The following is a 144,179-nucleotide window of genomic DNA, read 5'->3' on the forward strand; positions in this document are numbered from 1 at the left end:
CAAGACCCCATTCTAGGCATACTCGACGCACTTAGGGTGTATTTTCGAGATGTCTGAGAAAAATGCTTTTAGAATCTTGGAAGAACATGGATCATTTGGAAAGACAGATTTCATTTTTGCCATTAAATCAGCAGATCGTGCTTCACCATGTTGTGAACGTATCTAGGACCCTAATTAAATATTCCCGATTATGCCCTTATGTGGTTATAACAAATCATATCCTTATAAAGGCATAAGAATTATATCCATATTTAGTAATAGCCAATGCAGTCCAAATACGGCAAGGCTACTTCCTTAGACTCCTAGAAAGTACAATGAGTTCTTTCAACAAATCAAACCTCCAGCAACCTGGGAATTCCCCATGCTTTTGTTTTGATTTGTCATGGAACTCCTGCAAATCCGAAAAGAACGGCCAGTTCTTAGTGACATCTTTTATTGACGTCTTATGTCCAACCTTACGTCAAACACGGCACCTTCCAGGTATAAATATACCTGCGTTTGCCTTAGGCAACACACGGTGGTTTGGAGCAGAGCGGCTATCTACTTATCCGAAGCCTAGCTGATGCAAGTGCCGAAGGAAGCCGTCCCTCCCATTTGACGCACTGAGAAAGACGCTGTCTTTTTCTCCTGCCGAGAAAATCCAGCTCCAGTGTTTCCAGTCACCCTCGCGGGTTACTGAGAGATCGAGTCCTGAGAGCGAGATACAAGACCTCCTCCATTCTAAAACCAAGGTACGGAGCTGATTAGATCCTTAGAGAATTCTTGAGTCAGATTCTTGGCAAAACTAACTTAACTTAAAAACTCCTTTACTCCTTCCCACGTACTAGGCTTGGGTTAGGTACACTGGGGTAGGCGTATTTAGAAACATCAGTTGAGTACGTTTAGTCGACTTTTATCATTGTATGTAATTGTATATATTTTATACATTTTAAGTATCATATGGCTCAGAAACCATATCAATGCTTTTACATTATTATTTCATAATACTCCTTTTACTGTATGCACTTTACTTTATAACAAGTATTGCAATTGTAGCAATTCACTTCTCTTGCATGAGAAAGAAGACTGCTCAATAAATAACACATTTTTATTGAAAACGCCTGTCTCTCTATTTCTCTGCACCCTGGTGAAACTAAGTATGCACGATTGACTGAGTGAAATAGCTATCTATTGTTTTCACATGACTCTGGAGATATACTCCTTATTCTGGGGGAGCAAAGTTGTCATGTTTTTGCGGTTGTCAGAAGCTAATCCCTTCTTGTCTAATCAGGGAAGTTAACACCTCCCTGTTCATTCGAGAAAGTTTCTAGTGACCTCTGAGCTAGCTGGAAAACCTAATTAAGACTAACATATTCAATAGAGACCTAGTCGACCTCAGTCCTACGTCTAAACTATAGTTTATGTTATTCCAATGCGCAGAGCCTATTGGGAAAATAGGAACTAAACTACATGACGCCCAACATTTGGTAAGGCGATAATCTAACGCAAGATACTAGAGTAACTCAGTCGTGCTTTTTCACACAGACCCCTTTTTCCCGTAAAAACTCCAATAGACGTCTGGAGTGGGTAAAAGTTTAATATCCGCCAGAACTTAGTAGGATGAGAATCCTATGTATTAGTTTTTGGTTTAGTCAACGTTGAAGGATACAGTGTCCCAAAATATTGTGCACCTAATCTTTGTTTCCTCAAAACTTGCTCTGCAAGAAACTTTCATTAAACAATGTCAAATCACGGATACAACAACGAAACCGGTGAAGTCGCAGTAAATGCGAACCAACCGGGTGCAGACGTTACAGGGTTTAATGAAGACGACCATGATGCAATAATCATCCCGGTCAATATAAGAAAAACCCTAACTATAAAACTTATAGAAAATGGAGTAACATCAAGAGGTGGTACAGTCGTATTTGTGGTAGAGGCACATGAATATGGGCAGACAGAGGTATTCTATTCCTGGATAAATTTTCCAGCAGCACATGCTGTAACATATGAGTTCCACTACTACAAAATAGCGGAATCTCCAGAGGAATACTCTCCTTTCTAGGAAGTTGAAATTCCACTAACATACCAAGAGCACCTGCTCTGGTTTAATGGCGCTCTAAAACATCAAAATCACATTACCAGGCTTGGTCCACTAGGTAGACCAGGAGCCACATGGGCAGTTCTAGCCAGCTACACACCAAATCTCGACATTGAAAAAATGTCAAGCGAAGAACTCTTAGTTAAAATAAAAGAATTAACAAGAGCATATAGGGATTTAGTTCAATTAACAATTGACGGTACAACCTACCGACTAAACCAACTAATTGAAAATCCTGAAAAAACTTTTATTAACAATAATCTCAATTCTCAAAAGAAGAAGTGGGAGGGTAATAAACAAACCACTCCCAGAGAAAAACAGTTTCAGACCAGAGGAAGGTCTCCCCAACGAAGAGATAAATCTCCAGAACGGGGGGGGCAAGTCTCCCCAAATGGAGCCCTCTGAAAAAAGATACAACCTTAGAAATAGGGACAATTTGAGAAAACCTGACAGATATCAAGATATTGATACACGTCCCTCTCGATCTTTTCAGACTTCATCAAAGAAATTGGAAAGAAGAGGACAGTCATAACATAAAGAAGAGCACGTCAAGTCCAAAGACAAGGAACCTGCTCATGAAAGTAAAAAATTACAATTTCCCAGAAAGAAGGTAGCCAGTATTAAAATAAAACATGCCGAGAATTCTGAGGACACAACTGAAAAACGGAGAGTGGGCCCAGACAATGCTAGGCAGCGCAGCAGAAGTGAGCATAGCTCGCAAGATCCTGATGAATCTTCTGGAGACAGTGGACACGAATGAATACATTCAAGTGGAAACTGCAGACACCCGAGTGAGCGTGCCCCATAAACTATATGAAATAACATTACGTATAGAGGGAGATAAAATTTGGAAAATAAAAGGTCTCTTTTGGGAGAACCTATCTAAAGGCTATGTTATCCTTCTAGCATAAAAGGAATGGCCGCCAGAGTTTGTAAGGGAGTGCCCACATGGCGAAGGAATGATTATGCCTGCGCTCTAAAATCACATTCCAATTCATAAGAAATACACACTTGCTAGAAAATGGGCATTGGCCCAAGCCCCTGTATTATATAAAAATCATGTAGGATGGGATGAGGATTCTCCTCACCATAAAATCCAGTTAAAAAATCAACCTACTGCACAGAGGCAGTATCCTGTTAAGCAAGAAGCTAAAAAACAAGTAAAAGAAAATTTAGATCAACTTGAATATCAGGGAGTGATTGAAACATGCACCTCACAAATGAACAATCCTTTGTTTCCTGTCTCCAAGCCAGACGATTCATATCATCTAGTTTTGGACTACAGACATCTAAACTCCTGCTGTAAAATGTTTGCAGTACAAAACTCACACAGTGCAGCACTAATGAATAACATAGTGCGTAAGAATTATAAAACGACATTAGATATTTCAAATGGTTTCTTCTGTCAAAACATAGCACCTGAAAGCAGATATTTGACCGCTTTCTCCAGCATGGGGACCCAAAAAACAATTTTGTCGTCTCCCACAGGGATTTATGAATACCCCAAGATTATTTTCAGCCAGGGTAACAGAGTTACTACAAATGTATGATGATGAGTCATTATCCTATGTCGATGACATCTATCTTACAGATGATGACCTGGAGACTCACTTGAAAAGAGTGAACACCATAATATTTGGGTTCTCATCTGAAGGGTACAAATTTAACTTTAAACAATCACGAATTGTCCATCTAACTGTCCTATTTTTAGGATATGAATTATCAAGTGAAGGCAAAAGCCTAGCAGACAACTTCTTAGAGATGTGTGCAGTACTCCAAGCTCCAAAAACGCTGAAGAACTTACAATCAATACTAGGTTTCCTGAATTTCGGAATTATGCAGAGAGGGTTAAACCTCTATACGAACTGATAAAACCTGATTTTAAACCAATTAATTGGACTAAAAAACACACAGAAATTTTAAGATCATTACAGACAGACATGTTAACTAAAACAAAACTGCAAACATGCGCAAACGAACGCAACCTTGTAATCCGAGTCATCCCAGGTAGATGCGGATTCACATACCTGACCTCTAATGAGGGAGAAACGGTACCAATAGCTTACAAATCACAAGCTGAAATGAAATTGAGTTCTACTGAAAAATTCTAACTGCGGTTCAAACTGCTGTAGCAAAAGAAAGAGCCCTAGCCCAAGGGAAGAGGATATCTGTTTTGACAGCAGTATCAGCCCTTGAGGCATCAACAATACCAGGCAATCTTAATGCTAAAGCTCTAGATCCAAAATGGATAAAATGGGAAACTTCTCTTGCAACAGAAGACGTGACACACGCATTTGATCCGAAAATGAAAAAACTAGAATATCAGGAATATGAAAATGAATGTCCTCTGCCGATCGAAATTCTGCCTCTCGAACAGTACACCTGTGTAATCTACACGGACAGATTTGCACAACACTACGTTGTGGAAAAACAGATTTACAATGCAGCGTGCGCGATTGTTAAAGGTCGCTGGCGCTTAGGTAAATTCAGACAGATGGTCACTAAAACTGAATCTCTCAGGAATTGTACAGCTCAGCGAGCTGAAATAAGATCTTTAAAGATGGCGCTTGAAAATGCCGATCGCGAATTCCCGACACTAATAGTGTGCGATTTGCATTACTGAGTCCGATCTTACAATAATTCCATGCAGACCTGGATAAAAACGGTTACAAAGATGAGACAGGTGCCACAATAAAGCATATAAAACTATGGGAACAAGTAGTTCTTTTGCAGAAAGAACTACAAAAGACTCACGTGATACATATGCAGAGTCTTCAACATGATGGCGTTCACGTTGCAGGGAATTCATTGGCTGACAGAGCCACAGCGGCAGCCGATCACTCAGCTTCCGTAGCTACAAAAAAGCGTACAAAAAAAAAAATAGATGGCGAAACGCCGCTTGCAGTAAAAGCTTCAATGGAAGGCAATTATGCAGCGAGACCTCTAAACTATCCACTCGGCAATACATACATAATTGATGCAAACTCCGTTCCGTTTGCTCAAATCCCTGGAGTGGGGGATAGAGTAATTTCAAACACGAACCGGAGAGTCTTCTTGATACAAGAAGCACACATGTGATTGGGTCTGAGGCATCAAGAGATCCTGAAATCGCTAATAGAATTACAATCACAATACTGGTGGCCGGGGATGCGCGTGCAAATTTATAACTTTGCAATGAATTGTCAGGACTGCAACAGAGATCGCAGTTGTGAACCGGACCAGACACCAGCCCAGACACCATCAGGCTATCTATGTGCATACATCCAGACGGGAAAATGCGGTCCCATAAATATTAAGACAAGATTCATTTGGATGTGGCCCCAGCGCTCGGCTGACGCCAGAACTGTTATAAAAGATTTGCGAGTCTTTATCGGCACATACGCAATTGGCATGCTAGACTCTGACCAGGGTCCTGCGTTTAGCTCTTGGGCTTACAAGGAGGCCATGGCCAGCATGGGCATTGCATTGCGGTATTCTAGTCCATTCCATCCCGAGGAAAATGTGGTAGTGGAGAGAAAAAAACGGGACATAAAGCAATCTATAACAGCAAGGGTATTAGGTTCGGGTGACGGGTGGGTCAAACATCTAATAAGCGTCCAACGTAGTCTTAATAATATGCCAAGAAATTCTCTAGGAGGTATCAGTCCGTCTGAACTTTTATTTGGTACTAGAATGATCATCCAGGACTTGGATTGTCAGACTTCAGTGGTGAAACAAAAAGCCTTTGATATCAAAGATCGTTTGGCTGTTTTACAGGACTTAAATGAAACAAGAAAAAGTCTGAGTAACTAAAAGCTAAAGCCAACTACCACTGAAGAAAAACCACCTGTCCCAGCAAGACCTGTCTGGATTCCAAAGATTGGGGATCTGGTCAGAGAAAAGATCGCGGTGAAGAAGGAATTTGGGCCTTATTACAGCAGTACCTGTCTTAGCTGTCAGCGGAACAAGATCAGTTGTACTACCGCCCCTTGCTGGTAAAAAGGAGAACCAAGTTGTATCAATTGACCTGGTGAAACCACAACCATGTGGCCAATTATAAGTAGTAGGCCCAGTGGACTCCCAAGAAATAGCAGAAGACCAAATCTTGCTACAATCCAAGAGGTTCAAACTGAGAGACTAATCACATTTGACAAACCTGCAGTGATTAAAAAAGGACTATGCAACAAAGCCATGGAACTTGTGCCTCTTGAAACCCAAATTGCAACAGTTCATCAAGAAACACCAGTCTACAGCGATGTACCCTTGGACTATAAAAATGCAACAAAATAAAATGCAAAGATCAATGGAAATCCAGAAGCAATGCCACCAATTGACAGAACTGCATCTGGCTACTTTATCAACTTTAATGACTTTTCCGATGATCCAAGTGAACATGGTGACAAGCCAGCAACAAAAACTTTCAAAAATAAAATCACAGAGCTCTTTCATCAACTCAGAGAAACATATCTAACTTCACCATGGATTAAATTATGGATTGTGTTAGGTGTACTTTTCCTCCTTATATGGCTCATCTTGGTTTTAAGTTTAGGTAGATTTATTGATGGAAAATATAGTGCAATGGACACAGCAAGTCAAAACATCAACTTGGTCCTGAAACCACACAGATCCTCACACATCGAAAAAAGAGAACTGTCATCAGTCAACATCACAGCAAAGCTTATACCTGGTGGTATAGCATGGGACAAAACTGATTATGAAATCTATGGCCCGGTTGAGCTCTTGAAATATCCACACCAATTTAAGATTTCCTTAAGTGACTTTGTCTCACCTAGTACCTTTTCTGATGATTGGGACTTTGAAAATATTAATAATATGATGTCAGATTTAGAAATGTCAGCAAAATGTACAGAACATGAATATTTAAAGGGTTCGTCGAATTATGAGGAAATGTATTGTTACAATCACTTTGAGCATCATTATCTGCATAAGTCTGCAAATCCTAGAAATGTTTTTAGTTATAATCAATGGGAACATTGTCCAACTCCACCAAAAGGCAGTTCAAAAACATTTTATGAGAAATTCCCATACTTCTCAGGGTTTAATTTCACTGATCCTGAAACATTCTATTTCAAAGTGTTAAATAAGACGGGAGTGAAAAACATGTTGACAAATACTAAACTGATTTATTCTGAAAAATTTTATGGAAAAATGTCAATATTTGGTTTTGAATTTTGGAAAAACAACATTGAGACAAAAACCTTCTGGGGTACAAATGAATGGCAGGTACAAGGTTTAGAAGCATTGTTTAGAGCCTGCATGATCCCAGAACAAATAATGTTCCTGAATGACACAATTCAGCAAACAACCTGTCTTGGTTTAGCCAAGATAAAAGATTTAAACAACCCGTCTATACCAAAACCTATGCCTGATAGAAACACCACTACAGATGAAGGGTTAGACGTGGCCTATATTTTAAAACAAAACAGAACAATTCCTGATTGGAACAAATGGTTGATCTGGCCCACAGACACTAATAATTGTCAAGATAGATTCCTGAACAAAGTACAGGGTTTCAAACAGAATAGGCCAGACCCAAGATATTCCCAAAGACAACATCCAGAGATAGTTACAACATACAGTGTAGGAAAACTATGCCTAGACTGGCTACAGAAACCCGCACTTCCTGAAATGAAACAACACTTAACTTTACTTAAAGAAGGTGCTGATTTGCGAGATTTCATACTGGGACCTCGCAAACAGCGTCAAAAACGTTTCATATACGCCGGTATATACCCAGCTTACAATGAAGCTTGGAAATTAAATCAAATTGAAACTGCAGAAAAAATACGAGAAATTGATCGTATTAATTTGGAAAAAACACTTTCTGTAGTGGACAATGGGTTAACGACTCTGTCCTCCAGAATCTATTCACTGGACAGCATTGTATCATCTGCTATTAATATAATAGAACATGATATGATAATGTTACAACATGGTCAGTCCCAATTGCGTTCTATTGTACAGCTAGGCTGGACGTTACAAAACCTGCGTTCAGGTCACGTGCCATGGCGTCTAATCAACATAACGTCATTATTTTCTATCTTTAACCTTACTGATAGACAAATCTCATTGGCACAAAAAGGAGGAGACTATTTGGTGCTGAGCATTGAAACACTTGAGAGATTACCATTGGCAATGTCAGAAAGACCTATCATTGAATGGATAATACATGGCACCATTACAATCCCGATAACAACTTTTCAGTTTCAATACTGCCAAAAGTATATACCAGCAGGCCTGTATGAAAGGTTGGGTAAAGGATACATCAAATCAACCTGGATTTGACCTTATACACATAGATGTTGGAGTGGGGGCAAGAAAGAGGTATTTCTTAGTGGTAATAATTGTAAAACATCACTGAGCGGTACACTTCTATGTCAAGGTATAAACTTGCATGGAGCCTGCGAAGGTTCATCAAACAACCTTTCATGTCATCTGCACGGCACCCTAGCTACTCAGAAAGAGCCCTTTTTCAGACAACTTTCCAACGGTAGCTACGTTATATTAAGTGACCACAGCTGTTGTGGCATGATGCCAGGAAAACCCTATCTCGTGAGCGTTATTTCCATAGTCATTTGTTGTATGCAAGTATTGTATCCAAACAGCAATCCAGACATGGAGGCAGCATTATGGCCTTCTGTGAATATCTCTACTATTCGAATTGATACTTAAAGCAGAATGAAGTCTATTCTTTTACAGACAACTGTGCCTTTAACCTCGTCCAAAGAGACGTATGACCTGCAAGCTACAAGGACAGCGGCAGAGATACATACCCTATTATCGACAAATTGCCCTGTGCATTTCGTAGAAATGTTAAGCCAAATTTTAAACATGTCAGATACCAGTGGCATCGCACATGTATTTAAGACCATTTTTTATGGACTGTTAGCACCCTTTGAAACAGTTCTGGGCATCTTCCCGAATTTTGTGCATTCGCTATTCGGCGGCCTGCCTCATATTTTGGGACTCGTAGCAGGAATGTTATTTTTGTTCCTTTTACTCTGATATGGCAAGCCAAGTCACAAGCAAAACTCAGGCTACGATGGAAGAAATTATCCTAGCAAAACGATACCAAGACCGTATCACTAAGGACCTTGGATTGGCCCGACTAAGAGATCTGAATACTACCTGGTTTCTTTCATTCAGACCGATCTGGCAAAATTGCATCTTACCTGTGCTTCGATGTCTGCTATGCGGAGAAGAATGCGTGTTGGATGTCTGTCTTACACTACCATCAGCAGTACCATTGGATATCGACGCTTTGCTTTGTTCAGTAACGACTCATGCAACATGATGTCCCCAGCGGCTACCGATTCTGATGACGGCATTCGTTGAGACTTCACCAATACGATTCGGTGTGAAGTACGAGATGAAAGTGGCACCACACAGGTACAACCTTCTGTGAAAATTGCTGATCTGAACACCGATGATGGCAATGCATCACATATATGCACTATTTCTGATTTTTCAGCGTTGGCCCAACTTTCACCTACTGTTGTAGACAAATTTTTTGCCGGTCTAGCAGAGGTAATGTTCTCTCCTAACAACGAGAATAACAATTGAAATAGCGAGCACACAGCGTTCCCTGAACTCTGAATTCGGCCTTCAGTTTTTATAAACAACACAACTGAAAAAATTTGGAATTATTTTTTTTCCCATAAAAGCGAAATAATTTTTTCCCAATTTCCAAAATATTTACCCTTTTTTTGGCACATGGTACTCTGCTTAAAGTAGAACTATTCTTAAAGAACAGAACTTCTATTTTTAGAGACTCTAGAGACAATATTTTGAATCAAACTCTAGCAGATGTACAGTCTTGTATAAATATGTGATGAAATGGTCTTGACCTTCTCTTCTGTATTAAGAGCCATTTCATAAATGTAATTTTTGCAATTCATTCAGCTGATATTTATATTTGCATTATCTGAATGATACCACTGCTTGAAAGTGTACAGTAAAATAGTCATTTTCGTGTATCTATACCATTTCAAATGCATTTGATGTATTTTGGGGTGGGCTGGAAAACACATGCATACCTTTATGTTTATATATTGCTTAGTATTTAGTAATGATGGACATTATACGTGGAGTGGGTGTTGTGAACGTAACTAGGACCCTAATTAAATATTCCCGATTTATGCCCTAATGTGGTTATAACAAATCATATCCTTAAAAAGGCATAAGAATCATATCCATATTTAGTAATAGCCAATGCAGTCCAAATACAGCAAGGCTACCTCCTTAGACTCCTAGAAAGTACAATGAGTTCTTTCAACAAACCAAACCTCCAGCAACCTGGGAATCCCCATGCTTTTGTTTTGATTTGTCCTAGAACTCCTGCGAGTCCGAAAAGAACGGCCAGTTCTTAGTGACATCTTTTATTGACGTCTTATGTCCAACCTTACGTCAAACACAGCACTTTCCATGTATAAATATACCAGCGTTTGCCTTAAATAACACGCGGTGGTTTGGAGCTGAGCGGCTATCTACTTTTCCAAAGCCCAGCTGATGCGAGTGCCGAAGGAAGCCGGCCCTCCCATTTGACGCACTGAGAAAGACGCTGTCTTTTTCTCCTGCCGAGAAAATCCAGCTCCAGTGTTTCCAGTCACCCTCGCGGGTTACTGGGAGATCGAGTCCTGAGAGCGAGATACAAGACCTCCTCCTTTCTAAAACCAAGGTACAGAGGTGGTTAGATCCTTAGAGAATTCTTGAGTCAGATTCTTGGCAAAACTAACTTAACTTAAAAACTAATTTACTCCTTCCCACGTACTAGGCTTAGGTTAGGTACACTGGGGTAGGCGTATTTAGAAACATCAGTTGAGTACGTTTAGTCAACTTTTATCATTGTATGTAATTGTATATATTTTATACATTTTAAGTATCATATGGCTCAGAAACCATATCAATGCTTTTACAGTATTATTTCATAATACTCCTTTTACTGTACGCACTTTACTTTATAACAAGTATTGCCATTGTAGCAATTCACTTCTCTTGCATGGGAAAGAAGACTGCTCAATAAATAACACCTTTTTATTGAAAACGCCTGTCTCTCTATTTCTCTGCACCCTGGTGAAACTAAGTATGCACGATTGACTGAGTGAAATAGCTATCTATTGTTTTCACACGATTCTGGAGATATACTCCTTATTCTGGGGGAGCAAAGTTGTCATGTTTATGCGGTTGTCAGAAGCTTTGGTGGGCTTGCCGCATTTCTGCTCAGTCTCTAGTACCATCTGGAAGCTGCACTGGCTTCCCATTGATAGACGTATCCTTTTCAAAACACTTTATCTGTCCTTTAAAATTCTGAAGTGCACGAGTCCCGCCATATTGAACGACCTGATCTCTTGCTATGTTCCTTCCGGCCCTCTCCGTTCGGCAGAGTCCCATCTGGCGGTGGTGCCTAGAATTAGACTCTCCAGGACGGGCGGCCGTGCTTTCCGGTACCTGTCTCCCAAATTATGGAATTCCCTTCCCGTCCATATCCACGCCATGGACTCTCTGCCATCTTTCAGGAAGTCTATCAAAACCTTCCTGTTTCCATTACCTTAGGTTTTCCTTGATGTTTTCTTCAGGCCGGTCTACATAGTTGTTGTGTCCTCCCATTGTCAGCGCCGGGACACCCCTTTGCTGGGGCAGCTGCGCGCTTTACAAATTGGATAACATAACATAACATAATCCCTTCTTGTCTAATCAGGGAAGTTAACTCCTCTCTGTTCATTGGAGAACGTTTCTAGTGACCTCTGAGCTAGCTGGCAAACCTAATTAAGTCTAACATATTCAATAGAGACCTAGTTGACCTCAGTCCCACATCTAAACTATCGTTTATGTTATTCCAATGCGCAGAGCCTATTGGGAAAATAGGAACTACACTACAACCAGTGGCTGAGAAGTTATTGGATTCCTACCCTCTGTGCATGCTAGGGACTCGTTATTCCCCAGGGGGACACTAGCCTTGATTGTTTTTATTATTTCAATAAAGTATGTATTCAATTCCATAGAGGGAGCACATGACATGGACAGCCTATAAGGTCTGGATAGTTCTGAAGCAATTTTAAAAATATTCTTAGATTTTCTGGTAGAATTCAATTTTTTATTGATAACAAAGAGAGTCTTTGTTTGCAGTCGTAAGGATTTATAGTCCTTCAAACTCTTTGTGAAACGAATCTTGGTGCCATTGGCACAATCTCTGTGCCAATTCCTTTCTAATTGGCGAAGCTTTAATTTGACACTTTCAATTCCTCTGTGAACCATAAGGAAGACTCAGGTTGCATGGTGGTATTATATTTATGCAGAAGGGCATGTGTGTCACTGGCTTCGAGTAACCAAAGGATACATTGCCTTTCCTTTCAATGGTGTGTTATAAAAGAAAATAATACATTAAAATGAATTCCTTTATACATACATACATACATATAGAGAAGGTCTTTGGGTCCAGCCTCTTTATCACCACAGTACAGAGCATGGGGCTATGAGTCAGACCATTTTAACCATTTGCCTTCTTGCATTGGGGTTGACCGTATTTTTCCTGATCACCTATGCACTTCTGCCTAAAAAGCTGACGAGTCAATAATTTACTTTGCAAATACTTCCACCCATCCTTCATGTGCTTTTTAGTCATCCTTTTGTGCTTAAGCTGTGTCTTCAGGTTACAACAATTCAAAACCAATATAAGTTTTTTGCACCAGTACGAATTATATTTTCTAGTGATTCGCTTTAAAATTTAAAAGGATTTCTATACCTGTTCTTTGTACACCCGTCTACTAGGAAGCACAAATGTTGTTCTATTAAAATGATATGTGAGTTTTACATTTTATTACAATCATATGACTAACGCGTTCAGTCGTTGGAATGTTTATTTTCTTTTTTTGTGGCGTGTGCTTGCAGTAAAAAATAAAACAAAAATACGGGGTCATCATCACCATCAGGGCCAAGACAAACAAGGCGCTTAATAAAGAACTAGAGTCTCTGGAACACCAGATTGGTGCACTGGAAGCCCAACACAAATCCAACCCGCTTGATACTATAGTATTCGGGGTCATCATCACCATCAGGGCCAAGACAAACAAGGTGCTTAATAAAGAACTAGAGTCTCTGGAACACCAGATTGGTGCACTGGAAGCCCAACACAAATCCAACCCGCTTGATACTACAGTATTAGATACATTAACCAAGAAAAAATACGGATACAACACCATCACCAGCAAACGGGCGGGGGTATGGATTAATCGCTTCAAGCCCCTAAAACTGCGCAAGGGCAACAGAGCTGGGAAATTGTTGGCCTCCTACCTCAAACATAAACAGAAATTGACCACCATATCGTCCATTTGAGATACCAGAAACTTCACACACACTAAACAGTCTAACATCCTTGACACTTTCAAAACATTCTACGAAGATCTTTACAAGAATGACAAAATATTAGCCGAATCAGCCTGCGCGGACTACCTCAATTCACTCCACCTTCCCAAACTTTCTGAATCTGACAGGTCTCACCTGGGCGCCCCAATCTCTAGTGCAGAAATCAAAGCAGCAATCAACACCCTAAAGAATAATAAGGCCCCCGGTCCAGACGGCTACACTGCGCCCTTCTATAAGGCCTTTACTGACCAAATTAGCCCTCCGCTCCTTAAACTTTATAATTCTACTGCAGCCAGTGGCGGTGTTTCTCCTTCAATGAGTGAGGCCACGATTACAGTACTACCCAAAGAAGGGAAGGACCCACTACTCACTAAAAGTTACCGTCCCATATCCTTGATAAATCTTGATTGCAAAATATATGCTAAAATCTTGGCGAACAGACTAAACTCCATCCTCCACAAATTAATCAGCCCCTTGCAGGTTAGCTTCCTAAAAAAACGGATGTCTAATGACAACACGAGACTATTATGTCATATTCTAGAAAAGGCAAGGTCCTCTTCCGCACCAATGGTAGCGATAACCTTGGATGCGGAAAAGGCCTTTGACAAGGTCTTGTGGTCCTTCCTACGACAGTGCATGCATTCTTTCAACCTTGGCGACCCCTTTACCAGGATGGTGATGGCCCTCTACTCTGCCCCTTCTGCCAGGATGGCTATAAACGGCACCCTTTCGGACCCTTTCCGCCTATACCAAGGAACCAGACAGGGTTGCCCTCTTTCACCAGCTCTCTTTCTACTAGCCCTTGAGCCCCTCCTTACAGATATCAAAAATAACGAAGACATTGCGGGTATCTCCTTTGGGGACACGCGAGTCAAGTTAGCAGCGTGTGCAGACGACATCCTGATCGCTACGGAAAACCCTGCTAACTCTATTGCTGCTCTAATGACCTCAATAGACAAATACTCCTCCCTATCCGGCTACAAATTAAATAGAGATAAATCCGAAGTAAAACCTCTTAATGTCCACACTCCTAGAGAAGTACTGGGCGACTCCGGCCTATTCTGGCAAACAGGTGTGATTAAATATTTGGGGATTGACTTCACAGATGAGCTACTGAGTACCCTTAAACATAACGAAAACAAAACCCTGGACAAAATCAAAAGTCTGTTGGACGGATGGTCACCCCATTTCATCACCTGGTGGGGCCGTATTGAAACCATAAAAATGATGATATCCCCCCTGGTTAACTACCTCATCACGATGCTCCCACTCATGCTCTCCAAAGAGTTTCATAACAAGTTGGATAAAACCATCTTGGCTTTTCTTTGGCAGGGCAAAAAAGCCAGAGTCAGTTTTAAAAAACCTTTGATTAGATAAAAAACTAGGAGGAGTCAACCTGGCGGATTACAAAATCTACCAAATTGCCTTTTTAGCAAAGCAGGGGTCACACTGGATATCCTCTCAGACTGATTATACCCCAGTGTGGCTCTCTGTGGAAAGGTCAATACTGAATGGTCTCAACCCCTGCGCCCTACTCACCATTAAACTCCGTCCCAGGCTAGGACCGGGCCCTATCTTCAAGAATACTAAATTGGTTCTTCTAAAAGTTAGTAGTCACCTGCCACAACAATTCTGACACTCATATTGGGAGTCACTATGGCACAAAGCCGCCGTTACATACAAAGGGAAAACTCTAAACTACCCCTCCTGGATAGACAGTGGTATCTTATTCCCCCACCAACTCGTCGAAAACTCGCTTCCACTAACCTTTAAGGAAATTCAGGATAGGTTCCGACTACACAATGTTGAATTTTATAACTTCTTACACATTAAAGTAGCACTAGCGAAAGCTAACTTGAAGGCTGTCACCCCCTCCCTCCCAGGCTTACTCACCTCCCTTAACAAATTGGGTCACCAAGTCTCTAGACTGTATAAATTAATGCAGCCACATTCGTCCTCCATAAATGAACCTCTCCAACGCTACTTGGATTCATTCTCCTCCACACCTAACTCAGACACAGTCTGGGCCAGTACTTGGGAGTCCACCATTCGCCACAAAATATGCCTTACACTCTCACAGACCAAGTTCTGGCTTCTACATAAGGCCTTCTGGACGCCTAGGAGGTTGTTTCTCCATAAAATCAAATCCGATGACACATGTTGGAATTGTACAGGTGAGGGAGGAGACCTGGAACACCTAATCTTCAGATGCCCCTGTGTTACCTCCTATTGGGACAGAATCTTTGATTTTATACATAAAGTCCTCCATATCACCCTACCAAGAGAATTTTCAACGCTTGTTCTAGGTTTTGCCAAAGCCGTCACACTCAATGATGATGACAAAGCCCTACTGGACCTGTTGCTGACGGCTGCGGTTAAAATCATACTTAATAACTGGAAAAGCACAAACAAAGCTTCTTTTCCCCACTGGTTGAACTGGGTCTCTCACTTAAGAGGCGCTGACAACATATCCTTAACTTCTACCCCGTGGCGACCGCCACTCAGGAAAATCTGGTCCTCACTAGACGTTCACTTTGACTCATACAAACCTCCTTGAAACTTGATTACTTCGCACTCATAGCGTTTCATATTGTAGGGTTCACTGTCTGTGCCGCTGTACGGCTGTCATTCTAAGCTATGTACGCTCATTGTCAAAGTTTGAAAATTCCAACTCTCCTATGTATTATATGTTTGGTTTACGCAAATGCATAACTCATGATGCTTCTGCTCTAGTGGGGTGGTGCCAATATCTCTCCAGGTCATCCGTCGTATTACCTTGGATGCAACTCTCCTCTATCTGCCTGCTGGACATTATATGTGGAACCTTGTTTGCTTTACTGGACTCGATTCGTTTTGCTTTTACTATATCTTATATTACCTAATTTTATGATTTTTTACTGTACTTAATTTTATTGAAAATGATTATTCTTGTACTGATGTATCTCTTTGAAGCTCCTAATAAAAAACTTTGAACACACAAAAAAAAAAGTAAACATCACACCAGCTTGCCAAGACTAGATCTATTGGCCATGCCAATGATTCTATTAGTTGTGGATTGGGGTTGTAGGGCTGAGGACTATAGGTCATGGGCATGCCTTTCAACGCACTAAATAGGCACAGTTGGTACCAGTGCAGAGCACATCTATTTGCAGTTTTCCAGCACATGGTCCTACAGGAAGTGGTTATTAGGCCTACCGTTTTACGAGATGCTGATTTTCCCTTTATGCAAAAACCTCATTTAGTTTAATTGCATGTGGTAAAATCACTGATTTGCAGAAAGCTCTGCTTTTAGTTACCTACTTATTTTGGGAATGTCAAATTATGCAAAATAAGTTTCGCTGCTGTCCACGATTAGCCTTTTCACCCTTCAAATAAAATATTGAGGAAATATGTTGTGGTCTTCCTGGTAGACATTACTTATGAAATGCGATATGTAATTTCTGCTGTGGGCAGTGGCGGCTGCTCCCGGGAAGCAGTAGCGGGGCGGTGAGTGATGGAGGGGTATCGTATGGGAGGTAGGGTTAAAAAACAAACAAAAATAAGATCACTTACCTGCCAGCTGGCTGGCCTGTCGCCGCCTCTCCTCTTTCCGCTCCATCTTCTTCCCAGCTTCTGTGCAAGGAGGAAGCAGGAAACACCCAGGCTCCCCTAAGCATTGCAGCGTTGTGATTGGTGTGTATGCCATGGTTTGGCGCTCAGACAGGGAATGTGAGCCTGGGCATGTTCTACACCCAGGCTGTAATGCAGCCTGGGTGGAGAACATGCAAAGTGCGCATGACTGCTTGGCTGGCCCGAGACGGACGGCCAAACAGTCATGAGCACTTAGAGAGTGCCACCACTCCTCCTCCCTGTTCTGCCCAGCCCCTCCAAACTTCCTCAGTACGGAAAAATAAAATGATAGTAACATAATTTTTACATTATTTTTGTTTGTTTTTTTTCTGTGCTGAAAGGCAGTGGGGCGATGCTCCTCCACCTTAGAGAAGGAGCCGCCTCTGGCTGTGGGACAGTTCTGCACCAGGGTATAGATGCAACAGACTCAAGGTTGGCTTCAAATGTACTCGAAATCAATGTGAAGATTAAAAGCCCACAAGCAGGGCCGGACTGGGATTCTATTCCACTAGGAATTTTTCCAGTGGGTTGGAACCGTTGGAGGTCAGTTTTGAAAGCCTAGGGTCTCTCCTGGTGCCTTTGTAGGGTGACCAGGTTTTAAATTGAATACCAAAAACCGTGAATTTCAGTAAACATAGAAGGACTGCACTTTTACATCAGCCGAGGAGCACAAAATCACTTAAATAGCAATGCGAATCAAAATAGAAACACCAATAAGATCACTGAGGAAATAAATTAAAAGCAACTTTTAACCCAACCTCATGGATGTTAATTAAATTGTATTCTGATAAGAGCTGCCAACTCGTCCTGCCTTTTTAGCACTCTTTAAAAACTCGGACATGAGCTACATTTGTTTAAATCTGCCGGGACAGCTGGTGGAAAATCCGGGCCTGTCCTGGCGAATCCGGGGCACCTAGTCACCCTATGCCTTCGTCACTTTTCCCAGATTTCCAAGTTAAATGGCAGCAGATACTGGGAGGTGTCAAGAGCTAGGAAGAGAGAGAGAGGGAGTTGAAAGGTAGAGAGAAAGCGAGCAGAGGGGGAGACGATAAAGGAAGGAGAAGGAGAAAAAGAGAATGGATGGATGGAAAAAGAGGGATTGCACAAGGAGATGAAGGGAGCGGGGCGGTTTGAATATTTTTGTCAGGGCTGTTTTTGTTTCCCGAGCCCTTCTCACAAGTCAAACACGAGGGCAGCCCTGTTGTTCTCCACTACTGTGACAGCGAAAATATCATACATGGAAATTAAGTGCAAACATGCTACAGTTGCAAATCTGTCAAAATAATGAATGTATGATGGAGTGCCCCCAACAGAGCTGTGTCCCAAGTGCTTTCAGAGCTCTGAATTTATCAGCTCTCTGTGGCAAAGAAAATAATCACTTACTCACTTACAAGTTTACTAATGTGTGTAGTTATCATGGGTAAAGCAGACAGCCCCATTCACTTAATATAATTTAGACGTTTATTTTGACTAGATTGCTTCCAGATGTCACACAAGCACAACGCTACATAAGTTATCATCCATTTCAACTGCACAATGGATTAAGGAACCTGTTTTGTTTAACTTTAATTCTGTTGTAGTGTATATTTTATACTCATTCAAATAGTTTACAAAGTGCGATGTCCAATCCGAAGGCTATGGGGCACTGTACAATCAATTGGAGAAATAAAATGGAAAATGAAATAAATACTGTGCAACAAATCTTAAATGCCTATAGGGAAATGCAGAGAGATTGAAAAATGGAGAGACAATCAAAACCATGTAGCAAGAAGGACAGCTCATCTTACCTAAATGGTAGAATAAGCAGAAGTCTGAGTAGGCTTGGATTAAAAGAAAGGACTTATGGGGTTTAGGGAACATCAAGAGATAGCTGGATAGTCTAATGGAGGGAGTGTGTGAGTGAGTTCTATATCCGAAGGGAAGTTGCTGAGAAAGCCAGGCTTTTGCATTGAAGTACACTGGAAACGACCCGGTGTGTAAAAGATTAGCTCTTGTCACCTTTGGACCCACAGCAACAGAGAATTCCCACTCCTATTCATATTTTTTGACTGGGAAAATTGTGCGAACTGTTTCCGAATGCACTTACAATTTATGTCTTTCCTAAATAAGGGTTATTGAGATTTTAGTATTGTTTATTTTCTTTTTTTCCACAATTCTTTTCCCTGTCCTAAAGGTGTTTTCAAAATATGATCTATTTTACTTTTCACCATTCAGCTCTTCTTGGTTTAGGGCGGAATGAATGTTTCCATGATCATGTTTGACAGCTATCACTGCTAATAAATGCCTCTCAATTCAGTAAAATAATTTGATCTACAAAGGTAAAACACTCATGTATTTTAATAAAATACACTTTTTGTAGTTTACAGAGAGTTCATAATGTGTTTACATGTTTAGTGTAGTGAAGTAGTGTGGCTCACTGGTTAGAGGCGGCAGACCCGAGAGCAGAGGACGGCCCGGGACCAGGGTTCGATTCCCGGCGCGGCAGGTTTCTGGACCAGGGTCAGCGGACTCGATAATTCTCTCGCCTCGGTGCCACTCTGATCAGCGATCACACTCTGCAACTCTGGGCATTAGCTTGCCTCATCTTCACTAACGGCCCCACCAGACCGCCGGGGATGCCTGGTCTCACCCTGGAGATACCCATTAAGGGACCATCTCTCAGGGAAGCCAGGAAGGGTTTCGCAGCGGTCGAAGCGCCTTGGGACCCTACGGGTAAGTAGTGCGCTATATAAATGCCAATACATTTACATTTACAGTGTAAGTTGTACCTAACTGTAAGTTGTCTATGACACCTTCTTTTCTTTATACCATTACTTTAGTTAACTAAAGTATTCCCATTTGTTTCATAACTTTCTGAATGTTCCTGCTCACTCTGTTCACCAGGGGAGCGCAATTAAAGGTCAGGAGGACCTCATGCTGCCCCCGGGCATTACTTTGAGTATCCCTGATCTAGAAGGTTGACAATAGTAAAAACCTATCTCTAGATGCTTGGAGCTGTTGTCATGTAGTTCCTACAAATCTATATAGGATCTGCGTGTTTAGTCAACATAAGCTAAGGGTTTGGAGTCCAGACTGATTCCAGACACCCCCAAAGGATATGTTAGTCTGTTAGTTCTGCTAGCTCACAATGCCACTATGAGCCTCTCTTACCAAGGAGCGAATAGCTTCTGGCAACTATCGAACATGACAACCTTGACCTCTCAGGGATTGTGGAAACAGTACAATACTTTTTGCTCAGTCAATCGTGCTCACTTTGTTTCAGAGAGATACACAGAATAAAGGGTGACGATGTTTTCAATAAGTATTTATTAAACCAGTGTCCTTCTAGTGAAAAATATGTGTGCTGCAATAACCAAGAGACAAAAACAAATATATACCGTTATTAGCACTAAGTCTGGGCGGTGACTCCACTCCGCTCACGGAGTATGCAGAGTTTTCTGTACTCTTGAGTTTTTTGGTTGTTTGCTTTCATCAACTTCAAGTTGGTGAGCGCAAGCGAGGAATATCCACCTCCCGGGGAGATTGTGCCTCGTTCTCGATCGTCAACATCAAGTTGGCGAGCGCGAGCATGGAAAATCAACCTCCCGGCGAGATTCTCCATGCGAGCGGTCAGATTTATCATTGCGAGTGGTCGCGTATGCTCGTGACCGCTCGTGTTGAGGAAGCTGCCGCTCGAGTAAAAATCTACTCGAACAGCAGGCAGCAGTAAGGAAGCAGCGCCCACTGATGCTGTGCATGGTGCCATTCGTGATAAGCGCACAGTGAGGACAAGCACCTGCCACTGAAAATCACAGCGAATGGCATTTATCTAAAGAAATCCCGCCGCATGCGGAGCTCCACGTAGCACGACAGAGGTTTTTTTTGCACTTCGCGTAGTTCTGCGTGGAACTCCACAAACTATGCCCAGGCTTAATTAGCACCAACAGAGTAAAGAAAAGGTAGAATTCTACAATTGTGCTAAACAATGAACATATGTAGGTATATGAATAGATGAGTTCATCAAGATGAGGGAAGAGGAATAGCTGTCCTATCTGTTCCCCAGAATTAGGCAGGATTAATCAAAGGTGGATAGGACACTTGTAACCACTACTACCAAGAGAAATATTTGGAAAACCCTCATAAACGTTGTGTATAACGTAAGCGGTATATGTTGTTGGCCGCCCCACACAAACGTTATGGCAGCAGTCATTGGGTTTAACAATTTTGTAAATTGCCAGCCTCACCCGAGGCGTTCTCTGGTTTCGTGGCAGTCTCCAGAGAATTTAGAGTTACCCCACTGAAAGTGTGCAAAAAGGTTTTGTTAAAAAAGCTTCCAGACGACTTAGATATTCTTTATTAGAATCGCTGGACTGCTAGGTTAAAAATGGTTGGGTATGCTCGCAGGAAGTTAGGTATCCATAGCATATGATTAATAATTTTGCAAGAACGTCGACATGTTTCTGCTCTATTGGCCGGGATGGTCTAAGAGCATTCGTCAGGACAAGTACAACATTTAACACAGATAGAAAAACATATCACTATTTGTGATGTTGGTGGGTAGATTTATAAAGTTATAGTCTTACCCTTCTGTTTTGCGGTATATGAGGTCACCTAAAAATTATTAAAGAGAAAGGTGGGGTCACTCCTAGCATTTATCCAATATTATGGAAATGGTTAGTAAACAGAACTAGATACTGTTTTTTGTAAAAGCTCAATTGAGACATAAGGAAACAGGTTAATGGGGACATTAGTGGCGAGTAATGGGTAGCGACAGGCGAGGAGCTAGCATTTGCATTGTGGGTCTGTAACTTAGTGATGATAATAGTACAACACCAAAATTATAAACTTTGACATACCCCTAGTTAGGTGAGCTTTCATGTAAACCTAACGGAGGAACTAGCGTTTGCATAGTGAGTCTGTGACGACAATAATACAGTAACCAAATCAATTCATAGACTGTGACATACCTCTAGTTAGGTGAGCTTTCATATGAACCTAACGGAGGTAAAAAACAAACAAACAGCAAAGGAAGGTAAGGAACAGGGGATTGGATCTTAATCCATGCTGATGGCAGAGAGACGATCCGAGTTACCTCAGGTGAGGTCTTACCTTAAAAATGAAGAATCAAGGTTTCATCAGGAGGAAAAGGACATTGTCCCAGGCTATAACGATAGCAGGCTTAGGTTAGTACAGTGCCGTATCTATGTGATTCACCGCTAGCAAAGGCGGGAAGAAACTGGGACGAAACTCACCCGCTTTGGGAGTGTGCCGCGTCTTGTGCTGACTCTGCCTCCTGGACGCCAGGAGCACGCTTTCAATGGCGTTTTTAAGGGCAATTCGAGGAAATAAAGGGCAATTCGAGGAAATAAAGATGGGACTTATAGCAAAATGGGAACAAGTTTGGACTAAGTAAAAGAACAATTTACGATTTGTTTTTTGCACTCGAAAACAATTATAAGTAAACTCCAAAACGATGTGGTAATTATCATGTCGTTACTTATAAAAATTAAAAAATGAGTTTTGACATTGAAATATGGATATCACATATATTTATAAAACTAGATCTCGTGACTTTCGTACTGCAGGGAAAATAGTTCTTTTTTGGGGTCTATTGTTCATTTTTAGCGTGCAAAATGGTGCCAGCAAATGTCATCATTTAGACCGATCTGATTGGTCTTAAGGCGATCCACCCAACGCTGTTCTTTCTCATATAATACTTTATCAGCATTGGGTGTTGTGTCTGGTATTCTTTCAATAACTGTCCACTTCAAGTCCTCAATGTTGTGTTTCTGTTCTGTGAAGTGTGTACAGAGCTTGGTGGTATTCTTGTGTAAGCGAATGTTGCTTTTATGTTCCCCTATGCGTAGTTTAACCTTCCTGCAAGTCATGCCAATATATTTCTTGTCACAAGGACAAGTGATCATATAGATCACGTGCGAGGTGTTACAATTACTGTGTTGCTTTTGGGTCCATGTGAATGTTGCAGACAGCTGTAAAGTCTTTGACCTTGAGGTGGATGCACAGGCTGTGCAGGAGCCACATGGGTAGTGGCCCGTCACTGGTGTCATGTTGGTGTTCCTGATAGGATTGGTTGTATTGGTTTGTTTTGGGCGGGTATGTACCAGCATGTCGCGCAGATTCTTTGTTCGTCTATTCGCAAAACGAGGTTTTGGCCAGTTGAACTTTCCGGTGTTTACAATGTGCCAATTCTTGCTTATAAGTTTGTTAACCTGATATGATGCAGGTCCAAATGTTGTGACGCAGGTCATGAGGTCCTTGTTCTCCGCTTTTTCAAAGGTTGTCAAGAGGTTTTCTCTGGGTTGATTTGAGGCTCTTTTTTGACATTTCGATATTGTGGATTTTTTATAATGTCTTTGTTGGAGTCTGATGCTGAGAGCTTTAGATTGTGTTACATAATCCTCTTTTTGGCTACAGTTCCTTTTGAGCCGTAAGAACTGGCTGTAAGGTAGGTTGTCTCTTAATGGTTGTGGGTGATAGCTGTAATAGGACAACAAACTATTTTTTGCAGTAGGTTTTCTGAAAGTTTTTGTCTCAATTCGGTTTTCCGCTGCAAAAATCGTTAGGTCCAGAAAGTCAATGCTCTCTTTATCTGCTGTATACGTGAATCTGAGCCATGGATCACGTGTGTTCAGCCAATCCACAAAGGTTTTTAGATCTTGGTTATTGCGCCAAATCATAAGGACGTCATCAATATAACGTTTCCAGTAAAGAATACTGGAAACGTGAGGGTTGGCAGTTGTTAGTACATGATGAGTTTCAAAATTACTCACGTACAAGCCGGCCACCGAAGGGGCAAAGGCACTGCCCATGGAAGTCCCATGGCTCTGTAAGTACAGTTGGTTTTCAAATTCGAAGTAATTCTCTGTAAGTGCCATCCGGCAACATTCCAGGACAAAGTGTCTAGGTGTTTTGAAATCCCAGTTTTCTGAAAAAAGGACATCTTCCAACATTTCTAGTGTCTCTTTTTGTGGAAGGCTGGTATATAATGATTCCACATCCATTCCTACCAAAAGCATACTTGTGGGGTCAAAGGCTTGATCTTTAAGTTGGACCAGCAGATCTCGGGTATCCTGTAAGTAGGCAGGTGTTTTTTTGACAAGTGGTTGGAGGAATTGATCCGCAAATTTTGAGAGAGGTTCCAGCACTGATCCTATACCCGAAACAATTGGTCGACCTGGTGGAGGAGTTCTGTTTTTGTGTGTCTTGGGTAAGGAGTAAAAATACGGGGTCTTTGGATGTTCAGTCGTTAGGAATTCAGCCTCTTTTTTGCTTACCCAGCCGTTTGTTACTGCTTCATGGACCATGATTGCCACAGTTGTTTTTAATCTTGATGTTGGGTCCACGGTAATTTTGGTGTAGAATTTTTCATCCGTCAATAATTCGCGGCATTGGTTTCTGTAACCTTCCTTTTCCAAGATAACTATTCCGCCACCCTTATCCGCGGGTTTTATGACAATATTTTCATTTGTCTGTAGTTCTTCCAAGGCGATCCTTTCTGATCTCGTTAGGTTCTGGAAGGGTCTTTTGACATTGGTTGCCATGTTGTCAATTCCGGTTAGGATGGCTTGTTCGAAAGTTAGTATTTCTACTGGCACCATGTTTGTTGGCGGGGTAAAACTCGATTTTTTACGAAGATTGGTATCTCCGAGGTCAGCTATTGATGTAGATTCCCAAAAGTGAGCTTTTAATTTCAGGGTGCGGCAGAATTCCGATAACTCACACTTGAGTCGGAACAAGTCGAGGTTAGGAGTAGGGACATAGCCAAGTCCTTTATTTAGGACATTTTCTTGTTCTTTTGAAAGGATCATCGGACTTAAGTTCACTATCAGGGATTCGTTTTGCTGGTCCCTGGTTTTGTCGAGGTCATACTTCTCGTTTGAACATTCGGCAGTTGGTCTTGCCAAGATATGTTTCTTCTCCTGCCTCTTTGGTTTTGGCCCCTCAATAAAAAAGAATCTTGATTTTGGTTGTTTCCTTGTTGAGGTATGCCCATAAAGTTTTGCATTTGTTGGGGTCCTTGATTGTACGGATTCATCCAGCCTGTGTATGGTTGCATATACGGCTGAAAGAATGGCATTGGGGGGCCCATAAAGTGTTGTCTCGGCCATCTATTGCCTCTTCCCTGTGATCTGGACCTATACTGTCCTCTGCCCCGTCGGTGGCCAGAATCCTCGGACCCTGTGTCTGACCCTCCTGAGGAATCCCAGCCTTCAGAGTCATTATCTGTTTTTGAATCTGATGATTTGTAATCTTTTTTGGTATAAGGATGCATTTTCTCATGACTGAATTTTTTAATGTCTTTGCTTAGCTTCTGTAGTTTACTTTGCATCAGAAAATCTTCACTTTCTGATATTTCTTTATTTAGTTCTTCCAGTCTTTTTTTGAATACCGCAGGTTGTATTCCTTTCTTTAGTTCCGCTTCACAAGCTTCTATTTGAATTAGAAGTTCATCAGAAAGTCTTTTTGCAGTTTTGACTATTAACACTAAGTAGTCAAGAGTGCACTTCCACGAGATTGCAGACCAATCACGTCTAAATGCCAGGTCATGTAGAAAAATTCGTGGTGCGTTGGTGATCCATAACCCTCGCGGTGCTATCTTTGAACGTAAATATTCAGTCATGATTATACCATGTATCGCGACTCTTATCTGCTCCTGTTTCTTTGCTGTTAGATTATCCCAATCGTCGGTCTGGGCTAGTACTTGTATAAATTCTGGGTTTCGATTTAGTGTTTGAGCCGCCAGAATCTCGCTGATGTCGCTTCCCGGAAAACTCAAGCCATTCATATCTTCCATTTTTGTGTTTCCAAGCAGTGTCTTGTTATTCATAAACAAGACAAGGAAAATATGTCAGCACAAGACGCGGCACACTCCCAAAGCGGGTGAGTTTCGTCCCAGTTTCTTCCCGCCTTTGCTAGCGGTGAATCACATAGATACGGCACTGTACTAACCTAAGCCTGCTATCGTTATAGCCTGGGACAATGTCCTTTTCCTCCTGATGAAACCTTGATTCTTCATTTTTAAGGTAAGACCTCACCTGAGGTAACTCGGATCGTCTCTCTGCCATCAGCATGGATTAAGATCCAATCCCCTGTTCCTTACCTTCCTTTGCTGTTTGTTTGTTTTTTACCTCCGTTAGGTTCATATGAAAGCTCACCTAACTAGAGGTATGTCACAGTCTATGAATTGATTTGGTTACTGTATTATTGTCGTCACAGACTCACTATGCAAACGCTAGTTCCTCCGTTAGGTTTACATGAAAGCTCACCTAACTAGGGGTATGTCAAAGTTTATAATTTTGGTGTTGTACTATTATCATCACTAAGTTACAGACCCACAATGCAAATGCTAGCTCCTCGCCTGTCGCTACCCATTACTCGCCACTAATGTCCCCATTAACCTGTTTCCTTATGTCTCAATTGAGCTTTTACAAAAAACAGTATCTAGTTCTGTTTACTAACCATTTCCATAATATTGGATAAATGCTAGGAGTGACCCCACCTTTCTCTTTAATAATTTTTAGGTGACCTCATATACCGCAAAACAGAAGGGTAAGACTATAACTTTATAAATCTACCCACCAACATCACAAATAGTGATATGTTTTTCTATCTGTGTTAAATGTTGTACTTGTCCTGACGAATGCTCTTAGACCATCCCGGCCAATAGAGCAGAAACATGTCGACGTTCTTGCAAAATTATTAATCATATGCTATGGATACCTAACTTCCTGCGAGCATACCCAACCATTTTTAACCTAGCAGTCCAGCGATTCTAATAAAGAATATCTAAGTCGTCTGGAAGCTTTTTTAACAAAACCTTTTTGCACACTTTCAGTGGGGTAACTCTAAATTCTCTGGAGACTGCCACGAAACCAGAGAACGCCTCGGGTGAGGCTGGCAATTTACAAAATTGTTAAACCCAATGACTGCTGCCATAACGTTTGTGTGGGGCGGCCAACAACATATACCGCTTACGTTATACACAACGTTTATGAGGGTTTTCCAAATATTTCTCTTGGTAGTAGTGGTTACAAGTGTCCTATCCACCTTTGATTAATCCTGGTATATGAATAGATGACACTAATAATGCGTACTCCTACAATGCAAACCCTAACAACATGTACTTAAGTTTACCTAGCATGTATGTAGGTGTATAGCCAAGAATCCCCTTAGGATAAAGCCAACCCCATTATCTGATGTGAGAGAACAAAGGACCCTGTCTTTGTTTCGAGATGGACACCTCGCAAGGGATGTCAGACCACTGCGTGCTGGAGTGTCTGTGTGCTGGGACCTCAGGGTCTTGTGTCAGCGTGTCAGCATGGAAGTCTTTCTCCTCTGCTTTGCCCAGCAATGTAGTGATTATATACCCAAAAGGTGCCCTCAGGGGTTCTACCTAGAAGTGTACTACCGGCATGTCGGGCAAGGATGACAATAGAGGATACCCTTATACAGAGTTATTAGGCAGAAGATGGTAATCCTGCTGTGATACAGAGAATCCTCATGCATAATACATGAGGCTATTTTTCCGAGAAAACCAAATGAAAGTCATGTAGCACCTAACTAGGTAAAAGGTCAGCGCAAAACCCATTATGTAGAACAATGTTAGGACAGATGTCGGTAACAGGTTGTGTAACTACCTAGGTCTATATTGGGGACCACTGGGATTCATAACACCCACTCCTCATCTGACTGGACGACATAATAATAAATGATAAAATATGCCTGTTTAAAAAGCATAAAAACATTGCTAAAATATGAGTATAAAAATATATAACAACATGATGTATGTTAAAAAGTAAATGATGTGGTCGTAACAAAGCCCTGTGAGTCCTCGAGAAATTCAGTATACTGTGAGATCAACTGAGCATGCTGAAAGCCATAGCGCTCAGTGAGAGCAGAAGAGGAAAAATAAAACAACAATGAAGTTTTCGCATTCCAGTTTTAGTTGTTTTCCATAAAGGGCCAAATTGTACCCAGCACACGGAGAACCAAATGTTTATATGTCCTGTGCAGGAGACGCAACATCACTATTGCCTGCCTTCGCAGACGACAGTCCGTGTAGCACCACTTGGATCAGGTCAATGGAGCAAAGGTGATCTGTACCTGTTCCCACAGCCATTGAAGAGGAAACATCTGATGCCTTTAAGCTTGGTACAGAGCCGGGGCCCATTCCAACAGGAGCTGAAGAATCCTGTGGTGACTCTAAGAATGCCGACATCAGGATAGGATTGCGCTGAGGACACTGAACTACATGGTCCTTTAGTGGGTTTAGAGTACATCCACGTCCGGAGGCGCAACAGATGGAAGTGTTAGAAAAATGTTCGACACTCATTCGTGTCCGCAGAATAAGCAGCAGAGTACAGGCAAGATGCAGTCTACCCAGACTGATCTGAATGATGGAAATCAATGCTGGCTTAGCTTCCAAAGCTGATGCATGCCCAGATGGAGTACCATGCGTTCACTGCAATGTCGCTCTAAGAGTGCCTTTTCCATCTCCTTGGGATTGGGGATGTCCATATCACAGCGGGAAATTTTAAATCAGAATACCAACTACTAGTAGTAGGATCAGCAGTAGCCTTCCAAAAATGCTTCCAATTACGGGGTGTATTAAAGATGGAATAACTCCAAACACTGTCTGAAATGTGCTTAATAAACCAGAACCTATGGTCCTAAATAGGTGTACTATCCCACTCGTATCAGACATGTTAAAGATGCGATGTACCATTTCTCTGAAATGGAGCAGGAAGTTAGTTTGGACTAGAGCCTCTATCTTAGCTGAAGACCATGTAACCTTGAGATCAAAAGTCTCTTGGGCTGAGGTTAAGGTCACTTTCTTCTGTAAAAGTATGGCTTTCAGTCTGCTCAGAGAATCAAGCCGTATAAGGGAAACATTAAATGAAGGCCATAGCGGTGCCTTCCTGACTGTGTGGGTCGGCCAAAACAATACTTGCATACGACAAGTAACCCTGGAACTTACAGTGACAAGATATGCGATGCCCGGTAGCATCCCACAACAATCTTGATCATTCAGCATTAAGCAACTCCCATTCAAGAGCAGTTTGAACACTGGATGAACAACGGCAGCTGGGGATCCTTTCAAATGGCAAGATAAGTTTGCAACCCAAGTGTTGCAGGCTCCCTCAAGCATAATATCCTGGCAAATTAGAGACCCACTTAACAAATTCTCATAGTACTAACCGCTGAGAAATACTTCAGTGTCCCCATTCCTGCATCTAAATCTATATGGTAATACCTAGGATTTATGAATGTAGTACTTTCCCATCACTTCATTCCTGCCTACCAGGTGGTATTCTAGGCAATAAAGAAATGGGAATGTTGTTACAGGCAATGTTATATGGCCATAAATTAACCATTCTTGGAACTGTGACTCAGCTAAGATGAAAGGTAATTGGACCAATTTTTCAATGTGTAGTATTGTATGTTTCGCATCTCTCTGCAATTGTTGTCCTCCTGGTTGTTAAATGATAGACCAAAACAGCGACGTACTATTAATATATCGTCAGGGCACGTGACCAGATTTCAATGATTGTTGTGTCCAGCTTAATAATAGAATGGATCGTAACTGTTGTAGGATGGACAGATCCTGTTCCGTTATTTCCATAGCAGAAGACACAATGTTGCCCAGTGAATAAATCCTGGATGTTAGTGTGGTCATGCCATTATCGACCACTGTCAAAGCCTTTCCTAGGTGAATCCTGTCAATTTCAAGCAATCTCTTTGCAGCTTCTTGTTGAGAGATTTTCCAAACTTCATTGTAAATGGCGTATAAAGCTTTTACGATGTAATTTCCGGGGACCTAGCAAACAATATCTTAAATCCATGTCATCTGATAGCAAGGACAAGTGTTGTTTCACCTGGGACAGTATTGAGGTTCTTAGCCACTCTAGGCATAACTTCCCTGCACTGTAGGATGTCACCACCCTGGATGTTCTCGTTGTACATAGCGCTGGCCCGGTCTATGGATACTAAATTCTTTGGTGGTACCCTTGAATCTTGACTGACACCCATTTGTGTCTATAGGCCAAACTAGCAACTCCTTCCAATTGGGTCTGAAGAATTGTATGAATCTTCAAGTGTATTCTCACTATGTGATGTATAATTTTGCCACTCCTCAAAGTGTGTAGGTGAGGGAATCCATGGCTTGTTCAAGTCCTTAATCTTGGCTAGTACAAGACAGGAGGTATGTTGCATGGTATTGTTCAGGAATATAATTTGTTGTGGAATGAGGCATGCTCTAAATAATACCTCAGTTCCCTGAACTTGCCAATCTTTAGTTCCCCAGACAGATTTTGTGTTTATATTGTCCTTCCAAAAGCCAAAAGCCTGTACAGACAGCTAGGAAATAAAGGAAGCAGAGTATACTTGTTTCATGTTAGTAAGCCTTTTTTTCTTCACAGGTGTAGGTGCAACCTTATAATATGAGATCGGGTCTGAAGTGTTGAACCCCAAAAAATGTGCAAACTTTTGTGCAAATGTTTGTGAACTACGTTCTAGTGGTGTTGGGCAATGTTCCCATTGATGGTAAGTAAAAACATTATGTGGAATACTTGTCTTGTGTAGGAAATGATGACCATAATGTTGATAACAATACATGGTGATAAAATCTGATGTCTCTTGATGCAATTCATTTTTTGAAAAAGCTGCACATTGTTCTAAATCAGACAGCATGCTATTCACAGTTTCAAAGTCCCAATCATCAGAGAATGACCTAGAGGTGATGATATCATTCAAAGAAATGTTAAATACCAGTAGTATTTTCAAACGTTCGGTGGGACCAAATACATGATATGAAACCTATCCCAAACTATTCCTTCAGGAACCTGAACTGCTGTAATGTTCACAAAGGACAGGCCTCTTCTTTTATGATGAGATGACGTATGAGGTTTCAGGACCAAGTTCACATCTTGCACTGCAGTGAATTCTAGGAGATAATGTCCATTCTGAAACAAGAAAAAGACAGTCACTATACCTATCAAGAGGACTAGGAATAGTAGACCGATTGCAGTCCAGAGCTGTAGCCAGGGAGAAACAAAGTAAGTATTTTTAGCCAAAGTTAGTTTTGATATACTTTTTCTTTGCAGGAAACAGAAGCTGTCAGTGACTCAGGTTCACTGGCATCCAGAGAGAATTTATCAAAATCAATTAAGTAGCCAGATGCTGTTCGATTTATCTTTGGTAGCTCAACAGGTTTTGTTGAACTGGTAGTTGAATACTTTTGAGACATATTCTCTTATATGGTGGTATTTGGCTAAATTGAAATCTGTGTTTCATTTGTATTTTGTTGTTGTTCAATTTCAATAGGCACGAGATCCATTCCATTGTTGCCAACTCCGTTACTTCGTAGAGTAGAATCTTCAAATGTTATTAGTCTTTCTGTCTGAACTTGCTGTACAGTAGTGAGACAAGATCGGTGGCGAACCAGGAGCCCATGGGCCTGCTATTCAGTATCAGCCACAGAGTGTGTCTGATCATATCAATGGAGTCCAATCTCTTTTCTCTTTTGCTGGCAAGAGGCAGAAGAAGTACTGTTCTTGTTCCTTCGACAGCCAGGAAAGGAACAGGCATTCTGTATGATGGCCCAAATTCTTTCTAGTCCACATCTTTTCTCTGACTGGATCCCCAATCTTTGGGACCAAGGTAGGTCTTGCCGATACTGCTTTAACTTCCCCAGTAGCAGTGCGTTTTACTTGGACGTTGCTTTGTAATGCCTGGAATTCATTGAGTTTCTGTAAAACAGCCAAATGTTCATTGATGTCAAATGTTTTTTTATCCGCCACTGTGCTGCCACCATCGAGGTCAGGTACCTGCATCTTCGTCCCCGACATGGGATGAAACACGTGTGCAAGAGGTACATGGCTCTTAAAATATTGACCTGCCTAAAGTAAAAGAAAATGCAGTGCTTACAGAGGAGTGGAAGTGCTGGGTGTTTGGTGAAATGAAAGAGACTTGAGGATGTGCATTCATAGGCGAGCACAGACTCGGGCACGCCGCTGATTATGGCGGTCATGCTGGTCCCCCGCAGATGGCTGGGGGGCGGGGCTGTGCCGTGCACAGCTGTGACTTGGAGCCCCCCAGCCTCCTCTTGTCCCTTGATTGGTTGGTGCGTGCGTGAACCGGAAGCAATTGTTAGTGATTCCAGTTCATGCCTCCAAAAAACGTAGGGAAAGACGGTCAGAACCGGCTTGCCCCGCAGAGACCTTCAAAAGGCCATGGAGCAGCGGGAGTCCGCCTCTCCTCAGCCAGCACCATGTGCAGAACATCATAGCCTCAATCGGAGGCCCCAATAATATCTTTTTTCCTGTTTTTCTCTCACTGCAGGTTGCCAGGGAACGCTGGGGGCAGTTCTTTCTTTTCTGTTTGTTGCTGCGGGTTGCTGGGAAAATGCAGGTATTGGAGGCCAGAGGACTGCAGGAAGCCCCGCTTTCTTCCTTCTTGTTTCCTGTTTCATGCAGGTCATCGGTAGACACAAGAGACTAGCTGTGGACGATCTGGGGCACTGACTGAGCAAGGCTGTTGTTCAAGGGATGCAGGGGCTCTGTTTTTTGGGCATTCCTGGTGGGCCTGCATTCTGCCACTGCCGGGAGCCACAAGGGTCAGAGATTACTCACCTGACCCACCGGATTAACTGGTGGGAGTAGCTTTGGCTGTGGGGGTGCTGATGGCAGACCGGGGGCTTGCAGAAGTGAGGTAAGGGTCTGGGCAATGCCCCAGACTGGACCATTGCAGAACTACACGTTAGTAGAGGGCAGTGGGTGTTAGTAGTTTGGTGGGATATTTGTGGGGTTTGGCCCAGGCGAGCCGGGTTACTTTTCTGGGAATAACGCTGCCTGTTGTTGTTGAACATTGTTAGGTGTTTGTGACCAGTGGGATACCAAACAAAAGTTTTCTAACAGCGCGTGGGAGTCTGTGGTACAATGGCTCCTAAGGCAAAGTGGAGAGATCAGCGCTCGCGCATAGACATGTTCATGGAGACCATGATACGTAAAATGGTTGACATGGAGACCATGATGAAAAAAGTGGTGTATATGAGTCAGGCAATAGCTGAGCTAAGGAATGAAGTGGATGGGCAAGAGGAGATGTAAGGCAGGCCCAGGCGAGCCGGTGTGGTCCCTAAGGCAGCATTTCCCCCAGTGCCCAAACGGGCCAGATCTATAAGAGGTGGGGCACAACAACAATAGAAGGGGGCTCCCCGTAGGGTTTCTTAGAGATATATAGGCAGGCCAAGGGGGAGAAAACAACTGTATAGAGAAAAATAGAAGGTACCCTGCCAATTATTTATAGAGGTCCCAGCTAGAGGATCCTACTGTGATAAAGAAAGGGGGTGGTTAACCCAGAGGCTGAGGCTGCACAGGACAAAACTAAGTCATTCCAAACAGATTCAACAACATGTTGTGAAAAAATACATATTTTTTTTATTTTTCTCTTCTTAGATATATTCAAATGACATACATGTATAAATTTATATATTCACTGATATTTCACAAAACACAAAGACAAAATTTATTTTCAGGATTAAGATCTGCCCACACTTCATACAAACTACCACACTCATTCACACAGGGATTTTTCTAACTACGATGGAAACATTCAACTCTCATTTATCCATTTCTCTAGTCCTGGCGCAGACAACAGTAGATCTTAATTTAGTTGTCTAACGCGGGGGGTTCATCCAGGAAGATGATATTAATACGGGTCCTGATGTACTTGGAGAGGGTTGCCGTATTCCTGGGACAACGTGCCGACGCGCCACACCTTCGTCAGGGCCAGGGTAGTATGTAGGGCAGAGGTAAGGAGTAAAAATCTGTTTAGTTTATTGGGTACGCCTATAGAGTAAGGGCCACCTTCAACCTTTTTAGGAGGGAGTCACTGCCGTTTATTACCAAGGTTTAAGGACTCCACTCGTGATCCCTCCTGTTGGCTTAACAGAGTCCTATCACTCGACCACACCGCGATATCCGATCCTCGGTAATTTTATCATACTATTCTTCCGTTTTGTTGTACTGTAAGTTAGTTTGTCACTTCTTCAGATAAGACCGCCGGGCATCAGACGGGGCGTAGGTTAGTGGGTGATCCTGCACTCCCTGATCCTTTACTCTTGGTGCCACAGGTCGGCTCAAAATAATGCATCGGGTATTTCTGTAGCTCAAGGTTAGACAGAGCCGGATTCCTAGTTAGGGATTCCACCGACAATGTTCGAAACCATAGCGGGCTGCCGTTTCCGCAAGTCCCGTCTAAGGGTCGGTTGATGTCGTTCAATGGGGTTCCCGCCGGCTGCCTCGGTCGGCCAAGTGCGTGGTACAGGACACTCCTGTGATACTGTGATAAAGAAAGGGGGTGGTTAACCCAGAGGCTGAGGCTGCACAGGACAAAACTAAGTCATTCCAAACAGATTCAACAACATGTTTGGAATGACTTAGTTTTGTCCTGTGCAGCCTCAGCCTCTGGGTTAACCACCCCCTTTCTTTATCACAGTAGGATCCTCTAGCTGGGACCTCTATAAATAATTGGCAGGGTACCTTCTATTTTTCTCTATACAGCTAAAAGAGGTGGGGCACCAGCACCTCAGGGGGTAGAGGGAGCAGATGGAGCCATAGCACCAGCCCCAGCGAGGGTGGTGCCTCGGGCGGTGACTCTGATACCGGTCCCACAGGCTGCCGACAGGGGTAGTCAGCCAGATACAGCTGAGGGGTTAAGCAGCCAGGTATAGCTGATAGGGGCCGTCATCAGGGGAGATAAGGTACCACACCGCCTCAGGCTCCATTCATCCCTATGATCGGGGGCCCATCAGGAATCATGCCTAGGTTGCCTGATTTGGTAACTAGTTTGGCAGCGGTTCTTCCCTGGCTAGAGAAAGTGGGTAACTGGTCCCCCGCAGCGGGGGTGTTGGGTAACGGGGAGAACGTGCTGGAAAAGGCCAGGAAAATAGTGGCACAGTTGGATGGGTCTAAGCCTGGAGAAGGGCAGGCAGTACCTGCAGGGAGTGCGATGGCTGGGAGTACAGTGCCAACAGGGAATTGGGGAGTCCCGCCCGCAGTAAGCACGCCGTCCGACGCAAGAAAGGCGAAACCATCGGAGACAGCAGCAGCAGGTATGTCACAGACCTTGCCAGTGTTGGATTTAGGCAAGATGCACTCTTCCAGGGAAAACGTAGGACGGCATGTGTCTCAGGAAATGAAAGAGAAAATCTGGAAAGGCAGCTATGTGAATATGTTTTCCCTGCTCTTAAATGAGTCTGAAAGGGAGGATGCCAACAAGAATAAGGAGTGGACACACCCAAGGGAGTGGGCTAATATGTTACTAAAGTATAAGGTGGAGGAAACCCTGGTAAACTGGATCAAGGGTTTCTCAATTTACATGTCAGTTATGTCTGAGCATTTCCTAGGCCTTGGCACAAAATGGCATGTTATCAGCGTAGGATTGCTTGTGTGCATGATAAGCATGGTGGTATTGGATGGAGAGAATACAATAAAGATTTTAGAAGAGCTAAAGCATCTGATCCTGCACTCAGCTGGAATCAAGTCGACATGATTATGCATTTGAAACATTTGAGATACGGGTCTTAGGACAGCCTAAGGGGTCAGTCCTTTCGGTCAGGCCCCCCTGTCAACTCGGGGCGGAGGCAAAAAGGGGGCGTATTTGGACTTTAATAGGCGTACGTGCACCAGAGCAGCTGGCACGTGTAAATTCAAGCATGCATGTTCTTTCTGTGGCAACGCCTCTCACCCAGAGTCCAAGTGCTTTAAGAAAGCAGAAGACAAGGGAGGCAAAAAAAAGGATTGGGAGCTTTTCCCTGCCTAAGGCCTGGTCTTGCATCATAACCAGTGCTCTGATCCCATGGTTGAACAGTTACAACTTTCCCAAGTCAGCTAGTATTTTGATGGAAGGTTTTGGCGATGGTTTTAGGATCCCTGCGCCTGGCTACATAGGGGTGTCACAGTGCAGGAATGAGCTATGGGTCATGGCCAATGAGGGGGTTGTGGCAGCAGAGATTGAGAAAGAGGTACGGCAGGGCATGGTAGCAGGTGCCACAAGGAAAAATCATGGCTTTCAGGTCAGAACTGCAACACCGCTTGAGGAAGGAGAAGGTTACACTGCATCAGCTCCAGCAGATAGTGGGTCAATTAAAATTTACATTGAAGGTCATTCCTATGGCACGGCCATTCTTGCATCCATCACACAGGCTATGTCAGGGCTCATGGAGAAGCATCACCACACCAGATTATCCGGTGAGGTCAGGCAGGACTTGCAAATTTGGATGGCATTCCTGCGTGACTTCAACAGTATGGTAATGTGGCCCAGACCTCCCAGGCCCAGCCCAGAGATAGGGCTGATGTCTGACGCAGACGGTAGCGAAACCTTTGGTGCCATTCTAGGGCGAGAGTGGGTTACGCAATGCTGGCCAACATGGTGGGAGGAAGCGGGTCTCACAGGTAACATAGGCTTCCTAGAGTGGTTTCCCATCTTGGTGGCGCGGTCCATCTGGCCAGAACGACTGAGTAACCAATCTGTGGTCTTCAGGTCGGATAACATGTCTGTGGTGGAATGTATCAATAATAAAACGACATAGTGTAAAATGATCCTGCGTCTATTGAAGGAGATAATAGGACCCGGATCCCCCAGCATGCTCCCCGCTCCCACCCGATACTTGAGACCCACATTAAATCATCAACAGAGATTTGCGTGGGTGTAAAACGGCCATGTTTATTCTTTGACACTACATAAACATGACGATGCATTTCAAATTCATTATTCACAGTTATATCAACATAATTTTATTATTTTATCAACATAATTTTATTCTGGTCTTTTTCTCTCTTCTTCAGCAAGATTCTCATCCTCCAGCACTAAGGGGCCATCCAGCTCGCATCTTCCCTGCCGAGCATCCACGCAGGTGCATCCACGCACCTGCGCCCATGAGGATTGGGCCCCAAACCTCTGATCCTTGTCCGTTCTCACCAGGGGCCCGCCCTCCGACCACCAGGCTGCCCAGGGACCCAGGAGGCTCGTAACCTGTCGCCCTAGCCTCCCCAGCCGGGGTCATATTTTCCACCGGGGAGCTTCCCGTCTCCCCCCCTCAGTGCTGACCTAGGGAGTACGCAAGGCGGACTTCCGTCCATTCCGTCGGTCAATTTTACTGTTACAAGGTCTTTCTACCGCAACACGCCCTCTTAACTACTGAGCTGAAGGGACGGGTGGGTGGGAGTTAAATTATAAAAAGCGGGAAGTGGGGGAGGACGCTTCCGCGACCAGCAACCGGTCCGGCGGAACAGAGGGCTAAGAGACAGAGGTCACTGCCCCCGGGCCCTAAATAGGTCCCCTGTCCCCGCCCTCTGTCCCACCGGAAACGCGTCACAGGATGCTCCGGAAGGGCTTACGCGGCCGGCCACCCCATTGGGTGGACCAGCTGCCAGGAACTCTAGCCGAGGTAGATTTAATCAGAAATTAATCTGCTTTTTAGGGCCAAGCATGTTCCGGTAGTGTTGAATCATGCTGCTGACCCGCTCTCCCGCTTTAAGGTGCAGGTATTCAGGTCCCATCACAAAGTAGTGGCAGAGAAGCCAACGCTTTTCCCAGACCAGACCAGACGCTTTTCCCAGACCAGCTTTGGCAGCTTGGTGCTCGCAATTACCAGACCTTGTGGCAGCTAGCCTAGCACCCAGGACCAGGAGGGCATTTGAAGGGGTTTTTTGGGGCTTACTGCTATTTTTGGGGAGAGAGATATGAGGAGACCTAGCATGATACTGCGGCAGTTGTTTCCTACTTGAGAGCAATGAAAGATGAGGGGTGTTCAGTGGCATCAGCAAGGCAACACATTGCAGCCATTTCCTTTTTTTGCAAAAACGAAGGGCAAAGGGGAATCCTACTTGCACATTTATAGTGAGGAAACCTTTAAAAGGGTGGCAGCGCCTACAGGGATCGCAGCCGGACATGAGGCGACCAATAGGGGTCCAAACGTTGGCCACACTGCTGGATGTCCTGCACCAAGTTTGTAACTCTGTTGGGGAAGTACTTCTGTTTCAGGCAGTCGTTTGGCTTTTTATGGCGTTTTCAGGATTGGGGAACTGGTGGCAAAAAATAAAATGGACTAGCAGGGGGGACTTCAGTTTAGACACTTACAGGTACAAGGAGACTCCTTATTAATATCAATACCCAGGTCCAAAACTGATCAGCAGGGCAGAGGGAAAGGTGTTGTGTTGCGAAGGGCTGCCCCATCGCCAAGCTGCAAGCATTCCTGGAACACAGGCCAAGGGGCGCGGGGGAATGGAGCAAGGTTTCATACTTAGCGAAACTTGCTTGTATTCAGCCATCTCGAAATAACATGTAACTAATTAATCAACATGTTTTGTTTTACTAATAATTACATTACACAACATTTTTAGTAAGAAGGGGAAGCTTGCGTATGTGCTTTTACCAATAGTAACCCGAGTGAATTAAAATGGCCGCTGAAAACGCGGGAACTCTTCTGCGCATTCGTCTGCCACATCTTCTTGGTGTGATGCATCTTTGCTTTTGGTGGGAAATCATTGCAGCTGCGCACTAGTGCCAAAATGGCTGTTTCATGTTTCAAACACTAATGCACCTGCTCCTGCTTTAACTAACTTTGTTCGTTCTGCTTAACTATTAATGCTATAGTTAAAATAAAGCAATGGAGTGGTAAACAGTGCATTCATTTATTTTCGCATTCTAATGTGTCTCTCTTTGACTTTATTAATAGCTCGTATTTGGGCCTAAAGGGTGATTTGTAACGCCATATTGAATCCGCACTGCGCATGAACCAAAAGTGCTGGGAGTCCTCGCTGTGACATTGAACTAATGCCAATAATAGACTCGACTGCGATGCGCCTGGGAACCCGACCCTATGACATGCAAAGAGTAGGACACTTCCAAACTTTTATTTAACATTGTATATGAATTGAAACTAATATTGCTGGGTGGAATAAATTCATGGGAAAGTAAATGTGGGCGGGAACGTTGATCAGCTTTATTGAATGAAAAAGATCTCATACTGGTATGGTGTGATGACCTCTCCTCGACTTTTTACCAATCAAATGAAGGGAATACATGAATTTGCAACATTGAGGGGTGGTACATTGCCCTAGAAAATAGTAAAACTAAGGTAGCCTTAGTCAGTTAGATTGTCCGACTTGTCACAGACCTGTCACTGACCCAAAGTATGCTGAAGGAGAATCGAGAGCACGGTGCTAGTCGAGTTGCGTGTTAGCTGCAGAGAGGGGTGTGACTCTGGCATTACACTTAGCTGAGGATACTTGTCTTGACCTGCACCTGTCCTATCCTGTTAGCACCTGATTTGTCGGCAGCCCTTTTTCTCTTTTTCCCAGCCCATGGCCAGGGTTTCGACCTCGCACCATTCTATGTAAATATAATCTGTGTGGTATGTTCTTGTACTGGTTTCTCTTTTTTACCCTTCCCAGGTACCAATGTCTAAAACTGTTGCTCTAAAATCTTGCAGAATTATTGCTTTAATAATTATTTTCTTACTCGAAAAGTCTTTAGTTTCACTGTTGTGGCTGTTGATTCACAAAATATTGCATAGATAAAGAGTTGAAGCTTTTCCAGAGACTGTGGTTATTTCATGAGGGTAAATGTTATATTTCTACATATTATTCTAATACCCTTTTCGATCCTTAGGAATTAGAGTATAGGTGACAAGGATTTGGTAAGTTATGGCATACAGGTATAAGTCCTAAAGTGAACTAAAATTCTGATAGGCAGGAAGTTAAGCAGGATTACTGGTTCAAGGTGTGAATGTTTTATGGGCCAAGGTGAGTATGGTAAACTAAGCTGGTAATCCTGCGCGCCATCAGGGGCCATTATTGATTCAATCGACAAGAAACAACCTAGGCAATCATAACTAGAACTTTATATTAAAAAAGGAAATATTAAAGGGAAGAGAGCTACCAGTGAATTCAGATTTTGATATTTATTAACATTTATATTAAAAGAGATATTAATTTCATATACATAAAGAAATCATAAACAGATCAATTAATCACCGTACATAAAAAACAGTTGAATATAACACCCAATTATTGACTTATCATAAAAAAATCATGTATAAGAAGTGGCACAATAATTCTGGACGCGTGTTTCGGCGACCAGCGCCTTCTTCTGGAGGAGCCACGTGTTTTCTATAAATAAATTTATAAAAAATACAAAAATAAGAGCAAGTACATACAGTTATTAAAAAACTAATACAATCTTAAAAATATATATATCAACAGGTAGCTTCATATAGACCTCTTATCTTTAGAAACAATTTCAATAAAAAAAACGATTGCAACATTTTACTTCAATTCCTTGTACATCTCAAACCAGAGACAATAAATGTGGATAGGGAGGGGAAGGAAGGTGATAACTCTCTGGGCTTCTAGACAGGGTGGTAAGAAAAGTTCCAGTAGTAAACCAATTACAACATTTTATTTCAATTTCCTTTTACCTCTCAAAATAGAGACAATGAATGAATATTGAACCTATCGATGTAATGGACCGGACTTTCTGAGTATTGTGTACATAATGTAAATAAAATTAATTATTAATGTTTAATTATTTTGTAATAAATACGGCCTTGGTTTAAGACCCCTAATCCAAACAAGTGTGTTGTTTAAATTGCTTGCCTTGGGGAAAGAGGGGCGGCAAGCTACACTGGAGCCGGAATCCCCACCCCATGAGTTTAGAGTCAAGGGAGGAGGGGGACACAGCCTTACCTGACCATATTCATCAAAGAGCCTAAAGAGGGTGCTGAAGAAGCAATAGATCACGTTTCTGATATGCAGATGGACTATATGTGGAGAGAGGAAGGGTGTTGATATCTAACGTAGAGTGAACATAGCAGGAGTGATTAAAAAACTCTGAAGACCGCTACCCCTTCCACAGGCCATGATAATATTTAATTCAGAATCTCAAAATGTCAGAATTGAAACCCCTTCAATATTATTTACAATAAAATCATTATTGATACGTAGTTACGTTAAACAGCTTACAGCCATGGACAAAGACAATAGTCATGGCTGGCTTTAGATCTTTTTTCTCTTTGTGTGTTATATATCTGGATGCAATAACAGAAAGCTCAGAGAGGAACACAAATACTGGTGGGGTGGCACAGTATGGGAATCACAGAAATGTAGGTTACACACTTAAGCCATGCCCTTAATTACACAGGTCATGCTCCTTTTTGAGACTCCCCACACTTTTTCATCCCGCTTACAGCCGCTTAAAGCCCTGTACTCTGGCAGTGCTCACCTTTCTTAATATTGCCAGGGTGCTATAGACCCATCCCCATCCTTGACTCTGCCATCAAAATCCTGGGCAGAGTCTTATTAGGTAAATTAAGGGCAAATCTGGAGGCTTGTGGGGGGGCTCGCAAATATACAGTACAGCTTTCGAGAAAAGTGAGGTACCCTGGACGAATGCTCCAATTTGCACCTTCTTGTCTCTAAATACACGGTGGTCGGGGAGGGGTCAGTTTATCTGGCCTTTATGGACCTCTCCTCGGCCTTCGACCTGGTTAACAGGTCCAAATTATGGTCCCTGCTAGAAGAGATTGGGATAGAGGCTCTATTGGTAGGTTTCATGGCCAGTTTACATCAGGACCTGTTCACTAAAGTAATCAATAGGGAGGGGAGATGCACCGATAGCTTCAGGTCAGAGAAAGGGGTGCGCCAGGGGTGTATCCTGGCTCCCCTCCTCTTTACCATCTACATTAATGGACTAGGGAAACATCTTGAGCTAGGAGCGGCAGATGTTCCGCATGTAGGAGGAGTCCAAGTACCGGCCCTCCTATACGCGGACGACGCAGTCTTAATTGCGCGTACTGGCAATAGCTTACAAGTCCTACTGGACCGTTTTGGCTCATTTATGGAGAGCCTTGATCTGAAAGTAAATGCAACAAAATCACACACTATGATCATAGGTCGCCAGAGAAGTAAGTCTACCCGAGTAACCTTTACTTGTGGGGGTGATGTGGTTTCGAGGGTTCCTGGCTTCCCTTACTTGGGGGTCCTTTTCGATGAGAGGGGTTCTTGGGCCCCCAGATAAAGGCAAAGAGTGTCTCTTTGGCTCGTTCAACAGCTGCTCTGTTGGGCTTTTCAAAAAGATCGGGGGCTAAGCCAATGGAGGCCTTGGTTAAAGTCTATAAAAGTAAGTGTATCCCCATTGCCACGTATGGGTCTGCTCTGTGGGGATACGTCAATCAGGATCGTATTCAGAGAGTTGAAAATGGGCTCATTCGTCAATTCTTATCTGTCCCAAATTCTACCCCTACGTTCTCCACTCATGAGGAATTGGGCTTACCCTACATTACAGACAGACTGAAGTTGGCACCCCTTCTCTTTTGGATTAAAACATGGCTAAACCCTGAGCTGACGCTGAACCATGGAATTCTGTCGGATGTGGTATCAAGGGACCACGCCTTGAGAATACCCTGGCTGAGATACCTTAAAACCTCATTTGCCGCGTTGGGGTGACCGGAGATCTATTCAGACCCATCGAATATTGGAATAAAGGATATTGGGTGGATTAAGCATCATTTCCTTGAAAGGGAACGGTTTGAGAGAGAGGAGAGGGAAATAATGAAACCGTCAGTAAGAGCATATCTGATCTTAAGTACCACTCCCTCTCTGGAACCTTACTTAAAAATTGTCACTAATCCCCTCCACAGAGTTTTGCTTTTTAAATTTAGGATGAACTTGATCCCCTACACACTTGGTTGTTTTCCTACTTGGGCAAAACCTGAGGACGCTCCGCCTTCCAAATGTGACAACTTTCTTACCCAAGATACTCTACATTTTATGTTCTTTTGTGGACTTTATGCCACCGCTAGGGAGAACTATTTAATACCTATTCTGAAGGATGCAGGCTTTCTCCAGGTTAGGCCAGCATTAATCTTTCTTCAAATGTTGGGCAAAACGCACATTATTTTTCGTGTTGCATCTTACCTAACGGCTGCATTTAGATCAAGAAACAAACAAGCCCCAGGGAACATCTCATTTTAAATGTTGGTCCTGTGTGTTTAATTAATTTTTAACCTAAATTATAATTAATTTTTTTTTAACTGCAAATTAGGCCAGGATGACTATGAATTGAATTATGTATGTAAATTGCAATGTGATTTTTATTTGTGCTGTATGTACTGGTTTTTATGATTTTAACAAAAATCGAATAACGCGTATTTTGACTGACTGAATATTGAAGAATGGCAAATATGCTAAAATGGCATGAACAGCACAACGGTACACTTTCAACAATATGTCCTCAACTGTTAGTAACAAATTTCAAAACTTTAGTAAGGAAGGTATAGTTGTCTGTCACCTGAAGTACAGAAACTTGAAATAAATGTAGCCAAGGGAACACTGAATGCTGTCATCAGTAATTTGACCCACTTGGTATGGATCCAGAGGGAGAAGGAAGCAGTGATGGCATTAAAAACAAATAAGTAAACTACAGCTTGAGCAGGGCTGCTCATTCTTAAAGCATTCCTGTTAAAGTGTTTAGAATGTTCTCCAATATAATTCTTAGATTTCAGTCTAGTACAAGCATAATGCGATGAAGGGTTGCAGTACGGAACCAGCATACATCCATGCATGTACCTTGTGTGTAAACCAAATTGAAGGTTTAGCTAAGGGTTAAGCTAAGTGCAACCTACCTTCTTTCCTTTGGCCTTCACAATGGCTCCCAAGTGAATGCCCTAATAGTCAGAGGACACAATTGTACCACAGGCCTTGGACTCAATTTCCAAAGCACACACTAAAGCAGATATCACCATGGAAATTTGCTTCTGACAGGAATATTGCCTATCAATACGTCTCCACGCAGGAGAAGGTCTGTCCCATCAGACCTGTTACAGGACAGTACGGGCCTACTAGTATCATAATAACGAATCTAGATACAGATGTACTACCATTCCATTTTGCGAGTTGCTGATTGTGATGCTTTGTGACTCTCAATTTGCGACATTCTGTGACTCACAAAGTGGAATGTCCAACATTGTCTCAGACACTGTTTGCATTTCCTAATGGGGTCGCTTAAGACTTACCTCAATAATATTAATGAGGAAGGCCGCAATTTGCGACCCCTTAGGAATCTCACATATCACAGGGATGGAGAACTGCTGGGAACAGCAGACCACCATGTCTGTGTTTGCTTTTAAATAAAGCAACAGTTTTTTTCAAATGCAGAAAATGGAATGTGTTTAAAAGAAAAAAAATGAAAAGCTTCATTTTTATTTTGCAAGGGCAGGCAGTGGTCTGTGGGACCACTACCTGCACTTAAAAAATATTTTCGCATACATTCACACAGGGGAAAGGGTCCCCTGGAGACCCATTCCCGTTTGCGACTGGCTTACCACCAACTTGATATAGGTGGTAACTGTGATTGTAAATGTGGTCGCAAAATAATTGTACATACCAGTAGAACTCCCTAGTAGGAAGGGATGCCCTTGTCACGCCCCTTCCGAATAGTGAATTGCAAACCCTATTTTGCAAGGGGCAATAGGTTACCAACTCGCAAAATAGGGCTTCTACATACCACAACCCTTTTTAGAAATAACAAATGGGCCAATTTCCTGTTTGCGACCACCACAAATGGTCGTATATCTGGACCTTAGGGTCAGATGGATAACCACTAACCAGTCCCTTTTGTGAGTCGCAAATTGCGATTTTTTGCTACTTGCAATTTGCGACACACAAAATGGAATGTACAACAATGTCTGAGAGACTGTTTGAGATTCCCAATGGGTCGCAAATAACCTGCCTCATTATTATTCATGAGACAGGTCGCAATTTGCGACCCATTGGGAATGGCCGACGCTCACAGGGAGTGTGGCCTGCTGGGATCACGAGACCACCATGTCTGTGACTGCTTTCTCAACAAAGCAGATTTTTTTTAAATGCAGTCCATTTGTTTTAACCCCATCGCTCCGGCGGTTATTTTTCCCCTACGCTGCTTTTTTCTAAAAGCCGCGTTAGATGACGAGCTCAGCTCGTCATCCGCACACGCCCCCCGTGGCTGATGACGAGCTGAGCTCGTCATCAGCATCGAAGGGGTTAAAGGAAAACGGGATATGTTTAAAAAAGAAAAATGAAACGTTTCAGTTTTATTCTTGAAGGGTAGCCAGTGGTCAGTGGGACCAATGGCTGCTCTTAAAAAATATTTGCACCCACATTTACAAGGCAGTCCCTTGGGCACCCCTTCCCCTTTGCGACTGGTCTACCACCAACTTTCCATTGCCAGTAAAATGCGAATGTTTTGCGACTGCATTTTGCTCACAAACTAGTATGTGGCACAGCGAGTCGCTATTAGGAAGGGACGCCCTTGGCATGCCCCTTCCTAATTCCAATTTTGCGAGTCACTAGGTTATCCACTCCAAAGTAGGGTTTGTACATCCCACAGACTTACTTAGCGTTCGCAAACGGTCCGATTTGCCGGCAAAAATGGTTGAGCATCTTGCCCTTACTCTTTTAAAAGAAAGCATGGTTTTAGAATTTGTTTATGGAGTTGTGTGTGTGTGTGTAGGCGCGCGCTCAAGGGAACTGACTGAATCTGTGATTGGGGAGTATGTGTGTCGGGTATGTATGAGTGTGTTTTTGCTTTGTTTCAAACATTATTCATTAGCAATCTTGAACCCCGAGTTTTCCAAAGATGTCACACAACCTCCAGGTATTTCATTCAATGACTAATGACATCACATTCTGTGGCGTCGTCCAGATTAAAAGCGTAACGTCATGTCCAGTACATTATGATCTTGTTGACATAGTGCCAATTCTGAGACGTCTTCTACCTTAACGAGGAGCGTTAATTTTGATCTCCATTTATTTTTCCTTTTTCGCAGCTGTCTGCTTAATTTCACTCCGATAGAAATTCGTTCGCATTTGGTTCTAATGTAATTATGCATTTTTGTTGGACTGTGCCCAATTGCTCATTCTCCCTAATCATATTATAAGCACTTTTCATATTCTTTATGTCCCCGTCACCTACACTAAAATGAATATGGATAACGCGGGGAAAATAAAGCACTTGCCTGAGACTCACAATGTTTCATTTGCTGTTCAGCGTGATCATTTAATGCTTCAGAACAGCCGAGCTGGACCCTGCGTGCATATTGCAGGAACGTCTGGTTCTGGCCCTGGGCGGTCCTCCGCCAAATGTCACCGCGCGCCTACCTGTTTCTCTAAACTGCGCTTTATGGACTCTTAAATTCCAACCAGTGTGCATTTCCAGGATAACTCGTTAGGCACTATTTACACCCACCGCAGCTGCAAATAAAAAATAAAAAAAAACTGGTTTGAACTCTGGCATTCTGCGCCAGGCTTTTGTTTCTCATTTACATTTGCATATTAAAGTGTTTGCCTGAAATGGGCTATTGAAATTAATTCAGGATTAATTGGTGTCTTTATCTCATTAAGACGATCTAATTTAAGGATGATGAAATTGTTTAGCCTCCCGTTTGCATAATTAGATTGCTGTGAATGGCTGTCATGATTGGCTCCTTAGCATCATCTCTAGGCCCGGAACAGACAGCGCTCCAACCTCATAAAGGCCAATGATGTGTTGCCGCGCGCCACTGTTAACCCCTCTTAACCCAAAACCTGCTTGAATTAGCTTCAGTAGTAGCTTGGCTATTGTTGGCCATGTGCTCTGGAGTCTGCTGGTCTCCCACCCTCATTTACCTACGTAACCTTTTAATGTTGCTGTTTACAAGGCTGGGGGGTAATTACTGCGCCTGCTACACGCCGAGTGGCGCGAGCTCCCGCGGGAATATGTGCGCGGCCCTGCAAACGACGTTTTAGCACTGAAGTTGCACTTGATCAAGGAAACATTCAGCTCTGTATGTTAGGCTGATGCAATAGGGCGTGTCGTGCTCTATGGGTGAATAGACTCCTTTTATGGGCTCCTGACATTGATGTCACAGTGTTTCCGGTTTCAGAAAAGAAAGGCTCCATGTTGCCGGCATTAGAAAGATTATTCTTGACATATCATATCATATAATAATAACACTCTCACCCAGGCCCTTCTTTATGAGGTCTTGCGTCAGTTTTGCGCCGCCGGTGCGTCACTTTTTGTGACGCACCAGCGGCGTAAAATAAGCGCCTTACTGCGCCATATTTAAAAAGTGACGCATCTAGGCAGATGCGTCACTTTTTAAACCCCTGCGCCACATTATACCTGCGTCAGGTATAATGTATGCAGAGGGGGCGTATCTATGAGATTTCACTGCGTCACTTTTAGGATGCTGTTGCGTCAAAATCTTGCGCCTGCCTCACAGCAGGCGTAAGACTGACGCAAGCCCTTTCACATGGGGCTTTCCCCATGTGAAAGGACGCATTGCTGGAGTTGCGTCACTTTTGTGACACCCTCCAGCAATGCGTCACTTTTGCGCTTACAGATACGTCAGAAATACTGACGTATCTGTAAGTCCTTGCGACATGATGCGTCATACATTAAATATGACGCATCATTGGTGTTGCAAAGAGTGCGCAGTGAAAAGTGATGCATCGCTGTTTTCACGCAGCGATGCATCACTTTTCATAAATGAGGCCCCCAGTCTTTCTGTGAAGTTGACCGTTACCTTACCAAGGCCAAATGCCTCAACAAATAGAAATGGAAAGAAGGCTGTTTAATAATCTGACCTCAATTCCTGAGGCCTAATTTTTACTTTTCATTTTGAAGCCCCGCCTGTTCACATTAACAACCCCCCCCCAAACCCAGGGCAACATGGGGCAGATTTACAAGCCCCTTGCACCACTTTTGCATCATTTTTAACATGAAAGTCTTTTAAATAAGTGCGTCTAGCGTCACTATCCTCGAGAGTGACGTCCCTTCAGTGCACTGAAGGGACATCACTCTCGAGGATAGTGACGCTAGACGCATTTCTTCACCCCGGGCCCAGGGGGTACACTTCAGTTGCACCACCTACATTGTGAATAATCAAAACATCATACTACCACGAGCGTGCGACTTCCACACCCCACGTACAGTCTTTTAAATAAGCCCATATATGTTTTTTCTGTTTCCATTTGCCTTGGGAATATAGCCACAAGTATTTCCGATTTATTGTATTTTTTCCATATTACTTGCGTTTTTTACCTTTGCTCTGCGAGCTGGTTTGGGTTATGGTGTGGGTCCATGGGCTGCACCTCTCGTGCACTGTAGCTTTAAACTTCCCACTCTAGTGACTGGTAATGGCACATAGCTTCACCTCCCCCAAACATATGGCTAAACAGTAAAGCGTCAATCATCTGTTGTTCATTGCCATGTGGTGCCCTGTAGTAGACTGGCGGGCCTTCAAGTATTCCTGGTATTAGGGTGACTTTGAAAGTTCAAAGAAGTCTAGCCGTATGGCAAGATTTTAAAGCTTGGTCTTCAGTTGGTCGACCCCTTAGGCACAATAGATCACATATTTAGTTTTTGATGTGATAGCTTCAAGTTTCAGTTGAAGTGTATGGTTAGAGAAAAATGAACTAAATAATTGGAATACAGAACCTCCCAGCCCAAAGTTGTTCAAAATTTAGGTAAACAGCGAATGCTGTGGCTACAAGAGGGGGAATATTTGAGTTTCTTATGGGGGACCGAAAAGCAAATGTATTTATTTATTTTGAAGGTCTTATATAGTGTGAACAAGATCCTTGCGGATATCAGAGTGCTTTACATTAAGTCAGGCTGGATATACAAACGAATAAATGCAGGCACATCAAGTATACATAACAAATAGTGCAAAGTGAGGCATTAGGGTACAAAAACAACATATAACCGTTGAGTTAGGTCGCGGTCAGAAAGTGTGCCTAGAAAGTCTAGAAGGCCCCTTGTAGATGTAAGGGTTAATAGTAAGAGGATGATTGGTCTCCAAGATTCCTTAGTCTATGAGTAGGTGAGTTTCACCATGAGGAACGCTTTCACTTCCTTTTTGAATGAAATCGTAGAGGCATTCAGTCTGGTTTCTGGGGGAACTGAGTTCCATATCCTGGGCGCCATTGCAGAGAAGGTTCGTTTATATGTTTTCTTCCGGTTGAATCTTTGAGGTTTCAGTAGCAGGTTTTCAGCACTTTTCGAGGCTCCTGTCCCATCTGAGATCGTCAACTTCTGTGCGAGGTAGCTGGGTGCTTTGTGGTGTAAGGCCTTTTGCGTCATGCATGCTATTTTTAACCCCTTCGCTGCGGGGATTAATCCCTGCTGTGCTGGAGGGGAGGGGGGCGCGCACAGCGCCCCCATGCTCATGACGAGCTGAGCTCGTCATGAGGCACGGCGCTCCTGTGCTCATGACGAGCTCAGCTCGTCACAGCCACACCTGTTCCTGTGGAACGCTCAGCACAGCAGAGGAATTATCCCCGCATGTGAGCGTTCTACAGCTCATGACGAGCTGAGCTCGTCATGAGCATCGGAGCGCCGTGGCTCATGACGAGCTCAGCTCGTCTCGAAGAGGTTAGGTGAATTCTGGCTTCAAGCAGTAGCCAGTTCAAGGCTTTTAAGTCTGGGGAGATATGTGAGCTTCTTTTCGAACCAGTGACGAGTCTCGCTGCTGCATTTATTGAGGCTCTTAGGGGTGCTGTTGTAGCTTTAAGAAGGCCACACAAAGATACACTTCAGTACTCCACCGAGGGATAACAAGCGCTTGTACTGCCAACTTGAAATTGTTGACTGGCAAGAATGATTTCAGCTTCCTCAGTATGTTTATCTGGAAGTTTGCTCCCTTTGTTGCATTGCTAATGTGTTTCTGCATATTGAGGTTGCTGGCAAGAGTTATTCCCAAGGATTTAGCTGAGTCTACAATGTTAGGTTGAACGTTGAATGCAGTAATATGTTTGATCAAGTCTTGCATAATGGGGACTTTGGCGGGTGGTGGTATAAGGAGGAATTCAGTTTTTTGAGCGTTCAATTTGAGATCAATTTCTGCCAACCAAATCTGGGTGTTCCTGAGCGTTGTATTGAGCACTTTAATGACTTCTAGGGAATGAATCTTGAGATAAAGTTGTGTGTCCTCAGCGTACATATGATATTGTACGTTAGACTCATATAGCAGTTCGGTGAGAGGTTTCAGGAAAAGGTTAAACAATGTCAGAGAAAGTGAAGAGCCTTGTGGGACCCCCAACGTGACTGGTACGGGATTGGACAGAGTGCTGTTGACCTTGTATTTTTGCGTTTGGTTATGGAGGAAGGAGGTGAACCAGTTTAGTACTGATCCAGATAGTCCCAATCGATGTTTTAAAAGATCTATCAGATTCTCATGTTTAACCATATCAAAGTCTGAGGATAGGTCTAGCAGGATGAGTAGACATGCTCTGTTCTGATCCAGGATTTGTAGCGCTTCATCAATAATGTGTGTCATGGCTGATTCAGTGTTATGACCTACTCTGAAGCCTGATTGGTGTTTGTTAAGAAGGTCAAAAGGATCAACATGTTTAGTCAGTTGGTGATGAACGCATTTTTCCAGTAGTTTGGCCAAGGTAGGAATATTGGAGATAGGACGATAGTTGTTTAAGTCAGTAGGGTCGGCTGTGGGTTTATTTAGTATGGGAGAAACCTGTCAGATTTTGAGGGTGTCCGGGATGCAGCCTTGTTGGAGAGAACTGTTGATCATTTTGGTCCAGAGAGGCAAAAGCCATGGGGTTAAGTCTTTAACAGAATTTGCAGTGAGTGGATCATTGAGGTGATTGGCAGGCTTTAGGGTATTAAGAATCTTGCCTAAAGCTTCTTCCGTATATGTAGCAAAGGATGACCAGGCTGCGTTGTTTTTTAAATGAAACTTTGAGGGGATTTGGTGTGGTGCGGATAGGGGTGGAAGTGAGGTGTTCATAAGCGGGCTGGAGTGTAGTAATAGGTCATTTAGGAGATCCTTCTTGATGTTGTCTGTTTTCTGAATGAAGAAGGCAGAAAATTCTTCACAGTTGGGTTGCAAGCTGGCTGAATCTTGAGGTTGTTGTGAAGTGTCCTTAAATTGGGTTTTTATTAACTCAAAGAGTTTTTGGACGATTTCCTGCTTGGTCTAGTTGGTGGCGGAAAAAGTCAGCTTTCGTGCGGTTGATCTTTCTCTTTTCTCTTGTTTCTCTTTTTCCTTAGTAAATTGAGGTGATACGAAGATGGGACTGATCTCCAAATGTGTTCATGAGATCTGAGAGACCGTCTATCCTCGTTAAGAAGACCATTGTTCCAGGGCTTAGAGTCTTTAGTGGAAACTCTCTTTAGTTGTAGGGGGGCTACCTCATTAATTATCGAGGTGATAGAGTTGAGGTAATGATTGGTGAGATCATGGACGTCGTAGGAGCCTGCAGGGGGCAGAAGGCAGTTGTAGCAGGAAGAGGGTAAAGTGTTGGGGTTGATTTTTTTAGGCCTCTTTTCCAAATCTTTGGTTTTGTGGATTGAACCGAGTTCAGTTTGGCTGGTTTAGTTTGGTTTTGAGAATAACTCTCAGGCTGTATATATTTATATTACAAAAACGTGTTTACCTTGAATCATTAACTATTTTTCATAACGCCATACAATATACATACATTTGGTTAACTCATTATAGGGGCACAGACTAGAAAAGAAAGTTCTACTGCCTAACCCTCCTAGTTTCCACTAATTACTGCTCACTTAGCCCCTCCTGGATCGCATAGAACAGGCCAGTGCCAAAACCAAGCAGCTCCTGATGAGCTCTAAAAAACACTCTCCTATGTTTCATGTGGGACCTCCTGCCACCAGAAGCCACGAGGGATATCTCCCTTTGAGAACCCCCTGACACACAAAACTGAGCCAGAGGCATCCCCGTGAGAGACTAATACTCTTCTAGAAGATGTTTCTGGAAAACTGGACCTAGCACCATATCGCCCTCTACCCTGGGTATTAATATAGGAGACACCCAAAGGGCTAGGAATAGTTGTGTAGGTACCCCCCCCAACCCCTATTACCTTGGTTAAACAACAATTCTTAAAGAAATGTACAAAATGTTTGGTGCATGATTCAAAGGCATCTACCACCCTGAGGCCATCCATAAACCTATCTGCAACAGGCCAACATTGTTCAGTGGCAATCTGGCCTCTCTCCTGCATGTGGCTAAGGGGCGCATGCATCAAGGCCTTAATTGCGATTATTAAGGAATTGCAAAAGTCTATACATAAAGAAATCGCAAAAAAATTGCGATTCCTCAACATTCCTTAATTGCGACTCGCAATTTGCGAGTTGCAATTAAGGAATGGCTTCCCATTCATTCCTTTGGGCCTACTAGTCCTGGGCTTTCTTGGGAGAGGATTGGCACCACGGAGAGTTGCTGTCGGGGGGGTAGCCCTCTAGTCACACACTCGTCAACCCAAATGCCCGGGCATGCAGGTCTAAGTAGGGTTCGTACTCGGGGATGGACGCTTGACGATTATGTGACTAGAGGGCTACCCCTCCGACTGCAACTCCCCGTGATGCTATACCTCTCCCAAGACAGGATGGAGAAGAAGGAACAATATCCTCTAAACGAAAGATACGTTTGTCCTTTGTTTTTCACAATAGGAGCAGCTATCTGCCCTTTATCACGAAATAGGAGCAGCCTGATAGTTATCTGCTGCCATAATCAGGGAGCAAACTTCTACATTTATTGCCCCGAAAAAAGCTCAGGACCCTTTTTGGGCCAATTGGCCGCCTGAAAAATGTTGGCACTAGGGTCATAGGACCACAAACATCCAAGTGACCCTTTATATGCTTGTAATTTTGAAAATCCCAGACAATTTCAAGAATAAAGGGATACCCGGAACCATCTGAGGATTTTTACCTTTAGGACCACCTGCCCTATCTACCAATAGCTCCTTGAAACACGGTTGAGCTCACCCTGACCTTTAGGAGTCAGGGTGACCTGATGATGAAGCATGACACCGCTAGGGTGTGTGAGGGTATTTAAAACATAAGGAATTCTTTCCCACAACCCAGTGGGCAATAATTAGGATGCTCAGTAATCACCTTCCCATACCTAACCAGGGTTTGTTTACCATTATTTCAAACTGTGCAGTACTTATTGTTATTCAGAGGTTACTACGGGAGGACGTACTTTCACCAGAGATCTCCTCTCTGCCCTTGTAACACACGAGAAGCATTCTTCTCTGAGTGTCTTAGGTTTTTTCGATAGTGATAAACAGTCATGGTTTACCATCAACAGGGCTAACATCCACCGCTTTATTGCCTATTGCGATAAACCTTTACCGTAATGGCTGAGAAGAAGAAAGTTGAACATTTTATAAATAATATTTACAATAACTATTTCAATGATTTTTGTCAATGACGAGAGTTTAAAAAGGTTTAAATGGTTTATTCATTAAATCGTTTTAGTAAATGATCTTTATTGAAATCACAAGTTAAAACTGGATTAATCATCACTAATTGATAGAAATTATAAAATCAATAATGGTTAATCAATTTAGTGAAAATATTTCATAAAAGCATGTTCTATAAAGGAGTGAATCCCTATTCTAGGAATCAGGCAGAAAATGGAGTTGATTCGAACCCAGAAAATGGTCCAAATCGAGAGAGTAACAGAAAGCACAACACTTTAGCCCTTATATCAGCTCAAATAGATAAAAATTCAAAGCAAGAACTTCCCATAAAGAGTACTTCAAGAAACTCAGTAGGGTCTCAATACAATAAGGTCTGGATTTGGGTAAATAGGAAATCGGGTAGAAAGTGACGGGAAGGAGTGTTAACCTACTCTAGGAACACGCATTTGTTTTACTTGTTTATTTTCTCATCTCCAATCAACCAATCAGTGCTCAATGCTCTTCTGGAAACAGGATTTCTCCTAATCTTCTCACATGAATACAAAGGTTCTTAGACTTTAGTGATGCACTCTCAATAATATGTTAACAATTATACTTTGACACGGAGTCTGCTTCCTTCAACCAGCTTTCTCACATATGAACAGTATCATTTAATTCTCAAATATCACGTTCTAACCAGTAAACTACGTTAGAATGAAAACATCTATTTAAGTAAAAAAAACATTTATGCGAAATTATCATGAAGGAGGGAAAATAAATAGCTTAGAAAGTAAACTTCACATTTTAAACTTTGCAGTTCAGTGTTTAGAATATTAATTACCTTATCAACAAGTGTTAGTTATAGGTAACACAAATCTTTATATATGTGAAAACATTCTGCAGATATACTCGAATCTACACAAGTAACTTATTTGTTCATTAATACAAAAGTGCATTATGTGGTCAAGAAGCAAACATTTATGTGCATTCAGCATTTTCTATTCAAGCTTGTCTTTCAAAACAATATTGCTTTCAGCCATTATTGAGGCCTAGTACGAGTAAGTAAACATTTTACAATTTTGAGCATTCTAATTATGTTATTTCATTAAGCTTTGCACACTTAGGGTCCGATTCAAATCTCACTATGTTAGCCCTCCATACGACTAGGATCCGGAGAGCTTTCCTAGCAAATCTAGCTCCAGGAGTCTGAGCGACCGATTCCAATGCACCCGTATATTGACGGACTCGGTTCGTTCGGACTGCCATTGAACTCTAGGGGAGCCTGTATACCGAACGCTTACACAGGCTCCCATAGCAAAAATGGGTGGGTGGGGTGAGCCTGCACCCTGTGGTGGGCACCGCATCAGACTGTGCTTGAATGGAAAGGGGGGACCCATGGGTACCCCCACAGGACAGATTCGGAAGGCCCTGGTGAAGGGGAGCCTGCTACGGGCCCCCAAAGACCGATTCCGGGTGCCTTTTTGATCAGGGAAAACCGAATCGTGAAGGTTGTTCGAATCGTTCATCATACTGGCCCGCTTGGAAAACCTAGACCAGGAAGGATCTATCTCTCCAAATGCCTTTTGGAACCGATTTGGTCAGCGCTAAGGCTTTCAAGGCATTGTACTTGGTCGTTTAGAATTGTGAACAATTTAGTCGGAAACAAGGGCTCAAGATCGGTTTAGGCAATTTCGAATCTGATTCAGACCACTTTCGAACACAATCAGAATCGGGCCCTGGTAGATCTGGGGGTCTCTAGTTCGCAATGGTATTCACCTTTGTCCAAATAGGGACCCTTAATTCCAAGTCAGGAAAAGGGGATTACACTCCCTAATAACCCCTGCTCACCCCCTTGGTAGCTGGGCATGAGCAGACAGGCTTATCTCAGAGGCAGGGTTTTAAGCATTTGTGAATATACACAGTAATACAGTGAAAACAACACTAGAGATGGACACAACGCAGGTTTTATGAAAATAAGTATTCTTTATATGGACTTAAACACAAGACCACAAATGACAAAAATCCACAATACTACACTTAAGGTGACTTAAAAGATGATTAAAGTTGCTTAGTTCAAGTTGATGATAAATGCGACAAAGTTCTCAACAAAGTACCTGGATGCGTAACGCAAAGTAAACAAAAGGCTCGCAAAAGGGAAGATGCGTTCGTTCCGTGATCCGGGGGAGATGATACATCGTGCCTCAATGCTTGCGCAGAGTTGGGGATGCGTCGTGATCCTTACTGGTGCGGAGGTGATGCGTAGATTCTCGTCCTGAGGACCCGTTGCGGTGCGCAAGATGACGTCTTGATGCGATGCAATGATCCGGTTGCGATGCGAGAAGATGGCGCCCTTGATGTGGTGATGCGATGTCGATGCAATGATGCCCTGGCTGCCTTGCGACGACTCTGCACTTTGGAGCCACAACAGGCCCTGCGACGTGCTTCTCCGGTGATACAATGACGACTCTCACGATGGTGTCACTCTTCTCCGGTGATGCAACAGCAGGCAGCTTCGATGAACACATGCTTCCAGGGAGATGCACCGAAGGCTCGCTTCTCTGGCGATGCGACGATTTCAGCTGCGGCAGTGACATGCTTCTTCTAGATGCGCCGCTCTACCAGCTCCCAGCGACTTGCAAATGTTTTGAGTTGAGAATTCCCAGCAAGGAAATTCAGAGGGGAGCTGGAGATGAAGTCTTCTGTCCCTGAGACTTCAGAAGGAGGCAAGCACAGTTCAAGCCCTTGGAGAATATTCTGTAGATGAAAGTCCTTACAAAGTTCCTTCTCCTTTCACTTGGCAATGAAGCAACCACTGCAGGCCAACCCAGCAAACAGCACACTGGCAGAGAGGCAGTACAACTCCTGTAGCTTCCTTGGTTCTTCTCCTTGGCAGAAAGGTTTCTTGTCCAGCAGTGATCTAATTTCTTGGGATCAGCGTCCCAATATTTATACCCCCAAATCCTTTGTTCTCTGAAGGCAGATAGGCCTCTGCCTAGTCCAAACCAGTTCCTGAGTACTTTGTTTATGTTAGGGTTTGTGCACAGCTAAGAGCTTGTCCCCTCTCATTGCACTAGTGGTCTCTGTAATAGCTCTCTTTAAACATAATACTGAAAGCCTTTCTTGCTATCTCAGCCCCTCCCTAAGACTTCTGTGTATGTTGCTCAATGTATTCACAAGTTTGGACATTGCTGTCTTGTTTGCACATTGGACCTTGCTTTTACCAAGGCATATTTAGAGAACATTGGACCTTGCTTTTACCCAGGCTTATTTGGAACACTCCTCCCTAGGCCATGTGTTACTTCAACTCATTGGGCTAAATGATCGGATTGAACATGCATGTTTTTTATGAACTCATCAAGCTTGAACATTGACTTTCGACATTGTCTGATCCCCGCACATTCATTCAGTATTTTATTGTTTGAATTGTTTGTCTGTTATAGCATCAACTTATGTTATTCACCAGCATAATGTATTGCTATTTGTATGTTGATACGCATAAAGTTAGAGATTCAACATTAGGATTACTCCATGCTGATTGTTCGGGAAGCCGAGATATTCTTGTCACATGACCGGTCGATCCGCGCCGCCATTGGCCGTGGTCCCGATCATGTGATCAAAATCTGGCTATTAGAACATCCGTTTACATACGCGGAAATTGAATCTAAACCGCGAAGACGCAGCCGCGTCCTGTTACTCGTAAATGAGAATGTTTTTTGTTTTAAGCGTTAAAAATGTGCTTTTGAGATCCGTTGGTAATAGTTGAATGCAGTTGGTGGTTAACTTTGGTAAAGCATGTGAGTTATCGTCATTCTATTTCTAACTGAGTTGTCACTTGGAATTCTCTTCTTCATCGTGCTGTGACAAAGTGCAATGTATTGTGTTGTTTTAATAATAAGAGAGTGACTAATTTGGTCCTGTTTGCGCTTTATTTTCAGACCCCTGACGAAGGGTCATGTTGGTATGGACCCGAAATGCATTGAGTGGATTGAAACATTTGAAAATCATGATATGACTTCATAAGAATTGAATTATGTTGGTCAGAAACTTCCGTTTAAACATATGAACGTATGAACTGAAAAATTTGAATTAAGCAAATAAAACCGATGAACTTGGAGTAGAAACTTGTTTTCTTTGTTAAATGAGTGCTCAGCCTCGAGGATAGTGTGGTCTACCCTCAACATTCATTGTTACTTCAACTCATTAGCATAATAACTGAGGCTCTGCACACCTGCTTGTGAGAACCACACACCAGTTCTTCGAACCACACCCAGCTTTTCGAACCACACCCAGCCCTGTCTATAAAAGGCAGCCCCTGAGCCTCACCCAGTGCTTGTGCTCGTCTACCTCCCACTTACCTGAGTACAGATCCTTCGGCGCTGGCACTCCTGCTCTCTCAAGACCTTCATTGACTTCAACGGTGCCGGCTTCTGGCTCTTCCTTCTTCTGGTTTCCGGCTACTTCTTGTCTCATCCCCTCTTCTGTCCACTGGAATTGACCGGCAAAAGAGAAAGAGGTCAAGGTTAGACTGATCAGTATCCCTTTTCAGCAACAAGTGCAAAACCTTTTATTACCTGAAATAACTTTATCGGCGATTTCTGGATTCATGTAAAGACAATTTGGAACAAGATATCTCCCACAAACTTTGTGGTTCAAACCCTTTGTTACAAGAATACTTTGTGGAACTTTGTGAAATAAACATTGTTTTACATGGAACTTTTTTAAGAATCGAACAGAGGAAACCATTGACAGCAAGGCAAACAGTAAATCAAGGACTTGCACAAATTACCTGCTGTATTTTGATGTAAAAGTACAGTATTTGTTTTATAAAAAGTCTGGAAATGTGTGAAAAGTGAGTTTGCTGTTAAGAATTTAGGCTTTAGTTATATTAATGTGAATGTTAGACGTTGGTAATTCTGATAATGATATTCGTTTGATTTTACTGAAGTTTTACAGTAATAGAAAGCACATCCCAGAACAGTAACACATTCCAAACCTGGAAGCTTGAGACCAGGATCCAAGAGGTACTTTTAGAAGAGAATTTCTAATAAGATTAAGATTTAGTCAGGAACACATTTAGGGATAGGTTGCACTTATCTGTTCTTTGTTTATGTTTCATTAGGCACCAGTTTCTAAAGAAGTCAGAGAAGGCCGCAGACTTTAGCAGCTCTTCTACAGTGGAAATGCAAGAACAGTGTTGTCTCTCTTTTTTATTTTATCCACTTCCCCCCTTCCCTTGAGCTTCTGGTTCTTTGTGCACTGTTTTAAAACTAGTGTGCTGGAACAAGCAGTTTCAGGGTTGGGTCGGACTGTCTTCAACCTCTATCAGAACTGAACAGAAACAGTTTACATGACTCTCTTCTTCCTTTCACTGCACAGGGCAGAGACATCAGCCGCCCCACAGGAGGTGGAGCCAGCACAGGGGAGGGAAGATACAGCTCTGGAGTACTCTGTTGGCATGATTCCTCCTCTCCTTTCACAGTGCAGGGCAGAGACATCAGACACGCTAAAGGAGATGGATCCAATTGTGTTTTTTGCAATTTTCACCCCGAGTGGGCTGGGTATGCTCAGACGTGAGTCCCAGGCTCTCCACATCACTGGAGTCAAGCTAGCCAGGCTGAAGAAGGCTGATATCCAGAAACCGGTCCTTTGATGCTTGATTCCAGCCTGGGAAAAATATGGCTTGGTAGTTCCGGCTGGACTGTTCCCATGAGGCACAGGGTCAAGGCTGATTTGCATATAGCCATTGTCTGACTTAGGGTGGTGTGGAGTTAAAAAAAACGATGGATTTAGGCCCAGATCTTTGTACTGGGCTGAATGTAAGACATTGTTCTGCATTCTGTCCATCAATTGTGTTTTTTGTAATTCACTATTAGAAGATGCTACACACATCAGAGCATGTCCTACCTTATACTTACAATGCACCCTGCCCTTGGGCCTACCATAGGGGTATCTAATATGAAGCAAAGGCAAGGTTTACGGACTGGCAAGTAGGTGCACTTTGCCAAGTAGACATTGCAAGGCTAGACTGCACACAGGCCTTGCAAGGGCAGGCCTGAGACACACTTTACAAGCTGCTTCTGTTGGTGGCACAACCAGTGCTGCACGCCCACCAGCAGAATTTGATGTACAAGCCCTGGGCACACGTGGTGCACTGTACTAAGGGCTGACAGATAAATCAAATAACCCAATCATGGATTAACCAATTAGTATATCAATTTAACATAAGGAGCACTTGCATTGTGGCACTGGTTAGCAGTGGCACAGTGCCCAAGCATAAAACCAGCAAAAATATATGAAAACAGAGGAGGCAATCCGTCAAAATGGAAGGGAGACTCACGCCAATGATGCCAGGTCTAACAGGTGTCCCCTCCAGCTGAAATGTGGGGAGAACTACCATTCCCCTTGGGAGTTCTCTTCACTAAGGCGGAAAAACCTGGATAGACCATCAGCGTTGGCAATTTCTGTACCCGGGCGGTGTTCCACCATAAAGTCCATACCCTGTAGGGAAATGGGCTACCTCAACAACTTTGGGTTCTCACCCCTCATCTGCATTAGCCATCTGAGGGGCCTGTGGTCGGTCTGAACCCGGTAGTGAGTCCCAAACAAGTATGGTCTCAACTTCTTCAGCGCCCAGCGCCCAGACCACAGCAAATGCCACTCGCTCAATTGCACTCCACCTCTGTTCCCATGGAAGTAACCTCCTACTAATGAAGGCTACAGGTTGGTCTAGGCCCTCTTCATTAATCTGTGATCAAACAGCCCCCACACCATGCTCTGAAGCGTCTGTCTGAACAAAGAATTCTTTTGAGAAGTTGGGTGCCTGAAGCACGGGGGCTGTGCACATGGCAGTCTTCATGGCGTCAAAAGCCTTCTGACAGGTGTCAGTCCAGTACACTTTCTTGGGCTGCCTCCTGGAAGTCAGCTTAGTCAAGGGTGCAACAATGTTGCCAAACCCCTTGACAAACCTCCTGTAGTACCCCACGAGTCCTAAAAAGGTTCTCACCTGTGTCTGAGTCTTTGGGGGTTCCCATGCCAGGATGGTATCAATCTTGGGTTGTAGGGGGGCCACCTGGCCGCTTCCTACCTGGTGACCAAAGTACACCACAGAACCTTGCCCGATCTGGCACTTACTCACCTTGATCGCGTGGCCTGCCTTGCGCAGTACCATCAACACTTCCCAGAGGTGCTACAGATGTTCCTCCCAACTGGCGCTGAACACTGCAATGTCAGCCAGGTAGGCGGCACTGAAATCCTCCACCCCAGCCAAAACCTGGTTGACCAACCTCTGAAAGGTGACAGGTGCATTCTTCATCCCAAAGGGCACAACCCGTGGTTGGTAGTGTCCATCTGGTGTGGAGAATGCTGACCTCTCCTTAGCCCCATCAGTCAAGGCGATCTGCCAGTACCCAGACATCAAATCAAATGTGCTGAGATACCGTGCAGCCCCTAACCAATCTATGAGCTCATCAGCTCTAGGGATGGGGTGTGTGTTAGACCTGTCTGCTTCTGGGGAGACTCTAACCATTATTATTTATTTTTGTCCCCCTTAGCCTCCCAGAGTTTCTATTTTTATTTTTACATATGTCCATCAGGAATTTTTTAATGCTGTCAGGGGGCTAGGTGTTCCTTGGCGATGACGCCATTTTTTCCCTCATAACCTGTGAGGCCTAGTCAGCCCCCTTGAAAATCTAGGGATCTCCAGAGACCTAAAATGGTGTCCACCAACTGCCATAACGGACACTACTGGAGGACAGGTCCATAGGATAACATTAGGGAACTTTCTGGAATCAACTAGAGACTTCTGCAGGTCTCAGGCCAACCTATATAAGGCCAGTGACCAGCAGCCATTTTGTGCTGACCCAAGAGTGGAGGAGTGAGGCAGTGGTGAGAGGAGGTGGACACACTGAGAGCAGCTAGTTCTCTGAGGCTGACAGTTTCTTCAGAGGGTTGTTCCCCCTTTAACCTTTGACCAATCCCTCTCAGAACATCAACTGCTGACAAAGAAACTAAGCTACTTGAGAAGGAAGACCCTTCTAAGTCTTGCCCCCATTGATCCCTAGTGGAACGCCTTGCTAGGAGACTTAATTTCCCTGGATAAGACTTTCACCTACCAGCGTTGAGCAGGGAGTGGATTCCAGCCAGGTGTGGACTCTGTGGTGCCCCTGAGGCTTTGTGAAGGAGGCAAGCGGCAGCGGAGCCTTTTGGGACCCTGAGGATAGAGCGTCCCGCTCTGTGCAGCGTTTTCCCTTGGAGCCAGGTGAGGGGAGGAACTGTGGCCGAAAGAGTGGTGACAGCGCGGCGCCAAGCGGGAACACTGGTCCCTCGCGCCCGCGCTGCCTTAATCGGCCTCTGTGAGGCGAAGTGAGCCGGCCCCTGAAGAGACGCTTCGAGCGTCAGGCTCGCGCATGCCCCGTGAGTTGTGGATGTCCCCGGAAGGAGGGGCAACAAGGTGAGCAGGCCCGGAGCAGTGCGCGTCGCTGAGGAGGCGGGAGCGGAGGCGGAGCCGTCGAGGAGCGCTTCCGCGCATGCCCGGAGGTTCAGCGCGACTGTCGGCTTTGTGAGGGAGGCGCCGGAAGGATTCCCGGAGCGCCGTGTCAGTTTCATCGATCCCCCACGCTCGAGCGCTAGCTGGAGGAGCCAGCGCGAGCGAGGGAAAGAAGGCCCAGGTGTGTTGCTCCGTTTTGGCTTCCCCGCTCGAGTGCCATAGAGAGAAGCAGACACGAGCAGGGAAGGGAGAGTTGGGATCCCAACCGATCCACCGCCAGCCCCCCCCAGCAAAGCGCCGGTTCGGCGGAGCCAAGGCAGATTGAGGCAGAGAAGCCAGCAGGCGCCCTGAGGCAGCAGTGACGCGTGGGGACTGGGACATCATCGTCCCCACGCTAAAGTAAGGAGCAGGGAAGAGGGGCCACTGGAGAGTCTGAGAACTGGGAACTGCTAGTGAAAACTCTTAGTTGTGGAGAGGAGAAATAAGAGTTCATTGTAGAAATCAGGGTTGATCAGAGCTGTGAGTTAGCTTGATACACCAGGGTAATTACAGAATTGGTTACAGGGTAGTGATACTAGGGTCTTGAAAACTACTACTGAAGCAGGCTAATATCTCTAAAGAGCACTCTGAAACTGTTATGAAATGTACATGCCAGATAGGTGATGTAGATGTGTAACCCTGCATAGTGTAAATCTAACAGGTTTCTTTTAATTCCAAAAGAGTGTCACTTCCTCATCACTGAACCCTTGTCAATCGAATGTGTTTTATTGCCCTTTTTCCACAGCAAGGAGAGTGAAATGTATTTTTCCAAAGCAAAAGTATAATGATTATTTCTGTGAGAATCTGATGTCGTATCCTGTGTAATTCGAATCCCAAGAGTCATATTATTTTTATAAAAGGTAACGGTATTTTTCCAAACAGTGGTGTTGTGTCTTTATTTTAGTGGTTCATCACTGAGTTACTGTGAGTGAGACTTGTAAGTACTTAACCAACGCCTTGAGTTAGCTGTAGCCACTACTGTGCCAAGCTACCGTATGTAGACTTGGGTAATCTAGGTCCAACATAATTGGTGGCAGCGGTGGGATCCCAACTCTCCCTTCCCTGCTCGTGTCTGCTTCTCTCTATGGCACTCGAGCGGGGAAGGCAAAACGGAGCAACACACCTGGTGACTGAATTGAGCCCTCTGTAGTCCACACAGAACCGGAGTTCGAGGGTGGCACCGGGCGAGGCAGCCTTTGGGACCAAGACCACTGTGCTGCCCAAAGGACTGTTTGAGGACTCAATGACCCCTAAAGCAAACATCTTGGAGATTTCCTCCTTAATGTAAGCCCTAACCTTTTCAGTCACTCTGTAAGCCTTGTGCTTCACAGGAGGACTGTCACCACTGTCCACATCATGGGCGCACCACTCTGTGACACCAGGAACCAAGGAAAATAGATCAGAGAATTGCCCCAACAGCTGGCGACAATCTTGCTGCTGATCAGGGGTCAGTGTGGCAGAGAGGCTGACACCATCCACTGACCCATCTTGCTCTGTTGCAGACAGGAGGTCAGCAAGAGGCTCGGTCTCCTCCTCCATTCCATCATCCATCGCTAGGAGCATGCCCACTTTGGACCTTTCTAAGTGGGCTTTAGGCGGTTCACATGCAGGACCCGCAAGGGGTTTACTGGGAGTCCGCAAGTTCACCAGATAAGTGACATCACTCTTGCGCTCGACCACCTCATATGGACCGGTCCACATGTCCTGGAGTGCACAAGGCTCCACAGGGGCCATGACCCAAACTTTCTGTCCAGGCTGAAGCTCAATCAGAGTGGCATTCTGATCGTACCACTGCTTCATTTCCTCCTGGCTGGCTTCCATATTCGCCTGAGCAAGATCTCTGAAACGCCGAGTCTGGTTCCTGAAGGCCAGCATGTAGCTATATACATCCTGGGGAGGTTTCCTGGGAGATTGCTCCCAGCCTTCTTTGACCAAACTTAAAGGTCCTCTGACTGGGTGACCATACAAAAGCTCAAAGGGGCTGAACCCTACGGACTTTTGTGGCACCTTACGGTAGGCAAACAGAAGGCACAGCAAGACGAAGTCCCACTTACGCCTCATTGGTTCCTCAAGACCCATGATCATGCCTTTAAGGGTCCGGTTGAATATTTCAACCAGCAAATTACCTTGTGGGTGGTAAGGAGTGGTGAACTTGTAGGTAACACCACACTCCTTCCACAGAGACTTTATATAATTGGAAATGAAGTTTGTACCTTGGTCAGACACCACCTCTCTGGGGAACCCCACATGGGAGAAGATCCCCATCAGTGCACGTCCCACCATGGGGGCCGTCACTGTTCTGGGCGGAATCGCTTACGGGTACCGGGTAGCATGGTCCACCAAGACCAGGATAAACCTGTTGCCCATGGCTGTCTTGGGGTTCAGTGGCCCCCCAATGTCCCCACTTGTGACTACAGGGAAAGGTTGGAGAGGGGCCTTGTGCCTCCTTCTACTTTTCCCACTTGCCTGGCAAGTTTGACAGGTCCTACAATGAGTATCTGTACTCTTCCGCATCTGGGGCCAATAAAAGTGGGAGACAAGCCATTCAAAGGTCTTGTTCTGCCCCAGATGACCAGCTAAAGGAACATTATGAGCCAGACCCAGTAGGATGGCTCTGAAGTGCTGGGGTACCACCAGCACATGGGCTGACCCAGGCTCAGCAACATTAGGCTCGTTATACGGGAGACCATTCTCCCAGTAGATCCAATGTGATCAAGACTGATCACCTGCTGCCTGGTTTGTGGCCAGTTGCTTCAAATCCACAAGAGAAGGGCACTTCTGCTGCTCTTCACAAAATTCCTCCCTGGAGGACCCCCTTCTTGCTGCCAATGGGTCAGCTCAGGCAGGTTCCCCAGTTCAGAAACTTGCTCCCCTGTAGGTTCCGGGGCATCCCCCTCAAGGTCTGCCTCATCCTGGACTGTGGGTACAATGGGGGCTGGTTTGCCACGCCCCCTACCTCTTCTCTTTAAGGCAGGTACCTGGGCCATACTTTCAAGATCCAGGGTCTCTTGAACACCCTTAGCAGTCATAGACCAAGTGGTCACACATGCCCACTCAGGCAGACCCAACATCTCTAAATGCACCTTCCTCTCTACCTTAGCCCAAGGGGAGCTTTCTCAATCATTTTCTAACAGACAATCAACAGGCATGGATGGCCTCACAACTACTTGAAGAGTATCAGAGAACCCCCCCCACTCAAAGGGAACTTGAGCCACCTTGCCCTGGCTCTGCGAGAAGATGGCGCCCTTGATGTGGTGATGCGATGTCGATGCAATGATGCCCTGGCTGCCTTGCGACGACTCTGCACTTTGGAGCCACAACAGGCCCTGCGACGTGCTTCTCCGGTGATACAATGACGACTCTCACGATGGTGTCACTCTTCTCCGGTGATGCAACAGCAGGCAGCTTCGATGAACACATGCTTCCAGGGAGATGCACCGAAGGCTCGCTTCTCTGGCGATGCGACGATTTCAGCTGCGGCAGTGACATGCTTCTTCTAGATGCGCCGCTCTACCAGCTCCCAGCGACTTGCAAATGTTTTGAGTTGAGAATTCCCAGCAAGGAAATTCAGAGGGGAGCTGGAGATGAAGTCTTCTGTCCCTGAGACTTCAGAAGGAGGCAAGCACAGTTCAAGCCCTTGGAGAATATTCTGTAGATGAAAGTCCTTACAAAGTTCCTTCTCCTTTCACTTGGCAATGAAGCAACCACTGCAGGCCAACCCAGCAAACAGCACACTGGCAGAGAGGCAGTACAACTCCTGTAGCTTCCTTGGTTCTTCTCCTTGGCAGAAAGGTTTCTTGTCCAGCAGTGATCTAATTTCTTGGGATCAGCGTCCCAATATTTATACCCCCAAATCCTTTGTTCTCTGAAGGCAGATAGGCCTCTGCCTAGTCCAAACCAGTTCCTGAGTACTTTGTTTATGTTAGGGTTTGTGCACAGCTAAGAGCTTGTCCCCTCTCATTGCACTAGTGGTCTCTGTAATAGCTCTCTTTAAACATAATACTGAAAGCCTTTCTTGCTATCTCAGCCCCTCCCTAAGACTTCTGTGTATGTTGCTCAATGTATTCACAAGTTTGGACATTGCTGTCTTGTTTGCACATTGGACCTTGCTTTTACCAAGGCATATTTAGAGAACATTGGACCTTGCTTTTACCCAGGCTTATTTGGAACACTCCTCCCTAGGCCATGTGTTACTTCAACTCATTGGGCTAAATGATCGGATTGAACATGCATGTTTTTTATGAACTCATCAAGCTTGAACATTGACTTTCGACATTGTCTGATCCCCGCACATTCATTCAGTATTTTATTGTTTGAATTGTTTGTCTGTTATAGCATCAACTTATGTTATTCACCAGCATAATGTATTGCTATTTGTATGTTGATACGCATAAAGTTAGAGATTCAACATTAGGATTACTCCATGCTGATTGTTCGGGAAGCCGAGATATTCTTGTCACATGACCGGTCGATCCGCGCCGCCATTGGCCGTGGTCCCGATCATGTGATCAAAATCTGGCTATTAGAACATCCGTTTACATACGCGGAAATTGAATCTAAACCGCGAAGACGCAGCCGCGTCCTGTTACTCGTAAATGAGAATGTTTTTTGTTTTAAGCGTTAAAAATGTGCTTTTGAGATCCGTTGGTAATAGTTGAATGCAGTTGGTGGTTAACTTTGGTAAAGCATGTGAGTTATCGTCATTCTATTTCTAACTGAGTTGTCACTTGGAATTCTCTTCTTCATCGTGCTGTGACAAAGTGCAATGTATTGTGTTGTTTTAATAATAAGAGAGTGACTAATTTGGTCCTGTTTGCGCTTTATTTTCAGACCCCTGACGAAGGGTCATGTTGGTATGGACCCGAAATGCATTGAGTGGATTGAAACATTTGAAAATCATGATATGACTTCATAAGAATTGAATTATGTTGGTCAGAAACTTCCGTTTAAACATATGCAACGTATGAACTGAAAAATTTGAATTAAGCAAATAAAACCGATGAACTTGGAGTAGAAACTTGTTTTCTTTGTTAAATGAGTGCTCAGCCTCGAGGATAGTGTGGTCTACCCTCAACATTCATTGTTACTTCAACTCATTAGCATAATAACTGAGGCTCTGCACACCTGCTTGTGAGAACCACACACCAGTTCTTCGAACCACACCCAGCTTTTCGAACCACACCCAGCCCTGTCTATAAAAGGCAGCCCCTGAGCCTCACCCAGTGCTTGTGCTCGTCTACCTCCCACTTACCTGAGTACAGATCCTTCGGCGCTGGCACTCCTGCTCTCTCAAGACCTTCATTGACTTCAACGGTGCCGGCTTCTGGCTCTTCCTTCTTCTGGTTTCCGGCTACTTCTTGTCTCATCCCCTCTTCTGTCCACTGGAATTGACCGGCAAAAGAGAAAGAGGTCAAGGTTAGACTGATCAGTATCCCTTTTCAGCAACAAGTGCAAAACCTTTTATTACCTGAAATAACTTTATCGGCGATTTCTGGATTCATGTAAAGACAATTTGGAACAAGATATCTCCCACAAACTTTGTGGTTCAAACCCTTTGTTACAAGAATACTTTGTGGAACTTTGTGAAATAAACATTGTTTTACATGGAACTTTTTTAAGAATCGAACAGAGGAAACCATTGACAGCAAGGCAAACAGTAAATCAAGGACTTGCACAAATTACCTGCTGTATTTTGATGTAAAAGTACAGTATTTGTTTTATAAAAAGTCTGGAAATGTGTGAAAAGTGAGTTTGCTGTTAAGAATTTAGGCTTTAGTTATATTAATGTGAATGTTAGACGTTGGTAATTCTGATAATGATATTCGTTTGATTTTACTGAAGTTTTACAGTAATAGAAAGCACATCCCAGAACAGTAACACATTCCAAACCTGGAAGCTTGAGACCAGGATCCAAGAGGTACTTTTAGAAGAGAATTTCTAATAAGATTAAGATTTAGTCAGGAACACATTTAGGGATAGGTTGCACTTATCTGTTCTTTGTTTATGTTTCATTAGGCACCAGTTTCTAAAGAAGTCAGAGAGGGCCGCAGACTTTAGCAGCTCTTCTACAGTGGAAATGCAAGAACAGTGTTGTCTCTCTTTTTTATTTTATCCACTTCCCCCCTTCCCTTGAGCTTCTGGTTCTTTGTGCACTGTTTTAAAACTAGTGTGCTGGAACAAGCAGTTTCAGGGTTGGGTCGGACTGTCTTCAACCTCTATCAGAACTGAACAGAAACAGTTTACATGACTCTCTTCTTCCTTTCACTGCACAGGGCAGAGACATCAGCCGCCCCACAGGAGGTGGAGCCAGCACAGGGGAGGGAAGATACAGCTCTGGAGTACTCTGTTGGCATGATTCCTCCTCTCCTTTCACAGTGCAGGGCAGAGACATCAGACACGCTAAAGGAGATGGATCCAATTGTGTTTTTTGCAATTTTCACCCCGAGTGGGCTGGGTATGCTCAGACGTGAGTCCCAGGCTCTCCACATCACTGGAGTCAAGCTAGCCAGGCTGAAGAAGGCTGATATCCAGAAACCGGTCCTTTGATGCTTGATTCCAGCCTGGGAAAAATATGGCTTGGTAGTTCCGGCTGGACTGTTCCCATGAGGCACAGGGTCAAGGCTGATTTGCATATAGCCATTGTCTGACTTAGGGTGGTGTGGAGTTAAAAAAAACGATGGATTTAGGCCCAGATCTTTGTACTGGGCTGAATGTAAGACATTGTTCTGCATTCTGTCCATCAATTGTGTTTTTTGTAATTCACTATTAGAAGATGCTACACACATCAGAGCATGTCCTACCTTATACTTACAATGCACCCTGCCCTTGGGCCTACCATAGGGGTATCTAATATGAAGCAAAGGCAAGGTTTACGGACTGGCAAGTAGGTGCACTTTGCCAAGTAGACATTGCAAGGCTAGACTGCACACAGGCCTTGCAAGGGCAGGCCTGAGACACACTTTACAAGCTGCTTCTGTTGGTGGCACAACCAGTGCTGCACGCCCACCAGCAGAATTTGATGTACAAGCCCTGGGCACACGTGGTGCACTGTACTAAGGGCTGACAGATAAATCAAATAACCCAATCATGGATTAACCAATTAGTATATCAATTTAACATAAGGAGCACTTGCATTGTGGCACTGGTTAGCAGTGGCACAGTGCCCAAGCATAAAACCAGCAAAAATATATGAAAACAGAGGAGGCAATCCGTCAAAATGGAAGGGAGACTCACGCCAATGATGCCAGGTCTAACAGGTGTCCCCTCCAGCTGAAATGTGGGGAGAACTACCATTCCCCTTGGGAGTTCTCTTCACTAAGGCGGAAAAACCTGGATAGACCATCAGCGTTGGCAATTTCTGTACCCGGGCGGTGTTCCACCATAAAGTCCATACCCTGTAGGGAAATGGGCTACCTCAACAACTTTGGGTTCTCACCCCTCATCTGCATTAGCCATCTGAGGGGCCTGTGGTCGGTCTGAACCCGGTAGTGAGTCCCAAACAAGTATGGTCTCAACTTCTTCAGCGCCCAGCGCCCAGACCACAGCAAATGCCACTCGCTCAATTGCACTCCACCTCTGTTCCCATGGAAGTAACCTCCTACTAATGAAGGCTACAGGTTGGTCTAGGCCCTCTTCATTAATCTGTGATCAAACAGCCCCCACACCATGCTCTGAAGCGTCTGTCTGAACAAAGAATTCTTTTGAGAAGTTGGGTGCCTGAAGCACGGGGGCTGTGCACATGGCAGTCTTCATGGCGTCAAAAGCCTTCTGACAGGTGTCAGTCCAGTACACTTTCTTGGGCTGCCTCCTGGAAGTCAGCTTAGTCAAGGGTGCAACAATGTTGCCAAACCCCTTGACAAACCTCCTGTAGTACCCCACGAGTCCTAAAAAGGTTCTCACCTGTGTCTGAGTCTTTGGGGGTTCCCATGCCAGGATGGTATCAATCTTGGGTTGTAGGGGGGCCACCTGGCCGCTTCCTACCTGGTGACCAAAGTACACCACAGAACCTTGCCCGATCTGGCACTTACTCACCTTGATCGCGTGGCCTGCCTTGCGCAGTACCATCAACACTTCCCAGAGGTGCTACAGATGTTCCTCCCAACTGGCGCTGAACACTGCAATGTCAGCCAGGTAGGCGGCACTGAAATCCTCCACCCCAGCCAAAACCTGGTTGACCAACCTCTGAAAGGTGACAGGTGCATTCTTCATCCCAAAGGGCACAACCCGTGGTTGGTAGTGTCCATCTGGTGTGGAGAATGCTGACCTCTCCTTAGCCCCATCAGTCAAGGCGATCTGCCAGTACCCAGACATCAAATCAAATGTGCTGAGATACCGTGCAGCCCCTAACCAATCTATGAGCTCATCAGCTCTAGGGATGGGGTGTGTGTTAGACCTGTCTGCTTCTGGGGAGACTCTAACCATTATTATTTATTTTTGTCCCCCTTAGCCTCCCAGAGTTTCTATTTTTATTTTTACATATGTCCATCAGGAATTTTTTAATGCTGTCAGGGGGCTAGGTGTTCCTTGGCGATGACGCCATTTTTTCCCTCATAACCTGTGAGGCCTAGTCAGCCCCCTTGAAAATCTAGGGATCTCCAGAGACCTAAAATGGTGTCCACCAACTGCCATAACGGACACTACTGGAGGACAGGTCCATAGGATAACATTAGGGAACTTTCTGGAATCAACTAGAGACTTCTGCAGGTCTCAGGCCAACCTATATAAGGCCAGTGACCAGCAGCCATTTTGTGCTGACCCAAGAGTGGAGGAGTGAGGCAGTGGTGAGAGGAGGTGGACACACTGAGAGCAGCTAGTTCTCTGAGGCTGACAGTTTCTTCAGAGGGTTGTTCCCCCTTTAACCTTTGACCAATCCCTCTCAGAACATCAACTGCTGACAAAGAAACTAAGCTACTTGAGAAGGAAGACCCTTCTAAGTCTTGCCCCCATTGATCCCTAGTGGAACGCCTTGCTAGGAGACTTAATTTCCCTGGATAAGACTTTCACCTACCAGCGTTGAGCAGGGAGTGGATTCCAGCCAGGTGTGGACTCTGTGGTGCCCCTGAGGCTTTGTGAAGGAGGCAAGCGGCAGCGGAGCCTTTTGGGACCCTGAGGATAGAGCGTCCCGCTCTGTGCAGCGTTTTCCCTTGGAGCCAGGTGAGGGGAGGAACTGTGGCCGAAAGAGTGGTGACAGCGCGGCGCCAAGCGGGAACACTGGTCCCTCGCGCCCGCGCTGCCTTAATCGGCCTCTGTGAGGCGAAGTGAGCCGGCCCCTGAAGAGACGCTTCGAGCGTCAGGCTCGCGCATGCCCCGTGAGTTGTGGATGTCCCCGGAAGGAGGGGCAACAAGGTGAGCAGGCCCGGAGCAGTGCGCGTCGCTGAGGAGGCGGGAGCGGAGGCGGAGCCGTCGAGGAGCGCTTCCGCGCATGCCCGGAGGTTCAGCGCGACTGTCGGCTTTGTGAGGGAGGCGCCGGAAGGATTCCCGGAGCGCCGTGTCAGTTTCATCGATCCCCCACGCTCGAGCGCTAGCTGGAGGAGCCAGCGCGAGCGAGGGAAAGAAGGCCCAGGTGTGTTGCTCCGTTTTGCCTTCCCCGCTCGAGTGCCATAGAGAGAAGCAGACACGAGCAGGGAAGGGAGAGTTGGGATCCCAACCGATCCACCGCCAGCCCCCCCCAGCAAAGCGCCGGTTCGGCGGAGCCAAGGCAGAGTGAGGCAGAGAAGCCAGCAGGCGCCCTGAGGCAGCAGTGACGCGTGGGGACTGGGACATCATCGTCCCCACGCTAAAGTAAGGAGCAGGGAAGAGGGGCCACTGGAGAGTCTGAGAACTGGGAACTGCTAGTGAAAACTCTTAGTTGTGGAGAGGAGAAATAAGAGTTCATTGTAGAAATCAGGGTTGATCAGAGCTGTGAGTTAGCTTGATACACCAGGGTAATTACAGAATTGGTTACAGGGTAGTGATACTAGGGTCTTGAAAACTACTACTGAAGCAGGCTAATATCTCTAAAGAGCACTCTGAAACTGTTATGAAATGTACATGCCAGATAGGTGATGTAGATGTGTAACCCTGCATAGTGTAAATCTAACAGGTTTCTTTTAATTCCAAAAGAGTGTCACTTCCTCATCACTGAACCCTTGTCAATCGAATGTGTTTTATTGCCCTTTTTCCACAGCAAGGAGAGTGAAATGTATTTTTCCAAAGCAAAAGTATAATGATTATTTCTGTGAGAATCTGATGTCGTATCCTGTGTAATTCGAATCCCAAGAGTCATATTATTTTTATAAAAGGTAACGGTATTTTTCCAAACAGTGGTGTTGTGTCTTTATTTTAGTGGTTCATCACTGAGTTACTGTGAGTGAGACTTGTAAGTACTTAACCAACGCCTTGAGTTAGCTGTAGCCACTACTGTGCCAAGCTACCGTATGTAGACTTGGGTAATCTAGGTCCAACATAATTGGTGGCAGCGGTGGGATCCCAACTCTCCCTTCCCTGCTCGTGTCTGCTTCTCTCTATGGCACTCGAGCGGGGAAGGCAAAACGGAGCAACACACCTGGTGACTGAATTGAGCCCTCTGTAGTCCACACAGAACCGGAGTTCGAGGGTGGCACCGGGCGAGGCAGCCTTTGGGACCAAGACCACTGTGCTGCCCAAAGGACTGTTTGAGGACTCAATGACCCCTAAAGCAAACATCTTGGAGATTTCCTCCTTAATGTAAGCCCTAACCTTTTCAGTCACTCTGTAAGCCTTGTGCTTCACAGGAGGACTGTCACCACTGTCCACATCATGGGCGCACCACTCTGTGACACCAGGAACCAAGGAAAATAGATCAGAGAATTGCCCCAACAGCTGGCGACAATCTTGCTGCTGATCAGGGGTCAGTGTGGCAGAGAGGCTGACACCATCCACTGACCCATCTTGCTCTGTTGCAGACAGGAGGTCAGCAAGAGGCTCGGTCTCCTCCTCCATTCCATCATCCATCGCTAGGAGCATGCCCACTTTGGACCTTTCTAAGTGGGCTTTAGGCGGTTCACATGCAGGACCCGCAAGGGGTTTACTGGGAGTCCGCAAGTTCACCAGATAAGTGACATCACTCTTGCGCTCGACCACCTCATATGGACCGGTCCACATGTCCTGGAGTGCACAAGGCTCCACAGGGGCCATGACCCAAACTTTCTGTCCAGGCTGAAGCTCAATCAGAGTGGCATTCTGATCGTACCACTGCTTCATTTCCTCCTGGCTGGCTTCCATATTCGCCTGAGCAAGATCTCTGAAACGCCGAGTCTGGTTCCTGAAGGCCAGCATGTAGCTATATACATCCTGGGGAGGTTTCCTGGGAGATTGCTCCCAGCCTTCTTTGACCAAACTTAAAGGTCCTCTGACTGGGTGACCATACAAAAGCTCAAAGGGGCTGAACCCTACGGACTTTTGTGGCACCTTACGGTAGGCAAACAGAAGGCACAGCAAGACGAAGTCCCACTTACGCCTCATTGGTTCCTCAAGACCCATGATCATGCCTTTAAGGGTCCGGTTGAATATTTCAACCAGCAAATTACCTTGTGGGTGGTAAGGAGTGGTGAACTTGTAGGTAACACCACACTCCTTCCACAGAGACTTTATATAATTGGAAATGAAGTTTGTACCTTGGTCAGACACCACCTCTCTGGGGAACCCCACATGGGAGAAGATCCCCATCAGTGCACGTCCCACCATGGGGGCCGTCACTGTTCTGGGCGGAATCGCTTACGGGTACCGGGTAGCATGGTCCACCAAGACCAGGATAAACCTGTTGCCCATGGCTGTCTTGGGGTTCAGTGGCCCCCCAATGTCCCCACTTGTGACTACAGGGAAAGGTTGGAGAGGGGCCTTGTGCCTCCTTCTACTTTTCCCACTTGCCTGGCAAGTTTGACAGGTCCTACAATGAGTATCTGTACTCTTCCGCATCTGGGGCCAATAAAAGTGGGAGACAAGCCATTCAAAGGTCTTGTTCTGCCCCAGATGACCAGCTAAAGGAACATTATGAGCCAGACCCAGTAGGATGGCTCTGAAGTGCTGGGGTACCACCAGCACATGGGCTGACCCAGGCTCAGCAACATTAGGCTCGTTATACGGGAGACCATTCTCCCAGTAGATCCAATGTGATCAAGACTGATCACCTGCTGCCTGGTTTGTGGCCAGTTGCTTCAAATCCACAAGAGAAGGGCACTTCTGCTGCTCTTCACAAAATTCCTCCCTGGAGGACCCCCTTCTTGCTGCCAATGGGTCAGCTCAGGCAGGTTCCCCAGTTCAGAAACTTGCTCCCCTGTAGGTTCCGGGGCATCCCCCTCAAGGTCTGCCTCATCCTGGACTGTGGGTACAATGGGGGCTGGTTTGCCACGCCCCCTACCTCTTCTCTTTAAGGCAGGTACCTGGGACATACTTTCAAGATCCAGGGTCTCTTGAACACCCTTAGCAGTCATAGACCAAGTGGTCACACATGCCCACTCAGGCAGACCCAACATCTCTAAATGCACCTTCCTCTCTACCTTAGCCCAAGGGGAGCTTTCTCAATCATTTTCTAACAGACAATCAACAGGCATGGATGGCCTCACAACTACTTGAAGAGTATCAGAGAACCCCCCCCACTCAAAGGGAACTTGAGCCACCTTGCCCTGGCTCTCTGTGTTGTCAGCGGCAACAACTGGGAAGAATGCATGAGGGACTACCTGCTCTTCAGACACCAAGTGACACTTGACAGCTGTCACCCTGGCTCCGGTGTCTCTCAGAGCCTCCACTTTATGGCCATTGATGGTCACCCACTGCCTGTATTTCTTAGTGTTATCAGGCAGCTGAGTTCTAGGGACCACCTCAAAGTCTCCTAATGAGACAAGGGATTTCTGTGGGACCCCACCCACCTTGGGCACCCATCTCCTCCCCACCCAGGGCTACACTGGCCATCTGACGGGGTGGTGCACGGGGTGGCACATACTGACCCTTTTGAGGGCACTGGGGATCATACTAACGGTGTCCCACCTGCTTACACTGAAAGCAGGTAACAGGCCCCCTATGAACAGGTTTGCCCTTGCGGGAGTCCTGACTTCTTCTCAGGGGAGGCTGGGATCCCTTACCTTTGTTCCCTTGGGAATTACTTGGGGGACCATTTTGGAACTCCCTCTGTCTACCCTTGTCTGCCCCACTCTTCTGCTGGGATCCCTGCCCACATTTGGCGGAGTCTCCCACAAGACCCTTGTGAACCCTGGTACTGACCCAGCGGTCTGCCTCTTCAGCAAGCTTTCTAGAGTAAGTCAACTTGCTATCAATAAGGTCCTGGCGTAGCTCTGGAAAACAATTAGCAGGCAAGTGCTCCCTAGCAAGCAAATCGTAGCGCGCTTGAAAATTATCAACATTGCTACCCCTCACCCAACCATCCATAGCTCTGCAAAAGAAAGAAACATATTCAACCCAAGTGGTTCCCTCCAATTTCTTAAAATTCCTCAATCTCTGTCTATAGAGCTCTGGAGTTAACCCATACCTTGTCATCAGTGCTTCCTTCATGTGGGCATGTGACATCCTAACATCACTGGGCAAGTCTTACAAAGTATCCCTACCTTTAGTTAAAAAGCGGCCCCCCAACCCCACTCCACAATCCTTCTCAGGGACCCGGTGGGCCAACATTGCTATCTCCTAGGCTGCAAACCACTGCCCAATATCTTCATTTTTGTGGAAATCTTTGATGACATCCTTGGGAATATGTACCCTGCCTTCTGAAGGTACAGATGGTGCACTGCCCTTACCTTCATCTCCAACTTTCTCAACATTCTCTCATGCTCCATTCTCATTCTCTCTCTTTCCAAGGACAACCCATTATTCTCTGTTTCCCTCTGACTCTCCATCTTAAGCTTAGCCAACTCCAGCTTCAGTGCCCTATTTCTCTCCCTGTCTTCCAACTCTCTGGGGGACAGGCATTTGGTAGAGATGCTGCTGCCAAGTAGAGAGAGCCCCCCTCCCCTAGCTGAAAACACTGGCCTCTCAATAGGCCCATCTGCATCCACAACCGGCTCCACCACAAGATCAGGGGCATTTCTTCCTTCTACCCAGGCCCTCAGCGCCTTTTGGTAGTCTTCCTTATTAGAAATGCCTGGTGTAGCAACTTTCAATTTCCTGCACAGATGTTTGAGCTGTTTCAAAGTATAGGTATCCAACCGCTCTTCTTCAAATTCAAGATCCATAGATGCAACAGATGCTGGTTTACTCATGGTAGTAAAAATTGGGAGTATTCAGGAAAAACTAAGTCCAAGGAAAAAGATTCTAAAAAACGTATGTGGTCGCGTTTGGTCTGCACTCACTAGTAGTGTACACCAATCACTGTATATGAAACACAAATGCAAAGTCCAAATCCTCACAGCTGACCACCAATGTTAGATCTGGGGGTCTCTAGTTGGCAATGGTATTCACATTTGTCCAAATAGGGACCATTACTTCTAAGTCAGGATAAGGGGATTACACTCCTTAATAACCCCTGCTTACCCCCTGGGTAGCTTGGCACGAGCAGGCGGGCTTATCTCAGTGGCAGTGTGTTAAGCATTTGTGAATATGCACAGTAATACAGTGAAAACACTACAGATGAACACAACACAGGTTTTATTAAAATAAGTATTCTTTATATAGACTTAAACACAAGACCACAAATGACAAAAATCCACAATACTACACTTAACACTTAAGATGCCTTTTAAGATGATTAAAGTTGCTTAGTTCAAGTTGATGATAAATGCGACAAAGTTCTCAACAAAGTACCTGGATGCGTAACGCTAAGTAAATAAAAAGCTCGCAAAAGGGGAGATGAGTTGGTTCCGTGATCCGGGGGAGATGATGCGTCGTGCCTCAATGCTTGCACAGAGAAGGGGATGCGTTGTGATCCTTACCGGTGCGGAGGTGATGCGTAGATTCTCAGCCTGTGGGCCCGTTGTGGTGCGCAAGATGGCGCATTGATGTGATGCCATGATCTGGTTGCGATGCAAGAAGATGGCGCCCTTGATGCCGCGATGCGATGACGATGCAATGACACCCTGACAGCCTTGCGACAACTCTGTACTTTGGGGCCGCAACAGGCCCTGCGACACGCTACTCCGGTGATGCGATGGCGACTCTCACAATGTTGTCACACTTCTCTGGTGATGCGACAGCAGGCATCTCCGATGAAGCCACATTTTCAGGGAGATGCGTTGAAGGCTCGCTTATCCTGCAATGCAATGATTTCAGCTGCGGCGGCGACACGCTTCTTCTCGATGTGTCACGCTTCCAACTCCCAGCGACACGCAAATGTCTGGAGTTGAGAATTCCCAGCAAGGAAATTCAGAGGGGAGCTGGAGATAAAGTCTTTTGTCCCTGAGACTTCAGCAGGAGGCAAGCACAGTTCAAGCCCTTGGAGAATATTCTGTGGATGAAAGTCCTTACAAAGTTCCTTCTCCTTTCCCTTGGCAATGAAGCAACCACTGCAGGCCAACCCAGCAAACAGCACACTGGCAGAGGGGCAGTACAACTCCTGCAGCTTCCTTGGTTCTTCTCCTTGGCAGAAAGGTTTCTTGTCCAGAAGTGATCTAATTTCGTAGGATCAGGTTCCCAATATTTATACCCCAAAATCCTTTGTTCTCTGAAGGCAGAGAGGCCTCTACCTAGTCCAAACCAGTTCCTGAGCACTTTGTATACAATGCTCTCTTCTTCCTTTCACTGTGCAGGGCAGAGACATCAGCCGCCCCACAGGAGGTGGAGCCAGCACAGGGGAGGGAAGATACAGCTCTGGGGCACTCTGTTGACATGATTCCTCCTCTCCTTTCACAGTGCAGGGCAGAGACATCAGACAAACCCTAGGAGGTGGAGCCAGCATTGTAGAGGGAAGGCCCAGCCCTATTCAGGTCCCAAGTGCAACTCATCCCTCGCATCTAGATGCAGATCTCTCTATTCACCACCAGGCTGTCCCAGCCTGTCTCCTGGAATCCCCCAGCCCTGTCACTCACACACCAAGATAGGGAATACACAGCCCAGCAGAGGCAGGCCTGGTTAGTTAGGCAAGAAAATACCTACTTTCTAAAAGTAGTATTTTCAAACACAGAATATTCAAACCAACTTTACTAAAAGATGTATTTTATTATTCTGAGTTCAGGCATACTAAATTCGAATTTCCACCATGTTCCCTCAGTCAGTTAGGATTATAAGAATGTAATAATCTAACTACCCATTCTGGCCTATGAGAACAGGTAGCCTTCAATATTAAAAACGAAAATGCCTGTAATTTACTATTAGAACCTGCTACACAATCAGAGCATGTCCTACCTTATACTTACAATGCACCCTGCCCTTGGGCCTACCATAGGGGTGCCTAATATGAAACAAAAAGAAGGTTTAGGGACTGGCAAGTGGGTGCACTTGGCCAAGTAAACATGGCAGGGCTAGACTGCACACAGGCCTTGCAAGCGCAAGCATGAGACACACTTTACAAGCTGCCTCTGTGGGTGGCACAACCAGTGCTGCAAGCCCACCAGCAGCATTCGATTTACAAGCCCTGGACACACATGGTGCACTGTACTAGGGGCTGACAGATAAACCAAATAACCCAATCATGGAATACCCAATTAGTATATCAATTTAACATAGGGAGCACTTGCACTGTGACACTTGTTAGCAGTGGCACAGTGCCCAAAGCATAAAACCAGCAAAAACATATGAAAACAGAAGAGGCAATCCGTCAAAATGGAAGGGAGACTCAGGCCAATGATGCCAGGTCTGACAGGCCCTTAGTCTGCACATGAATTTAAGAACCAGGATTAATTTCTAGTTAATTATAAATCTGCTCCTTCAGAAGTTTGACATGTGCTGTTACACATAATCCAAATGCCCTCGCTAGAGACAGCATGAAACAAAATCATCAATTTTTTGCAATCAGATTGGGGTGGATTCACATTTTACAAAGTAAACATAGAGGGAATTGTAAGGATGTCTTTCTGCTTTAACCCGAGTAATATTTGAATTTGTACTGTGCTCACTTTGTAAACAAAATCAAATTACAGGACCTAAGGTATTTCAAAGGAGGTCACTGCAAATCCTAGCACTGCTGCTAAATGCCAGTGCTACCTCACCATCACACTTCAACAAATGTGGCAATTTGGATTAATGTATGGCTAGTTTAATTTTTTTATATATGTTGAATTTTTAGCCCCTTTGCTTTTACAAAAAAACATACTGTGCCACCCTCTTGTTGCATGCCACAAATGTATGCTGTGTGAAGAAATATGTGGCAGTGCCAAACACTGACAAACATGCCACAAATTAAGCATTGCACTTCTATAGGTGTGCTGCCTTTTATATATTGTTTCACGGTGCTGTGTTTTGTTTCTTTTACCTTTCACCTGCCCGTTCTATGTGGTTGTCAAACACACTGAACCACTGTACAGGCTTTGATATGAAAACCTGAAATAAAGCTTTCTTGGCTTCTGAAACTAGCGCATAGGCACATAGACTGCATGACCACACAAGACCCCTACCGCACCAACAGCCATTGTAATAAATGCAGAAGTTGCTGTGTTGAATTGAAAAGATAATTGATTACTCTTCATAATTTCGAAATACACAATGCAATATCTCCAAGAACACAGACACTTTCACTCAGACGCAGAGGTCGAAATAATCCCACAGTCATATACCCTCCTGGTTCACAGCTCATGTGGTAGAGACACACAGCATTAGCGCTACTCACCACTGATGCTTTAGGAATAGCATGCCTCCTTCCCACTGTCCCAACTCCCCTTAATCTTTCATCTGGTCAACTCTGCTCATCAATGAAAACACACTCACCTCAGTATCAATATCTTACTGGCCTCATCAGAGTAATTTCTGTCTAACTGGAATCACAAAGAATGAAGGAAACATGAGGCCCGAGTGCTGTAGAAGGTGAATAAAAACAAACTGCCAGGAGCAGCCCATTAAAAATGAGAATGTTGGCAGGATAGACTATTCTGCCAGGAGGGCTGGGAGCAGAGCTGTTAGTAGTTGCCCTACATACACTTCAAACGACTGACTACAGCACACATGCACAAAGGAACCAAACACAAGCCTTTTGTCATTCCAGACTTCTTCGAGCCTTGATAGGTGAAGGGAAGAACTTTCCAAAGCCAGATCTAGGGGTAGGCCAGCATGTTCCCCCACCTCAAAGGGTGGCACCAGGTGTAAATATTGGACCCTCAGAACACCTCTTCAGTCTACTTCTGGAACTTTGGAAGACCTCAGAAGAACTGCCTGGACCACCAGAGGACTTCCCCTCTGCTACCAATGGACAGTCCTGCTGCTAGAGGCCGTCAATGCTGCTTGAAGGGGAACTGTTCAATCGCCTTTAACCCAGAACCACCAGAAGTGGCTTCAAATGCTAGTTGGATGGCCTCCTGTGTGAGCTACATGGAAATAACAAGTACCAGAGACTTGAATCCTGCACCTAACTTCTGCTATAGTGAGTTCCACCAAAGAGTGCCTTGAGAACCGACAGATGACAGGGACCTACCTGCCAACAGATCTACCCAAGGTACTTTGGCAGTCGCCTGACTCCGCAGTAGCTCCAACTATATTCTCGGCAGCAGCAAATCCTGTTCAGCTAGGCCTCTCGGCAAAGGTGTCCGGCATCCTGGAGACCTCTTCCACTACAGCGTGCGGATACATCCCACGGGAGATTTTTGACCTACATAAAAAGTGAGAAAGTTCAGAGGTAAAAATCTTCACTGCGACTCGATCCAGCCCCTCCTGACTATGCCGCCACCTCCTCGGACACCACCAACTTCCTTGCCCTGCTGAATTCTACCTTTTTGGGAACTATTCTTCAAACGTTCTTGTAAATTTGAAGGTAAGCCAAGATTGTGCCTAATCTACCTTGTGTATCCCGAGCTCCATCATGGTTGTCTTTTGACTTTGCAGTGGTGTCCCACGACCATAAACTCACGCTTGGTTCTTTGGTTGTTAGGGTACTACTTTACACTAAAAACTATACAAATTCATAACTTTGGTTCTACTGACTAGATTACATTTATTTCTGTGCTATTTTATTTATTAAAACGTATCCTACCTTTATAAATTGGTTTGGGGGTATTTTGGTGTGGTGCTTTTACTTTATTACTGTTTGTGTGCTGCATAAATACTTTACACAGTGCCTCCAAGTAAAACCTGACTGCTATTGTGCCATTCTTCCAGAGGGGTAAGCACAAGTTAATTTAGTGGCTTTTGTGGTTCACCTTGACAAGGATTGTGTTTGTTGTTTGAGAAGGGTACCACCCCTTCAACCAATAACTCAATTTCTTACAAGGAGTTTGGCATTTTTGCCAAAAATAAGTTCAAAGTCCACAAAGCCAGATACAAAAATGATTCTCTGAAGAGCTATGGATTTCAATAGCAAAATGTAAATTTCTCCAAAGACGCTGGAAAAATTATGACCTCTAACCATTTGTTGCAATCACAACATAGGCTAAAAAGAGGCTGTGCAGACCATGAAAAAAGCAATTCTTCAGTTCCTTATCAATTAAGTTAACAACTCTTCCAAGGAACTCTCATGGACATACTAAGACATGATCACAACCCCATTACTCAGTCCTCAAGCATAGCCTTCTCAAATGTTCCCCAAGACCTCTTGAGCTTCTTCAATGATAAAACCACCATAGGATAATAAGAAACCTTCATCTCCATTTTTTAAAAATAATAATGCATCTACACACCCAAGCTCCCCCTATAATTCATAGGAATTATACCTGAAAACACCATCTACAAGATCATCAATTAATTAAAATCTGTTGCCATTCTTTCAGACCCCTGCAATGCAAAAACCTTTTACCTTGGTCAACCTGCCATAATGACAATCCTCACAAGGTCCATTAATGCATCCCTGCCTGAAAAATTAGATCATAATCCAAATGAATCATGCTATCATCATACCACTTGTCACACACCCCACCTCTGATCCAATCAAACTGCAGACAAATCTCTGGCCTTGATATTATAGGAAAAATGCAGAAAGCAATAGTGGCTATGAAACTCTCTATTTGGAAGCCAACAACATCTACAGTGAATTCACCTCCGAATTCAGACATCAGAAACACGAACCACCTTATTAAAATCGTCTCCACTAAGAGTCAAGGGTCAATGGCTAAATCTGTGCCTTGATTCTTTTTGACCTGTCAGCTGCCTTCAACACAAATGGCAAGAAGCAAAACCCAATTTAGGGAGTGCTGTTGACAAAAGTTGCCCCGGTGCTAGGGGCCACAGAAATGCCAAGGTCTGTTTTTGAATTTTGGCAGCAGCACACAAAGGAGGGCTCCTACTGAATTGCACCAGAACCAGGAGGGGCAGTGGCTGGCTGAAGGCAGGTGTTGACTTGTTCAGTAACAGGGTCAAAATCACAGTTAGCAGAGCAAGCACCCCCTTTGTTTGCTTGGGCCCTCAGACACCTCCTGCCTCTCTGAACCACTGTATCACTTTTTGTTGTCATTCTGATTGCCTGATAGTTTATTGCACATCTTCGGCCCTGCATTGTCAAGGCCTTGGTTGCTGTGAGCCCTCATTTTGCCCTTACTGAAAACCAGAGCTGATGTTTTTTCCCAGCACACATTTTGGCAGTATGGACAGCACCATTGCCGAAAGAGTTCACCAGGGATTTGTTTCAACCCTTCAGTGCATAAGATTCTCCAAAGGAGAGGTGGGGTGAGGTGGTAGGTGCAACCCAGAAAACAGATGGGGTGCAGATCCTTCAATATTGTTTTATATAGCTGCACACATTTGGGAGAATGGCTGCAGTCTGAGGTGGGACTGGCTAAGGCCTGAGAAATAACTTCAGCAACCAATGCAGCATATTCAGTGTTAGGTTTACAAGCAGCTTAAGTGTGGTGGGGTGCTTTAGGTCAGTTTGCCTAATGCTGGCTTCTAGTTCAAAGGTTTTTAGCTGTATGAAACAGGTAGTCTGTTTACTGTACCTAACTTTCCCATAGCTTCCCTCATTCTAGGGGGCCATGACAGAGCAGTTGTTTCTTGTGTGGGGTTCCACACACAGCTGATGGACAGCTTTTGCTAATTTGTACCCCATGTGACCATGACCCGGTACTTAGGAACCTTTTGTCTGTCTGGGAGAAAACCACAAAGCCCAAAACCTAAGCTATTGACAGTCATGTGACCCAGGACACTGGTAAAAGGCACCAAATGGATTGGATAAGTAAATAGCTCTCACACAATCCGCATAAGTAATTTGTGCAACGCGATCTGTGTGCAGTGCAAAGAGGTAGGGAAAACAACCCTTTCCCCTAATGTGAGGTCTAAGACAACATACAATGTACATAATATTCCCCTGCACATGCTTATAGGGTGTAGTCAAGTGACAGAAAGATAAAACAACAATCGTCTTCTTTAGTCTTCTGATTTTAATATTTTCTTTCTTCCCTAAATGAAGTTCCTTTACATTCCAATAGATCCTTTACAACCTTAAGCAACACATGTTTCATCGCATTATCAGGAAGTTATCCTGTGACTTCTTCAGGGCTGGGGAAATATATAAATATATAAGTCATGGTGTGTGTAACAATAGTCACACGTGTATAAGCACCCTTTAGTGACTTGGTTTCATGAGATATGAGAAATCTCAAAGTTGTTGTATATGAGTGGAGATCCATTCTAGCATAATCTCACCCAAAGTGGAGTAATGGATGAGAAACAAAAAGTATAGCCTTCTTAAAAATCAGCCCTTTGTGCCTCGCCCAGTTTCTGGCAAAGTCACTTGGTCACTTTTGTGGTGTGTTATGATAGAAAAGGAAGAAGAAAGTAAGATGAGGAAGGCAATTTTACCTTTACGTTGCCATATCACAATTATTAGTGAATTATAATTGCTAAGTGTACTAAAATGAGGAAAGAGAAATTATATTCAGATACAATACCTAATACAAAAATTCAGGGACTCCTGTAATTTAAAACAATATATGTCACTCTGTGGACATGGTGGACTCCTCGAGTCCAAACACGCTCTCAAGGCATAATCTTTACTTATGGGACCAGAAACAACTCTAATTCAGTTGTACTTTTGACCCAAAAGTCATCCAAATTTCTCCTCGTAACCAAGAATTAAATGATATTCGATTGGTTTCCTTTCCTTATCTTTGTTAAATGCCTCCCACGCAGTTCAGGGAGTCCTGTAATCGCAAATAATATGCACCACGCTGTGGATATAGTAGACTCCTTGAGTCCAAAGCAAGTGTTGAAGGCATAATATTTACTTGTGGGGCCTGACATACCTCTTATTCGGTTATAATTCGGACCCAAAAGTCATCTAAATTTCTCCTCATATCCAAGAATTAAGTACTCTATTGATTTCCTTATCTTTGTTAAATGCCTTCCAATAAGGCGTGCTTCATCCCTGTGCTTGATCATTTAAAAAAGAGAAAGAGTGGATGTTGCAATAAAATGTACATTCTCTGCAAGTTAAAGTCATCATTGCCATCTCAAAGGCTGTTCTCTTGGCTGAGTGAAATTCTACTTACCTGCATCTATTAAGCTGTAAAACGCATCCACATTCCGCGAGTACGCCAAGTGTGAGTGAAGCCTGAACAGATACCCTATATCGGAAAACATGGGATAATGGAAATAAAAGGTGGATTACAGACAGAGTGTCGAGGAAATATCCATAACACTACCGCCATCTTGAAACAGTGCTGTTATCTAGCTAAACTGCAAATCTTCATGCTCTTGTGTTAGTTATGAGCTAAATTGACTTCCTAACAATTTAGCGCATTGATCCCAATACAGCGGGTTTATCTTATTATTCTGACAGTTGGTAGGCCATTGGCAAGATTAAGGGAGTTTGCAAGGTGGATTAAAAAGAATAGAGTAGAAAGTTAACCTTATCATCGATGCATGATCATTCTGGCTGATCCCAAAACCTTATCAGCTTAAATATTGCGAGTATCAATTATCGGCCTCAATTCAAGGCATACGAGATAAGCACATATCCTTACATGAATAGGACAATATGATGTTATCATTTGTCAAAACAGGACCTACAAAAACAGTCCTGAGTACAGCAAAGAATACAGTTTTAACATTGTCGAAAATCTGAGAGTCTTAAATATAAATCTCCGAAAAGTGTTCCCCATTAAAGTCTATCCTTGTGCAACAGAGTAGCCAAATACCAGGTGTGCAGACTTCGTGCTAATATTGTGTGGAAGATATCCTAATGTTAGTCCCCAAGGAGGTATTGCAATTCGTGATCGGTATTGAGACCGGACTTGACACTTATGAGCCTCATTATTCAAAGTGCTTGTCCTCCTGAGTGTTAACTCTCTATTCCTCCCCCGGGGTCCTTGGAACATAGTCAAACCCATAGAAATTAAATATTCTGTGTGTGTCCTAAGCTGTACATTCCGCTATGTGCATAGCTTTGCGGTATCTGTAGTCCCCTTGCTTTACAGCCCTCATGTGTTCGCAAATTCGGTCCTTTAGAGCTCTGATTGTGCTGCCAATATATCTCCGCTTACACTTGCATTTGATCGCATATACCACGTAATTTGGTGTAACAATTAATATTAGCATCAATCTTATCGGTCTTGCCGTTGGGCCGAATGAATTGTTTTTTCTTGTCCATGGCCCATCTGCACACAGTGCAGTGGCCACATCTGAAGATACCCAAGTTGTGTGAAGTGAGCCAATGTTTGTGTCTTTCTTTTTTTGGGTAACTAAAGCTCAAAAGATTTTTCAAACTCCTACCCCTGTGGTATGCTATTTCTGGACTGGATGATGTGAACAACTCTAAAGTCTTGTCTGCAAGGAGTATACGCCAATGTCTTTTCTTGCTTTGTGTGAGAATCTTAGTAAGTGTATTGAAGTCAGTGATAAGGCGGACAGTTTCAGTGCTGGCCTTCTTTTTCTTGTCTTTAAGAGTATTCAGCCTACTACTTGGAGACCCTGTTCAGAAAGTTGTGGATAATGCCATGACTGTAGCCTCTACATTTAAACCTAGATTCCATCCCCTGCAGCAACTTCCTAAACTCTTGTTCAGTGTTGCAATTGCGTCTGGCATGTATGAATTCTCCAGAGGGAATGGCATTGATCTGATGCCTGGGGTGTGCACTTGATGCGTGTAGTATGGCATTACATGCCATTGATTAGCGAAACGTTCTGCTTTGAATCTTGTTGCCCAATGTGAAAAGCTCCACACCCAAAAATGTGATGTTCTTCTGGCTGTATTGGAAAGTGAATCTGATGTTTGACTCATTAGTGTTTAAATATGTGAAGGAGTTCAATAATTTGACTGTAGTCCCTGCCCAGATCATCAAGCAATCATTATTATATATCTGCCCCAAAATAAGATCAAATCATTCCAATCGCTACCTCCTGTGCCCCATAGGAGGATAAGGAAAAGGAAGTTTTCGATAGATTGCAGCGCATGACTATAGATAAGTGCTACCCCGCTTTACCGACGGGTACGGATAAGAAGGAGGACGTAACAGAGGACCCCTTGTTGTCCTATCTCTTGAAATCACCACCTCCGTATGCGCAGGGTACCGCAGTTCCTGTGGTTCCCCCTGCTCCTGTTCTTGTTCCTGTTCCCCAACCTGCTCCTGCTCCTGTTCCTCCAACTGTTCCTGCTCCTCTACCTGCTTCTGTCCCTACTGCTCCTCCGCTTGTACTCCCTCATACTCCTGTTCCCGCTGCTCCTACTGTTCTGGTTACTCCTGCTGTTCCTTCTGTTTCTGACACTTCTCTTGTTACCCCGTTGTGTTACCCTAATACCCCATCTACTGGACGTCGTGTCCCTTCTGTTGCTGCTAACTTTTTCAATTCTCTTGGACCGATTCTTGAGTCCGCTGGTTCTGATGGTCCCCAAAGACGAAGTCAGCTTCCCAGTAGTAGGGAAGGTGACTGTCTATATGATATGGCGATGGCTTGGATGAAATATCCCCTTAGGAATCCTCCACGTGTGGTGCTTGATACGTTCTCTCAGTTCAACGTACCGACACAGAGGTTTGTGTTTGAGGAGATGTGCAAGCTTTTGCGTGATCAAATATCGGTTGATGCGTCTGATGATACATTGACTGCTCTAACTAATCTTCAGCTTCAGTTTGCGAGCGGAATGATAGTGGGTAGCAATGTTCGACGTGCTGTCGAGCAGTTGCTATCTTTCCGTCCTTGTATAATGCCTCGAGCATTGTTTGTAGAAGATATTGAGGGATCGCCAGCAGCGCCTGGTCAGTATCCCATGCGCGAGGTTCCACCAGTATGGATGCCAGGTAATCCTGGTGGTAATCCTGCTGTCTTGCCACACTTTCAGAGAGTGTGGATACATCTTCCGTGGAAACGATCGGAAGTTTTACAGGTAAAGCAATCTTTGCCTGACCCTCGGAAAAATCCTGCAGGGTACTATAAAGAATTGTCGCAGCTTGTGGATGCTACGATAATGAATCTTGCCGACATTGATATGTTGTTTGGCAATGTCGTACCGCAACCGGTATGGGCAAAGATTCGTCAGCAAGCCCATGCAGCAGAATTAGGCGGTGACTGGGCTGCACTTCTTGCTGCAGATGCTTTGCAAGTTGGTGGGGCTAAGCCCGAACAGTTGATTGCTAATCTCCCTCAGAGAATAATCACTCCAATGAAAACACTTATGCCAGCTATGAAGGTGAATTGGGACAAGTTGTCTGCTTGCAAGCAAAAGAAGGATGAGAGTGTCTCTGATTTCTTTACGAGATTTGAGGAGGCATTCATTGATCATAGTGGTCAGGATATGGGCACTGAAGGAGGTCAGAGGTTGTTTGTGGACAAGTTTGTATCAAATTTGTTGCCGGACTTAAGCAACAAATTAAGGAATTCAGAAAGTGTGTGGGCTGTTTCCACTTCTGCTCAGATATTGGCCACGGCCCAATATTATGAGAATAGAGAAAAAGAGGAGAATGATCGTGCCGATAAAAAGACGAAAGAGCTCAAAACGAAAGTGTTGTTGCAACAAGCGTATCCTCCACGTTTGAATCAGAATGATTCGCAGCAGCGGAATCGATCGCAGTCTCAGCCGAATAGGTCGCAAACACGAAATGACTCCTCTTCGCAGAGATCTACGTTGGGGTACAATCAGTGTGCCTATTGTAGGAACGAGGGTCATTTGAAATTCGATTGTCCAGTCTTGAGTGAGCGAAATAGTGGTAATTCATCTAGAGGAGGTCGTAGTGGTCCTCAACAAGCATCACGTGGTAGAGGTCGTGGTGCTCAGAATGATCGTTCCAATAATTCTTCCGATTCTAATAATTGTTTCGACCAGCGTGGATCATCGCAAAGCAGATCCGCTCAGTACAATGTAGACGATTATTACGTCGATCAGAACACTGACGACGGTAATTACTAGGACAGCCATAGACAAGGAGAGGGAGTAGTGTCAGTTCCGGTTGATCAGAGAGGGCCTTACGTCGCAGTTGCCACCTCGGGCGTCGTTGAGCCTTTTCTGTTGGACACTGGTGCAGCGAAAAGTTCCATCATGCATTCGAAACTCCCTGGCGCACCTTTGTCCGGCTTAACAAATGTTTCCGTTGGATTCTCTGGCGCCCCTGTTAGCAATCCGGTTTAGTGCCATTTGGCCCTTGCAATTGGGCCTCGTGAGCTGAAAGCTCCTTTGATTTTGACTACTGGTTGTGGTGAGAATCTTTTGGGCCTGGATTTGCTGAAACGTCTGTATGCGATTTTGTATTGTTCTCCTGCGGGAGTAAAGCTTACATTGGGTGAGAAAGTTATCTCTCCTATGTATTTGTCCATCGACAAGCTCCCACCGGAATTGAGTTCTCTTCCTGCATCTTTGTGGGCAACAGGTCCCAATGACGTGGGCCTGCTTGATATCTCCCCTTATGTTGTTCATCTGAAATCTAATGTGCGTTTGCCACGTATTCCCCAGTATCGTATCTCTCTCGATGGTGAGCGAGCGCTGTTAGCAATCATCTACGATTTGATTGAGAAAGATATTATCGAAGAGACTCGGGGAAACGTGTGCAATAGCCCTGTGCTGCCCATTCTGAAACGCACTGATCCATCGAAACCCCCTGTTTATCGTTTTGTCATCGATTTACGGGAGGTGAATAAAATTGTAATTCCTCAGTTCCCTGTGGTGCTTGACATTACGGCTCTACTGACTCTGATTCCAGCTTCTGCATCTTGGTTCTCAGTGATCGATCTGAAGAATGCTTTCTTCAGCATTCCGATTGCTGAAGAGAGTAGGGACCTTTTCGGTTTCTCTCTTGGTGGCCGCAGCTTTAGGTTTAAACGCGCTCCTCGGGGCTACTGTGAGAGTCCATCGATATACTGCCAAGCCTTGAAGAGCCAACTTGATGCGTTTATGTTGCCGGCCGGTGCGGCCTTGATCCAATACGTCGATGACTTATTGGTGGCTGCGGATACTCAGGACATTTGCAGAATTGCTACGGTGTCGTTGTTGCAGCATCTCTGTGACTTACATCACAAGGTGTCACCTTCTAAACTGCAATATTGTTGTCAAGAAGTAACCTATCTAGGTCACTTATTGTCAAAGGAGGGAAGAAGGTTGACCCCAGAGAGAATTGCAGCGATTGCTCGTATGACTGTGCCAACAACTCAGAGAGATGTGCGCGCCTTTTTAGGTATCACGTCATACTGCAGGCAATGGATTCCAAATTTTTCATTGCTAGCGAAACCATTGGTAGCTCTTACGTGCAAGGATGTTCCAACTCCTTTACCATGGATGGAAGAATGTCAGAAAAGTTTTTCTGAACTGCGTGACGCGTTGTGTTCGGCCCCTGTGTTAGGTACCCCTGACTACAGTAAGCCGTTTACACTATACGTTCACGAGAGGGAAGGTTGTGCGTTGAGTGTCCTAACGCAACAATTCGGCGGTAAGCAGCGTCCATGTGCATATTTTTCCTCGACCTTGGACCCAGTAGCTAGAGCATTGCCGAGTTGTTTGAGAGCAACAGCGGCAGCTGCGGTGTCCATCCGACAATCTGCAGGATTGGTCATGGATAATATGCTTACGGTGATGGTTCCGCATGCAGTTGACACTCTTTTGAATCGTACGAAAACCCAACACCTGACGAGTGCAAGGTTGTCTGGGTACGAGTTGACGCTTTTGGCAAGTCACATTCAGATAAAGCGCTGTAATGTCCTGAATCCGGCGACGTTGTTGCCGATCAGTATGGAGTCAGACGAAGTAGCGCCTCACGACTGCTACTTACGAACTGAGGAGGAAACCAAAGGTCGTGTTGATTTGAAAAATACTCCATTGGAAGATCCCGATGGGACCTTGTATGTGGATGGGTCGTGTTTTAAGTTGCCGAATGGTGATGTGACGACTGCGTATGCTGTGGTGACGTTGAGTACGGTTGTGGAGACTGCGAGATTGAATCAGAATTCTGCACAGGCGGCAGAGCTGATTGCTTTGACTAGAGCGTGTGTGTTGTCGAAAGGGAAATGGGTGAATGTGTTTACTGATAGTCAGTATGCGTTTGGTGTTGCACACAGTTTTGGACGTTTGTGGAGAGAGAGAGGTTTCATGACATCGCATGGTACGAAGATTCAGCACGGACAGCTCGTGAATGATCTTTTGGATGCACTTACATTGCCCAAGCAGGTGGCGATTATTAAATGTAGTGCACACCGTAAGGTGACGGATGACGTTGGTCGTGGCAATGCGTTTGCGGATGAGATTGCTAAGGAGACTGCCCGGATCCTTAGCACTAAAATGTATGTGACGAGTTCGGTAAGGTGGCCTGCAGAAACTGGTATGTGTGAGGACACTATTGAGAGTGTGAAAGCGATTCAGAACGAGGCCACCGAGACTGAAAAGACGAAGTGGAAAGAGAGTACAGGAAAGTTGGATGCGAATGGCTGCTGGATTGATTTGTCGGAACATAAGAGGTGGATGTTGCCGGATGCGTATGTGCTAGCTGTTGTGACGATGGCACACGGCTTGGCACATATTAGTGCGAAAGGTATCTGCAAGTTGTTGTCCCCTGTATGGAAGAATGATGGTATTACTAAGTGTGCTGAGAGATTGGTTAAGAATTGTATGATATGTATGCTGTACAATCCTGGTAAGGGAACTCCTACACCCCCTGGCCATTTTGCTCCCCCTTCATGTCCCTTTGAGGTGATTCAGCTAGACTTCATCCATATGGAGCGATGCAATAACCTGAAGCACGTTTTAGTTGTGGTTTGCGCATTCTCCCGATGGATCGAAGCCTACCCTCTCAAAGACAACACTGCTCTGTCCACTGCAAAAATCCTACTGAAGGAATACTTTCCTCGGTATGGAATGCCACAAATTGTATGGTCTGATAACGGAAATGAGTTTGTAGGGAGTGTGATGAAGAATGTGTGTAAGGGCCTTGGAATTACACAAAAATTCCACAGCGCCAATCATCCCCAGTCAGCAGGTTTGGTTGAAGGGTATAATGGCACCCTTAAATTGAAACTAGCGAAGATTCAGGCTACGACTAACCCTGGGCGAAGCACTACGCTCCGTTTGCGGAGTTTGCGGAGTTTTGGCAACTCCGCGTTCCGCGGAGTTCGCGTAGCTGCCGATAACTCCGCTATCCGGTGCGGAGCGTAGTTGTCGCGCGCTAAATAACATTGTCGCGCGCTAAATAACATTATCGCGTGCGCGGCAATGGCTTACCTTGGTTCTGCGTTCGCTTTTTCCCGGTCGCGTCGGCCACCATGTTTGTAAACCCTTCCGTGCAGCTGTGCGAACGCGATAACGTCATTGGAAGCGCGATAAAGCCATAAGGACGCGCGAGTATGTTTGTTGGTAAGATCGAGTTGCCGAACACGCAGAACCTGCAATCTTGCACAGAATAACTCGCGAGCATGTTAAAAGTTAAACCATAATAATAAATTACCATTTTGGTTAGCAAACAAGTGAGAAACCCCTCAAAGTTGTACCTTTGGATGTATTTTTTGGGGGGAAGGAGTCCTCTTTCTGTTTCTACTGTATTTTTGAATATTAAGGAGGAAGGGCTCTGGAGTTTACAACTTCCTGTTCCTGTCCACCAGGCTCCTCCCAGTGCTTTGTCCATGAGGTGGTCACTTTCATTTGGATTTTGAGCTGGCAGGATCACTTTCTGTGTGTGTTGGCTGCATTACTGCTTTTTTTGAATCTTACTGAGGACTTTTGGATTTTGAATTCTCTTTTTCAAGTAAGTTCAGTAATGTATGAGTGAGTATGATGTTGTAGACTTGTGTTTGTTTGATTTAAAATGTTTTAACTACATTATTCATTCCTTGATTTAAATTATTGATGGGTGCCTACTTTTATGAGGTCCCAACTTGTATTTCTTTTTAAATTTCATCCAGGCTACATAGAGAGGTACCCATGGGTAAAATCATAATTCTGTGTTTAAATTTTTATTCAAGTTTGTAAACAAACATCATGGCTGGCATTGGATTATGGTCATCATTATGCAATAGCAATGTCTGCTGTGGAATTTCTGTTTGTGTAATGAAAAAGTTTTTTTATTTTTTTAAACCAATAGCTGACCCTAGTACTCCATGTAGTTAGTGTGTAGGCATGTTTGAGTTCATTGTAATAACTTTCTGTGGTTGGCCTGGCCATGTGTTGTTGGCGGCCATTTTATGTTTCCCAGCCACTTTGGTCTTGCCATAGGCCTCCAAACTTGTGGCCTACTCTTCCAGTAGGCCAGAGGTACTAGTCATAGGGTCATGAAAGGTAATCAACTGTTTTTCTGGTGTACCTCTAATTAGGAAATCATGGATGGACTGGATTGATTTAGAAAATCTTATGTTTATGTGTGGGGTATGTCAGGTTTCGGGTGTCTGTCAATTTCTGCCATTAGGTAACCCTAGGAATACAGCTCGGGTAGTTTTGGTAACGTCGCGCCGTGTGGGAACGCGACCTTACCTTTTTTGTCTTTTTCGCGCGCTCAATGTACTGGCTCGGGAACGCGATAACGACTTTTTACTCGATTCGCGTTGCCGAACACGCCGATTTTGCATTCTCGCGAACAATATGTCCCGAGTTGCATAAAAGTTCCTCGAAAATGTTTAATGTGTCCCCTGTGCTACCAAAAAGTCCTCATTTTTTGTGTTATTTACTTCTTTGGTTGTAGCTTTGTCTTCCTGGAGCATGGCCCACTCCCAGTTCCTTTCTGTCCTCTATGTAATGATTTCTGGTTTATGGTTGGGGTGACCAATTTGGGGGGTGGTGTCTGGTGTGTTCATTTTGTGAAGCAAAGCATTGTCCCTTTGGCATAGGCATTTATTGTCTGTCCTCTCTTTCTTTTCATGTAGTGGTGAGGGCCATTTTGTGTGTACTTCCTTTGTGATGATTCTGCTATGTTGTTGTTGGTGGGCAGGCCTTGTGGTGGCGGCCATTTTGTGTATGCTTCCTTTGTGACTGATTTTGCCATGTGGTGGAGGCCATTTTGGGTGCATCCCCTTTCCATGTTGTCTTTGGGTGTCCCTGTCCTCCTGGCCCTATGGAGGCGGCCATTTTCTGTGTCCTTCCCTGGTCCTCTTCTTTTGCCATAGCCATCCAAGGCTTTTGTAGGTACTACCACTCAAAGCCATAGGTGCATTCAAGTTAATCAACTATTTTTGTGGTGTAACTTTAATTACACCGTGTATGGCTTTGGATTGCTTCACATTTTTTTGTAATGGTGGTACTTTTAGTTTTTTGGTTGCTTGTGTGTAGCTATTATGGCACTCCCTGCCATTAGGTAACCCTAGGAATACAGCTCGGGTAGTTTTGGTAACGTCGCGCCGTGTGGGAACGCGACCTTACCTTTTTTGTCTTTTTCGCGCGCTCAATGTACTGGCTCGGGAACGCGATAACGACTTTTTACTCGATTCGCGTTGCCGAACACGCCGATTTTGCATTCTCGCGAACAATATGTCCCGAGTTGCATAAAAGTTCCTCGAAAATGTTTAATGTGTCCCCTGTGCTACCAAAAAGTCCTCATTTTTTGTGTTATTTACTTCTTTGGTTGTAGCTTTGTCTTCCTGGAGCATGGCCCACTCCCAGTTCCTTTCTGTCCTCTATGTAATGATTTCTGGTTTATGGTTGGGGTGACCAATTTGAGGGGTGGTGTCTGGTGTGTTCATTTTGTGAAGCAAAGCATTGTCCCTTTGGCATAGGCATTTATTGTCTGTCCTCTCTTTCTTTTCATGTAGTGGTGAGGGCCATTTTGTGTGTACTTCCTTTGTGATGATTCTGCTATGTTGTTGTTGGTGGGCAGGCCTTGTGGTGGCGGCCATTTTGTGTATGCTTCCTTTGTGACTGATTTTGCCATGTGGTGGAGGCCATTTTGGGTGCATCCCCTTTCCATGTTGTCTTTGGGTGTCCCTGTCCTCCTGGCCCTATGGAGGCGGCCATTTTCTGTGTCCTTCCCTGGTCCTCTTCTTTTGCCATAGCCATCCAAGGCTTTTGTAGGTACTACCACTCAAAGCCATAGGTGCATTCAAGTTAATCAACTATTTTTGTGGTGTAACTTTAATTACACCGTGTATGGCTTTGGATTGCTTCACATTTTTTTGTAATGGTGGTACTTTTAGTTTTTTGGTTGCTTGTGTGTAGCTATTATGGCACTCCCTGCCATTAGGTAACCCTAGGAATACAGCTCGGGTAGTTTTGGTAACGTCGCGCCGTGTGGGAACGCGACCTTACCTTTTTTGTCTTTTTCGCGCGCTCAATGTACTGGCTCGGGAACGCGATAACGACTTTTTACTCGATTCGCGTTGCCGAACACGCCGATTTTGCATTCTCGCGAACAATATGTCCCGAGTTGCATAAAAGTTCCTCGAAAATGTTTAATGTGTCCCCTGTGCTACCAAAAAGTCCTCATTTTTTGTGTTATTTACTTCTTTGGTTGTAGCTTTGTCTTCCTGGAGCATGGCCCACTCCCAGTTCCTTTCTGTCCTCTATGTAATGATTTCTGGTTTATGGTTGGGGTGACCAATTTGGGGGGTGGTGTCTGGTGTGTTCATTTTGTGAAGCAAAGCATTGTCCCTTTGGCATAGGCATTTATTGTCTGTCCTCTCTTTCTTTTCATGTAGTGGTGAGGGCCATTTTGTGTGTACTTCCTTTGTGATGATTCTGCTATGTTGTTGTTGGTGGGCAGGCCTTGTGGTGGCGGCCATTTTGTGTATGCTTCCTTTGTGACTGATTTTGCCATGTGGTGGAGGCCATTTTGGGTGCATCCCCTTTCCATGTTGTCTTTGGGTGTCCCTGTCCTCCTGGCCCTATGGAGGCGGCCATTTTCTGTGTCCTTCCCTGGTCCTCTTCTTTTGCCATAGCCATCCAAGGCTTTTGTAGGTACTACCACTCAAAGCCATAGGTGCATTCAAGTTAATCAACTATTTTTGTGGTGTAACTTTAATTACACCGTGTATGGCTTTGGATTGCTTCACATTTTTTTGTAATGGTGGTACTTTTAGTTTTTTGGTTGCTTGTGTGTAGCTATTATGGCACTCCCTGCCATTAGGTAACCCTAGGAATACAGCTCGGGTAGTTTTGGTAACGTCGCGCCGTGTGGGAACGCGACCTTACCTTTTTTGTCTTTTTCGCGCGCTCAATGTACTGGCTCGGGAACGCGATAACGACTTTTTACTCGATTCGCGTTGCCGAACACGCCGATTTTGCATTCTCGCGAACAATATGTCCCGAGTTGCATAAAAGTTCCTCGAAAATGTTTAATGTGTCCCCTGTGCTACCAAAAAGTCCTCATTTTTTGTGTTATTTACTTCTTTGGTTGTAGCTTTGTCTTCCTGGAGCATGGCCCACTCCCAGTTCCTTTCTGTCCTCTATGTAATGATTTCTGGTTTATGGTTGGGGTGACCAATTTGGGGGGTGGTGTCTGGTGTGTTCATTTTGTGAAGCAAAGCATTGTCCCTTTGGCATAGGCATTTATTGTCTGTCCTCTCTTTCTTTTCATGTAGTGGTGAGGGCCATTTTGTGTGTACTTCCTTTGTGATGATTCTGCTATGTTGTTGTTGGTGGGCAGGCCTTGTGGTGGCGGCCATTTTGTGTATGCTTCCTTTGTGACTGATTTTGCCATGTGGTGGAGGCCATTTTGGGTGCATCCCCTTTCCATGTTGTCTTTGGGTGTCCCTGTCCTCCTGGCCCTATGGAGGCGGCCATTTTCTGTGTCCTTCCCTGGTCCTCTTCTTTTGCCATAGCCATCCAAGGCTTTTGTAGGTACTACCACTCAAAGCCATAGGTGCATTCAAGTTAATCAACTATTTTTGTGGTGTAACTTTAATTACACCGTGTATGGCTTTGGATTGCTTCACATTTTTTTGTAATGGTGGTACTTTTAGTTTTTTGGTTGCTTGTGTGTAGCTATTATGGCACTCCCTGCCATTAGGTAACCCTAGGAATACAGCTCGGGTAGTTTTGGTAACGTCGCGCCGTGTGGGAACGCGACCTTACCTTTTTTGTCTTTTTCGCGCGCTCAATGTACTGGCTCGGGAACGCGATAACGACTTTTTACTCGATTCGCGTTGCCGAACACGCCGATTTTGCATTCTCGCGAACAATATGTCCCGAGTTGCATAAAAGTTCCTCGAAAATGTTTAATGTGTCCCCTGTGCTACCAAAAAGTCCTCATTTTTTGTGTTATTTACTTCTTTGGTTGTAGCTTTGTCTTCCTGGAGCATGGCCCACTCCCAGTTCCTTTCTGTCCTCTATGTAATGATTTCTGGTTTATGGTTGGGGTGACCAATTTGGGGGGTGGTGTCTGGTGTGTTCATTTTGTGAAGCAAAGCATTGTCCCTTTGGCATAGGCATTTATTGTCTGTCCTCTCTTTCTTTTCATGTAGTGGTGAGGGCCATTTTGTGTGTACTTCCTTTGTGATGATTCTGCTATGTTGTTGTTGGTGGGCAGGCCTTGTGGTGGCGGCCATTTTGTGTATGCTTCCTTTGTGACTGATTTTGCCATGTGGTGGAGGCCATTTTGGGTGCATCCCCTTTCCATGTTGTCTTTGGGTGTCCCTGTCCTCCTGGCCCTATGGAGGCGGCCATTTTCTGTGTCCTTCCCTGGTCCTCTTCTTTTGCCATAGCCATCCAAGGCTTTTGTAGGTACTACCACTCAAAGCCATAGGTGCATTCAAGTTAATCAACTATTTTTGTGGTGTAACTTTAATTACACCGTGTATGGCTTTGGATTGCTTCACATTTTTTTGTAATGGTGGTACTTTTAGTTTTTTGGTTGCTTGTGTGTAGCTATTATGGCACTCCCTGCCATTAGGTAACCCTAGGAATACAGCTCGGGTAGTTTTGGTAACGTCGCGCCGTGTGGGAACGCGACCTTACCTTTTTTGTCTTTTTCGCGCGCTCAATGTACTGGCTCGGGAACGCGATAACGACTTTTTACTCGATTCGCGTTGCCGAACACGCCGATTTTGCATTCTCGCGAACAATATGTCCCGAGTTGCATAAAAGTTCCTCGAAAATGTTTAATGTGTCCCTCTGTGCTACCAAAAAGTCCTCATTTTTTGTGTTATTTACTTCTTTGGTTGTAGCTTTGTCTTCCTGAACAGGCCATGTGGTGGCGGCCATTTTGTAGGTACTTCCTTTGTGCATTTATCATTGGCCTCCCTGCTTTTGGTCTGATCTGATAGTAGGACAGACTCCCAGAGGTGGTAGTTACTAGTGAGCGGGGCTGCTTTATGTAGCTGTTTCTATTTGGTCTATTTAATTACCATCATTACGGCATGTGTGTATGCCATTGCATTTCCAAGTTGGTTGTCTGGGCAGGGGGGTAGGTAACTTTTTTGTGTGTGGAATAATTTTATGACTTGTATGTGTTTTTGCCGTGAAGTTTTACAAACTCTTAGCCATGGTGTATTTTGATTTTCCTTGCATTAACCTGTCATGACTCATGTGTAGCAGGCAACCTCCTTTTTCTGTCCATGTTGGTATATGATAGGCCTGCTTGACTTTATTATTGGTTATTTCTAGCTGGGAGCTGTGGTGCTCGTACTATTAGTCTTCTTTTTTGTGTTTTATACATTGCCCTGTGTGTCTTTCAATTGTTCATGTGTTGTTGGCTTACTGCTTGTTTGACTGACGTTTTCTGTCTTCTTTGCTTGTAGGTGCACAGAAAAAGACTGAGGAGGTGCTGGCTGTTTTCATCCATCGCCCGTTCAACTGCCAGACGGACGTCCTTCAATTGTACGCCACGTGTGGGGTGTGACTCATCTGACCACACATCTCTGCAATTTGTGCTACTGAGTGCTGCTGTGTGCTGCTGACATCAGAAGAAGATGGGTCCTAAGAGAGCAGTTACCAGGTCCTCCACCACCAAGAAAGTTGCTGAGAAGAAGGTACAGAAAAAGGAAGTGTCACTTAAGGCTGGTATGGACCCCCAAACCTTTTTTGGGCCCCCAAAACGTACGCCTGCAGCAGCGGTGTCCATGGTGCAAGCTGGAGCCAGCACATCGGCATTAGCGGGGGCAAGCCACCAACCCAGGGCCAAGCACATGAGGGTCGAAGAGGTAGCCGACATAGTGTTACAAAGCAGTGATACTGAACCTGAACTTAACTTATCGCTGTCTCAAAGTAGCACACAATCTATGCAAGCTGAAAGTGCTGACCAACCGCCGCCAGCAGTAGATGTTCAACAACCACAACCACCGCCCGCAATAGTTGTTCAACAACAACAACCAAATCCCACAGTAGTAGTTGTTGAAGAACCACAGCACGCTATAGTACTTCCTCAAGAACAACAACCACCGTCTCCACACGCAATAGTGGAAGTTGTTCCTCCCGATGTCGGGGCAGTTCAGGAAGTAGAGCCTCATTCCGAGCAAGAAGAAGAGGAAGCCACTTCTGGAGGTGATCTACTGTCTTTAAATTTACGAAAGGAAAGGAGGGTTAGTGGCAGTGCATCGAGTTCTTCGCATAGCATCCCTTCAGATGACCTTGATGAGGAGTATCATCCACGACGAAGAACTGAGCATTCAAAGAAGAGGCATCAAAAGACCAGGCTGGGAAAAAGGAAGGATCCGTCAAGGCTTGAACTTCCGGAGTTCGATGTAGGTGAACAGGATGCTGATGGTGATAAAGACGGGTCTGACACTGACAATGTCATCATCACAAGCGTTATTCCTGGTGCAGAGGATGTAGAGACCAGCATTTTCACCCTATCTAGAAGGGCTGCGATTAGTGATGAGCAGGTAGCACGTGTAACTCCTACACACTCAGCGCCCAAAGTAACACCAGCTCCCATTTTTGCATCAGCGAAGGCCCGGCAGCGTGCGACATCCAGCGCAAGCGCCACCTCAACAGAAGGAGGTAGTGGCAGTACTAGTACTGAACTGTCACATAGGGAAATGCAACCAAAAGGCTCCAGTTCATCCGGGATTGGAAGTGGGTCCTCCTCTTCCTATGGCAGGAGACAAAAGTTTAGCTCCCCAGTCTGGGATTTTTTTACGGTTCACCCACATCAGGAGAACATTGCTATATGCTCCATTTGTCGCACCAATGTTAGTCGTGGTAAGATTGGTACAAACTATGGTACTGGAGGCCCAACGACCCATATGAAAAAAACACACACAATTGTATGGGAGAACCACCTTGCAAGCTTACAAAAAGATGTAAGCACTGGTGTTGGTGGGGAGGATACAGTACTACAAGGTCCACTCATGGAAGAAGAGGGAGACGATGACCTTCTATCTGGGAGTGGTACACCAATGAGCCCTGTCGCCAGCACTGGAGTGGTGCAGTCCAAATCCTCAGCATCAGCAACTTCTCAGTGGCACCAGAGTCAGCCGGAGACACCAAGGGCAAGGAGTGAAAAGTCTGCGTTGAAAGGTGGTCCGTCTAGCAGAACAGACAGAATTACCAAGCAGCTTACCATTACTGGCATGTTTAGGCAGGAGGGAAAGTACGAGTGGAACCACCCAACAGCACGTTTGTACAATGCGAAACTTGCAAAAATGTTGGCACTGGACCTTCTCCCATTTTCATTTGTTGAGGGAGTGGGATTTCGGCAATTAGTGGCAACACTCGCCCCAAAATGGGACGTTCCCAGTCGCTACTATTTTGCAAGAGTTGCTATTCCAGCACTACACCACGACGTGCTGGGATTGATTGGGAAAGCCTTACAACAGAGTGTTGTCCATTGTATCCACCTGACAACCGACATGTGGAGCAGTCGCGAAGCCACAGCAGATTACATGTGCATCACCGCACACTGGATCTCTTTTGCAGGTGTGAAAGACAAGTTAACATCAGGCCTTCTTGATGTTGCTGGGATTTTCAATGACACTCGCAAACATGCAACTGTAGCCATGTTTGGTATGGAGAAAACTCATACTGCTGACAACATTTTGTCTGACTTTAACAGCAAGGTCTTTGAATGGCTGAAACCAAGAGGCCTTAAGATTGGTTTTGTTGCCACCGACAATGGCAGTAATGTAGTGAGGGCAATGAAAGATGGACAGTATTTCAGGGTACCCTGTTTGGCACACTGCATTAACTTAGTCGTGCAAGACTTTCTGAAACATGAACAACAAGTCAGCAACATACTGACCATCTGCAGAAGAATATGCACGCATTTTAACCATTCTTTCAAAGCGCGGAAGCTGCTACGCGTCATTCAGCGGGAGCATAATTTGCCAGTCAAAGCACTGATCCAGGAGGTCCCAACACGTTGGAACTCGACTTATTTCATGCTTGAGCGTCTCTTTGAGCAGTACATACCACTGAATGCTTATGTAATGTCAAGAAGATTAGTGGATCCTACTGTTAATCTTAAAAGCCTGACCGTTGAGATGTGGCAGTGGGACATCATTAAATGCTTGACAGAGATGCTACAACCTTTTGAGGTGTTCACACGTGCAGTTAGCAGGGAGGACTGTACTATGGGCCAAGCCATCCCATTGTTGTACATGCTCGAGCAACAGCTGAAGGAGGTCTGTGAAGCATACGAAGGTGACGAAGAAAAAGTTGATGCATGTACCTTGGCCAAGGCCTTACGCAACCGCTTATCTGTAAATGCAAGGCTTAAAATGATTGTGTCAGATCCAAATTACATAACTGCAACAATCTTGGATCCACGGTACAAATTGTTTGTCAGCAGTAGCGCAGTCATTCCTTTTTCAGATGGGGATGTTGCCAATTACAAAAGTTCCATAGCTGTGGAAGCTAATGATTTCGAAACTGAACGGCTGTTACTTAAAGGCCTGACAGTGCCAGCCCAGGACAGTCAAAGTACTCCAGGCCATCCTCCTGAGGCAACTCTGGCAAGTTCATCACAGCATGAGAGCGGTGCGTCCGCTTCCCAGCAGGCACCAACAGTACCAAAAGCAGCACCTGCACGATCTGATTCAGCAGACACAACCAAAAGCATAACTGCTTTTTTTCTACAGAAGGGAATGGGTAAGTCCGTTGCTGTTGCAAAGGGGAAAGAGGAGCAGCAAAGCCGAGCACCATTGAACACTGAGCGGATGGTTCAGGCCTATCTGGATGACACAACAGAGGTGTTCATGGAGCAAAGCCCATTGGTCTATTGGTATGAAAGAAGGAGACAGTGGCCAGTGCTGAGCAGGCTGGCGATAAAGTATTTGGCTTGTCCTGTAGCCAGTGTCGCCTCTGAGCGGGTTTTCAGTGCTGCTGGTGCCATTGTGACATCGAAAAGGACCAGTCTCTCCCCCAAAAGCGTCGAGAGGCTGACAATGATAAAAATGAATCAACACTTCATACCACCAGACTATACTGTACGTGAATCAGAGCAGGATGAAGAAAGCGAGCCCGAAGAATTTATCACTGCTGGGTTACATGACCTACTGCTGTCCGGACCCGCAGAGTTTGAGGACGAGCACCTCTTCCCTGACCAATAGGCTGTTAAATTGTGACTTTTTCCCTTCTTTTATTTGTGTTATTTATTTTCTTATTAAAAATGACTTTCTGGTGCATAACTGCTAATCTTAAAATAAAAAGCTCAACCAAATCCATCCCCACCACTCATTCTTTTAATGTACCTACTGGAGTTGCACACCTGTGCATTTTATTTTCGCTGTATCTTTTTTAGTTACCTCCTGGAGTTGCACGCCTGTGCATTTATGTTCCATGTTGACTGCACTCCTCAGAGTCTTGCTGCATCTTCTTGACTCCCACTCAAGTCAATACAATTCCATCTTGGCAGCCATACATTTGATGTTGTAGATGGAGTATAGTACAATAACAATAATGTAGCCTCTAACAGTCCCTCCATAATAAGTGAACCGTACATGACTACAGCCATCCTCTATTTCATTTGAAATCTGCAACTCATAATAACTGCCTTGCTGAGTCTTACTGTTAAGGCTACCACCTCTGTCTGCAGGCATTCAGAGACGACTCTTCTGTGTCAAAAGAAACTTGAGCAGGCATCCACAACTGAAGTCAACTTGTTGTGATGTTGACTCGCATTACAAAGGCTCGGCAGCATCTGTGATCAATCTTCTGACAGTGAAAGAGAAGAAGAGCAAAACAGGTATAAAAATGAATGCCATGCATTGCATGGGATGTATTTTTTGGCTGACTCTGAGCTAATGTGCATGGAGTTGAAGTATATTAGTAACTTCAGTTCAGACTCACGTGATAGCCAATTCTTCCATGTTATTTACTAATAATAGAAATTATTTACGCACTTGTGTTCCTACTACTACAGATGCAGTCAGGACTTAATTTATCTTTGCTGTCCGGCGGTTGGATCTGAGCTGATTGATGCACGATGTTTCTTGGAGTGGAATACAAGGTAATAAATAAAATACAAATAAGAGTCACAGCACAGTAGACCCAGGCTACTACATGTTTGTGCACAGTGCTGTGGTAGAGTACAATAGTGGTATGATTGATGACTGAGAATGACGCATTGATTTTGTTGATTAATTTTGTAAATGCTAGGTTGCTTTTTCAATTTCATTCACCTTTCTGTGGGTCTGAAATTTTTAGGGAAATGCAGTTTGTATAACGGCCAAACCTGTGTCGTCGTGGGCCTGTTGTTGTGTGCTTGCTCCTGTCTTTTTTTGTACTTCTACATTAAAAATGATATGCAACTAGTAGACTTATACAAATTGTATCCAAGCCGCCTCAGTCTGAAAGTCCTCTCATACGACTACTCCTCTTGTTTTGTATTGTTTTTTTATCTTCACTGTATTACAATTTGTTTAGGTCATTCACATTCTTTTGTATTTGCCTTTTCTTTTTCAGGCTGGACATCTTTCACGGTTCACCCACTGCTTTATAGTATGAGCATCAACTCTCATCCTTACCACAGATCCTCATCATCAAGCAATTGGATTGCGGGAAACCAAGAATCATATTCAGCGTGTCCTTTTCTTACGTCCATTGCTTACAATCATTAGCTAGCTGATCAACATCATAAATCATCGTCTTCATTGTTTTGCTTTTGTTGTCTCCAATCTCCATGCGTACTGTTTTTCTTTCTCAAACCTTTCCCAAAACCCCCGTACCCATCCATTAAACAATCCCTAACCCTCTTCCCCCGGGCTGCGTGGTTACATTGAGGTGTGATGTTTCTTACATTAAATATACACCAACAATTTGATCACGCGCTTGCTGGGGCAGATGTGGTCAAAGCAACAATAGTGAAATGTCAACAAGGCATGGCCAGGATCTTCTGCGGCTTCCCAACTCAAGCTCTGTGTATAACGCCAAATAATTTACCATTTAACATCAAACAACGAATGCATCTAATGAATTGGCGTAATTTATTTTTTGGGTTTAAAGTGTAAAGCATTTATGATTTAGAAAAGTTTGACGTTGCCGTGAGTACTACAAGTAACGTTGAACTTCTTATCTTCTCTTGCACTTTGTTTCCAGTCCCCAAAACCATTGTTTTGTTTCAGTTTAGCAGTTGCAATATTGGGTCACCCATGCAATGTACTGTACTTACTTATACTACCCCCACATTGTCTGTCACGCGAATGACTGTCTCTTTCTTTTTGTCGCTACTGGCAGGGTCTGTCTACTATCACAGAAGTTCTGATTCTGAACCACAGATTCTTCGCCATTGTCTTGGAAATCAAATGCAGCCCTTGCAGTGCCACACTTCATGATAAATCATCATCATCTCATCAGCAATCACAGGTAAGATAAGTTTGCAGTGAGGTATAACGCAAGACAGACTGGTCGTTCTTCTAATACTACCAATATAACTCGGTGAGGGTTTACTGCATCTATCTGTTTGCATGTTAAAGATGTGGGCAATATATTTTATTATTAAAAAGCACTGTCCGCCGACCTGCATGGCCAAATTAAACCTTGCGAGGTTGCACAACGTACATTCTTTGGTGAAACACTCCCCCCTCCAACCCCACAAGAAACGCAAATGAACTTCAAATGTTTTCTTTTTACAATAACTTTGTCTCGTTTATTTTAACATAATGTAATATATATATAACTAAAGATGATACAAAAATAAAATATATATAAATCCTACACCAAGCTGTCCCCCTACCCGCCTCCCCTAACCCCAACCAAATTCCCACGCTCAATGTCATGTAAAAAAAAAGTAAAAACCCAACACCCAATTCCCACCCACCAACAAAAGGATTGAAAAAGGGGCAAACAGGGTCCATCTTATAGCCGGCGGGCTTTTAAGTGTTGATCCACCAGGATCTTGACACGCTCCTCTATCTGTTTTTTAGTCTGACTGCTTTGAGCCTCCAGCCTGGCTACCCGGAGGAGAATTTTTCGCTGGAACTGGCGGCACCTACATTGGCAGCCATGTTGTTGTGGGGGGGTGGACGATGCAGGGAAAATCTGGCGGCGGGCGGCTGCCTGAGCACGCCGACGTACTCCTGCAGGCTTGGGGGCCGGGGCATTGGAAGAGGCAGCAGCTGCTGCCGCCGCCTCCTCCTCCTCCTCCTCGGCCTGAGCCACCAGCCGGCGGTAGGCCTCAACGATGGCCTGCAGTTTCCGCTGACGGGCCCGGACTGCCAGCTCCTTCCTGGTTGGTTTAGAAGGAGTAACTATAAAGAAAGAGACAGAATTGTTGTAATCAAAAATCCCAGCAAATAAAGAACGCAAAATGGATCCAACACATAGTGGGCGGCACAGTACAGTAGCAATAGCAAGCAAGTTGAGTACCTAAAATGTTGTTTTATCTATCTTGAACATTCTATTCTACGCCTTATATACTTCATTTGTCTGCCTTTTTGGCACGGCATTATGCCTGCCCTAGTAACATAGTATGGGTGTACTTGAACGGTCACATACGAACACCTGTCTTTTTCATATCTCGTTCTTTTATATCATATACTCTGTGCTTCCGGGAAAAGTGACAGTCTCAAACTAACATTAAATTAACAGTGGCCAGCTAGTACTAATAAATGTCTACTCTAGAGACTATCATTCTTTATATCGCCAACAAACGTTAGGTGGTTTGTGTTTCGCCAGCAACGACCCAGAATGCATCCAGTGGTCCCCTCCTTCCCTTGCCTTTGTGTTTAACCAAAACACCGCTGCCAACACTAGTATCCACTATCCACTAACCACCAATATTGGATGTGTCTCCCACCCACGCAGGCAGCTGTGTTTTCCACTTTCTATGCTTCCACAACAACCCACGCATCCAACTGCTCTCAAACACCTGCATTGCTGATTCCAAAGTATCCTTCTATATTATATGATTAGAGCTTTTTCCTTGCAACTTTCATCATACTTTAGTTAAAATCAATCTCATGTTAATCCATCGCGGTCATGTAATGTTGTGGATAAGACTTTTTTAGTCTGCCACCAACCTTTCACAGCTGAGTTGTAGTCACATAGAAGAGGCATGTATAACTAATTTTATCAATTCTGGCCGGTGGTAATGCTTTTGCTAAGCTTGGTAATGAGAACAGTGGCGTCATATATTGTCCAGTAGAACTTCAAGTTCACTATAAATATCAGAGTACAGTGAGGAAGTTTTCCCCACCCACCAAGTAATGCGGATCACTATTGAATGTAACTTACCATCGCCCACCGTTGTTGTCTCCTCCCCCGCTGCTGCCGGTGCTGCTGTAGGTGCCTGTGGTGGTCCTCCATTCCCCTCCGGGATCGCCTCTGCTGACGGCGTTGCAGCGCCGCTGCCCCCGTCGGCACTGGTGGATGGTACCGGTTCTGCAAAAATAAAAATAAGTAATTAAGTACACCTTTTTAGATGGATGCACAGCCCCCATTGTACTTGTTCACCAAGAACGGAGTTCTGCAAAACAGTTAAGTACAACGTAATCACTAGTAGTCCACATTGCCTAGTACAGCAGAGTAAGTAACACACTACACATATCAGCATTTATTTGGTATGGTATGGTACCCAAGCTCATCTCATCTATTCTATACTGGTACTCTAGTCCTTGGAAAGTTAGACTGAACCATGTAACCTAACCAGTTTACTTTGTACATCAATGACATGTCTACAGTTTTGCGCATGCTACCTCACAGCTTGTTGCGCAGTACGAGGAGACGCCTTTGAGGCCACATGATAGTTCAAAGCATACACCTGAAGAGTTTGGAAAATAGAGGCCCGTATTTACTTTTTGAATGTGGATTGTGGAGTCCAGTTTCCTTACAGCCTCAGGTTACACCTTCTTTTTTGCATGACAACTAAAAAGTTGAATAAATGTATGTAATGTTTTCATACTGTCTAACGTGCACCACTTTTGTCATTATCTTTCGGCAGATGAGAAGATTTACTTCTACGAAGCAAAGATTTGCAGAGCTTACCAACAAGAGGCATATGCAACCAGTATACGTTCAATGGTGAGGGGTCTCGGACATTTCCCACATTTCCCTATCGTGCACTGGTAGCTGTACAAATGTAGGATACTTTTTATTGAGCCTTTTTTAACTCTGGATTTCTTCTGGTGGCCCTGCCCTTGACGTATTTGACAGAACAACTTAAAAACATTGATGTTACTTACTTAGTTACTTCTAACAAAATAAAGGTTTTGAAGTACCACATTGACTCGGGAGTATATTTTCAGTGTCTGTTGTCTTGTAGACTTACACGAGAGAGTGAGAAAAAGGGGGTTACTTAGGTTATGGATTGTGTAATAAAAAAATCATTTGGCATCTTCATATTGGGGTTCAGGAAAGGGGTAATTGAATAATTGACCAATGACTGAGCCCATATAGGTTGTCGTTCATTGAATTGTGGGTTCCTCTGAGTTCTGTGACTGAGGTGTAAGACTGTAAGTAAGTAAGGTCCAACCTGCCTATCAACAACAACATCCAATTTTGGGGTGCATACATAGTTATGTATGTCACTGCATAGAAGAATACCCGCAAGAGTAGTAGTGGTATTCTTACTAACGCTTACAAAATAGTAGACCATTATCTGCATGCATACTTGGTTGGTGTCAATTGCCAAAGAAGAGACATTATAGAGGAAAAAGCATAAGACAGGAGTGGACCCTGTGCCTTCCGCTATTCGATCACAGATTTTTTGAAAAGATTGATACCTTAACTAAACAGTTAGGTGAAATGTCATTAATCGGTTGGAAAAAAAGCTCCGTTAGAAAGTTAGGGAAATATCATTGTTCCAAAAGAAAACACTGTTGGACTTACTAGGGACAGCAGCAGGATCCTCAGTAGAGGAGCTCTGTGCCTGTGGTTCACAATCACGTTCACCCGCCGACTCGGTCCCAGCCTTCTGCTTGCCCCTGGGTTCTGTGGTTCATGTAAGAAATAATAAAGAAAGAGAAAACATTGAGTGCTGTGAAACATAGACAGCAAGCATTTCAAAAACCACTGCTACAACATTAAAAGAAACAAACATTGGTCTACCAAATGACTACTGCCTTGCATGATTCACTGACTAGTGTACTTGGTGAAAACAAATCAAATGTTCCATAAACATTCTGATTGCAGATTACTAAGTAACACAGAGGCAGTAAGACCTGAACAACACCACAGATTCAAGAATGTAAGTAGCCATTTCTTTTTCATTTTTTGCCAGCAAAATACATAGATCGCAAGGAGGAGACAAGCTTAACTTTGTGCATACTAACTAACACGAAATTGTACGTTCATGGCATCATATTTTGTTTTGCTACTGACTGAATGCTACTGCTGCCCTACCCACTCAATAAACAAACTACATCAGTTCTATGGAGGGCTGAGGCAGGGGCAGCTATAGGCTCATGGTGGTCCTGGACTCCTGGCCAGGGAGCGTAGGTGGGGGGCCCGGAAGAGGAGGTCGGGGCGGAGCACGGAGGCCAGTGAAGAGGGGGGAGTCAGGGTGTTTGGAAGTGGAACAGAGCCGGAGGCACCAAATCCCTGCCAGGGGCCGCCACGCAAATATGTATCCATCCTCTGAGGATTATTAAATTAAGGATATATATTGGTGGGGTGGCCCCTGGCGTTTGGTGGCCCTGTGCAGTTGCACAGCTTGAACATGCCTAAATCCGGCCCTGGCTGAGGTAAGAAGAACAAAGTAACTTTTGCATTCATTGCCAGAGGAGTATTATTCATGCAGAAGAGAAGGCCGTGAAAAAAAGATACAATATGCATTGCAAACACGTACAATTATCCATCAACGGCTATTTCACTGACGGACAAAGGAAGGACAAGACTCTATTAATAGCATTAACTAACTTCAGTTCTCTACAATAAAGAAAATCTCACACCAATAAACAGCAAAAGCTAGCGCCAAATTGAACACGCAAGAGTCAGTGAAGATGAAGAAGCGCAGCATAGACCAGTGTCATACAATTACAGTAGATATAATAACGGAATACATCGGAAATGTAACTAGGAGCACCAGTCATTGCGTTACTTATTCAGCCAAGATTTACAAAGATACAACAACAATACTTATACTACTATAGAGATATAGTACACACACTTTTTCTTATTGGGTAGCCACTCACCAAGACCCACGACCTCGACGCCAAGCAGGTCCAACAGGTCCTGCTCCCGGTCCAAAATGTCTGCCCAACGGTGGGTCAGCTGGTGGTGGGTACGCCGGATACCGGAGCAGCGGAAGACTGCCCGGCGCACCTTCACCCACCGCCGGAGACGCTCCTCAATATGCTGGTAGCCGGAGCCGGGCCTGCCACCTGCTGCCAACATCAAGGGGAGGTGGCGCTGGATAAAAAAAACAAGGGCAGCCACCTCCTCCTCCCCAAAAAGTTGGCGGGGCCTCACCCCTTGGGGGCGCATTCTGCCGCAAGGCAGCCTAGTTTTTTGGGGCACTGGCGCCTTGCCCTTTGAGCCGCCGCTGCTGCTGGCGCCCTTGACCATGGTTCTGGGTGGAGGGTAGAAGAAAACTAAAAGTTCAAGACAAAAAGGTAGGGGAAAGAAGAAGCAAGGTAAAAGAACAAGAAGGAAGTAAAAAGCAATAGAAAAGTTGTAAAAGTAGAAATAAAATGAAAAATATAAACCTAGGCACAGAGAGAAATAGGTAATAACTAAAGAAAGTTAGAAAAAGTGGGTAAAAAGACAAGGATTAAAGAGATTTTAACAGGATGCAAAAGTAGGCCCAAAACCATAGCCAGAGTGTGTGATCCACAAGATGGCTGCGCCCATCGCGACCGCATGGGTAGGTTCGCGCGATATTTAGCGCGATCACGCACTTTTGTAGTGCGAACGAGAAGATGAGTTCCCGAACATGTCTTGCACAACGCGACCACGTTAATTGTGACCCGGAACAGGAAATAAGGGAACGCAAGCAGGCGGGACAAACCTCTGTGGTAATTTAGCGCGCTAGCCATCCCGAGCATGCAGGCAACGCCCCGAACACGCGCACCGCGCTCCCGAAGACGAAAAACGGCGCGCGAACGGGCCCAGCAAGCAACTCCGCATGCTTGCGGAGCTACGCGTAGTTCGCGGAGTGCAACTACGTCTTCGCGGAGCTCCGCGGAGTCCGACTCCGCGAACTACGCCCAGGGTTAGCTACGACTGGTCTCTCGTGGCCTGACGCTTTGCCCTTAGCTCTTCTGTCAACCAGGGCGACTGTACACTCCCGAGTAGGGCTCAGTCCCTATGAGATTGTATTCGGCCGCCCTGCAAATGTTTGGGGGGTCCCTAGACCCAGTGTGTTCTCTGATCTTGAGTATCCAATGTTGATTGATTATCTTCATGATCTGACTGCTAAACTGAGGTTAATTCACCAACAGGTCTTTGAAGCACTGCCGACGCAGACGGAGGGTCCAGGCCACCAGCTCCAGCCTGGAGACTGGGTTGTGACGAGGAATTTCAGCCGGAAGCACAACCTTGAGCCTCATTTTACTGGACCCTACCAAGTACTTCTTGCCACGAGGACTGCTGTTCGTTTGGAAGGGCGCAAGAACTGGGTGCATGCCACCCATACTAAAAGGGTACCTATACCTTTACCAGCAGACTCGTGGGTGAAGAAGGGCATCGCATCGTCTGAAGTCGAAACTGTTCCGAACTTTGTCCCTTTCAGCGACGCTCAGCCTGTCGGAGATACCTCAGTGCAGCAGAACGATATTGTTGAACATTTGTCATCACAAAACTCAAGATCTGAACAATTGACTGGTCAACAGAACTCTGTCTCATCATCGGACCAATTGTTTGACGAACAGACACGTCCTGGGAGAAGCCGATATTTTCTTCGATCCAGTACTAAAGACTAATAAAACAAGAATATTTGCTTTCTCCCCTGACATTCACGTTGCCCCATTGCCACTGTCTAGTTCTGAACACACTTGCCAAATTGTAAATTTTGAAAATTTTGAGTCTTTTTCCATATATGTGTTTTTGCTTCCACAGCTAGCGGGTTTTGTATATATTATTGATTAAAGATACCTTACATCCGGGTGGACCGTAGGGCCGCGCGGGTACTTCCTTCTGGTTAGTAGGTCTTGACACTAGGTCAGAGACCGTCGATTCCTAGGAACTCCTGGGGATTGACTATTGCTACACAGAACGAAGTGCGTCAAGAACGTAGCGGACGGTTTTAGAGGGTGGCTTTCTCGAAGCTGTCGGAAATGGAAAAGGCTCAGGCTAAAAGATTCGAGTTGCGCAGAATTGCACACACAAAATGCTTCATGTTTCAGGTGTTCCTTCTATTCTTAACTGTTTCTTCATTATTGGTGGGTGGGGTGTATTACATGATACAGTCATTGTTGCCTTCCGCCTCACCTACCCCTTCTCCTGAACATAAACTTACTACCACTGTTTCTCCTCATTTCTTCCACATCTTACCCCAACACGAGCAGGCTAGACGTGCGGAATTCATGAATAATTCCTTCATTCAGCTCCTTCATCAACATCATTTGGTGATGAACACTACCAATTGTTGGGTGTGTGGGTTAATGCCACATACCACCGATAAGGGAATTCCGTACTTGGTCCTTCCTTATAGTTCCCAGGGTTCAGCTCGAGCATTCCAAACAATGTTTCGAAGTGCACTAGATTCTTCCCCAATCGAGAGCCACGTTCTCCACACTTTGGTCCTGGTCCGTACCATAAGCCTTTGGCAATAGCGATTGCTGATTTAGATAGGGATATCTATGAGCCGTCGCTCATCCCAGAGGAAGAGGTGCGAGCCTATAGGGATCTCAGTGAGGTTGAGTATAGTGCGCTCGTGGGCGAAAGACAGCTTAGGAGCTCGTCTCCAATATGGGTCGTACCCCACCTTGGTAATTTCTGTCTGAAAGGCCGTGGCCGAAATCAGAGGGCTCACCTTGGAGAGAGTGCTTGCTCTGAGACGTATGTCTTACCAATGCTCTCTTCCCCTGTTCTCCTGACTGCCAAGGGTACGTACTTTGTCTGTTACGACCGTGCATATACATGGTTGCCCCTTGACTTTGCGGGCACCTGTTATATTGCAAACTTGTTGCCACCGACTTTTACAGTCGCCTCCGATTATCACAAGACCAGAGTTGTGAGGGGCGTGATTAGCAAAGAGGACACTGCCGGTCAAGAGGCAGGAGACTTCTTCAAGGGTTTCTTGCCGTTTTGGGGGCCTATGATCAATAGTAGGAACCTGAGACAATTGACTCGAGTGGTGGAATCGACAGCTAACATCACTGCCAGTGCCCTTGGTAATATTACAGCAGAGCTTCAGGCGGATAGGTTGATGACGTTACAAAATCGTATGGTTTTAGACGTTGTCTTAGCAGATCGAGGTGGAGTATGTAGAGTGATCCATTCGAGTTGTTGTGTATTCATTCCAGACAACGCTCCGACTGTCTATCAAGCCATCTCGAAGTTCCATAAGATCTCTGAGTCCATACACGTGGACGCAGGGGATTGGACGCTACTCGGGTGGTTTTGGGGCCTGATGTCGACTTGGGGTTGGAAGATTCTGATGATCATCGGGGTTGTTATAGCATTCCTGTTCATGTGTTGCCTTTGTGTGCAGTGTGGTCCTGCTTCATGTGGCCTCTGTGCTGCGACGTGTATAAGGCAGCCGCCTGTTACCAAAGGGACTCTCATGGATAGAATTATGTTGCAGCAGCATCTAGATGGTCTGATGAATATTGAGATCGATTATGATTCCGACTAGTGCTTGCCTACATGAGGGCAAAAGGAGCGTCTGAGGTTCCGTGACAATTGCAAGTGGTGTTTTTGACTTGCACGAATATGGTCGAGTCTGGTATCTATGAACCGCAAATGACGAATTTAGTGGGTGTACGCGTTTACGCCGTGCTAACCTGAACCGTTCATTTGTTTCGTGGGTTTCATCATCTGAGCCCACGGGTTCATCTTAGATACGGCATCCATTTTGTTTCTTGCCCTCAAGTAGTCAGCGAACGGACGCTGTCCGCTTCGCGACCCTGGGATTCCCAAACTCTTGCGGAAGACACGTTTTCTTTGAAGGTGTCTTTATGATGAGGGGGATGGCACTGTAAGGCAGATGGCCCCGCTCGAGGCACATCTTGCCGTGCCGCTCTATTGTCTCAGTTGTGCATTCATTAAGCACGCCCCCTTTGATGCCTGCAACTCGTGTTTCTTGACGCCACCCCTTTTTACACCCTTTTCGATCTGTTCACTGTTTCCGTCTTCCTTTGCACCTGTTTCTGTCTCTTCCTTGATTCGTTTACAGCTGATTGGAATGTACTAATGGTGGGAAGATGTACTTTTACAGTTGGGAACCGCCAAATGTTACTGTAGTTATGTTCCGGGCCCTGAATACATGAAAGCGACCCCTTATGACTTTTACGATGGGAACCAAATTGTAAACCTTTGTGCACCATGTTATCCTATGCTTGAAAACTGTATAAGAAGAGCGATCCACAGATACAATTTGAAGCAGTCTCCTCGAACCTACACATGTTGTACTTCTTGTGACTTCTGTGTTCCCTTCAGTAATAAACCTCGAATCTTTGACGCCGAAGGAAGTGTCCCGTGTCTCTGTCATTTGTATGCCGGAACAGGTTACCCACGAAGGTTTTAGGTGTTATCACTGGCACCGCTGGGTCTTAGTGAAAACCCAGTCCTTCAGTACTAGGAGCAACCCTTCCCGGCTGCTCGTCAATCACTTTGACTGTAATGATTGCTCTTTTTCTCTCGCCCCTCTATCGGAAAGCCCTCGAGAAGGTAGCAAAGATGAGCCACATAGAGATCCTTCTAGAGAGATTAAAGCCTGTCTCCTCAATTGCCGGTCTCTCCCACGATACGTGGGCGATATTTGGCTTCCCCTAACTTCTCACTCTTGGGACATGATGTTTTTGACCGAGACCTGGGTTAAAGATGCATCCAATTCAGATATTACCCTGGCGATTCCCCCCGACTACCACTATGTCGGGGTTAGTCGTCCAGGCACAAAAGTGGGAGGAGGTATCGTTATAATATTGCAGCCTCACTGGAAGATTACTTCTAGGAAACTAGTAAACATTGGCCCCATTGAAGCAATGTACTTTAGCATTTCAGACACAACTCACCTGATTCTTGCGGGGTACTGATATTCATCCCCCCAGGTAGACAGCATCCTACCTTACGGAGTTGTTAGTGACCTTGGCAGACCTATACTTGAGACACCCACACTTTACCATTCTGGGTGACTTCAACCTGCATGTTGAGGACATCATTTGCTCGAAGGCTAGTTCTCTTGTGGAAACACTGGCTGGTATGAACCTTGATCAAAGAGTACATGGTCCCACGCATTGTGTGGGCCACACCCTGGACCTTTTATTCACATATCTGTCCGACCTTACCACCCTGCCCCCGCTCCCTCTCACCTGGTCGGACCATTATTTAATCCCCTTTAATCTGACTATTCCTTCTTTACCAGCCACTTGTATCAAGGCTAAGAACCTTAGTAGAAAGCGGTATAAAGTTACCTGTGATGTCCTCGAACCCACTTTGGCTAACCTGAATTGGCAACCTTTGGACGAATTGAACGGCGATGTTGCTAATTTTAATATCCACCTCTCCACAGCAATAGATGCTATTGCCCCCTTAAAACCCCTCTCATCGACCCTCAGCTCTCTGGTTCTCTCCGACCCTGTGCGAAGAAAAAAGCAGGTGTAAGAAGCTCGAGCGTCGTTGGCGACTCACCTATGACGCTCCTGCTAAAGTCATATATAGAGCTGCCATAAAAATGTTCACAACTCAAGCAGATTAATGTCTGTGGCACTTAACATAAGTGCCAGCTCCTTGGGCACAACCTTTTAGAACATGTTCCTCTTTGTTATTCCGAAATAAAGAAATTCTTTCACATAAACTCTTGTTTCAGATTCTTCTTTTCATTTATTTCATGTTGTCTTCACATGAAAACGATTTTTCTCAAATGATTATAATCAACAAATTTCATGCTTTAAAGTTGATACAACACATCTAGGTACATCACTACCCAATGCATTTCGGAATTTCGGACGGTCTGTCCTTCGTCAGGGGTATTCTGTAAACAAAATGAACATTCTATGTATCAAATCCTCCGAAAGATGTCTAATTACATATAAATACAACATAAGTGCAGCGAGTTTCAAAAATGCTTTTAAATCGCTTTTCACATCCCAAGTTATATTCAACGGTTATTCAATGTGCTCTGTGTGGTGTCCGAGTATTCATAAAAAGTGATAGACTCAGTTACGTGTCTAAAATAGAATATAGTCCATAGTCTCGGTAACCCAACCATTAGGGTGATCATTCAACGTGGTTGCGTGCAGAAAATAACGAACATAGCATAAATCTCAAATGAAAACAGTAACATGCATTCCTTTATTCCAACCAGCCACACCAACGAACTAGAGCTTGAAATTAGTCTATTCGAATTCATGCGCACCTTGCGCTTAAGACATTTCTTTGAGAACATCGCACCAACAACAGATAGTAATCAAGCTGACCAATTGAAAGGACTACGAGCAAGAAGTACGTTCATGGCACCTGTGAGCCACAAATCTCTGGATATCTTTGAAAACCTAGTAAAAAATGATATTTGGAGCTTCAACTATACAAGGAAGAAAAAATTGATCAACATGTCTAACAAGGAATACTCGGTTCTCAACAACTTAGCCAAAAGAGAGGAGATCACATACCAGTCAGCAGACAAAGGGGGTGCCCTAGTCCTGATGGACACTACCTACTATCGAGAACGAGTACAAGAGCATCTTTCAGATACCAACACCTATAGTCTGATGCAACAAAATCCAACTCGACAATACATGGAAGTATTGGTTAACATTCTAACCACATCACATGCGAATGGTGTTATCAATCAAAAAACCAAACAGTATTTGACTCCAAGCAATCCAAGAACCCCTAGCATGTACATGCTACCGAAAATTCATAAAGATCTAAGAAACCCACCATTTAGACCAATCGTTTCGACTCGGGGTAGCTTCCATGAGAATACTGGCAAATTGATTGACAAATACCTACAACCTTTGATCCAACTATCTCGCACTTATGTGAAAGATACAACAGACTTTTTGCATCAGATAGATGGCATCACTTTTGAAGACAATGAACCCATCTGGTTATGCTCCATAGACGTGAAAGCGTTATACACCAGTATACCACATGATCTTGGCTTGGAAGCTATAGAGAACATTTTACTAAACTCTGATTTAGGGATGGATTTCCAGCTTTTCATCCTGCAATTGATGCATTTCACTTTGTATCAAAGTTATTTCTCATGGGAGGGCCAGTGTTATGTACAGTTGTCCGGAACTTCCATGGGAAACTGTGCAGCGCTGGTCTATGCGAACGTATTCATGAAACATTTTGAAGAGAACTATATCTTGAATTATCATCCTTGGGATACACATGCCAGGGTGTTCTTGAGATATATCGATGATATATTTGTCCTTTGGCAAGGCGATCAAACATCTTGAGAAACAGCATTAACACAACTCAATCATATCAATGATCGGATACAATTCACTGCTGAAAAGAGCCAAAATACAATCACTTTCCTGGATGTGAGTGTCACAAGAGTAAACAATCATTTGGAAACCAACATATACAGAAAGGAGACAGATAAAAACAACATACTGCATTATACGTCATTCCATCAAAAACCTCTCAAGAACCATCTTCTATTCTCCCAACTACTCAGGGTCAAGAGGATAGTATCTGATTCAGATAAATATGAAGAACAAGCTACCAATATGATGGAACGTTTCAGACAACGAGGTTACCCTCAATCAATCCTAACCAATACCAAGGAACGATGTGACAAGATCACCCGACAAGACGCTTTAGCGGTCAGAAGAAAAGATGAAATGAAGAGACCTGTAGTTGTCTCGAAGTTTTCAGTTGTTTCAAAAGCATACAAAACCTCAATACTGAAGCATTGGCCAATTCTCAGTACTGAACAGGATTTCAATTAAATTTTCAAAGACCAACCACTATTTGCGTATACTAGGGTGAACAATCTGAAAGAAATTATCAAGAAGCCCAAAATAACTTCTTCTGTCACCTTCAAAGGCAACCAACCATGTTTGAACTGCAAAAATTGTAATAACCTGATAAAAGGGCCATCGATAAAACATCCTATGAAGGGCACTAACATCAATTTAAGATTGAATGCTACATGTGACACAGAAAATGTAATTTACATAATCAAATGCCCATGCGGACTGGTTTACACTGGAAAAACTTCACGTAAACTGAAAGTACGCATCAATGAACATAAGAGCAATATAAGAACTGAAAATACAAAATCTGCTCTAGCATTACACTTTAAGGAAAACAAACACAATGTCAGCCAACTCAGATGTGCTGCTGTAGAGGTCGTGGAAAAGCGTGATGACAGAGACAATAACAACTTTCTATTGAAACGCGAAAATCACTGGATTAAGTTCCTGCAATCTTCCAAACCTTATGGTTTAAATGACCGGATGGAGTTTTTATGTTATCTTTGAGAAACATTTGTGTGATAAAGTGTATGTTTGAAAATGCAATGTACCATACTGATCTTTCACCCCAAGAGTAACATCCTTTACTCATTTAAATCACTTTTTCTCTAAGTCAATCGTCAGTTATATCACTTACACATCACACTTTTCATATTCTTATCCGTTTCGGGATTCACAGCACTATAAGATGGCCGCCGTTTACAGAGTCCTTTTTTTATGTTGGTAGCACACGGGTGATTTCACTTCCGCATAAAGTGCGGTACTTTCTACACTCGGTAGCGAGGGGCGAACGAAGTAGACGCATGGGTCTATACTACCTCACAAGTAAGTTCCAGAAAGAATGCGCACGAATGCATGTTACTGTTTTCATTTGAGATTTATGCTATGTTCGTTATTTTCTGCACGCAACCACGTTGAATGATCACCCTAATGGTTGGGTTACCGAGACTATGGGCTATATTCTATTTTAGACACGTAACTAAGTCTATCACTTTTTATGAATTCTCGGACACCACACAGAGCACATTGAATAACCGTTGAATATAACTTGGGATGTGAAAAGCGATTTAAAAGCATTTTTGAAACTCGCTGCACTTATGTTGTATTTATATGTAATTAGACATCTTTCGGAGGATTTGATACATAGAATGTTCATTTTGTTTACAGAATACCCCTGACGAAGGACAGACAGTCCAAAATGCATTGGGTAGTGATGTACCTATGATGGAGCAAGGATTCGCACGTAAAGCGACTTGCTCTGACTCAAGAACCTCGCTTAACTGTAATCATACTAAATCAACCTGTCCGTCATTTATTTAGTTGTTTTCCCTACACGCGGGTGTCCCCAGGAGGCTTGCCTGTGTGTCCTTTCATCCTAACAATGCTTGCACTACGGAAAAAGGCTGCTTTGCAGAAATCCAGTCTGCGCATGCGTCGGTCATACTCACGTGATGTGACGCACTCGCATTTTGGAGGGACTTTGTTGCTCATGCGCACTGTTGCAAATATGGCTGCTTGTCTCTCACCACGCTCTCTGCTTGCCACTGCTGCTTCTGCCTATCTGTCTTTTCGCACTAAACTTTAATGCTATAGATATTATGAAATAAGGGGTGCAGTAAAGTCTATAACGGTATACAGTGTGATCATTTTTTCCTATGATTCTAATTTGTTTTCGCTTACTTTTCATGTGCCGTCTATCTGGGGGTCGGGAAAATCGGGAGATACGCCATGTTGAAGTTCTTCTGAACCCTGTCACCTGACATGGGAGAAACCCCACTGCGCAGAAGCTAAAATCAGCCAGCTGGCTCCTGAAGCTCGATGCGCCTGGGAACCCATATCGAAGACACAGAATTTTTCCTTGACTATGAAACAATGTATCTGTAACCTGCTCTCTCTCATTGTCTTCTATATTCCTATGCCTGGGAACGTGAACCCAAGGGGCGGGTATGCAATATTGAATATTTACGATGGGAACACTGAATTCTAGGAGGTGACAATGACCAAATCACCTCTCCTGACCAATCATAATGTGGGAAACTGTCACTTGCAACATTTGTGGGTGGTCTAAGGGTCCCCAAACCGTATAACTGACCTAGCGTAGCTTAGAGAAATTGTCCGACTTGTCCGAGTAGCAGACCTGTCACTGACCCTACGAACTCTATAGGTGATCACTCTTGAGTGCTGCGGAGCACTCTGTCCATACTTTCCACAATCTCCTAGGGGTGGAAATAGTCCTAAGTGCTGGCGAAGCACTTTGCTGGGGAAATTCGAAAAACCCAATCGGGGTTACTGGCGGATTACTTGCAGAAAGGGGTAACGCAGGCGTTGCATCCGAAGCTGTGGGTGTTGGTTGTACCTTGGTGAGCCCAGTCCTGACCCAAGTCCTGAGGGGTATCCTGTTCTGACTGTCCGTGAGCTGTACCTGCTCGCATTCTGGTATTCCATTCCTTGAGGGTCCTTGTCCCCGTCTTTCCAAACTGACCCGTGGCCAGGGTTAGTCCTCGTGCCTATCTAGGTAATTATTAATCTGTGGGTTTACGTCTTCCTATATCTTTCTCCTTCTTCCTAATAAAGCACACTTGCCTGTGATATTGCTCTATCACCTTTGAATGCCAATTATATTCAATGGTTTATTAGAAATGTTCCTTTTCTCCCCCTACCTGTAGGTTATTATTAAAGTGTCGTATTAAATTAGTGTGTTCCATTTTTCCCCTTCCCTTAGTATGGTTGCAGTGAACATAGTAAGAATAGCATAAGTAGCCTAGTGGGAATATACATTTAGGCCCTGCTCATATCCCCTGCCCTAGTTTAAACTTGTGATGAATAGCTTGTTCCTTGTTTCCCTTACCCTATAGTGTTCTCATTTGCCTTAATGGTACTTGCCCTAATCCATAGTTACATTGTGGTATTGGTTTTAATGATTGACGTGTTACTCTGTATTTGGCTTGTCATCTTGGCATATTCGTTCTGAAAATTCTTGATAAATCTTTAAAAATCCTCAGGTGTCTGTGGTCATTTTACAGTATAAAGTGTGGATAAAGTATAAAGTGTATTTATGTTCTGCCTCTCTTTAGGAAGCCTGTCACCTGTCCACTGCTAGCTCCTGAATCCATCAGGAGTAATGTGCCTGTGGTAAGTCAGGTACATGAATAGTAAGTGGTGTGAGAGTCACCCCCCGAATTACTCATAGTAGCGTGTAAAAATCACCCGGTTCACGCAGAATAAACTCATTGTAATCACGCCAGGGCCCAGTGCGTGGAAAGTTTTGGTCTAAACGGTGACCCGGGTGACCTGCGCGCTCTATCACCTAGATGTGTTGTATCAACTTTAAAGCATGAAATTTGTTGATTATAATCATTTGAGAAAAATCGTTTTCATGTGAAGACAACATGAAATAAATGAAAAGAAGAATCTGATACAAGAGTTTATGTGAAAGAATTTCTTTATTTCGGAATAACAAAGAGGAACATGTTCTAAAAGGTTGTGCCCAAGGAGCTGGCACTTATGTTAAGTGCCACAGACATTAATCTGATTACCACACTTCTGATGTCGGGGAGTGATATCCCTGGAGCACACCACACCTTTTCAGTTTGGGATTAAACAGAGGAGTGCGCAATCCGCATCTTTATTGTGAATTCACAACTCAAGCAGGCCACTTTGAAAGAATATTTCCCTAATAAAAACAACACGGCGGACAATTCGGCCAAAATTCTATATCAAATTGTGAAGGACTTCACTAAACCTACAGCTCTTACTAGCTCTACGAAATCTAGCCAAGAACTCTGCGATGGCCTTTCTAATTTTGTTCATAATAAAATTATTAATATTTTCTCCTCTTTTAAACATAATGAGGCCACTCGAGAGGGGAGTCCTTTACAGGACACTACCCCCTGCAGTTAAAAGATGTTTTGTGCCTTCAAAGCAGTCTCACTGGATACTGCCCTGCTGAAAATACAGCAGTGCAAATCAGGTTCGCCTCTAGACCCAGCTCCCGCCCAGGTGTTCACTACCCTGGCACCGGTTATTGTCACCTTTTAATCTCAATTTGGAATTCCTGCCTATCATCAGGCCAATTTCCGACATTATGGGAGCAGGCCATGCTGATCCCCATCCTAAAACAGGCCAAGGCGGATCCGTTAGTACGCAGCAACTATCGGCCTGTATCACTCCTTCCCACACCAGCCAAAGTATTGGAAAAAGTCATGCAAGAACAGCTGGCCCACTATTTGGAGTCTAGAAAACTCCTCCATGATTTGCAATCCGGAATCACATCCTGATACAGTACGGAGACAGCTCTGCTGGAGGTAACCGAGACTATTAGGGAGAGCGTGGACAGAGGCGAGGTAGCCATGTTGGTGCTCCTCGATCTGTCCGCGGCCTTCGATACCGTCTCACATTCCATCTTGCTGGATAGACTCCATAATGTACTTCCTTGGCCTGGATTAAATAATTTCTAACAGGTAGAACGCAACAGGTTTGGTGTCGGCCCTATCTTTCAAAAGATAAAAAAAACCTTAGTTGTGGAGTCCCTCAGGGGTCGGCACTTAGCACCCTTTTCTTCAATGTTTATCTTTCACCATTGGCGAGGGTAGTAGAGGCCTATGAGGTAAGAGTTGTCTTCTATGCTGATGATACACAGCTAATGTTTTCATTTAGAGATCACTCTGACAACAGTCTATCAAACTTCAAATGTTGCCTCTCTAACATTGTATTGTGGATGACTTCTAATACCCTGAAGCTGAACACAGATAAAACCGAGGTGCTGTTTTTCAACCAAAAAGCCCCACTACTGCCATCTATGTGGTGGCCGTCCGAGCTTAACCCCCCCCATCTCTGGTTGAATCTGCCTGGAATTTGGGCTTTGTAATTGATAACGAATTGTCATGTGAGGCCCAAATCCATAAAGTCACCTCTGCATGCTTTGACAAATTGCACATGATTAAAAACACCTTCCCCTACCTGCCCATGGATTCAAAGAGGACTATCGTGCATGCACTCATTACCTCCCACCATTTGAATAGCTTATACGTGGGAGCTCCAGCTTACCTTATACATCGGTTACAGATTTTTCAGAATGCTGCTGCCAGGCTGATATGTAACATTCCCTATCGCCACTCAATTGCCCCCCACTTGAAGAACCTTCACTGGCTCCCGGTATCTTCTCACATCAGTTTAAAGCCCTGGTCCTCTCTTTCAGGGCTCTGAATGGCAAGGGACCAGGGTATCTCAGTCAGAGGCTGAAGCTAGTCCACTCATCTCGAGCTCTCAGATCCAACCACCTCCGTCTCTTGCTCCCTCCGCTTCCATCGTTCAAGAAAAGGGAGTAGAGCTTTTGCGGTGGTCACGGCAAAGCTATGGAACTCTCTTCCATTAAGTCTTCGACTGATCGAATCGGAATCTTTGTCCAGGCGCAGGTAGAAGACATGGCTGTTTTCCAGTCACTAGCTCACCTATGGCCTCTGCCACTTGTTGTCCACAGCGTCGGGACACCCCAGTCGGGGGTAGCCGCGTGCTTAATACATTTCAATAATAATAATGATAATTGTTATCGAAAATCAGTTTAGTCATTTCCAATAATATCTCAGTGTGCTCCCATAGGCTAGCAGATCTGGAGTTAAGTGTACGTCTCAGAGCCTGTGAACTCAGATCGTGATTGATGCTGATGTAGAGTGCAGTGACCTCAAGTGTCACCAATGTCATGTTGTCTTCCCAGGGGATATCTGCAAGCATGCTGAGAATGTGTTTGGTATCAAATCTATAGGAGGGTAAGTTGGCTGACATTGGCTGAAGGAAGGTATCCACATATTCTGACAGTCTATCTGTGGGAACCCTTATACCTGAAATTATAGGTCTGCCATGAGGGAATGGGAGTTTCTTGTGTATCTTAGGTAGTGTGTACAAACACGGGTATTTGGGATGTTCCACTTTAAGATAGGTGTACATGTTACTGTCCAGTAGGAATGAATCATGCCATTCCTCGAGTTTGCGATTGATGTTGTCAGTAAGGGCCCACATGGGGTTTGAAGAAATGCTCTCATAGCAGTAAACATCATTGAGTTGTGACATGATTTCCAATTCATAGTCTGAGAAGTTCCTGAGAACCACATTGCATCCCCGACTGCCTCCTGTTTCATAATACTATTGTCTGCCATCAGTAAGTAGCGTGCCTCTCTTTCTTTCTTGGTGAGATTGTCAACCCTTTTGGAGTGTATAACCTGTGTATCAGTGTCCAGGTCCACAAGTATCAATTTGTGAAAAATTTCCAAATTATTGCCCGCTGGTAACTGTGGTGTCCGTTTAGATTTGGCCTTGAGACCTCTACTCACATTAGGATCCATCTGATATTAAGATCATTTAGAACCTTATTCATTGTGAGTGGGTCCCCTTCATACTCTGAAATGGAAAGTAACATTCTGGTGTACAATACATCCTGTAACAATAAATCACTACAAGCAAAATCTAGTTGCCATGCATTTGAAGTTTTATTCTCAAGAGGATTCAGTTTAAAGTATTTTTTCAGTTTTAGTCGCCTTACATATTTGAATAAGTAAATTTTCATTCTGCAAACATAACCTATATCAGTCAGACAGAAGCCCATGCCTAGGCCTGGGCGTAGTACTAGCCTATGCTTGCGGATCGTGCGTAGTTTGCGCTAATACGTGCTACGCGAATTGCACGTAGCACAGTGCAAAAACGCGTAGCGTAGCAGGCATTTTTTGCTTGCTCGCTGTCCTCAACATCAAGTTGGCGACGCGAGCGAGCAAAATCAAAATCCCGGCAAAACTTTTTTCTCGTTCACGATCAGCAACATCAAGTTGCCGATCGTGAGCGTGGAAAATAAACCTCCTGGCGGGATTCTCAATGCGGGGAGGTCAGGTTTCTCATTGCGAGTGTTCTTGTATGCTCGTGATGAGAAACTACCAGTCTGCGTTGAGAAAGCTGCAGTTCGAGTAAAAATCTACTCGAGCGACAGAAAACGACCGCTTGCACTGTGCAAGATGCCGTTTGCAATGTTACAGTGTGGACAAGCATCCGGCACTGTGCAATCAGTGCGAACAGCATTTTCCCTACTCCACTACGCAGTTCACGTAGCTAAGCGTAGCTCGCGTAGTGCGAAGTGCACTTTGCATAGCTATGTGTAGCACTACTACGCAAAATACGCCCAGGGTTATACATGCCCTTTTGTAAAAGAGATATCATGGTCGGGCTAATGTCATTTGTCTGTTAAATTAATCACGGTTACATCCATTAGTTCCTCTTGTCCCTTGACCTCGTTGTTAGTTCATATATTAATTTTATGTGTTATTATTGTTTGTACAATTGTTCATAATATATTAAAATATAGGTTATAATTTTAAGTGATTTATACGTTTCTAATTTAATTGCTAATAGTAATTTATATTGTCATAGTGGGATGCTAGGTTTTTAGGAGTGTAGTGTGGGAAGTTAATTAATTACAATTAATTTTTAATGTATTATTAATTATTTAATTGATTATTAAATATGTAAATCATGTCATCATTTAATTTTTAAACTATATTTTAGGTGCTGCGTGCTGACTTTGCAGGAGTATTCGATGGGAAGTTAAGCGAAAATTAATTAGCAATTAATTAACATGCTATTATTAATTAGTTGATTGATTAACAAATATGTAAATTGTATAATAATTATATTTGTTCTAATATATAATAGAGGAAGGCTGTTGGGCTACTAGGTGTATAGGGTGGAGAGTTAAGTAATAATTAATAACTAATTCACAATGTATTATTAATTATTTAATTTAAAAATACGTATACAAATTGTTTGATTATTATAATTTTTAAGTTATATAATAGGTGCCTGCTGTTGGGTTTTTAGCGGTATAGGGTGGGAAGTTAACATAATAATAATTAATTAACAATGAATTAACAGATGAATATTAATTATTTAATTGGTTATTGATTATGTAAATTGTGTAATAATTGTATTTTTTAAGTTGTATATTAGTTGTGGGCTGCTAGGATTTTAGGGGTATAGGGTTGGAAGTTAAGAATGAATTATTAGTTAATTAATATTTCAATTATTAATTAATATGTAATTGATTGTTAATATTGTTAATTCTTTTTTTTATAATTTATTTTTTACTGAAAGTTCATAGACATTACAACATACAATAATATCATATATGAATACATATTTCAAAATATTGAGGAAAGAAAAAAATGGTTTAAATCTAAAATACAAAGTGTTACAGTATTATAAATATTCATTTCAAAATACTCAGTAGTGCAATTACGATATTCCTGTGATACAGAAAAAAATCATAATAAGTTAAAGTGCAAAGTGCTAAATGAGGATGCATACATACATATGTACCCTATCTTTTTATACCAAATGTAACAAGAGTGCAGGAAAAGACCACATTAAGGTAAAGTGCAGAGTGCTATCTCCGAACTAGTACCTACATATATGTTCTATCCTTTTATACCAACTACAAGATGTTATCCTATGTTTCAAACACACTCCAATATTTTCCATACTTTCTTACTGATCCTAATCGTATTACATATTTATTTTCCAATTAATGTATTCTAGACAATTTTGACCTCTATGCATTAAAGGTAGGTACCTGCTCTGTTCTCCACAGTTGCAGGATTAGAGATCTTGCTATTAAAGCTGCAATAAACAAGCCTTCCTTGTGTGCAGGGGTAGCAGGAGAGCAGCCCAAAACTGCTGTGGATTTATCAAGTGAGATGAGGGGATCAATTGAAAATGTAAGATATTTCTCGATCTCCTCCCAAAGACTTTGGACTTTTGGGCACTCCCAAATGATATGTGTCCAGGTTCCTTTCTCTGCACAACAAAAGAATTTATCTTCTCTTTGTGGGTATATTTTATGAGGAAAAGAGGGTGTTCTGTATGTCAACCATTACGAATAGTTTTGCATGCTTTTACAGTTTGCCCCTCTGAATATGAGTGCATTAAATTTATTAAGCCTATTCCAGGTTGGTTCTAGAATCTGTATATCTCCCCTTTTCTTCCATCTTTCCCTAACTTTTTCATATAATGAAAGAGATTTATTGTCATCGAAGATTTTAATCTAGTTACTAATCTTCCATTGTGTGGGGCAATTTAGGGCTTCGCTGATAATATTTTTATAACGCAGGCTTTCCATATCTAGCTTTTCCAATATGGGTTTTAATCTAATAAATGACCACTTTAAAATTGTATTTGGATGTTGAAGCCCCCTGAGGTTCTGAAAATTACGAATTTGTTCGTGCTCAGCCTCCATTTTGAGATCGCCGCCATTTCGTGTTGCCCTCACTCAGCTTGGCGAACGCGATGTTTTTGTTGTTTATGCTTTGCGTGTCAGGTGGCATCCTCGCCTATGTTTGCTAACGAGTGTCAGGGTCTGGCCGAGTACACTTATTCCTGTCTGAGCTGAATAATCCCTGTCCGGACTACATGTCATTTCACACCATTGTTTTCTTTAAGTTATCTTATCTGCTGTCCTTCGCTGCATGTCTCATGTATTCTCCTGTTTCTCGACTGTCCTTCTACGACACACAGCTATGTTTTCTCTGCTTGTAAATCGAATTGTGTGGATTCGCTTGTGATTTACTTAAGGGGTCGAATGACAAATAGAACCGGGAACTTGAGTTGCTTAGGTCTTAAAACATTGTCTATAACATTTGCCTATAGCTCATGCTTGTGTGTGATTGCATTGTATTGTATCGTATATAAACCTGTGCGCCACAGAGTTAAGTGGCATTCTCTTTTGAACATCGTTGTACTGACGACTTCTAAGACCACTGTACTAGCTGCAGCTAATAAATACCATCTTCTACGCCAGACGAAGAGTCAGTGTCTCTGTTTTGTCAAGGCAGGTGAATCCCGGGCGTTTAGGCGTACCCTGCGCCACCGGGACTTAAGGCTGCGGTTCTCCACCCCTTTCAATCTCCAGCCAAGTTTTCCAACAGTTCCCCTTGGTGAAATCCTGGATCTGGACATACCCATTTTCTTCCCACATCCTTAGTATATTGTTCTCTAACAAACCTGTTTCCCCCGTATATATATTCGAAAGCCTGGTTAAGATATTGATTCTTAGAATATCGTAGTGTGCTAAAAGCTGAGTTTTTTGTTTAAGTAGCCATTGTAGGGTCTTGTAACATACTTTTTAGGGTACTTAGTAACTCTTGTAGGGTCTATTATGTTATGTTCCCTTAGGATCTTTTTCATGAAGAAGTTATCTGCCTCTTGAGGGTGTAAAAAGAAAATTCTAAAACTGTGATGTTAATCATGTTAATTCAGTTACATTTATTTATTTTAGTTTTATTTTAAGTGTGGCTTGGTAGGTTTGTGGGGGTATAGTGTGGTAAGTTAATTAAATAATAAATAAATGAGTGAAATAAAATTCAGAGGTACACCACATTTTTGTCATTACAAAAAGTCCCAAATTTACTAAACAGTTTATATTAAACGTACCCTTCTCTTTTTTTTCTTCAAAACGCCTCACATGTACGTATCGAAGATAGCCTATGTGTTTGCTTAAAATGCTTAAAAACAAGCAAATCCAAGAAGGTAATCTCCTCCCATTTAAAATTGCTGGTGAATTTTAAATTAAGTTCATTGTTATTTAGATGTTTGATGTACTCTTCTGCTTCTACTGATGTTCCTCTCCATACAATGAAGAGATCATCAATGTATCTTGCCCAAAGCTCTATCTTGTCTATCATTTTTTGCACAATCCGCCCAGGCCACACGCTTTTTCCACCAGCCCACGAAAAGATTTGCATAGCTGGGGGCGAAGCCCGTGCCCATGGTGGTGCCCTGTATTTGTCGGTACAATTGGCCAGCAAACAAAAAATATTGTTGTTTAAACATAACTCCACAATTTGGAGTATCATTTTGCAGTGCATTTGAAATTTCAAACGTCTCAATTTTAAAAAATGATTCAAGTGCAAACAGTCCTTCTTGGTGAGCAATACAAGTATAGAGACTTGTAATGTCTAGAGTGATAAGAAGGAAATTTTCCTCCCAGCGGATGTTCTGTATTAGTCTAATGAAATCAGTGGAATCTTGGATAAAGGAAGTTAGGTCCGTTACCATTGGGAAGAGGAAAGAGTCTGCATAGATGGAAGCTTTTTCTAGAAGACTACCTTTACTGGACACTTTTGGATGACCTGGAGGTCTCCTCATGTCCTTATGTATTTTTGGAAGGTGGTAGAACGTAGGAAGAACTTGGTGGTCCACCTTCATATATTGGTATTATTCTTCCTCTTCTAAAATGCCTGTACCTCTCCAATGATTCAACAACTCAAAGAAAGATAGAACACTAGTATTGTACTCTTCTCTGTTAATTTTCTTATAACTATGAGTATCACCTCAGAGGCGTAAGCCTTCCTCTTTATATAAGGCTTTTGACAGAACCACAACATTTCCCCCCTTATCCGATTGCTTAAGAACAATTGCATTGTCTTCTTTGAGGGATTGGATTGCATTCCATTGTCCTCTGGAGAGATTATATTTCTCCTAGTTTTAGGTTGGATTGGTGCAGTCCGTAGTTTATCCAAATCTTTAATCATCACCTCGTGGAAGCAGTCGATAGTATCAAAGTGGGTCTTTGGAATGAATTTAGATTTTGGTTTACAATTACTTCTGCTGCTGAATTGTTCTATTACCAAGGGTTCAAATGTCTCATTTTCACTATCACTCGACATTGTATTTGGTTGTGAGTCCTGTAATTCATACAAGATCTGTAATGCGCCATAAGTGATGTAATATGTGACGTCATCAGCAGTGCATTGCAGGGACCCGAGTTATAGTTAGCTCTACTAACTATAACAGCTGAATTCCGCTGGTTTTGTATGAGAGAAATGTCCAACTAACTATAACATCTCTGAAACCTATGTTTTTTTCAGTGAATTTCTAAGGTTTTTAAAATGCTTATTTCTAACTATAACATGCCTGAAACTGATGTTTTTGTTCAGTAAATTTCAAAGTTTTTTTAAAATATGTAACTACTATTTTGCCTTTTCTCATTAGTATTGTTTTTTGCACTGCTGTTAACGTCACATATTACATCAACTGATGACATGCTCTGTGACATCACTGATAACATCTCAAATGACATCACTGATGACATCATCCACAGACTGGGTGTTTCTAAAAAGTTAAAGAATGTTTCATGTTTACATGCTAATGTATATTCAAGAGTCATTTGTTGCGTTAGAACCTGTCTATGTGCTAAAGTGTCTATATGCGTGGGTGGGTGGGTGGGTGACTGTTTGCATGGAGGTGTGACTGAATAAATCTGTGCATGTACGCATTTATGAGTGTATGAGCTAAGGACTTTATTGGTGACTGAACGTATGTAGAGCTTTGTTGGTAAATGCAACGATGTGTTACTGATATGTGTGTAAGTAATTACAAATGTAAAAGGCTGTATATTATAGAATTAGAGTATATAATTGAGTATATGTGACAGAAAGGGATTGTGACAGTGGGTCCATGGATAAGTATGTGGTTATGTCACTAATTGTTAAACACAGTACATATGTGTATGAATAAGTGATGTGCTGTGTGTATAGCTGTGTAAAAAAAGTAGATGGCAAAGGAAATAATTTTTTGGGCTACTCACTATGTTTTAGAATAACTGTTGGGGTAAGTAGCAGTGTGTAAGTATTTATATAGGTGTATGAGTGGATATATTAGTAGCTGTATTGATGAATGACTGTGTGTATTACACTCTATGAATTTGTGGATGGATGTGTATGTAAACCTAGAAATCAGTAAGCAGCTATGTAGTAACTGCTATTGGAATGAACATGTTTTTCATATTAGTGGTATGAACTTTTGAGTGAGTGTATGAAAGGTATTTTTGGGTTGTAAAGAGCTGCATCAGATGATCAGTAAACAGCTATGTAGTATCTGCTATTGGTATGAGCATGGTTTCTATATATATATTGGTGGTTGTACTTGTGAGTGGGTGTATGAAAGGTGTTATTTGGTTTTGAAGAACTGCATCAGATGATCACGTGAATGATGTAATTAGTGATGTCATCAGTTATGTCATTTGAGATGTTATCAGTGATGTCATGAGTGATATCATTGTTGAAAAACATTGCGTCATTGATCTTGTTTTGTGTTCTTGACTTTATTTTCCTTTTCGTTTTGTCTGGCACCAGTGACACTGCGTATATTGTACTACAGTGTCATATTTTCAGAGAAGAGCAGTTGGAGATCTGTCGGCACCAGGACTAATCTGAAATACCGCTTACTGACCGTTATAACTTACTTCATCAGATATTTTACCAGTGAGAATATTTTTTGAAATAGCAGTTTAAAAAAGATTGTATGCATTGATACTTTCTTACTGAATGCCTTTGATAAACCCTGCATTTCTGAATGATATTTTAGTATTTCTCTTTTTCTTTGTTGTGGTTCCTATTCTCCTTCTCCCTATGTAACATATAGGAATAGTAGTGTATATTATATTGCTATCCAATATGTTTTAAAGGAATTCGTGATCTGTCAGCGGAGCAGTGAGCGACCTCTAAGCACTACAACAGAACTTTCCAGAGTTCTACAGAACAGAAATTGTAAAAATGTAGATTTTTTGTTGTGGTCCTTATTCTTGTTCTCCTGTGGAATACTATAAATTCACTGTGTATATTTTAATACTGTGACTTTATGGTAGTTTAAAGGGGTTGGACATCTATCTGTGCAAGAAATTACCAACATACACTATAGTTATTTCCGTTAATTAACCTACTACCTCACAGTTTGTAACACTCTTAATGTTTTATGAAATGGTAGTTGCTAAAAAAATGGTATACATAGTGCTTCATTTAATGTTTTGATGAAGCGTACATTTATATGTAATATGACCATATTTGTGTTTAACTGTTTTTTACTTGTTATAGTTGTTGTGACTTGAGATGATGTAGTGCGGGAGTGTTTGTTGTAGCACTACTTTTCTACTTTATCTAAAAGTAACTGATACCCTCTTATATTAACAAGAATATGGGGCAACACTTTTACAATCTATAGGTGAGAAAATATAGCCTGCCGGGAAAAAAGATAGGGTGTGGCCATGCTTAAGGGATATCTCAAGCATTACGTTTATATTTGTTACCCCTTTGATATATACAGCTACACTTTCCTGAGAAAGTATATGTGTGATTGCTTAATAAAAACTGTCTCAAACCTGGACTGAGATTTCTGCAGCGTGACCAAACCTACTATTTTGCTGCAAGGAAGTAGCACTCCCCGAAACAGAAGTAAGCACCGCACTATAAGTATACATTATAGGTAAACATTTCTCCCGAGAAGTAGCCTACTCAGAACCTTATTTAAATGAAGACCGCAACAGCGCACTTTGTTTTTGCAACCCCCTATTCCATATTATATTATTTGCTCCAAAGATGTAGCACTCCCCATCAGAGAAGTAAACGCCACATTAAAAATAAATAGTGCTTCTGGGAAGTATCCCACTCATGAACTTAATGAAAGGAAAACCGCAACACACGCTGGTATTTTACTGCCGTGATTTGTAGGCTCCATGCAAATTATATAAATGGCCCTTAAAATAAAAGTAAAACATTTTTTACCTGCACAGTCCCTGTCCACCACCATGTGACCACTGTACAGACTTTATAGTGTTCCTACCCTCCCCTCTAATACTTATTTTTCCTGTACTCCTTTGAAGTGCATCACAAAATGGCTGACAACAGTGAACCATTCCCAGCCAATAGGGAGCAAACTTGTACCGCAAACACTTTAGCCAATAGAATGTCCATGGTGTTCCGCAGAAGGGGAGGGAATGGCTGCCAACACTTCTACTTTTATTGCTTAACAGCCAATGAACATTAAGCTTGAAATGGTCCTGCTTGGAACATGTTAGCCAATCAAATGTCCCTGATACTCCACGGAGGGAGAGGGAATCACTGACAACACTTCTAATTTCAATGGTTCACAGCCAATGAACATTAAGCTTGGGAAGGTCCTGCTTGGAACATGTTAGCCAATCAAATGTCCCTGATACTTCGCGGAGGGGGAGGGAATCACTGACAACACTTCTACTTTCAATGGTTCACAGCCAATGAACATTAAGCTTGGGAAGGTCCGGCTTGGAACACGTCAGCCAATCAGATGTCCCTGCTACTCCACGGAGGGGGAGGAAACGGCTGGCAACACTTCTACTTTCAATGGTGCACTGCCAATCAACATTAAGCTTGTTGTTGGAACACCTTAGCCAATGAAACGTTAAATTTGTTCCATACACAGGGACAGAGCACGCCCTCCCACATGTTATTAAATTTCCTCTTAACAAAGTACCACTATCCATGACAAAAGTGAACACCACATTATAAGTAAACATTACTGCGCATGTTTTCCTGACAGGATTTCCACAGCCTACGCAACTTTGCTGCAAAACCGTGCACCCTTGTTTAGCGGACGTGATTTCCACGGCCTATTCAACATTCAAACTCCCTGTCTCTGCACCGTACACACAGTGTTCCTTCTATTCGCTCTTATGCAATTTTTCGCTTTTCCCCCCCTACTCCTTTCAACTGAGTCACAAAATGGCTGCCAACACTTCCTAGTTTCAACCATTCACAGCCAATGAGCCGCAAGCGCGTGCTTGTAACTCCTTAGCCAATCAGATGTCAGAATTCTCAAATATCGCCATCTGTACATTTTGATATTTCTCAAAAACTACTGATCAGATTTACACCATTTAAACAAAAGCGTGCTTTCTGGACCAAGACCTTTCTCCCTGCTAAATTTGGCGTAATTCCATTCAGCAGTTTGACCTGTAGAATGTCTAAAGTTTCCTATGGAAATTGCATTGAGAAAAAACACGTTTTGGAACCCCCCTTTTTTCTCACCCCCCCTTGACGAATAACCCCCAAACTTTCAAGATATGAGCTGATCTGAAAAAATAATTTTTGGGGAAATTGCATAAAGATTCATCAAACGACGCCAAAGTTATTAGCAAATCAAAAATGCTTTGCCTATCCAAAGTTGGTCCTAATTATAACTACCTAATGGCGATCCCCAGTTGGTAAAATATATATATATATGGGATAAAGGCCCGGGTGGGGCTGAAACGCGTCATGGCGGCAATGCAGGGTGATCAAAAAGAAATAATTACCTGGCATGAAGAACTCTTGAGTCCGCATTCATCTTTCCGCATTCTATATATATCTATATATCTATATATCTATATATATATATATATATATATATATATATATATATATATATATATATATATATATATATATATATATATATATATATATATATATATATATATATATATATTCACAGAAAAAACCATAGGTTTTACACACGTTATAGTTAGGAAGTAGCATTTAAAAAACCTATGAAATTCACTGAAAAAAACATATGTTTGACACATGTTATAGTTAGCTGGAAATTTTACTGACATAAAACCAATGAAATTCCACGTTATAGTTAGTTGGACTCACTATAACTTGCGCGTGCAATGCACTGCTGATGACGTCACATATTACATCACTCATGACATGGTCAGTGACATCACTCATGACATCACTGATGACACCATCCTTGTGACATAGTGACAGACCTCCTTTCACTGTAATGTAACCCTTGAAACAAATATTCAAAAATAGAAACTGAAATTTAAAAAAAAATGCAGATACCCATATCAGTTACAACAAGTAATTCAGTAATTCCACCATCTATATACACATCCACTCATACATATACTCACTCATCATATGAAGTGATACACCTATACATCCTGTTACACACCGACAATCATCGAAAAGTTACTCACACACATACTCACACGTGCAAATAAACTATTGAACATCCATTTATTTGAATATAGAGTTATACACACACTTCCACCTTACTTCTATTGAAAATTACACATATTTATTCTCTTAAACAATCACTTATAGAAACACATACTTATTTAAACAGGAAATCTTTCAATCTCTTACTCTCACATATACTCACTTATATACATCAATATTCACATATACTAGATTAAAACATATGTCGTTACTGATAAAGACACTAGTGAGACAGTCATTCACTCACTAACAAACACATATACACACTCATCCACCCATACACTCCTGCACATATGCTGTCTTCAAAACACATACAAACAGAGAGTCAGACACTCATGCATCTATGTGCTAAGTAATACCCCCACCAAACCATATAGACACTCATACTGATACTAAGAGAAACATCTAATAACCCATATACATACGCATGTAGCTACTTACCAACACATGTAGCCACTTATACACAAAGTGAAACACTAATATATATATTTAAATATTTAAACATTACTCACTAATATTTATTTTTCAGAAAGACACATATTCACTGGATGGTGTCATCAGTGATGTCATGAGTGATGTCACTGACCATGTCATGAGTGATGTAATATGTGATGTCATCAGCAGTGCATTGCACGCGCAAGTTATAGTGAGTCCAACTAACTATAACGTGGAATTTCATTGGTTTTATGTCAGTAACATTTCCAGCTAACTATAACATGTGTCAAACCTATGGTTTTTTCAGTGAATTTCATAGGTTTTTTAAATGCTACTTCCTAACTATAACGTGTGTAAAACCTATGGTTTTTTCTGTGAATTTCATTGGTTTTTAAAATGCTAATTCAGAAAAATGTCGTGTATGCAACCTATACTTTTGACAATAAAGTTCTGGCAATATTTTTTTCGAAAACAAGCCGTTTTCTTCACTGTTCAAGTTGCATAGACACTCCTTGTAAAGCAATACAGAATTCGAAAGTCTGTACCTTGCCTTTTTTTAAACACATTAAAATTTGTCTGTAAATAAAAATAGCCTTACTAAACTTTCGTGCGCGACCCGGTGTGCGCACTCTCGGCAACAGTTGTCAATAAAATGGAAATCGCATTTCCAGGCTTTCGTGCGCGACCGAGTGCGCGCACCAGCCTATATATTTCGTAAAAACCTTGCGATTTGCACTTATTGAATTTCTTCATACACCCCTCAAAGAACTTATAGTACGTCAAAGAGACTGTACCTAGACTTCTTTTTTATTCTTATGAAACTTTTCAGTAAATGGAGCCAAATGTCTTTTTAAACTTTCGTGCGTTACCGGATGAACACACCTTAGTATTTTTTTTAGAAATATAAAACGTTTCATACTTTAACAATTGTGTGCTTAAATCCAGCTCAGAAGATATACAAAATCAGGATGGTAGTTGGTTCAACCCGGACCGTTTATTAGAGGTAGATCGTCCGACTCCACCGGAGGACACCCCTAATAAAAAGGACATATATATAAAATGCGGACTAGCCGCTGTACCGTGCTAGCAAACTATAACATATAAATCGTTAGAAAAAACAAAAGGAATCGAGCAAAATCAGTAGGCCACTGATGAGATCTTTTTTTGACCTCGCTAAAATAGAAAAATTAGGAACAACCCCTCATGAGAAATATGAAACTAGTGAGAGGAACCGAGCTCAACGCCATGATGGCTGCAAGACAGCTCGGCTCCGCCGCCCACCCCACCCAAAATAACGACAAATATTATAAAGATACACAACACACCAGCAAATTAACAGGGTAAAACGTTTTATTAAATAACTATTTACATGGCAGCCTACTGCAACATGAAAACAACACTTTCAATTGGTTCTTAATACTTTCAATTCTGGAATTTACACGCAGCACTCCACCCACTTCCCTCACTATCTTTTCTACTCTCAAGAGAGAACAACGTCCTACATCTTTCGGAAGACTTTGGTGAAATGGCTACCGTATCTCATTCATCTTCCGAATCTGACCAAAATGATCGACTACCTTTAATAAGAAAAAATAAATCTTTCATCTGGCAATTTTTCACTTATCCTGAAGATCAAAAGAAAGTGAATGCACCAAAAGTAACCTGCACGATATGTGACTTGGTTCTCTCAAGAAGAAATCCAGCAAAAAAATATTCCTTTTCCATACATACCATGGTGCGTCATGTCAAACAAGTGCACCCTCTGCAATTTGCAGAGGCAACGACAAGAGCCCTGGCCACGCTATTACCATTAGAGGTGGCCAGCACATCTTCTGATCGACGACCTGTATCCCCATCGAGCGCAGAGATGGACTTCAGATATTTAACTATATATGGTCTATAACCTATGGTTTTTTCAGTGATTTTCTTTGGTTTTTTAATAGCAAATATCAAAAGCTTTTTTGTGGAAAATGACAAAAATTAGGTATACATAAGCGGCGTTCATTTATGTTCACCACAACCATTGTTAAAAGTAAAGTGAAAGTCGCGAAACAGTAGCCACGCCATCTAGTCCCTTTTAGGCCCCATCATGCACGTAAGTAACAGCCATTTTCTGTGTCATGGCCTCTCTGCCCACTACCAATAGCCTATGATTGTTCGAAATTGGTTCTCTTTGGGTCATTCTCTGTTCACAAATAAGCATAAAGTCGCAATACTCTGTTTAGTTTTTGCAGATAGTGAAGGATAGGTAGTGCACACTTTTGTCCCCTTTGTAACCCATCATGCCTATCTCTGCCCCGTTTGTTGGTAGTTGTTTCAACCCGGACCGTTTATTAGAGGTAGATCGTCCGACTCCACCGGAGGACCCCCCTAATAAAAAGGACATATATATAAAATGCGGACTATCCGCTGTATCGTGCTAGCAAACTATAACATATAAATCGTTAGAAAAAACATGAAACTAGAGAGAGGAACCGAGCTCAACGCCATGATAGCTGCAAGACAGCTCGGCTCCGCCGCCCACCCCGCCCAAAATAACGACAAACACTATGCAAATATTATAAATATATACAACACACCAGCAAAGTAACAGGATAAAACGTTTTATTAAATAACTATTTACATGGCAGCCTACTGCAACATGAAAACAACACTTCTAATTGCTTCTTAGTAGTTTCAATTCTGAAATTGAACACCCAGTACATCCAGAGATCATGTCTGACAAGTTGTGTGGGGGGATGCCTTCCTAATGCCGCCACCCCCACCACCTTCTGTAGGAAGGACTCTGGATATGCTTGGTCCCTGAGAGGCTTCGATGTCCCCGCCTTCCACAAATGTCATAAGTTCTGGATGTTGAGAGCCATACTTCAGGGTCCGACAAGTTGTGTGGGGGGATGCCTTGCTAATGCCGCCACCCCCACCACCTTCTGTAGGAAGGACGCTGGATATACTTGGTCCCTGAGAGGCTTCGATGTCCCTGCCTTGCACAAATGTCATAAGTTCTGAATGTTGAGTGCCATACTTCAGGGTCCAAGAAACGCGGACTCGGAGGGGGGGCTTGGCTCCTGCCCCCTCCCCAAGTCTTGTTCCCCTGGTATGGCCTGAGATCCCCCCGACATAGGCGGCCGGCTCCCGGGGTCAGGCGGAACTTCTTGCCTTTTGATGCCTCTTCCATTCTGGACCTTGTCCCACAATCCGTTTGACCTGAAGACACGTCATGCGGTGCCCTGGTCCGACCATCACATATACCTGCGCCAGGAGACGGCGTGGGGTGCACTGGGAGGGAGAGGCGGCGCGAACGAGCCTCTCCCACCTCACCAGGTGGAGGTTTCTTAGCTACACCCCAGCGCTTCACTCGGCCAGCTGAGTTCCGCCTGCTCCTGCGGCACAGTGCCTCGCTCGGCCAGCTGAATTACGCCTGCTCTTGCTATTACACCGTCTCACCCGCCATCCGGCTGAATTGCACCCACTCTTCCGATACAGCGACAGGCGGCTGCCACGGAGCTCAGGAAATGGCGGTCGGCTCCACAGACTTGGGCCTGGCCTGCAAGGATGGCTCTGGGCAACCCTGGAACTCGGACGCTTGACTGCTAGGGCATGAGCCCCATTCCCAAAAGCGTCCCCTCAGCCTTGAAGATTCTACAAGAGTCACCTAGGCCCCCGACTCCTGCAGACTTCCCGTGGGGAGCAACTGCCATGATTGCTCGCGGAATGGCCACGACGTAGCCACAGGGTGCTCTCATGCTGACGCCAGCTTCAGTCTGAAACATCCAGAAACACTGTAGACTACCAATTCGTTCAGTTCCGGTGGAGCCCCAACGACGTATCGCGTTGTTGCGTAATCCGTCATATGACGCGCCGCGTTAACGCACCCGGAAGTGCTCCGGTGCGCGAGGCGCGAAGCGCAGCTTCCCGGAAGCAATGCGGAGCGCGTAACGTAAGCATTTACATTTCAGTTGGTTCTCCCTCACAATATTTTCAATGTCACATAAAAGTCACCCATCACCCACTGCCATCTCTGGCTGTTTCCATTCTGCACCTGGCTGAAGGCACAGGTCAAAAGTTCATATCTCAACGTTCTACAGCAAAGTAACAACACTGTTTTCCCTCCAGGAACACCTGCCAATCCACAGCTCTGTTACATGTCTTTTTTTTTCACACCCAATAGTACTTTTCGTTTAACATAAACATTAACATGCAACGTACTGTTCAATCTCTACTTCTTACAATCAACCAATCATTTTTATTTTTTAAACCACACCCAGCCTCTTCCTTTTTCTTTATTTAGAATTTCAACTTCTAACTACCATTCCACTTCCAGAACCGATCGGAGGACGACTACAAATCCCTTGAAAATGAAGGTCTGGCTAATAGGACACAGTTATATTCACTGGAGTGAAAAATATGCAGTAAGCAGACGAATTTGCAACCTCAGCTTACCAAATGTACACATAACATGGATTTCCAAAAGAGGATTGAAATGTCACCAATTGATTCCATTGGTGAAAACTTTTATGCATCTCCCAGAACCAGACCTTATAATTGTGCACTGTGGTGCGAACGATCTAGGCACAATCACTGGGGTAGGTCTGGAAATGCTTCTAAAAGACACCTTTCGACAATTGATGACACTTTTTCCTCGATCTGCCTTGGTATATTCCAATATATGCCAAAGACAGAAATGGAATTGGTCCAATCAACATTGTGCACAATTTGAGAAAGCAAGGAGACATGTAAATAAATCTGTTTCTGCGTTCCTCAGAGATTATAGCATGGGTTCTATTTACCACAACAACTTGCGATACCACATGCAAGACGTCTATAGGAGAGACGGTGTTCATTTCACGAATGAGGGAAACAGAATCTTCCTCTGCAACATCAGGCTCTGCATCGGTACTTACTTATAAATGCAGAAAACACTCAATTAACACAAGGGCTCTTTTCAGAGCCACCTTATATCTAAGCACTCAAACTACTGATTTATCTCCATTTTCACACTCTAGTAAAAAGGTGTGCGCGACCGAGTGTGCGCACCACGCAACTTAAAAAAAAATATATATATATATATTTTCGCCTTTAAGGGCCTTACTGCACACCCTGAGAAAACCTACGCAGCAAAACAATCTCTACCTTCTCCCCTTTCCATATTCCAACGCTTTGAAATCAACAATATATTTACTCGCAATGACAAAATGGCGGTCAACACTTCCTGATTTCCTTCGAATCGAACGTTAACAGACGTCAAGCAGCAAAATTCCGCTCGCGCGCGCAGCCGTTTGGGTGCGCGCACGTGTGCGCGCGTATAGATATATAATTGACTTTAACTTTAATTTCCTCAGCAACTACTGAACGGATTTACACCATTCCAAAAAAAGCGTAATCTGCGAGCCGGACTGTACAGTTTTGCCAAATTTCTTATAAATCCATTATAAATCCATTCACCCGTTCGACCTGTAGCCGAGTCTAAAGGTCCTATGGAAAATAACATGGAGAAAACACGTTTTGGGACCCCCCTTTTATCTCAGCCCCCACTTGACCAATCCCCCCCAAACTTTTAGGGAAGGAGCGCAGCGGACCGAGCCATCTTCTTTGAGAAATTCGCTAAGATTCTTCAACCAGGGCCAAAGTTATTCCAAATAGAATGTTGAGGATTTCCTATGGAAACCAGGTCCTAACTATAACTACCTACTGGCGACCGCCAGTAGGTAATATATATATATTACCAAACCAAAGTTTCCCTTGCACAAAGACAGCTCACAGCTTGCACAAGGAACACAATTCCATGACCAGATTTCGCGGTGCTTCAAATTTTCTTTATTCGCATGCCGGCATCATAACGTTTTGGCACAGAGGTGCCTTGCTCACATGACAGCGACCAATGGTGAGGGTGATTAATTTAAAGTGCAAGTGCTTGACTCTGATTGGGCTCAAACAAATAGAGCTAGAGAACAGACTCAATACGAATCATCGTTAAATACATAACAGTTACGAGTCCTTCAGGTAAAATACACATAGAATAATCTGTAAAATACATTGATAATACTGAAAGATATCGAACATATCTCATATGATAAAAAAAATTCAAAATTGTCAATTATCATATAGAGAAGTTACTAAATAGCTGTAAAATACATTATTTCTTAAAAATATTGATCGTAATTGATTCCATTATATTAGTTTGTACAGGACAAATATGTTGAGATCTTTATCTAAAGTAGAGCCCATATCACTAGGTGTTGGAAAAAGAAAGTGCTCATGTGTGATTAAAAAAAAAGTGCATTGTGCTACATAATTCATGAATTACACACATATACCATCAATTTGCCTCATAGATACCCCACCAACTGAGTCCAGTTGATGAAGTACACAAGGGGTGACCCAATAGCGTATTCGCTTAATACATGTCTCGGAATCAATGGGCAAGATAGTAACAGTATGAAAGAGAAATATACATAGTAAAATACATTTGATCCATTATCATACATCTGAAATCATAAAAGGTTCAATCATGCCTGGATCTAAAAACGTATATATATCCAAAAAAGCCTTAACCAAATCCAAATACAAATAACAATAGTACTGCATTTTCCATTGTGTCATGTTTTACAGCCAGTGTTGCAGCGATGGTCCATAATACAATTAAACCAATTTTTAAAAATCCATAATTTTCCTGTTGTTCAAAAGAATATCATCCGTGTTTGTAAACAGTACTGTAGGGGAAAGAAAAATAAATTATATTCCCTTAATGATGTCTGCTGTGGACCCAAGATTTTTCATAGACATATATGGTAAAAAAAAGTCTAAATGTCATCATTTAGTGAAACTTTACTACAGAGAAGACCATTTTATAAGCATTAAAACCTCTATTTACAATTATTATAATCCATTGCAAATAAGGAAATAAATAAGATAATATAATATGCTATGTCCTTTTCCTTTATATAGGTGATGACAAACTATATATGGGTCCTTCCAACCACAATACTGTATTATGGACTGATAGATATTGCAAATATGATATATTGATATTCTAATGCAAACAAGTATATAGGTCCTCCGTTACATTTAAGCCATTGGGCTGTTTACTATTTATTTGTAGAATATATCATGTCTCTAACTTCCTTAGATTCGCCTCTCTATCACCTCCTCTTCTGCTTGGCATGATAGAGTCGACCACAAAATACTTTAGGTCCTTGTTGTTACTATTATGGTGGGTTCTAAAATGACGCGCCACAGGGTAAGTATTATCTTCTGACGTGATGGCCCTCAAGTGTTGTAGGATTCTTTTCTGGACAGGCAGCTTTGTACTGCCCACATATTGTAGTGGGCAAGGACATTCCAAAATGTATATTGCGAAATCAGTTTTGCAAGTTAAAGTTTTGCTGATTTTGTGCTGCCTGTCACTGAATCCATCCTGATAACTTGTGCGGTTCACCCCATGGGTACATGCCTTACAAGACTTGCATCTTTGGAAACCCCCTCTAGTATGGTACCACAATGTTTTAGCAAGTACTTCTGGTCCGGTGTTCACCAGTCTGCTTCCCATATTGGGGGCCCTGCTGTATGTTACAGAGGCTCGCTTGGGTAATTTACTTCCAATGATGTTATCTTACAAAACTATGGGCCACTTCTTGTTGATAATTTTTCTTACTTCCTGATGTTGGGAGGAGAAACCAGTGATAATTCTAAATGCTTCAGTCTTAGAATTACTGGCAGAGTCCACTATAACAGTACCTGGTTCCATGGTCGCCAGGGAGTTAGATTTTGTCAACAAAGAGAGGCGATCTAAGGCTTTACTTTTGTGGATGGCTTCATCAATAATTTTCTGGGAATAACCCCTGTCACAAAACCTGATGTGCTTCAGCTAAATCTTTCTCCGTTCTGCATAGTCGCAGCATTTCACCATAAGGAATACTCATGATGAGTTGGTGGGGGTGTGCACTGTCAGCATGGAGTGTTGTATTCCCAGCTGTTTTTATGCGATACTAACTTAGTTTCCAATTTGTTGTTATGTATGTAAACTAAAGTATACAAAAAAGGGACCTGATGTTGGCTGAGTTCCCCTGTAAAATGTATATTTAATGCATTGTCATTAAGATGATCAATAAACAACACTGCTTCTTCCTTACTCCCCCTCCATACCACAAAAAGATCATCAATGAATCTATGCCAACTGATGACATGATTCCTCATTTCCTGCTCAAATTGCGTATGGAGGACCAATTCCTTCCAAACTCCCATGTGTAAACATGCAAAGCTTGGGGAGAAACTGGCCCCCATAGCAACTCCTTGTAGTTGTCTGAACAGTAAATTGCTGAACATAAAAACATTGTGTTCAAGACAGAATTCAAGCATTTGTATCAACATTGCATTATGGTCATGAAAAACAGTATTCCTCCTCTTTAGGAAATAATGTATTGCCGCAATGCCGTCCGCATGGCAGATGCTGGTATAAAGGGATGTTACATGAAGGGCTATTAGCCAATCTCCCTCATGTATCTGTATAGTGGAAAGCTTAAGCAAAAAGTCACCTGTATCCTTAACATAAGAATCCAAGCCCTTCACATAGTTCTGCAGGAAATAGTCGATATATACCGACGTTTTTTCCAATAGGCTACCTCTGGCAGAGATAATAGGTCTGCCGGGGGGGGGTTGTTAATGTCTTTATGTACTTTATGAATAAAGTACATAGATGGTATTACCGGAAAATCAGTTTTCAGAAAATTGTACTCCGGTTCAGCCAGTAATTTTGCCGCTTTCCATTTTAACAACAAATTATGATATTCAAATTGCATATTTTTTACTACATCACCTTTTAGTTTCTCATAATGATCCCTGTTATTCAGCTGTTGAAATGCCTCCTTCTCATAAATGGTCTTGCTGAGAAGCACAATGTTCCCGCCATTGTCACTGGGGCGGACAATGATATTATTGTTCGCTTTAAGTTTTTGTACCAAGGCCTCAAAGTCAGATGTTCGTTGGTCATATTTATAGTTCATTTTGCTGATTTTGCTATGTAGTTCCTTCAGATCGCTGACAATGTTCTCATGGAATACGTCTATAGAATCCCATAGCATGATAGGGCAAAAGGTAGATGAGGGTCTGAACGGGGTAAGAGTTTTAATGTTTGTCGACAATATCGGGGGCTCACGTGATCCCGGTATTGGTGTTCCGGGTGGCTTTGTAGAAATCAGTGCGAGTAGCAGTGTAGTTTAAATTGGTTCTAGGTGCAAAAGATAATCCCAGCCTCAAGATATTTTCCTCCTTGGCTGAAAGGGTTACGTTGGTGAGGTTGATGATTGTCTGTTGGGAGTGGCTGTTTATTTCTTCTGCCACTGACCCCTGCCCTTGCCCTTTTTTTTCAGCGGGCCATTGCTTGTTTGGCCCTGCCCGCGCCCTCGCCCTGCGTCTCCTCCTGCGGACATAGTTTTTCCACTTTCTCCGTAGTACTTTCTCGTCCCAGGTCTTAACGTTTGGAGGCGCTCCTCGCATAAAAAACTGATCTCTTCACCCTGTGATGGTTTTTTGCCAACATTTACACCTCCCATCTGCCTCTGTTCAGAATCTGTATCGCTTCCTGGGCCCGAGCTGAAATCAGATGCCCCTGATTCCTCTGTGTTGGATTGTGTTTGTTTGTAATTGCGTCTGCCCTGAGTCTTTGTATGAATGTTTCCAGTGGTACCACCTTTTGCCTTAAGGATACCATACTTCCTTGAAAAGGTGAAGATTTGCCCTAGATCATAATCTTGCCTATCTCGAGCAAATTTGTAAGTCTTTCTGGTTATTATTTTTTCTTCTTCCTTTTTCAATCGGGCATTCATTTCCGTCAGAAAGCTTCGGTCTTTCATCCTCAGTGCCCAGGGTCTCCAATTCCTCATATAAACTAGCAATCTCGTCCAGCAGTTTGGTTCGATCAATTTCTGCGTATTTAATTAAAATCAATGCCAATCGCCTTGACGCCTCTAGATTGCTGTCTGCCCACTCCCTCATAAGTTCTGGATTAGGATTTTCGTATGTGGGTGAAGTTAGAATTCTGAGTCCCCTCGGTATCCGGTTTACCTCGATATATTTTTGCAGGGACTTAGCCTCCCACCATTTGCTTTGTTCCTGGCGGGACTTTTTTTCCTGGATCTTGACCTTGCCATACAGTGTTTCCGTGTTGGGTCCCCCTTGTGGGTACGAGGTGTTATGGGCATTGATGTTAGCACTAGGGGGCTCATCTGAGAACATGGTCGTGGCTCTCGCCTCCCTATCCCTCACGCTGTCTGCCGACATGTTATTTAGCGATTATATTAATGTGGACAAAAAACGGTAAATGTAACGTAGCA

The sequence above is a fragment of the Lissotriton vulgaris genome, chromosome 1_1 (assembly GCF_964263255.1).
Source record: "Lissotriton vulgaris chromosome 1_1, aLisVul1.2, whole genome shotgun sequence".
Taxonomy (NCBI): Eukaryota; Metazoa; Chordata; class Amphibia; order Caudata; family Salamandridae; genus Lissotriton; species Lissotriton vulgaris.